At 46.3% G+C, this 128,249-nt stretch overlaps 1 protein-coding gene and 1 long non-coding RNA gene across 2 annotated transcripts in view; one reads left to right on the top strand and one right to left on the bottom strand.

Moving 5' to 3' along the window:
• Positions 1-6,568: 6,568 nt before the first annotated feature.
• Positions 6,569-104,647, bottom strand: ak4 (adenylate kinase 4). Its single transcript, XM_085982704.1, has 6 exons — positions 104,383-104,647; positions 103,822-104,033; positions 59,675-59,794; positions 56,586-56,758; positions 50,454-50,572; positions 6,569-14,482 (listed from the first exon to the last, which is right to left on the bottom strand). Exons 2-6 carry the CDS (start codon positions 103,964-103,966, stop codon positions 14,359-14,361), a joined length of 681 nt encoding a protein of 226 aa, XP_085838830.1. The 5' UTR covers positions 103,967-104,033; positions 104,383-104,647; the 3' UTR covers positions 6,569-14,358.
• Positions 104,648-120,445: 15,798 nt separating this feature from the next.
• Positions 120,446-128,249, top strand: part of LOC147122033 (uncharacterized) — a 13,550-nt gene continuing 5,746 nt past the window's right edge. The window contains exons 1-3 of the long non-coding RNA XR_015077666.1: positions 120,446-121,322; positions 121,480-121,609; positions 125,014-125,115. This is a non-coding gene — a long non-coding RNA (uncharacterized LOC147122033). The remainder of the gene's footprint in view (positions 121,323-121,479; positions 121,610-125,013; positions 125,116-128,249) is intronic.

The raw sequence follows: 128,249 nt of genomic DNA, 5'->3' as shown, positions 1-128,249 counted from the left end.
AGAGACACCAATGCACTAATCCGTGTCTCCCTCCACTTGTTACCATATTACAGGAGTGTCCAAGCTTTTGCTCTTGGTGGGCTCCATGGATGTGTATGATGAAGCCTCAGGAGCAACAGAAAAGTCTTAAATCCATGTTGCCATTAAACTGCATATGCTGCAAGTTACTGATCCGAACAGATCCTGGTGTTTTGGTTTAGGATTTATCAACCGATGAGCAACAGTGCCAAAAAACAGCTCTTCCCAAATTTTCAGACCCACAAAATCCAAAGAGAATAAACCAGTAAATGAGAATTAGAAGTGCATACAAGACTAAGTAACCTGGGTTCTATGGTCCAGATTGCCAAGGCTTGGGACTGCATGCAGTTTCAAAATCCCTGTTGTAATTAATGCTTTAAAATTAATCAGTAGAAGGCAACCAGAGAGAAGACATTTCCATAAAATGTTCCCAAATTGGTTGTGAGGAGCACAATTACTTCTATCCTTAATAATTAAGATTAAATAGAGGTTAATTAATTGAAGCAGAGACTTCTGAATTGTCAGAGAAAGACTCAACCAATAAGTTATACACACAGCTCCATCAGAGGGTCATTCTCTGGCAGGGGGAAGAGCATCATGTCTTACCCAACATCCACATGCGGCCTTTTGCAGTGGATAATGGCCAGGAATAGGGACCCTGGATAATTTTCCACCCCTTTTGCCGAGGGAAACTCAGGCCAATTATAACGCTCCAACTGCTCCCCCAGCTGAGATCTCCCTACATAGCTCAGTCCCACAGCGGGCAGTATAGTTATCTACTAAGCTATCAGGGCAGCTAGTTTTCACCTTATTTGTAACAAAACTCATGACTGCACTGATAACAGCAAATACCGGCAATCAAATCTTTTCCTCATTCTGTATCACGTTAAAAATAAATACTCATATTTTATACACTGCAAAGTGCGTATGAAATACACATTGCAAAATGATTAAAATCGCTCCACCAAAATACAATCTTCAGCAAATCAATAATTTAGTTTTACAGGATTTAGCAGGTGGAAAATTTCACAAAGTGACATGTAGGCGAGTTATAACTACAACATTGCAAAGGCTTTTTCTTTTACAAACATATATATTTTATTTGAAAAGGAGCTGTAGGCTTTAGTTATGGCCTAAATTGAGGCTTTTTTTTAAATGAAAGGCATTGCTATAATAATTGCCAGCTGCTACTACACCATGAGTTAGTGATCCTACATCAATTTTCCTGCCCAAAAGAGATCCACTATTTCGGGTCTCCCTGCTTCCAGAGCCAGTCCAGTGACATTGCCAATGAGGAAGAGCCACCTGCTTCCTGGAGTGGCTCCATTCATTTTGAAAGGGTGGCAACTTCAAACCAGGCTGGGAACCAATCTAGATCTGCTCGATTGGTAGGAAATATGCTACCAGCTGGGTACATTTGCAGCATGTTTTACTTGTGTTAGGCAGGCCTGGGTCACTCCCAATCTGATTCAAAGTTGCTACCCTTTTAAAAAAAATTAATTCACTGGATGTGGGTGTTGCTGGCAAGGCCAGCATTTATTGCCCATTCCTAATTGCCCTCGAGAAGGTGTTGCTGAGTCGCCTTCTGGAACCGCTGCAGGCTGTGTGGTGAAGGTACTCCCACAGTGCTGTTATGTAGGGAGTTCCAGGATTTTGACCCAGCGACAATGAAGGAACGGTGATTGTATTTCCAAGTCAGGATGGTGTGTGACTTGGATGGGAACTTTTAGTTGGTGGTGTTCCCATGCGTCTGCTGCCCTTGTCCTTCTAGGTGGTAGAGGTCGCAGGGTTGGGAGGTGCTGTCGAAGAAGCCTTGGCGAGTTACTGCAGTGCATCTTATAGATGGTACACACTGCAGAAACGGTGCACCGGTGGTTGAGGGAGTGAATGTTTACGGTAGTGGATGATCAGTACATTTCTGGCCAAACGAGGAAGGAGACATTGCTGGATATATTTCTGGGGAATGAGGTGGGGCAAGTGTCAGTAGGGGAATATTTAGGGAACAGTGCTCATAGCATCATAAGGTTTAGATTAGCTATGGAAAAGGACAGGGACCAATCTAGAGTAAAAATACTTAAATGGAGGAAGGTCAATTTCAGTGGGTTGAGAATGGATCTGGTTCGAGTAAATTGGAATCAAAGATTGACAGGCAAAATTGTAATCGAGCAATGGGTTGCCTTTAAAAAGGAGATGGGTCGGGTACAGTTAAGGTACATTCCCATGAGGGGGAAAGGTAGGGCAACCAAAATCAGAGCTTCATGGATGATGAAAGAAATAGAGAGTAAGATGAAGCAGAAAAAGAGGGTGTATGACAGATGTCAGGTTGAGAATACAAGTGAGAACCAGGCTGAATATAGAATGTTCAGAGGGGAAATGAAAAAGGAAATAAAAGGGGCAAAGAGAGTATGAGAATAGATTAGCAGCTAACATAAAAGGGAATCCAAAAGTCTTCTATAGGCATATAAATAGTAAACAGGTATTAAGAGGAGGGGTGGGGCCAATTAGGGACCAAAATGGAAACCTATGCATGGAGGCAGAGGGCATGGCTGAAGTACTAAATGAGTACTTTGCATCTGTCTTTACCAAGGAAGAAGATGCTGCCAAAGTCATAGTGAAAGAGGAGGTAGTTGAGATACTGGATGGGATTAAAATTGATAAAGAGGAGGTCCTAGAAAGGTTGGCTGTACTTAAAAATAGATAAGTCACCAGGACTGGATGGGATGCATCCCAGGATGCTGAGGCAAGTAAAGGTGGAAATTGCAGAGGTACTGGCCATAATCTTCCAACCTCCTTAGATACGGGGGTGGTGCCAGAGGACTGGAGATTTGCAAATGTTACACCCTTGTTCAAAAAAGGGTGTAAGGATAAACCCAGCAACTACAAGCCAATTAGTTTAACTTCGGTAGTGGGGAAGCTTTTAGAAACTATAATCCAGGACAAAAATTAACAGTCACTTGGACAAGTGTGGATTAATTAAGGAAAGCCAGCATGGATTTGTTAAAGGTAAATCGTGTTTAACTAACTTGATTGAGTTTTTTGATGAGGTAACAGAGAGGGTTGATGAGGATAGTGCAGTTGCTGTAATGTACATGGACTTCCAGAAGGCATTTGATAAAGTGCCATATAATAGGCTTGTCAGCAAAGTTGAAGCCCATGGAATAAAAGGGACAGTGGCAGCAGAGATATGAAATTGGCTAGGTGACAGGAAGCAGAGAGTAGTGGTCAACGGTTGTTTATCCGACTGGAGGAAGGTACACAATGGTATTCCCCAGGGGTCTGTACTAGGACCACTGTTTTTCTTGATATATATTAATGACTTGGCCTTGGGTGTACAGGGCACAATTTCAAAATTTGCAGGTGACACAAAACTTGGAAGTATGGTGAACAGTGAGGAGGATCATGGTAGACTTCAAGAAGACATAGACAGGCTAGTGGAATGGGTGGACATGTGGCAGGTGAAATTTAACGCAGAAAAGTACATTTTGGTAGGAAGAATGAGAAGAGGTAATATAAACTAAAGGGTAGAATTCTAAAGATGTTCCATGAACAGAGAGACCTGGGGGTGTATGTGCACAAATCGTTGAAGGTGGCAGGGCAGGTTAAAAAAGCATTCGGGATCCTGGGATTTATAAATAGAGGCAATGGGCTCGAATTTCCCAGGGCCGTGGTGGCGGGAATGGAGGCGTGTGGGGTGTTAAAATTGCAGAATCGGGGGGCACAAACCCAACTCGCCTCCATGCCTGCTTCCCAGGAGGCGGGGACCCGACCTGTGCTGGAAGCCGCCTCCCCGAGGCGGGAAGGGGATTAGTGCCAATTAACTGCCTGTTAACAGGTAGTTAACAGGCAGATTTTGGCCTAATCCCTATTTTTAGCCCTGAAGTGTGGGCTGCCCGAAGGCTCCAAACCATGCCAAATTAGCGAGGCGGACTGAAGGGCTTGGAGGGTTTGAGATGTCCGGTGTTCAGGTGAGTGATGGGTGCATGAGTGCAGAGGTAAGTGTGTTTGGTGTGTGTAAAGTGTTTAAATAAGTTTTACTTACCTTTACTTACTAATGCAGGCTTCCTTCAGGTCTCGGGAGTCCCTCATCTCACCGGCACAGAAAGCAGAATGGCCGCGAGCTGTCAAAATTTGCAGCATTCAGCTTTCTGTTCTGGAGAGATTTCTAACTGAGCCTGTGGAGAAGGACTCAAGTTAGAAGTCAGATTGTCAGTGTTTGACAGCTTCACAGAGCTGTCAAATGCTGATATTTCATCTGTCAAAATCGATGGAGGCGGGACTACAACCCAAAAAGTGGGAGTCCCGCCTCCATCACGTCCCCATTGACAAAATCCAGCCCATAGAGTACAAAAGCAAGGAAGTTATGATGAACCTTTATAAAACACTGGTTCGGCCTCAACTGGAATATTGTGTCCAATTCTGGGGCACTGCACTTTAGGAAGGATGTGAAGGCCTCAGAGAGGGTGCAGAAAAGATTTACAAGAATGATTCCAGGGATGAGGGACTTCAGTTATGTGGATATACTGGAGAATCTGGGCTTGTTCTCCTTGGAGCAGAAAAGATTGAGAAGAGATTTAATAGAGATATTCAAAATCATGAGGGGTCTGGACAGTGTAGAGAGGGAGAAACTGTTCCCATTGGTGGAAGGGTTGAGAACCAGAGGACACAGATTTAAGGTGATTGGCAGAAGAACCAAAGGCGACATGAGGAAAAACTTTTTTACACAGCAAGTGGTTATGATCTGGAATGCACTGCCTGAAAGGGTGGTGGAGGCAGACTCAATCGTAGCTTTCAAAAGGGAATTGGATAAGTACCTGAAGGTAAAAAAATTGCAGGGCTACGGGGAAAGGGCAGGGGAGTGGGACTAGCTGAAGTGCTCTTGCAGAGAGCCGGCACAGGCTCGACGGGCTGAATGGCTTCCTTCTGTGCGGTAACCATTCTATGATTCTATCATTCTATGTGGTGCCAATCAAGCAGGCTGATTTGTCCTGGATGGTAACGAACTTCTTGAGTGTTGTTGGAGCTGCACTCATCCAGGCAAGTGGAGAGTATTCCATCATACTCCTGACTTGTGCCTTGTAGATGGTGGAAAGGCTTTGCAGAGTCAGGAGGTGAGTCACTTGCCGCAGAATACCCAGCCTCTGACCTGCTCTTGTAACCAAAGTATTTATGTGGCTGGTTCAGTTAAGTTTCTGGTCAATGGTGACCTGCAGAAAGTTGGTGGTGGGAGATTCAACGATGGTAATGCCATTGAATGTCAAGGCGATAGTTACTTGCCACTTATCAGACAAACCCTGAATGTTGTCCAGGTCTTGCTGCATGTGGGCAGGGCACAGACTGCTTCCTTCTCTGAGGATTTGCGAATGGCACTGAACACTGCAATCATCAGTGAACATCCCTATTTCTGACTTTTATAATGGAGGGAATGTCATTGATGAAGCAGCTGAAGATGGTTGGCCTAGGATACTGCCCTGAGGAACTCCTGCAGCAATGTCCTGGGGCTGAGATGATTGGACTCTTACAACCACCTTTCTTTGTGCTAGGTATGACTCCAGCCAGTGGAGAGTTTTCCCCCTGATTCCCATTGACTTCAAATTACTAGAGCTCCTTAATGGCACACTTGGTCAAATGCTGCCTTGATGTCAAGGACAGTCACTCTCAACTCACCTCTGGAATTCAGCTCTTTTGTCCATGTTTGAACCAAGGCTGTAATGAGGTCTGGAGCCGAGTGGTCCTGGCAGAACCCAAAGTGGGCATCATAAGAACATAAGAAATAAGAGCAGGAGTAGGCCATATGGCCCCTCGAGCATGCTCCGCCATTCAATAAGATCATGGCTGATCATCGACTTCAATTCCACTTTCCTGCCAGAGCTCCATATCCCTTGATTCCCCTCAAGTCAAAAAACCTATCTATCTCAGCCTTGAATATACTTAAAGACTCAGCATGCACAGCCCTTTGGGGCAGAGAATTCCAAAGATTCACAACCCTCAGAGTGAAGAAATCCCTCCTCATCTCAGTCTTAAATGGCCTACCCCTTATCCTGAGACTATGCTCCCTAGTTCTAGACACTCCAGCCAGGGGAAACAACCTCTCGGCATCTACCCTGTCAATCCCCTTCAGAATCTTGTATGTTTCAATGAGATTACCTCTCATTCTTCTAAACTCCAGAGAGTTTAGGCCCATTCTACACAATCTCTCATCATCAGTGAGCAGGTTATTGATGAGTAAGTGCTGCTTGACTGTACTGTCAACGACACCGTCCATCACTTTGCTGATGATTGAGAGTAGACTGATGGGGCGGTAATTGGCTGGTTTGGATTTGTGGACAGGACATATCTGGGTATACCTCATTACAAAGAATGGAACCACGTCTTAAAGCAGGAGCAACTCTCTGTCGGTGATGTCACCTGAGTGGCTCTGGAGTGAAGGAAGCCCAAAAGGGCATTTTTTTTCATTGACGCAGTGAACTGAAATTTATTTTTAAAGGCAAACATTAAGATGAACATTTTATAGACACAGAGTACTTTAACATAAATGACTCAATCTGGAGTACCCCTTTCATTTTTTTTATTTAATTACACATGAATTGCAAAGAGACTTTGCTTTTTAAAAAATAAAATCAGTGTGCAGTGAACTTGCACAGGAGGTAAACCTGAACATGAAGTAGTTTTACACAAGTAATAGTGCATTGGGCTTTCCAGTTGGTAAGAGCACTGGCCAGTGTGGCACTGAGTTACGGAAGGAATTGGTCCCCATTGTGCCTGTTAATTGGGTGCAAAATGCATATGGGGGAACCAACTTTTGGGTGCTATCTCCCACACCCAACCCCCTTTTGGAAGTATACCAGCTGCCAACTTCCTGTGCCCAGGGTGCCAGCCTAAAACAAGCATTGGACCCCTTGAATATCAAGGGCTTAATGCCTGTTTTAGGATCCCGCTGTCAAATTTAGCAGAAACTGGATGGAGCATGTGCTGCGCATGCACCGCTTAATTTTTCCGGGTCTAACGCGGCCTAACCAAAGGTTCTTAAAGTGACTGCTGGAGACCACCAAAGGCACAGTAAGTTTCCGATTTTTATTCTTGCCTCAACGTGGAGCCAAGGGGTACAAAAGGGCTCCTCCTGGCTCCACAGTAATACTGCGGGCTGCTGCTGGCACACGTTCACCCCTCTCCTGTTCGCCTCTCCCGCCCCTGGATCTGGTGTGGACCAACGCGGCATCCCAACCGACCAATTTTGGGAAGGCCATGACCTGTGAGCTCCATCAGGATGCCCGATTGGGATCTATAGCTTGCCAGTATTTTGGAGATGAGGTCCGAGGTCCAAGGTCCAGTTTCGAGTGAGAACTGACGCAAAAGCAATTTCTTCCCCATACAGTCCAGTAAGATCCCAAGTTCAATCACCAGTCTGTACAGATGCTAGCTCATTTCAGACAGGGAAGTAATAAGGGCACCACAATTGTCCTCTAGCTTAGACAGGGAAAAGAAAAGCTACCCAGTGTTTCTGATCCTGGCCTTCCAAGAAGTACATGCCTGTAGATGTTGGATGAGGGGAAGGTCAAACTTAGCTGTGGAGCCCATTATGATAAAACAGCTTGTCAAAATTCACTGTGTTGTGTATGTACTTTTAAGGGAATAACTGGTCTCAGACTGCAGTACCGGCAGTGACCACCCCTGTATAAAAGGCCCTAGCAGGCTTCTGTAGTTTCAGTTTCCAGGTTGTCTCCATTCAGTAAAGACTTGTTATAATCAACTCCTGCAGTCGGTGTCTCAATTATACACGGACATAATACTGGCGACGAGTAAGAAATGAACTTACCTGCAACTCGGCAGCACCTCAGACGATGTTATTGAAGGTCGGAGCCAGAAGAAAGAAAAAAAAATAATCCAAAGAAACTCGAGAAACGGGCGTCGACCGTGGGCAACCGCCCTCCAAATCATCGAATTGAAAAATTGCAGGAGAGACTGTCGAGAGCCAGGCTTGGTTCTCCAGTCTGTGGTTTCCCAGCTAATCGGGCTGGTGGCAGGTAGTGCACTGATCCTTCCTGGGCTGCGGCGGGCTAGAGCTCGATCGGGTGGCTCTGCAACGGGGCCGGGCAGCGAGTCGGGAAGCAAAGAGAGAGAGAGAGGGTGGAGCACACAGGGCGCGGCCGGTGCTTCGAAGCCAGGCAGCGTTCGGACCTAAGAAGAGGGAGTGAAGTGTCCCAGAGGGTCCGCTCCACGACGGGAACGGTTCTTCAATTAACGGAGCAAATATTGAAGCGCGATAGAAAAATAAAAATACCGTGGAGAGCGGCGTTGGCAGCAGCGATTGGGGAGGCGCGAAGACCATAGGGCATCGCCATTACAGGATAGTAAAATAAATATAATCGCCAGCAACAGCGTTGGCAGCAGCGGCGGGAAAGCGCAGGAGGCGCCATCTTAACTCGGCGGGGAAGAAGGAAAAGCGTGGGAGGCGCCATCTTAGATTTTCAAGATGCCAAAGACTGGCGATATCACTGCCTTCGATAATGCAATAGAAGACTGGACCAAGTATGTGGAAAGAGTCGAGGTGTATTGCGAGGCAAACGAAATAGCCAATGAGAAAAAGGCATCGGTATTGCTAAATTTAATGGGCGCAAGAACATACGGCCTATTGCGGGACCTGATTACTCCAGCCAAACCGAAGGCGAAGAGTTTTAACGAAATTGTTGCTATCCTACAGGAACACCTAAATCCTACACCGCTGCTGATAGCAGAAAAATTTAAATTCCACAGGAGAAATCAGCATAAAAATGAGAGCAACGGAACTACGCAAGCTATCAAAGCACTGCCAGTTCGGAGCAGGACTGGCAGATACCTTACGGGACAAATTTGTCTGTGGACTCCTGAGTGAAGGAACCCAGAAGAGGTTACTCTCAGAGAAAGAGCTGACGCTAGATAAGGCTTTCAGCGTGGCAGTATCGTACGAAGCAGCAGCAAGGGGAGCTGCGGAAATACAACAAAAGCCACAGCATTACGGCACCCACGAAATGACACGGGGATTTGCAAAATGTTATCGCTGCGGCAGAACAAACCATGACCAGAAGGACTGCTGGTCCAAGGACAAAATATGCAGGCAATGCGGAAAGATGGGACACATTGCACGAGTTTGCAGGTCTGGGAAGAAGACCAACGACAACAAAAAGGCTACTAAGGAACCATACAGGAAAGTACAAAAGATGACAGACAGTAGTTCCGAAGACTGGATGAGCGATAGTGAATCCGGGAACAAGAGACTAAGCTGTCTCAAACTTCACAACATAATCACAAAAGAGGATCACCGAACCATTTGGGTCACCCTCACGATAGCAGGGTCCCAAGTCAAAATGGAATTGGATACAGGATCAGCTCTAACCGTCATGAATCGACGAGACTACGAGCGGCTATTCTCACACATACCTTTGAGAGAGACATCCATTGTCTTGAGGACGTATACGGGGCAAAAAGTATACCCCAGAGGAAAAATAAGGGTGCCTGTCGAATACAACGGCAAGAAAATACGGAAATTGTATCTCTACATTCTGCAAGATGGTGGACCACCGTTATTGGGACGTGAATGGATCAGAAAGATAAGTTTAGACTGGCACTCCATTCAGGCACTGACGGTGGCTGGTAAAAAGGATGACGACGTCACTCCTGGACGATTGTCAACAATCTTAGCTAACGCCAAAGAGTTATTTCAACAAGAACTGGGCACTCTTAAAGGTGTAACCGCCTCGATAAAAATAGAGGAGAATGTAATTCCCAAGTTTTTCAAAGCAAGACCGGTACCATATGCAATTCGCCCAGCCGCCGAGGCAGAGCTGGAGAATCTGGAGAATGCAGGCGTGTTATCTAAGGTAGACTGGAGCGAGTGGGTGACACCCATCGTTCCTGTCATGAAAAAAACGTTAAACAATAAGTCTGAGGAGCCAAGGAAGGTTCGCATCTGTGGGGACTTCAAGGTGACGGCGAACCCAGCCCTTCACACAGTACAATATCCTCTTCCAAGGATAGAAGATATCTTCGCCTCGAAGCGTTTTACAAAAATTGACCTAGCACAAGCATATTTGCAGATGGAGGTTGAAGAATCCTCTAGGAAGTATCTCACGATAAACACTCACAAAGGTCTTTACCAGTATAATCAACTGGTATTCGGAGTAGCATCAGCTCCGGCGATATGGCAAAGAGCGATGGAACAAGTCCTGCAAGGGATTCCGGGGACTCAGTGTTACTTGGACGACATCCTTGTAACAGGTGAAGATGACAGTGAACACCTTAACAACCTAGAACAGGTGCTCACTAGACTACGGGAACATGGGCTGCGAGCCAACCGCCCCAAGTGCGAATTTTTTAAGAAACAGATATTGTATTGTGGCCACGTGATTGATGAAGAGGGGTTACATAAGTCCCCTGACAAAATTGAAGCGGTTGTTAAGGCCCCAGCGCCTGAAAATGTGTCGCAACTGAGGTCATTCCTTGGGTTGGTGAATTACTATCATAAGTTTTTGCCGAATTTGTCGACAATTCTGCACCCACTGAACGCCCTGCTACGAATGGGGGTAGCATGGAAATGGAGCGATGATTGTAAGCGTGCTTTTCGGAAGAGTAAGGACTTAATCACTTCAAGAGAAGTATTGGCTCACTACAACCCATCACTACCGATAAGACTGGCGTGTGATGCGTCTCCCTACGGCATTGGGGCGGCACTGTCACATAAATTCCTTGATGGTTCAGAGAGGCCGATAGCTTTTGCGTCACGCTTGTTAACTTCAGCCGAGCGTAACTACGCCCAGATTGAAAGAGAGGCCCTCAGCATGGTGTGGGGGGTGAAGAAGTTCAATCACTACCTGCACGGTCAGATATTTATTCTACTAACTGATCATCAACCTCTTGTCTCCATTTTCAACCCTCAGGAGGGCGTACCGATAATGACGGCACAACGGCTACAGAGGTGGTCCCTTTTCCTAGGGGCTCACCAATATGACATCGAGTACAAAGGAACTAAACAGCATGGGAATGCTGATGGATTGTCGCGCCTACCGTTGCCAACGGTGGAGGAAGAACTGGCAGTGGATCCAGTGGAGTTATTCCACTCGACTATAGTCGAATGTCTCCCTGTGACGAATGCAAACATAGAAAAGGAAACACGAAATGACCCGACACTCTCCTGGGTCTATGATTTAACGGTGAAGGGATGGCCAGCACATGGCGAACCACTGCTGCCAGCATTCTCGCCGAGAAGAGAACAGCTGTCAGTGTGCAGAGGAACCTTGATGTGTGGATCCAGAGTAGTAATTCCATCCAAATTGAAGGATAGAGTGCTGAATGAGCTTCATGAGGGTCATCTGGGAGGGGTAAAAATGAAGAACTTAGCCAGAGCGTTTGTGTGGTGGCCGGGAATCGATAGAGAAATCGAAGAGATGACCAAGAGCTGTATAGGATGCCAGAAGGTCCAAAACGCCCCACCACAAGCCCCTCATCTCCATGGCAAAGGGTGCACATTGATTTTGCTGGTCCCTTTATGGACTCGATGTTTTTAATTGCGGTGGATGCACATTCAAAGTGGCCAGAGGTAATAAAAATGTCCTCAACCACCACAGAAAAAATGATCACAGTCTTACGAACCATATTCGCCAGGAATGGACTGCCTGAGCAGATTTGCTCTGACAATGGACCACAGTTTGTGTCTGAAGAGTTCCAGAGGTTCTTAAAGAACAATGGTGTTAAGCATTACACATCCGCCCCATATCATCCAGCCACTAATGGATTGGCCGAGAGGTTTGTTCAAACATTCAAGAAGGCTATCAAGGCAATGTGTAATGAAGATATACCCCTACAACACAAGGTGGATAACTTCTTGTTTGCCTACCGGAATGCGACACATGCGGTTACCAACCAAACTCCAGCCATGATGTTCTTCAATCGAAGACTACGATGCCGCTTGGATTTGGTTAAGCCAAACGTCCGAAGAGATGTGGAGAACAGGCAGTTTCAGAATATGAATGAAAGGCTGACCAGGAGTTTTAAGATAGGTCAACCAGTTTTGGCCCGGGACTACCGCACAGAGAAATGGCAGCCAGGAACGATCTGTACACGGCAAGGACCTCTAATGTATACCGTGGACGTTGGGGAGAGCATTGTAAGATGCCATGCTGACCAGATTCTAGAGTCACTGGAAAACGTCAACTCCACACCACGATCTGATACACCTGACGATGAAACCGAAGTACCAATTGCATCTACCGCAGAATCGGTGATATTGGAAGCAGACAAACCAAACAACGACATTGATCCCGACTCAACCTTGCCAGAAGAACCTGATATCCCAAAGAGGCGTTATCCAGACAGAATCAGGAAGCCTCCTCAAAGACTGAACTTATAATTGCTTAACTTCAACCAATGTATCTAGCAACCGTAATTGTAATTGTAATTAGTTATTATTTAGTTGTTAAATGAATGTTATGTACTGTTTATCTAAAAGGGGAGGAATTGTTGTGTATGTACCTTTAAGGGAATAACTGGTCTCAGACTGCAGTACCGGCAGTGACCACCCCTGTATAAAAGGCCCTAGCAGGCTTCTGTAGTTTCAGTTCCCAGGTTGTCTCCATTCAGTAAAGACTTGTTATAATCAACTCCTGCAGTCCGTGTCTCAATTATACACGGACATAATACACTGTCTTGGCACACACATGAAAAATGGTCACTTGGGCAAAGTACTGGATGGTCTTTGGTGCCTGTGAAACCATACCTCAATAAGGTGCCAAAGCTTTCAAGACAGAATGGAGGGGAAAATTGGTGGAAAATTGACTATAATGGCCTCTTCCTGCTCATCTCTATCCAGCAGTAGGTAGGTCAAACTTCTGGCAGACTGTCCTTCAGGCAATCTCTATTGTGACATGGGGAGCTGTTTGTGCCCCGCTTTATCTCTGTTGGGCCATTAAAGCACAGCAGTTATGTGATCCAAATAGGTGCCCAGTCTACCCAGGGCCTTAAAGGCAGGCAAATACAAGGGAGGGAAACAATTAATCACCCAATGTTCCTGATCTTGATCCCTATTCAATGACCCCTGCTGGCAAAGGTTTGTGTGCTGACATCAGCTGGGGACCAAAGTCAATCTAGCTGTGCCACCTCCTATGGGTGAATAGCCTGTCTGCATTCACTGTCTAGGCTTGCCAGTGGAAGCTGTATTTTGTGTTGAGCACAGGGAAATTTATCTAAGATACCAGAGGGTAATCTGTGAACCTGTACACCATGAGTCAGCACCTTCAGGCGAGAAGGACTTTTATTTTGTAAAATAACTGAAGAAATCCTAAGAAAACAAATACAAAGCTTGTCCTCAGATAATTTAATGCATTTCACTTCCAGCTGGCTGAATTGTGTCTATACTGAATGGAGTATGATGTAAACTGACAGCAACTAGACTCTGCAATTGAATTATACATTTCATTTTAAGCTGTCTTTGTAAAAATAAGAGCAAAGTATAAATCTGGGCCAGACTGAGGACTGACAATCTCTTCGCTCTGCTGACTGCAGGGATCCAAATGAAATTAGTTAGGCTTAGTCCTACCCAGCTCCTAGTTCAGCACAAACCTGCCTCTATTTCAGCTTTCAACTGATAATGTCAAAATGGTTGCTGTGGAAAATAGAAAAAGTTTAAAATGGTGGAGTAGGATTCTCTTGAGGTTGGAGTTGACCCTCATTGTTGGGGCAGAACGGTGGGAGTTTTACTCTGCATCTATCTGACCTTGGAGTGCTGAAATGGGAAAGTGGTCTATTTCTCAGCTTTAACAGCCATTGCCTTGGTAGAACACAACATCTGTTTTATTTTTTTAAAAAGCCTCACATCTGTCTCTGGGTGAGAGGGGTACAAGACAACATAATAGCCCAAGTGGACCTGCCACAGTTAGAGTAAAGACAAGCCTATCCAATACTAAGCAGCAGCCCTTCCTTCTTTGCACATATTCCAATTAATGGCCTATTTAAATAATATAAAAGAAAGTCATTCCAGGAATAGCAGGATGTTCCATGTTGTGGAATTGTTCGAAGTACATTTATACAGGGCAAGGGACATCTCGGATGAAAAACATTTGTAAAACCCTATCTGGAATGATTTTTGCAAGCAGTTTACTGTCTATATTTATGCTTACATAATGTAAGAATACAAACTCTTTTCAGAGGCTTATACAGATTAGAATGCCTCACCAAGACAAGCACAGCTATAACTCGTTTACGCTTAGGAGATAATGTTATCTAGAATCAAGTTGAACGCAGAAGGTGCAAGGAAAATCCACTGTATTTTCCTTTGAATACCACAGTGCCTGGAAATCTTCTGCTTGGAAAGGCTCACTTTTCTCTGCCTGGTGTCTCAACGTTAAGGGGTGGAATCCTGGCACTCATCAGTGAATAGACGTAGGGCCAAATCTTGTCCGTTTCTGTCCCAGAAAATGTGTGCAAGATTCCCTTGGTTCTGAAAGAAAAATAAAAAGCAGACAAAAAAAATGATTATACACTAATCGGCTTTCTATAGCCCAATTTGCATTGCACAGTTCCATACTAGGTGCTGCATTGGGTAGTACAAGGTTGATTTAAAATCTCAATTTTGTGGATCAAGTATCTATGAGTCATATACCAGTTAGAGCTTATGCCTTGCTGGAAAAGTACTGAGCAGTATTGACACCATTCCTAGAGGCCTATAGAACAAGCTTCCTCTACAAGTAGATACAAGAGAGGGGGGAACAGGCAAATAACGAGTGGAGGGGGGTGGGTGAAGGGTAAAACACCATCTGCTCTAGGCATCTCAAGAATGCCCAATCCACAGTATTCCGAAACAAATTAAGAAAGTACCTAAATGCTCCTGCCCAGCCACATAACCCTTTCTCTCCACCAATCCTGAAGAAACACTACTATGCCCATAAAAACAACTGTGCTAACAGACTCATTAGCCCCGATTTTAACCTAACCCGCCCAGCTCCATTGAAGGCAATAAAGCGTAAAAATTGGGCAGCGTGTAAAATGGGAATCCAAAACCAGGCTGACCGGGTTAGGTTAAAATCAGGATTTTAAATCAACCTCCTGCTACCCAATGCAGCACCTGGTGTGGGACTGAGCAATACAGATTGGGCTCTTGTATCAATGCTTTTGCAAAATGTACAACAAAAGCACCAACGTATAAATAGAATTTTTAATGTATATTATTACCACATCATCACATAACCTTCCATTCATAAATATGTTTTACAGTGATCTGAAGTACCTTTACCTTTCCTCCCAATCTCTGCACACCATCACCAAATGCAGCAATGAGGGGCCTGGTGAACAATCTGCTTGCAAGCTATTGCCAATAGCACTCTAAACTATCCCCTCATAAGCATGCACTGTGCCAAAGATGAATTTTTAAAAAGCTAATAATTTCAACATTGAAAAAGCATTAAAGGCACTGAACCAGCTTTTCCGGATGTATTTATGATTAGTCAAGATCCTGTGGCACTGAACGTTGGGGAGTCAAGACTAAAAGCAGTGTTCGTATCAAGCAGGGCTAAAGGATGGGGAGGGGGGGCGAAGAGAGAAAGGAATTGACAGAGGAAAAGCAACAACAACAACTTGTATTTATATAGTGCCTTTAATGTAGTAAAACGTCCCAAGGCGCTGCATAGGAGTATTAAAAGACAAAAAATTTGAGATAACAATAATGGGAGAATGGAGGGAAGGGAAAATGGAGGGATGGAGAACAGAAGAGAGATGAGAGGGGAGTGGGAAATGAAGAGGATGGGAGATGGGTGGCAGGGGAGTGATATTAGGTGGTGGGAGGTCTAGAGGGGATGGGGAGAAGGAAGATGTGGAGGAACAATGATGGGGACAAAGGAGAGAGAAGGTGAAGTACTGGTCGGTAGACTAATGTGGTAAACCACTGTATTGTATATTGCCACCTCTGGGTGGCGCTGTGTATGGAGGCATGCCTCAGCTGACTCCACCCACCACTGTGTGGGTTTCGTTCAGACTTGTTCAGTCACTCACGAAGAAGCATGGTCTCTTCTTAGCTAATAAAAGCCTTATTCATCTCTTCTTTCGACTCATCATCTCTTCTTCGACTCATCACCTTTTATGAAGTAATTGATAAGCGTATCAATTTTATTAGCTAAAAGTTAAATGGCGACACCTGAGGAGCAACAACAGCAACGGATACAGCAGACATTGCTGAGAGCCCTCAGACCACCACGCCTGGACCTCGACCCTCAAGATGTGGGTGCATCAGCCAAGTTTGAACACTGGCTGAGCTGCTTTGAATCCTTCCTCGCAATCTCACAGGTTACAGAGGAGGATCACAAACTGAAAATTTTGACCGCCCAGGTGAGCCATCAAGTATATATGCTAATCCTGGACTCTAATACGTACGTGGCGGCCCTCGAGCTACTAAAAGGGCAATATACGCGCCCAGTGAACACAATTTACGCCCGACACCTCTTGGGATCCCGCAGGCAGCAACCGGGAGAATCGGTAGGGGCATTTGCACGGGCGCTACTGGCACTCTGCAGAGACTGCGATTGTAAAGCGGTAACGGCTGTGGAGCACGCGCAGGGACTCGCCTGTGATGCCTTCGTCAGGGGCCTCCAGTCAGACCACACCCGGCAGAGACTGCTAGAAAGCAAGGAACCCGACCTGAAGACGGCCATTGCCCTTGCGCTCTCGTTAGAGGAGGCCCACCGAAACCTCGAGGCATACCCCCGTAACGGCGCCGAGACATGGCAATCGAAACCGTGGGACACGGGACCGCCGCCCCCGGCACCAACCGCTGCAGCAACCCAACCGAGACAGCAGCCTCCGGTAAGAACTGCTTCGATGCCCAGTAACCAGGCCCAAAAATGCTATTTCTGTGGCCAGTTAAAACATCCCAGAGCGCACTGCCCAGCTAAGACAGCTACCTGCTCGGGCTGCGGGAAGAAAGGCCATTACGCTAACGCCTGCAAGGGGAAGCCAGCCAGCAGCGCAGCGTGCGGGCCGTGGGAGCAGCCATCTTATCCGCCATTTTGTGTACCCCCGGCCGCATGGCATCCGCCGCCATCGTATCCAACGCACTCAACCGCCATTTCGTCACCGGAACCGACCACCGTCTCGGCGGATGACTATAGTGACTCACTAAGCCACATACTGGCCTCCGTGACGCTGGATCAAGGCCACCCTCACCATCTATCCAGCTCCATGATGGATATCGCGGTAAACGGCCGCGCCACCAGTTGCCTGATCGACAGCGGGAGCACAGAGAGTTTCGTCCACCCCGACACGGTACGTAGCCACTCCCTCACGATTCTGCCAACGCACCATCGCATTTCTATGGCGTCCAAGTCCCAGTCAATGGACATCAGCGGCTACTGTGTGGTGACCCTGTCAGTAGGGGGCACTGAATATCAAAAATTTAAACTGCTAGTCCTGCCCCGTCTTTGCGCTGCCGTCCTGCTAGGGTTGGATTTTCAGTGCCACCTTAAGAGTGTCACACTAGCATACGGTGGACCCCTCCCCCCACTCACAGTCTGCAACCAACAACTTTTAAATCGCCCGCTGCAAACCACCTGCAGCCTTTCCACATTAAAAGTCCCCCCCCCTCCCCTGTTCGCTAACCTCACCCGCGACTGTAAACCCATCGCTACCAAAAGCAGGCGGTACAGTGCCGGGGACAGAGCTTTTATCAGCTCTGAGGTGGAGCGGCTCTTGAAGGAGGGCATTATCGAAGGTAGCACTAGCCCCTGGCGAGCCCAGGTTGTAGTCGTTAAAACCACTGCAAAACGCCGCATGGTAATCGACTACAGCCAAACCATAAACCGGTACACCCAGCTGGACGCGTACCCCCTCCCTCGCATATCTGATATGGTCAATCAGATTGCGCAATACAAAGTATTCTCCACCATCGACCTTAAGTCAGCGTACCACCAGCTGCCCATCCGCCATGAGGACCGCCAGTATACTGCCTTCGAGGCAAACGGCCGCCTCTACCACTTCCTTAGGGTCCCCTTCGGCGTCACCAACGGGGTTTCGGTCTTCCAAAGGGAGATGGACCGAATGGTTGACCAGAACGCGCTGCGGGCAACCTTCCCCTATTTGGATAACGTCACCATCTGCGGCCACGACCAGCAGGACCACGACGTTAATCTAGCAAATTTCCTCCGTACGGCCCAACGGCTGAACCTAACGTACAATAAGGAAAAATGTATGTTTCACACCAAGCGCCTGGCCATCCTCGGCTGCGTGGTGGAGAACGGAGTCATCGGGCCCGACCCCGACAGAATGCGCCCCCTAATGGAGCTACCCCTTCCCCACTGCCAAAAAGCACTGAAGAGATGCCTGGGGTTTTTCTCCTACTACGCCCAGTGGGTGCCCCTCTATGCAGACAAAGCCAGGCCCCTCATCAAAGCCACCTCCTTCCCCCTGACACCAGAGGCGTGTGCAGCCTTCACTCTTATCAAGAACGATATCGCGAAGGCCGCAATGCACGCGGTGGATGAGTCCATCCCCTTCCAAGTGGAGAGCGGTGCCTCCGACTTCGCCCTAGCCGCGACCCTTAACCAGGCGGGCAGACCCGTGGCCTTTTTCTCAAGGACCCTCCAGGGCCCCGAGACGAGACACTCCTCCGTCGAAAAGGAGGCCCAGGCTATTGTAGAAGCGGTGCGTCACTGGAGGCATTACCTGGCCGGGAAACGATTTACCCTGCTCACTGACCAGCGTTCAGTAGCTTTTATGTTTAATAATAAGCAGAGGGGTAAAATCAAGAACGACAAGATCTTGAGGTGGAGAATCGAACTCTCCACCTACAATTATGATATCTTGTATCGGCCAGGGAAACTCAATGAGCCCCCAGATGCCCTATCACGTGGTACATGCGCCAACGCGCAGAGTGATAGGCTGCAGTCCCTCCACAATGACCTCTGCCACCCGGGGGTCACCAGGTTTTTCCATTTTATCAAATCCCGTAACCTGCCCTACTCCATCGAGGAGGTCAGGACCATGACCAAGAGCTGCCAAATCTGCGCCGAGTGCAAACCGCACTTCTATAGGCCGGACAGAGCAAGCCTGATCAAGGCCACCCGCCCCTTCGAACGCCTGAGCGTCGATTTTAAAGGGCCCCTCCCCTCCGCTGACCGCAATGTGTACTTCCTCAACATAGTTGATGAGTACTCCCGTTTCCCCTTTGCCATCCCTTGCCCAGACATGACCAGTACCACGGTCATCAAGTGTCTGAATGACATCTTCGCTCTGTTCGGGTTCCCCAGCTATATACATAGCGACAGGGGCTCATCGTTCATGAGCGACGAACTTCGGCAGTACCTGCTAACAAGAGGTATCGCCACGAGCAGGACCACCAGTTACAACCCCCGGGGGAACGGCCAGGTGGAAAGGGAGAACGCGACGGTTTGGAAGGCAGTCCTCTTAGCACTAAAATCTAAGGGCCTTCCGACCTCCCGCTGGCAGGAGGTCCTCCCTGCAGCGCTTCACTCCATTCGGTCACTGCTTTGTACTGCCACTAATGCGACCCCTCATGAGAAAATGTTCGTTTTCCCCCGGAAGTCTACATCGGGAACCTCGCTACCGGCATGGTTGACTTCTCCTGGGCCCGTCCTACTGCGGAGGCACATGAGGACGCATAAAACGGACCCCCTGGTCGAGCGGGTGCACCTCCTACACGCCAACCCCCAGTATGCCTGGGTGACATACCCAGACGGGCGGGAGGACACGGTCTCCATACGAGATCTCGCACCCTCGGGTACCCCTGAATTACCACCGTTATCCCCCTTACCACCGTTATCCCCCTTACCACTGTTATCCCCCACCACCCCTCCCAACCCAACCCCTGCAGACGGCATGCCAAAGCCCCAGGAATCTTCGCCAACCACCCAGACACCAGACCCGACGTCGGATGCTGCAACACCACCGCCGCCACCACGACGATCAGGACGTCAGACAAGGCCTCCTGATAGACTTAACTTGTAGTACCCTTCACCCCGCCGGACTTCACATTAAACAAGGGGTGAATGTGGTAAACCACTGTATTGTATATTGCCACCTCTGGGTGGCGCTGTGTATGGAGGCATGCCTCAGCTGACTCCACCCACCACTGTGTGGGTTTCGTTCAGACTTGTTCAGTCACTCACGAAGAAGCATGGTCTCTTCTTAGCTAATAAAAGCCTTATTCATCTCTTCTTTCGACTCATCATCTCTTCTTCGACTCATCACCTTTTATGAAGTAATTGATAAGCGTATCAACTAATCTTTGCCAGGCCTGGAAAATTCTCTCAATGGGGCTAGGGAGAATTGTATGCCTTGGGACAGACCCGCAAAATCCTGTGGTAGCAGTCTAGAATGAGTTGTGGGAACAGCTACAGCATTGGCTCAGCAGGACGATCAGCTGGGCAGTGGTGTAAAAAAAGGAGGATGACGGTTGCAGATGAGGTAAGCTCACATTTAAATGATCACAGACAGGACAGCAGTGGATCGTGTGGGTTGTTGGGAAGCAGACGGGTTATACCTTTTCCGGAGAATCAAGAAAGGGCAGTCGGGGTACTTTTGAAGGTACTGTAGCTAGGTTAAATCACTTTTCTCAACAACTACATTCAATTTTAGTCAATGTTCAAAGTTTATACATCTGAAAAACTATTACTTGTGTGACTTTACCAAGGGGCAAGACCTCATTACAGCCTTGGTCCAAACATGGACAAAAGAGCTGAATTCCAGAGGTGAGGTGAGAGTGACTGCCCTTGATATCAAGGCAGCATTTGACCGAGTGTGGCATCAAGGAGCCCTAGTAAAATTGAACTCAATGGGAATCGGGGGGAAAACTCTCCACTGGCTGAAGTCATACCTAGCACAAAGGATGATGGTTGTGGTGGTTGGAGGTCAATTAACACAGCCCCAGGACATTGTTGCTGGAGTTCCTCAGGGCAGTGTCCTAGGCCCAACCATCTTCAGCTGCTTCATCAATGACCTTTCCTACAACATGTCAGAAATGGGGATGTTTGCTGATGGCTGCAAAGTGTTCAGTACCATTTTCAACTCCTCAGATGATGAAGCAGTCCATGCCCGAATGCAAGAAGACCTTAGGTGATAAGTGGCAGGTAACATTCGCGCCACACAAGTGCCAGGCAATGACTATCTCCAACAAGGGAGAGTCTAACCATCATCCCTTGACATTCAACGGCATTACCATCGCTGAATCCCCCACCATCAATATCCTGGGGGGTCACCATTGACCAGAAACTTAACTGGACCAGCCACATAAATACTGTGGCAACAAGAGCAGGTCAGAGGCTAGGTATTCTGCGGCAAGTGTCTCACCTCCTGAGTCCCCAAAGCCTTTCCACCATCTACAAGGCACAAGTAAGGAGTGTGATGGAATACTCCACTTGCCTGGACGAGTGCAGCTCCAACAACACTCAAGAAGCTCGACACCATCCAGGACAAAGCAGCCCGCTTGACTGGCACCCCATCCACTATCTTAAACATTCACTCCCTCCACCACCGGTGTACCGTGTCTGCAGTGTGTACCATCTACAAGATGCACTGCAGCAACTCGCCAAGGCTTCTTCGACAGCACCTCCCAAACCCGCGACCTCTACCACCTAGAGGGTCAAGGGCAGCAGGCGCATGGGAACACAGCATCGGCGGCAGTTACACCGGCGGCAGTGAGTCAGGAGCAGCTCGACTAGAGCGGGCCTGTGTGGGAACACAGCATCGGCGGCAGTTACACTGGCGGCAGTGAGTCAGGAGCAGCCCGACTAGAGCGGGCCTTGTGGGAACACAGCATCGGCGGCAGTTACACCGGCGGCAGCGAGTCAGGAGCAGCGTACTAGTTCAACAGCAGGGGAGAGAGGTAAAAAGTAATCAAAGTGTGACGTCACCAGGAAGCAGGTAAGTGATTGGTTGGTGAGTATTTGGTTGGTGAGTATATCTCTTTTTTTTAAAACTTTAACTCTGGTTTATAGTTTCTAAGGTCTCTCTGGTGTAGCAGGGACTGTTGGTAAACCAGTTAACTGTAGTGTAATTAGTGGGATTGATTGATTTAATTTAAATTCAATTAATTAAAGGGTAAGTCATGGCAGGACAGCCGGGCCCCATGATCTGCTCCTCCTGCGATATGTGGGAACTCAGGGACACTTCCTGTGTCCCTGACAACTACATGTGCAGGAAGTGCGTCCAGCTGCAGCTACTGACAGACCGCATTGCGGCGCTGGAGCTGCGATTGGACACATACTGGAGTGTTCACGATGCTCAGGACAATGTGAATAGCACATTTACGGAGTTGGACGCACCACAGGTAGAGGTTGGACAGGAAGAAAGGGAACGGGTGACCAACAGGCAGAGTACTAGGCGCAGGCAGGTAGTGCAGGGGTCCCCTGTGGCCATCCCCCTCTCCAACAGATACACCACTTTGAGTACTGTTGGGGGGGATGGCTTATCAGAGGAAGGCAGCAACAGCCAACTTCCTGGCACCAGGGGTGGCTCTGCTGCACAGAATGGGAGGAAAAAGAGGGGTAGAGCTATAGCAATAGGGGATTCAATTGTAAGGGGAATAGATAGGCGGTTCTGCGGCCGCAAACGAGACTCCAGGATGGTGTGTTGCCTCCCTGGTGCAAGGGTCAAGGATGTCTCCGAGCGACTCCAGAACATCTTGGAAGGGGAGGGTGAACAGCCAGTTGTCGTGGTGCATATAGGCACCAACGATATCGGTAAAAAGCGGGATGAGGTCCTAAAAGCGGAGTATAGGGAGTTAGGAGATAAATTAAAAAACAGGACCTCAAAGGTAGTAATCTCAGGATTGCTACCAGTGCCACGTGCTAGTCAGAGTAGAAATAGAAGGATACTTCAGATGACTACGTGGCTAGAGGAATGGTGCCAGGGGGAGGGATTCAAGTTCCTGGGACATTGGAACCGGTTCTGGGGGAGGTGGGACCAGTTCAAACCGGACGGTTTGCACCTGGGCAGGGCTGGAACCAATGTCCTAGGGGGAGTGTTTGCTAGTGCTGTGGGGGAGGGTTTAAACTAAAATGGCAGGGGGTTGGGAACCTGAGCAGGGAGACAGAGGAAAGGGAAACAAGGATAAAAGCAAAAGATAGGAAGGAGAAAAACAAAAGTGGCAGTCAGAGAAATCAACGGTTTAAATCAAACATGGCCACAGTAAATAATAATTCTAAAAGGTCTAAGAGCGTTAAAAAACAAGCCTGAAGGCTTTGTGTCTTAATGCGAGGAGCATTTGTAATAAAGTGGATGAATTGGCTGCGCAAATAGAAGTAAACAAATACGATTTGGTTGGGATTACGGAAACGTGGCTCAAGGAAGGCCAGGACTGGGAACTCAACATCCAGGGGTATTCGATATTCAGGAAAGATAGGCAAAAAGGAAAGGGAGGTGGGGTAGCATTACTGGTTAAAGAAGGGATTAACACAATTGTAATGAAGGATATTAGCTCTGATGAGGTGGAATCTGTATGGGTAGAATTGAGAAATACTAAGGGGAAAAAAAAGTTAGTGGGAGTGGTTTATAGACCTCCAAACAGTAAGGCGGAGGTTGGGGATGGCATTAAAAGAGAAATTAAAGAAGCGTGCAATAAGGGCACAGTCATCATGGGTGACTTTAATCTACATATAGATTAGGCCAACCAAATGAGTAACAATACTGTGGAGGAGGAATTCCTGGAGTGTTTACGGGATGGTTTCCTGGACCAATATGTCGAGGAACCAACCAGAGATCAGGCCATCTTAGACTGGGTATTATGTAACGAGAAAGGATTAATTAGCAATCTTGTTGTAAGAGGAGGCCCCTTGGGTCGGAGCGATCATAATATGATCGAATTCTTCATTAAGATGGAGAATGAAGTAGTTGACTCGGAGACTAGGGTCCTCAATTTAAATAAAGGAAACTATGATGGTCTGAGGAGCGAGTTGGGTAGGATTGATTGGGGAATGGCACTCAAAGGGTTGATGGTGGATAGGCAATGGCAAACATTCAAAGACCGAATGGATGAACTACAGAATTTGTTCATCCCAGTTTGGCATAAAAATAAAACAAAAAAGGTGACCCAACCGTGGCTAACAAGGGAAATTAGGTATAGCATAACGTCCAAGGAGAGGGCATATAAATTGGCCAGAAAAAGCAATAATCCTGAGGATTGGGAGCAGTTTAGGATTCAACAAAGGAGGACAAAGGGATTAATTAAGAAAGGGAAAATAGAGTATGAGAGTAAGCTTGCAGAGAACATAAAAACTGACTGTAAAAGCTTTTATAGATATGTGAAGAGAAAAAGATTGGTGAGGTCAAGCGTAGGTCCCTTGCAGTCAGAATCGGGGGAATTTATAATGGGGAACAAAGAAATGGCAGACCAACTAAATACATATTTTGGTTCTGTCTTCACAAAGGAGGACACAAATAACCTCCCAGAGATGCTGGGGAACATAGGGTCTGATGAAAGGGTGGAACTGAAAGAAATCAGTATTTGTAGGGAAATGGTGTTAGGAAAATTGATGGGACTGAAGGCCGATAAATCCCCAGGGCCTGATAATCTACATCCCAGGGTACTTAAGGAAGTGGCCCTAGAAATAGCAGATGCATTGCTGGTCATCTTCCAGAACTCGATAGACTCTGGAACGGTACCCATGGATTGGCGGGTAGCTAATGTTGCCCCATTATTCAAAAAAGGTGGTAGAGAAAAGGCGGGGAATTATAGACCGGTAAGCTTGACATCGGTAGTGGGGAAAATGCTAGAGTCCATTATAAAAGATGTAATAGCAGAGCACTTGGAAAGCAGTGACTGGATCGGACAAAGTCAACATGGATTTACAAAAGGTAAATCATGCTTGACTAATCTACTGGAATTTTTTGAGGATGTAACTGGTAAAATAGATAAGGGAGAACCAGTGGATGTGGTGTATTTGGACTTTCAGAAGGCTTTCGATAAGGTCCCGCATAAGAGATTAGCATGCAAAATTAAGGCTCATGGGATTGGGGGCAAGGTATTGACTTGGATAGAGAACTGGTTGGCGGACAGAAAGCAAAGAGTTGGAATAAACGGGTCATTTTCTGAGTGGCAGGCAGTGACTAGTGGGGTACCGCAAGGATCGGTCCTAGGACCCCAGCTGTTCACAATATATATTAATGATCTGGACGAGGGAATTGGATGTAATATCTCCAAATTTGCAGACGACACAAAGCTGGGGGGGAGGATATGCTGTGAGGAGGATGTCGTGAAACTCCAGCACGATTTGGACAGGTTGGGTGATTGGGCAGAAACATGGCAAATGCACTATAATGTGGATAAATGTGAGGTTATCCACTTTGGTGGCAAAAACAGGAAGGCAGATTATTATTTGAATGGTAATAGATTGGGAGAAGGGGAAGTGCAAAGAGACCTGGATGTTCTTGTACACCAGTCGCTGAAGGTAAGCATGCAGGTGCAGCAGGCGGTTAAGAAGGCAAATGATATGTTGGCCTTCGTAGCAAGAGGGTTCGAGTACAAGAACAAGGATGTCTTGCTGCAGTTGTACAGGGCCTTGGTGAGACCACACCTTGAGTATTGTGTGCAGTTTTGGTTGCCTTACCTGAGGAAGGACGTTCTTGCCATGGAAGGAGTGCAGCGAAGATTCACCAGGCTGATACCTGGGACGGCAGGAATGATGTATGAGGAGAGATTGTGTCGATTGGGCTTATACTCACTGGAGTTTAGAAGATTGAGAGGGGATCTCATCGAAACCTATAAAATTCTGTCAGGCCTGGACAGACTAGATGCAGGAAGGATGTTTCTGATGGCCGGGGAGTCCATAACCAGGGGTCATAGTCTAAGGATAAGGGGTAAGCCATTTAGGACTGAAATGAGGAGGAATTTCTTCACCCAGAGAGTGGTGAACCTGTGGAATTCTCTGCCACAGAGGGTGGTGGAGGCCAGTTCATTAAATATATTCAAGAAAGAGTTGGATATATTTCTTAAGGCTAAAGGGATCAAGGGATATGGGGAGAAGGCAGGGACCGGGTACTGAATTTGGATGATCAGCCATGATCTCATTGAATGGCGGAGCAGGCTCGAAGGGCCGAATGGCCTACTCCTGCTCCTATCTTCTATGTATCTATGTACCACCACCTCCAAGTTCCCCACCAAGTCACACACCATCCTGACTTGGAAGTATATCGATGTTCCTTCATCGTAGCCGAGTCAAAATCCTGGAACTCCCTCCCTAACAGCATTGTGGGAGTACCTTCACCGCACGGACTGCTATGGTTCAAGAAGGTGGCTCATCACCACCTTCTCAAGGGCAATTAGGGATGGGCAATAAATGCTGGCCTTGCCGGCGATGCGCATGTCCCATGAACTAATTAAAAAAAAGGCAATGGAGTGAAGCCACAAAGTGTCTTTGGGGTAGGACTGCATGTTTACTCACAGTGCTACCACATGGGTAGAATGTTGTGACCCACTCTGTGCATTTTTAATATTGTGGCTCTCTTACTGCTTGTTTTTGCACTTTTGCCTGGCTTCCAGTGGAATTCCCTTTGACAGGCACACAGTCATGTATTCTGCCGCAACATTCCCCCACCCCGGACTCTTTGAACACAGCAAAGCCACTCCCTGATTTGCTCTCTGGAAACCCCCTACACCCTATTATTATTTGCCAGCCCTGACAGAGTGATCCACAGTGAGATGGAATTTCCCCCCACTGAGACTGTTTCCCTGGCTTTGCCCCATTACCCCACCAGCCCTTGCACTCCTCGATCCATCCCCCCACCCCCACCCCGCCCCAGGTTCTTCCTCTGTCTTCTCCCTACTCCTCTTCCTCCCTTTCCCACTTTGCCACCCTCCACCTTGGTCCATTTATCCTACCCTCTAACTCTGCTTGATCTTGTTCTCGACTCCCCACAGGAGATTGATTGGTTTATAATGTTCAACATTTCAAGATCTAATAGGTCAAAAATGCACAATTATGGAAGGACTGACTGATGGGTGATGGCGTGGTTCAGGCAGTGCTCCTCCATTTGAGACCTGGATTCCATGCATCCAAACTGATACAATGAAGGTCTCCTTTCTCTGCCGATTTGTAACGGGTCCTACATGAAATAAGTTTTCCCAGTCCCGATTCATTTCCTGGTAGATGTGGGCCAACAGAACAAAAACTGGTTCTGTCAATATCATTCAAAGATGCCACATAATGGCTGCTGTCCTGGTTTAGAATTCAGAAGTCTGAAAATCACATTTTTGGGCACTGAAAGATGATTTTTAAAATCGAAAATCATTAAATGATTTAAAAAAATAAACTTGAAATAGGAGAAAAAAAGAAAATGAAAAAATAAAAGTTGATTAAAAACTAAAATATCTCAGGGTCAAAAGACATTTGCTTCATGGTATTTTTACACACATAACTATGTATCTGACTTAAAAGTACATCCTAACTGTTTATATACACATTAATTATTAAATGGATTCTCGTTGAAGTGCACCACTTTCTTTCATATCTGGCAGTTATTTTATCTCTTGTTACTTGCAGGATGTGTCAGAAGCTGCAGGTTAAGCACTTTTGGATATGTTCTGTTCTGTTATCACCCACAGATATTGGCCTCTCAAACAATTAGTACCGATTGCCAAGGTTATAGGGGGAAGGACTAAAGGGGGAAAATTCGGATGATTTGCGCCGCCCATTAGCGCCCTAAGGCGGCGCTAACTGGGCGCAAAGCAACTACCGCCTGGGCGTGGCGCCGCTAACGCCTCCCGCGAAATTCAGCAGGAGGTTAGCGGCGGCGGTAACCCTTCGTGCCCGCTGTGCTGCGCCTCTGGCGATGACGTCATCACTGTGCACAGCACCCCGCTCACGCCCTGGCTGCGATCTTCGATAGCACCTGACTTACTGCCGGACGCTATGTCCGAAAGGGTCAAGGGGGCCTGCCTGCGGTCAGGGTGACGCAAATTAAAGGGGAGGTGCCAGGCGGCCATTTTTGTTGCTGGCTGCCTGCCAGCACCTGCCCCCGTTGCTGTCCCCGGCCTCCTGTGCAGCCCCCGCACAGGGTGCCGGCTACGCTCCGTGAGCCCGGCACTTCTCTTGAGTGCCATGCTCTTTTGTCAGCACTCCAATCCCTGGTGGCCCAGCTGGGCCCCGGGTCGCGCTGCGCTAGGCCCCTTCCCTTTAATAAGGGGAGGAAGGCCTGCAGTACCGTGGCGCGACGTGCCACAGCGCATGGCGCTGCTGCACATAGCACCGCGATATTCACTCGCAGCGCCCCAAGAGGGAGGCAGGGCGCTTCCAGTAGCACCCCGCTTCCCTCTTGGGGCGCTGCGAGTGAATTTCGGGCGTGGGGGTGCTAATTTTTTCAGGGAGCTAAAAGCAGCATCCTGGTGAAGTTAACACCCCAAAGGGAGCGCAACCCAATTTTGCCCCCTAAGAGAGGACAGATAAAAATGAAGGGAAAGGAAACCCAAGGTGCACGTACAAGTCTGCAGGAAATGACAGAGTAGCCTAGCACCCAATCCCGTTTGATGGATGCTGAAGTGGAGGCCGTTCTGCATGAAGTGGTCACGAGGAGTGTGTCCCCCTGAACCACTTCACAGCATCATCCCCATAGTTCAGCATTGCATCATGCCTGCAAAGAAGTGGAACCCAGTTCAGACTATTACTATCTGTGGATGTGCCAACCCTATGCTGCATGTTAGCAACAGTTCTCCTTCCCCTCTCTGCACCTGGTTCTCTACTGACCCAGATTCTGTGTAGGCAGTCCCCTCTGGTTATTGCCAGCTAAGAGTTCCAGGACCTGCAGATATGGTTAGTCACACCTTGGCATGTGCAACCTATCAGGGTATACTGGCTGCTTAGCATCCTAACATGCCTTCTTTCATGTAATGCCACTGAAAGCATGGCATACTGTGGTTGATGTGCTTTTGAGGAAGTGTCCAACATTAGTTAGTCAGGCATTCACATATTGCCGTAGGGTTCTGCTCTCCCAGCTTGCACACTCAGTCCAATGGTGCTTGATCTCAAGGGAAGTTGCTCTCATCTCACCTCACCTATGGAATTCAGGTCTTGTGTCTACTTTTGGTCCAAGGCTGTAATGGGATTTGGAGACAAGTTTTCTTGGCAGAACACAAACTGAGCATCGGTGAGCAGGTAATTGTGGAGTAGGTGCTGCTTGGTGATGAATCCTTCCATCACTTTGCTGATGACTGGAAGTTGGCTGATAGGACTCTAATTGGCCGGGTTAGATTTGTCCTGCTTTCTGTGAACAGGATGTACTTGAGTAACTTTCCATGTCGGGTGGATGCCAGTGTTACAGCTATACTGGATTCGCTTAGCTAGGGGTGTGGTTAGCTCTGGAGCACAGGTGTTCAGTACTACATCTGGGATGCTGTTTGTGCCTGTAGCTTTTGCTTTGTCCAGTGCACTCAGCCATTTCATGATGTCATGTGGAGTGAATCAAATTGCCTGAAGACTGGCACGTGTGATGGTGGGACCTCAGGAGGAGGCTGAGATGGATCATCCACTCGGCCCTTCAGCTTTTTCTTTTGCACTCACGAGCTGGGCTCTGCCATCATTGAGGATGGAGATGTTCATACAGCCTCCTCCTCCTGTTAGTTACTTCACTGTCCATCACATTCACAAGTAGATGTGGCAGGGTTGCAGAGCTTTGACCTGATCTGTTGATTGTGGGATCGCTTAGCTCTGTCTATAGCATGCTGCTTTCACTGTTTAGCATGCATGTTGTCCTGTGTTGTAGCTTCACCAGGTTGGCATTTCATTTTCATGTATGCCTGGTGCTGCTCTTGGCATGAGTGATATGCTGGGCCATAAGGTTACAGATTGTGATAGTGTACAATTCTGCTGCTACTGATGACCCACAATGCCTCACGGATGCCCAGTTTTCAGCAGTTAGATATGTTCTTGAACTACCCCACTTAGCACGGTGGTAGTGCCACATGACACAATAGAGGGTGTCCTCAGTGTGAAGATGGGACTTAGTCTCCACAAGGACTGTGCGGTGGTCACTCTTACCAATGCTGCCATGGACAGACGCATCTACCACAGGTAGATTGGAGAGGACAAGGTCAAGTAGCTTGTTCCCTCATGTTGGTTCTCTCACCACCTCCAAGTGATGTTCAACATGGAGAATTACTGATTCATCAGCTAAGTGAGGTCAGTAGATGGTAATCAGCTGATATCCTTTAGCATTTTATATAACAGGTGTAGGAAGCATGGCTTCACATTTATTATGCATGTTTGTGTGTACGTCTTAATTGTTTCTGTGCTTTTAACAGTTATGTACAGTGCTGCGATATGTGAAAAGGTATGTGCGTATGCACGTACACAGGCGTCCTCTTTTGGCCCTAGTGCTTCTTCTCAAACACCTGTGGGTCCTAATTGTAAACAACTCTTACGAATCAGCATTAAGTCCCAGGAACTTCTTGAGATGTTGTCTCCCCACATACAAGGGGTCAGTGGCACTTATGCTGAGGTTAGTATTCACAAGTAGTGTTGCCAACCTGAAAGCCTTCAATGGAAATAAAAATCATGAGAGGTGTAAAATGGGCTGCCAATTCGCTATCGCCCGTGTTACATTATCGCACAAGGTCAAAATTACCCCCGCTATGTTCAGTACATGACACATACGTTAGCATACATTACTTTATAGGTTTGTGGGCCCCCATCTTGGGAGTACATACTCCTACAAGGATGTTGTGGCTGGTAAACTCCACTAGTGAGCCTTCCAGAGTAGCACGGTGTTCTTCAGGAACCATCCCCCCGCTCCCCCCCTCCAGTGTCACTACTGGCACTGGTCTTGTAAGCCAACTTGGGCTAGAAAAAGCAAAATATTCTGTTAATAAATGTTCCCGATAAAGGAAAGGGAAGGGAACAAATACTGCTACATTAGCCATTTGGGTGATTTAAGCGTAACACTTTTGAGTCTGAGGCCATGTGCCATTCATACTCTGCTGAAACCTTACACATGCCTTTCTCACCTGCAGACTCGCTAACTCCAATGCTCGCCTTGACTGCCTCCTTTTCTCCACACTCCATAAAGACCAACTTCTACCAAACTCTGCTGCACATATCCCATCCCACACTAAGTCCCACTTGCCCACCATCCCTGTCCTTGCTGACTTACACTGGCTTCCTGTCCCCCTACACCTTTGATTTAAAATCCTAATCCTCATTTTAAATCCCTCCTTGGTCTTGTTGCGCCATATCTCCGCAGCCTCTCCCCTAAATACACCATTCCTCTGACTCTTGCCTCTTTTGCATCCTCCCAGCCCTCACCCTACCAGTTGTGGCAGAGCCTTCAGCTGCATGGGTTCTATTCTCTAGAATTCCCTCCCTAAACCTCACTACCTTTCTCCCTGGTTTTAAAAATGTCCTCAAAACTCATCTTTTTGACCAAGCTTTTGGTCACCCCCTCCTAATCTCTTCTTTCCTGGCCTACATTGACCCCTAACATCTCCAATTTAAAATTCTCATCCTTCTGTTTAAATCTGTCCATAACTTCACGCCTCTCCATCTTTGTGTTATCCCTTACAACTGCACTGCCTCCCCCCAATTCTCCATTCCTCTGATTCTGGTTCTCCACCTTCAAGACTACTCCTAAAACCTACCTCTGACTAAACCTTTATTGGGCCGTATTTTCCGATCGAAGGCTTCCCGTGTGCGGAGGCCTCCGATCTGGAAAAAATGTACGCACTTACCTGAGGGCTCCCGAGGTGCGTATAGTTCCGATCCTGGGCTTCTCCAACTCCCAAGTGCGCAGGGCCTACATATCCCAGGGGCGCATGCGATTCGCAACCATCCCTGGGATCACGTGGGTCAGGCCAGCCAATAGAAGAAGGGAATCTCCCTTCATACACTTGACAGATAGACCTGTCAAACATATAAATGGAGATCAATGAAAAAATAGTAAAACTTTAAATACATTTTTAAAAAACCATCACCTTTTTAAAATTAGTTGAAATTACAATAAATTAAATGTTTTAAACAAAAATTTAATTTTTTGAAAAAATTAAATGGGGCAGTAATTCCTCCCCAAACGCGTGAGGACGGAAGGGGTACTCACGCGTCTGGCCGGAGGAAATGCCGGTTTTCAGCATGCACAGCGCATGCGCTGAAAACCGGCATTTCCTCTCCTCTAACCCAAGAGGTGAAGAGGCTAGCGCGTGCGCTGTAGGGGGCAGCGCGTGCATCTTGGATTTCCTCTGTTTTGGGGAATTTGCGCATGTGTAAAGGCCTCCGGTCTTTACGCTTGTAAAAAGCACACGTAAGTATTTATTTTTACAGGTAAGTGGTGTTTTAGTGCAATTTAGAAAAAAAATTTCCACAGGTTTATTATTTTAAAGAATCTACAATAAGGTAAGTTTAGTTTTAGACCCTTTTTATTAAAAATTTATTTTTTTCAAAAAAAAAATTATTGTTTAAATTATTTTTTTAAACTTATTTATACTTAATTTAATGATTGGGATGTTTTTTAAATTTTTATTTAAAGTTTAAATAGTGTTTTGGGCCCCCGTAGTTTTCATGAGTTTGACAGCTATTACTCTCAAACTCATGAATGAACCTTCCCCTCCCCTGATTGGTTGTACAGTGCTCACCTGATCCCAGCCGGCACATCGCACTAACTACGCCGCTGGATCAGGTAAGCACTGCGCGCTGACATCTGAACCGGGCCTGTGACAGGAAATGCAAGCAGGCCCGGGCTTCAGATGTCAGCGCGCAGGGTGAGTGCAGATCGGGGGCTTGCACGCGCGGCAAGCACCCGATCCTAATTTCAGGGCCAGTAAGTTTTTTACAGGGCTAAAAATAAACTTACCTTATTTAAAGTATTTTAAAATGATAAATGACTGAAATTTTTTTAAAAACTTTTTTCAACTCTTATCCTGGTAAAAGCAGGCCTTACGCCTGCTTTTACCAGGCATAAGAATTCTAAGGGTTTTCTGTGGGCGGAGGGTCTCCAGAAAGCGGAGCTATCCGCCCGCAGAGGCCCTTCTCCAGGGCAGGCGTCCGATCTGTCGAGAGCTTTCTGAAACCGGCATTTCCGATGTCCCTACAGGTGGGTACACAGCGCGTACACACCCTTAGGGATCGGAATATCTGGGCCAATATATCCTTTTTTCGTTTGGCGTCCATATTTTCCTTACATCTTTGAAGTGCCCTGGAATATTTTTCTGTGTAAAAGGCACTATATAAATGCAAGTTGTTATTGTTGGGTTTAACATATAGCAGTTAAGCACCTGCTAAGTCACTTCTGAAGTGTGGAACTGCCGTGATCAGAGGTAAATTGAGATTGGTCTGATTTCTGAGGAAATGGACAGAAAATCGTGGGCAGCATGCCTGCAGTTTCTCAAAATGCCAGGATATGGGCATGGTAGTGTGCATTCATAAAAATCAGCCCTCTGGTGTTTTACAGCGGAATAGTGGAAGATTGCTACCAACAGAAAATGTGGGATTTCACATGGAATACCACTGAAAATAGAGATTTTAACACTCCAAGGAACAAAAAAGAGGAAAACATACCCAAGAAAATTAAAACAACTGCTTGTTCGAATACAACAACAACAACTTGTATTTATATAGCGCCTTTAATGTAGTAAAACGTCCCAAGGTGCTTCACAGGAGTATTTTAAGACAAAAAATGACAGAATACTGAAATACAGAATAAAAATCCCATACACGAAATATATTATTAGCTTTAGTTGACATAGAATTGGACATATAACTCGGGAGTCAGGGTGACATGACCGCATATTATGGCAATAACTGAAACTACATCCAAAAAAACTGTCTCGCGTCATTTGGGTTTCGCATTGGGTGGTGTCTAACTGTGAGCCAGAGTAAAGCCAAATTTAAAAAGTTGTTCAGAAGGGGGTCCTTTGGTTGACCAAACTTGACCTTTGGCCCTCCATTCACCATTCATTTCTGTAGCTACTGATCTGCTCAACACACCCTCACCTTCACCTTTGGTACCTACTCCACATTAAATCCATTACTCTCTCTCTCACCCTGGCCATTCCCCCTTGTTCGGCCCTCATCTTCGCTCCCTTACGTCCAAGGGACGCAGACTTGAATGGATATGGCAGACAATTGGTTTAGCTATTCACCGCCAGATCTGGCTGGACCACATAAAGCATTATCAGGTCCTGTTCTCGTCTGCCAAAACTGCTCACTACTCCAGTATCAACCTGGAATGCAAAGATAACTCCCGGTTTCTTTTCTCTACTGCAAATTATCTTCTTAAACCCCGCTCCCCTGTCTCCTTCACCCTCACCTCCAACAACAAGTAGAAGGATTAGAGGGGAGTTGAGGAGAACTTTTTTCACCCAGAGGGTTGTGGGGGTCTGGAACTCACTGCCAGAAAGGGTGATAGAGAGAGAAACCCTCATCGTATTTAAAAAGTACTTGGATATGCACTTGAAGTGCTGTAACCTACAGGGCTACGGACCAAGCGCTGGAAAGTGGGATTAGGCTGGATAGCTCTTTTTAGGCCGGCACAGACAAGATGGGCTGAATGACCTCCTTCTGTGCCGTAAATTTCTATGATTCTAAGTGCGAAGAGGTCATGGACTTCTTTGTCACTAAGACTGAGACCATCCGATCAGCTGCCTCTGCTGCTTCCCTCCCTTCCCCAAGCCCACCGGGCCAAACTTCTTCCAGGGTTCCCCCCTGCCCTAGCCATGAACTCGCACCTTTCTCTAGTTTCTCTCCTATCTCCCCTCATGCCCTCTCCGAGCTCATCTTGTCCACGAGACCTACTTCCTGCTCCCTTGACCCTATTTCCACTAAACTGCTGACCATCCAACTTCCCTTCCTGGCTCCCATGTTAGCTGACGTTGTTAACGGTTCTCTCTACTCAGGTACTGTCCCCCTTTCCCTCAAATCTGCTGTCATCATCACCTCTCCTCTTCGTCCTTGCAATCTACTGCCCCATCTCCAACCTCCCTTTCCTTCCCAAAGTCCTTGAATGTGTTGTCGCCTCCAAAATCTGTGCCTCTCTTTCCCAGAACTCCATGTTAGAATCCCTCCAATCAGGTTTCCGCCCCTGCCACAGTACCGAAACGGGTCTTATCAAAGTCAAAAATGACATTCTATGTGAATGTGACAAAGGTAAACTATCCCTCCTTGTCTAACTCGACTTGTCTGCAGCCTTTGACACGGTTGACCACACCATCCTCCTCCAACGCCTCTCCATTGTCGTCCAGCTGGGTGGCACTGCACTCGCCTGTTTCCATTCTTATCTATCTAATCGTAGCCAGAGAATCATCTGCAATGGCTTCTCTTCCCACTCCCGCACCATTAACTCTGGTGGCCCCCTCCTATTTCTCATCTACATGCTGCCCCTCAGCGACATCATCCGAGAACACAGCATCAGTTTCCATATGTACGCTCAGCTCTACCTCACCAACACCTCTCTCGATCCTGACTCTAAATTGTTAGACTGCTTGTCTGACATCCAGTACTGGATGAGCAGAAATTTCCTCCAACTAAATATTGGGAAGACTGAAGCCATTGTCTTCGGACCCCGCCACGAACTCCGTTCACCTCGGGAACATTATTCGTCTCCGCCTCTGCCTCAGTTCATCTGCTGCTGAAACCCTCATCCATGCCTTTGTTACTTCCAGACTTGACTATTCCAACACACCCCTGGCTGGCCTCCCACCTTCTACTCTCCGTAAACTTGGTCATCCAAAACTCGGCTTCCCGTGTCTTAATTCGCACTAAGTCCCATTCACCCGTCACCCCTGTGCTCACTGACCTACATTGGCTCCCGGTTATGCAACACCTCGATTTTAAAATTCCCATCCTTGTTTTCAAATCGCTCCATGGCCTTGCCCCTCCCTATCTCTAATCTCTTGCAGCCCTACAACCCCCTGAGATATCTGTGCTCCTCTAATTCTGGCCTCTTGAGCATCATCGATTTTAATCGCTCCACCATTGGTGGCCGTGCCTTCTGTTGCCTAGGCCCTAAGCTCTGGAATTCCCTGCCTAAAACTCTCCGCCTCTCTTTCCTCCTTTAAGACGCTACTTAAAACCTACCTCTTTGACCAAGCTTTTGGTCATCTGTCCCACTATCTCCTTATGTGGCTCAGTGTCAAATTTGGTTTTATAATGCTCCTGTGAAGCACCTTGGGACATTTTACTACTTTAAAAGGTGCTATATAAATACAAGTTGTTGTTGTTCAATATTTTTTATGTCAGCATACAGCTGACATTCAAATTACACCAGCATTTGAATGCCAATGAGCAGAGCATCGTGCATGTATGTTAGGTTTTTATGCACTAAATACCATTGTCCCTGGGCAGAAAGCAATGAGCGAGACAATGGTGTAACTGATCTGAGACCTATACATGTTGTATAACAATGTTCTTATTAAATACCTGTTATGTGGAAATATTAGAACTGCACCTCAAAAACCCTTTTAACAACAGTTACTAAAAATTACAATGATGAACATCTTATCCATTTTATTCAATTTTAGCAGTATAAATACCAGGAACTAATTCACTGATGCTGGTCTCAGAATCTAGCTGAAAAATGGATTTTGCAAACCTTGCATTGTTTCACAAAACACGTGATGTTCTTTTCTGTTGCTTGCTATTAAAGTAGATAATTTGTCTCCTTTTAGTTTTGCCTTTGTTGGTGAATTTTGTATTCCTCAAGGTGAGTGAAGAATGTTGAGTGCTAGAGATTGGAGCATTTTCCTATTTCAAACGTTAAGCGTCAATATCAACCATTCTAAGCTCAAGTAAAGCATAGACACCAAGTAAAACTCCCTCCCTTCTGAGCCAACAAAACACCTCGGCCCTGACTTCAGAACATCACCTAGTGCTGGTGTGGCATAGTGACATTTTTCCAATTCTCATACCAGCCATCAAGTGACTGCTCTGGAAAAATTGCTCTAATCAGTGAGTGATCTCTTTGTATTTTTGAGTGCATTCATAACGTCGTTACACAATAAGATTGGGAATTAGTCTCAGCAACAATGTTCTATTGGAGTATTTAATCATGTGTGTCAATACATCCATTTCTTCCTCCCTGCATCCCTCTTTGTTCAAACCAAATCTCCTCACATTATCTGAGAATCTAATTTATTCTTTCCCAGGACTTTAAAACATGGAACTGCTCACCTCTCTCAGTCCTGTTTTCCTCCTGCAATCAACAAGTTGTTGAAACCTAAACTAATCAACTAATGATGACTTTTTGCCTAAGTTTCCTACTCCTTTTAATCTTGGTGGTATCTTGCTTTATGGGCCTGGGTTTCACAATAAAATAAAAAGCCTTCAATTCCATTCTTAACCAGATATGTGTACAGTTCATAAGAACATAAGAAATAGGAGCAGGAATAGACCATTTGGCCCCTCGAGCCTGCTCCGCCATTCAATAATATCATGGCTGATCTGATCTTGGCCTCAACTCCACTCCCCTGCCCACTCCCCATAACCCTTGACTCCCTTATCATTCAAAAATCTGTCTATCTCCACCTTAAATATATTCAATGGCCCAGCCTCCACAGCTCTCTGGGGTAGAGAATTCCAAAGATTCACGACCCTCAGAGAAGAAATTCCTCCTCATCTCCGTTTTAAATGGGTGACCCCTTATTCTGAAACTATGCCTCCTAGTTCTAGATTCCCCCACGAGGGGAAACATCCTCCCTGCATTTACCTTGTCAAGCCCCCTCAGAATCTTATATGTTTCAATAAGATCACCTCTCATTCTTCTGAACTCCAATGGGTATAGGCTCAACCTGCTCAACATTTCTTCATAGGACAACCCCTTCATCCCAGGAATCAACCCAATGAACCTTCTCTGAACTGCCTCCAATGCAAGTATATCCCTCCTTAAATAAGGAGACCAAAACTGTACGCAGTACTCCAGGTGTGGTCTCAGCAATACCCTGTACAGTTGTAGCAGGACTTCCCTATTTTATACTCCATCCCCCTTGCAATAAAGGCCAATATTCCATTTGCCTTCCTAATTACTTGCTGTACCTGCATGCTAACATTTTGTGTTTCATGTACAAGGACCCCCAGATCCCTCTGTACTGCAGTATTTTGTAATCTCTCTCCATTTAAATAATAGTTTGCTTTTTTATTTTTCCTACCAAAGTGGATAACCTCACATTTTCCCACATTATACTCCATCTGCCAAATGTTTGCCCACTCACTTAGCCTATCTATATCTCTTTGGAGATTCTTTGTGTCCTCTTCACAACTTGCTTTCCCACCTATCTTTGTATCATCAGCAAATTTGGCTACATTACACTCGGTCCCTTCATCCAAGTCATTAATATAAATTGTAAATAGTTGAGGCCCCAGCACTGATCCCTGTGGCACCCCACTAGTTACAGTTTGCCAACCGGAAAATGGCCCATTTATCCCGACTCTCTGTTTTCTGTTAGTTAGCCAATCCCCTATCCATGCTAATATATTACACCCACCCCGTGAGCTCTTATCTTGTGCAGTAACCTTTTATGTGGCACCTTATCAAATGTCTTCTGGAAATTCAAATACACTACATCTACTGGTTCCTCTTTATCCACCCTGCTTGTTACATCCTCAAAGAACTCCAGCAAATTTGTCAAACATGATTTCCCTTTCATAAAAGCATGTTGACTCTGCTTGACGGTATTATGATTTTCTAAATGTCCTGCTACTACTTCCTTAATAATGGACTCCAGCATTTTCCCAATGTCAGATGTTAGACTAACTGATCTATAGTTTCCTGCTTTCTGTCTCCCTCCTTTTTTAAATAGGGGCGTTACATTTGCAGTTTTCCAATCCGCTGGGACCTCTCCAGAATCCAGGGAATTTTGGTACATTGCAACCAATGCATCCACTATCTCTGCAGCCACTTCTTTTAAGACCCTAAGATGTAAGTCATCAGGTCCAGGGGACTTGTCAGCCTTTAGCCCCATTAGTTTGCCTAGTACTTTTTCTCTAGTGATAGTTTTAATTCCTCCCTCCCTATAGCCCCTTGATTATCTATTATTGGGATGCTTTTAGAGTCTTCTACCGTGAAGACCGATACAAAATATTTGTTCAACGTCTCTGCCATTTCCCTGTTTCCCATTATTAATTCCCAAGTCTCATCCTCTAAGGGACCAACTTTTACTTTAGCTACTCCCTTCCTTTTATATACCTGTAGAAGCTAGTTTACTCCCATAATCTATCTTCTCTCTCTTTATAATTCTTTTAGTCATCCTTCGCTGGTTTCTAAAAATTTCCCAATCGTCTGGCCTACCACTAATCTTAAGAAAGATTTTGATGGGAATATATACCACATATCTACTACTTTGTGGGGGAAAAAAAGTTTCTGTGGCTCAGTGTTAGCACTCTTGCCTCCGAGTCAGAAGATTGTTGGTTCAAGCCCCACTCCAGAGACTTGAGCAGATAATCTAGGCTAACACTCCAGTACTGTACTGAGGGAGCGTTGCAATGTCAGAGGTGCCGTTCTTCAGATTAGATGTTAAACCGTCTGCCCCCTCAGGTAGACACAAGAGAGGGCAGACGGGGCCTCTTTTCAAAAAAGAGCAGGGGAATTCTTTACAGTGGCCTGGCTACTAATTATCCCTCAACCAACATCACTAAAACAGATTACAGTATTTGGTTCTTATCGCATTGTTGTTTGTGTGCGAATTGGCTGCTTTCTTTAATCTCTAGTGTCCTTTAGCGCCTGCCAATTTTATACTCATACCGTTTTCAGGTGCATAACCAATGGCGCACAGACAGCGAGCGCTCCAACTGGCAGACCCGAGGGCCTCGGACCCTATCTCAACAATGTGAAAAATCTGCCAACACTTGTTGAACCTCCAAAGACAACTCACTCCTTACCTAATGATCAATTTCGAGTTGCTTGTCTCACCAGCAGCGGCCCTCAGCTAAGTCCAGAGCAGGGGAGGAAAAAGAGAAGAGAAGTAAAACAGGAGAGGGGCCGATTGCAGCCAGGTTGTGGTCTTTGAGAGTGGTGTGGAGCCAAGAGGAACGCTCCTGGAGGAGCAGGATTGTTCCTCTTGACTCCACATCAAAGTTCTGGTGGCAGCTGCTTGCTAGGCCACATCCACACCAGGAAAACCTAAGCACAGCTCTGCTCAGGACAGCCCAATTTCTCAGGGGTCCTAAAACAAGTGTTCGACTCCTCATTAGCATATAGAAGGGGCCTAATGCTTGCTTTAAGCATTTGCCATGGACATCTGACAACTGTAAAGTTAAGGCACATGGGATTGGGGGCAAGGTATTGACTTGGATAGAGAACTGGTTGGCGGACAGAGAGCAGAGAGTAGGAATTAACGGGTCTTTTTCCGAGTGGCAGGCAGTGACTAGTGGGGTACCGCAGGGATCGGTCCTTGGACCCCAGCTATTCACAATATACATTAATGATCTAGATAAGGGAACTAGATGTAATATCTCCAAGTTTGCAGATGACACAAAGTTGGGTGGGCATGTGTGCTGCGAGGAGGATACCGAGAAACTCCAGGATGATTTGGACAGGTTGGGTGATTGGGCAGAAGCGTGGCAGATGCAATATAACGTGGATAAATGCGAGGTTATCCACTTTGGTGTCAAAAACAGAAAGGCAGACTATTACTTGAATGGCAATAGATTGGGAGAAGGGGAAGTGCAACGAAACCTGGGTGTCCTTGTGCACCAGTCGCTGAAGGTAAGCATGCAGGTGCAGCAGGCGGTGAAGAAGGCAAATGGTATGTTGGCCTTCATCGCGAAAGGGTTTGAGTACAGGAGCAAGGATGTCCTGCTGCACTTGTACAGGGCCTTGGTGAGACCACACCTTGAGTACTGTGTGCAGTTTTGGTCGCCTTATCTGAGGAATGATGTTCTTGCCATGGAAGGAGTTCAGCGAAGATTCACAAGGCTGATCCCTGGGATGGCAGGAATGACGTATGAGGAGAGATTGGGTCGATTGGGCTTATACTCGCTGGAGTTTAGAAGAATGAGAGGGGATCTCATCGAAACTTATAAAATTCTGACAGGTCTGGACAAACTAGATGCAGGTAGAATGTTCCCGATGGTCGGAGAGTCCAGAACCAGAGGTCATAGTCTAAGGATAAGGGGTAAGCCATTTAGGACAGAGATGAGGAAGAATTTCTTCACCCAGAGAGTGGTGAACCTGTGGAATTCTCTACCACAGAAGGCGGTTGAGGCCAAGTCTTTAAATATATTCAAGAAGGAGTTAGATATATTTCTTAGAGCTAAAGGTATCAAGGGATATGGGGAGGAGGCAGGTACGGGGTACTGAGTTTGGATGATCAGCCATGATCTCATCGAATGGCGGAGCAGGCTCGAGGGGCCGAATGGCCTACTCCTGCTCCTATCTTCTATATGTTTCTATGTTTCTATCTGAGACCAGTCAGACTTTATCAGGCATCCTGAGGGCACAGAGAAATTGGTCACTTTTGCCCCCGAAAATGGGTGCAACAAGGACCAATTCCGACCCATATTATGTGATTCTGGGTTCACAATTTAAGTTGCACCCAAGACTATGCCTGACTACGAATCCTAAAATACAGAGATCTCTTGAGGAATGTCACTGCAGCTGGAGAACATTACTTTACAATGGTCCTGCATTTATTCAGCACATTTTCTCTATCTGGATTGTGACGCAACTGTGAATCGGGGTCATACTTTGGATCAGTGAAGCGGTGCCAACAGTCGGCTGATATTGGAAGCCACAAAGACACTACAGTTTTTGTTTTGGACAGAGACCAGTCCAATCTGTATCTTTGTTTAAGTTTTACTAATGTATTCTTTCTCAAAGATAACAATTTTTTCAGAGATACTTTGTTTCCCCCATTAAAGGACCATTGTCTTAGCAAATGTTTGAAAAACCTTTTTTATCTGTTAGCTGAATACTGTGGTTCAGCGATGCAAATTGCACCAAAACATGTATTGCATTGTACAAATGACTTTTCATTTAAATGATAGAAAGCTGTTCTCTTTCTCTGCAATGAAACAGTTCAAACCAAGAAGTGGTCTGTTTACAAACTGTAGAGGTGACTGTCAAGACTCTTGGGTCTCTGTTCTCCATTGGGAATTTCAATAAACTATTCTTGATTCGGACTCCTGGGCTTCCCAAAGGCTCAACAAGTTAATGCAACATGTGGTGTGGTTCCCAACAATACAGATTGGTAAAGTTCCAAGTTTAATCCCAGATCTGGGCTAAATTGGCAGACTTCAGAGTAGCAGTGGGGGAATGCGACAATTGGCCTCAGTATCCCCAAGCTAGGCAGAGAAAAAAATGTCAACGATCCCGTTTCTGATTATTAGCTGAACAGTGAATATATGTGGACTTTGAGTAAGAATGGGATTGGGATCATCCGTGACGCCCTCTGGGTGGAATAGTCTGCTGCTACTCACTGCCTGGGTTCACATATAAAGAACAGCTAACTGGACAATGAAGCAGACAGAATTGGTGCCTGTGGACTGTATCCTAGCAAAAGTCACTGCTTTCAAGACAATAGTGTATGAGGTTGGAAGTAGAAACTTATCAGTAGCAAACGGAAAAAATAACCACATAGCTATATGCATGCAGAGGTCAACTGGAAACAAATTTTGCACACCCATTATCCCTCTCCTGCTTCCACCTGCGGGATTGTGGATTGACTACTTCTAGAAGAATCGTGTTGACCAATATTACATATTAACCAAATTAGAGAGATCTCCCCCACCATAATAGCTTGAAATAGATTTCCAAACTAATCTTCTGATTGAATAAGAACCATAGTAGTTTACATCACAAAAGGAGGCCATTCTGTCCATCGTGTTTGTGCCGCCTCTTTACAAGAACAATCCAAAACTACGCACACTGCCCTGCTCATCCCTATAGCCTTGTAAATGCTTTAAACATTAATCTACTTTTCTCTTAAAAGTGTATAGTAGCCTAGCGGTTATGGTACTGGACTAGCAACCCAGAAGCAAATTATGAAATTAATTGTGGTCATTTGTGAGCTAGCACCAGGAAAACAACTCACATAAGTTCCAGATTGGTTCACTAATGTCCTTCAGAGCAAGGAGTCTTAGTAAAATTGAAATCAATCGGGATCAAAGGAAAAATTCTCCAGTGGCTGGAGTCATACCTAGCACAAAGGAATATGGTTGTGGTTGTTGGAAGCCAATCATCTCAGCCCCAGGACATTGCTGCAGGAGTTCCTCAGGGCAGTGTCCTAGGCCCAACCATCTTCAGTTGCTTCATCAATGACCTTCCCTCCATCATAAAGTCAGAAGTGGGGATGTTCGCTGATGACTGCACAGTGTTCAGTTCCATTCGCAACTCCTCAGATAAGGAAGCAGTCCGTGCCAGCATGCAGCAAGACCTGGACAACATTCAGGCTTGGGCTGATAAGTAGCAAGTAATATTCGCACCACACAAGAGCCAAGCAATGGCCATCTCCAACAAGAGAACGTCTAACCAACACCCCTTGACCTTCACCAGCATTACCATCACTGAATTCCCCACCATCAATATCCTGGGGGTCACCATTGACCGGAAACTTAACTGGACCGGCCACATAAATACTGTGGCTACAATAGCAGGTCAGAGACCGGGTATTCCGTGGCAAGTGACTCACCTCAGGACTACCTTTCCACCATCTACAAGGCGCAAGTCAGGTGTGTGATGGCATACTCTCCACTTGCACTCAAGAAGCTTGACATCATCCAGGAAAAAGCAGCCCGCTTGATTGTCACCCCATCCACCACCTTAAACATTCACTCCTTCCACCACCGTTGCTGCAGTGGTTCTACAAGATGCACTGCAGCAACTCGCCAAGGCTTCTTCAACAGCACTTCCCAAACCTGTGACCTTACCGCCTAGAAGGACAAGGGTAGCAGGCACTTGGGAACACTATCATCTCCAAGTTCTCCTCCAAGTCACACACCATTCTGACTTGGAAATATATCACCGTTCCTTCATGGTTGCTGGGTCAAAATCCTGGAACTCCGCCCCTAACAGCACTGTGGGAGTACCATCACCATACGGACTGCAGTGGTTCAAGAAGGCGGCTCACCTCCACCTTCTTGAGGGCAATTAGCGATGGGTAATAAATGCTGGCCTTGCCAGAGGTGCCCACATCCCATAAACAAATAAAATAAAATCTAACACAAAGAAAGATGGCTGTGGTTGTCGAAGGCCAGTCATCACAGTCCCAGGACATCACTGCAGGAGTTCATCAGGGACGCATTCCCAACCCAACCATCTTCTGCTGCCTCATTGATGATTTCCCTCTGTCTCAAGGTCAGGATTGGGGCTGTTCTGACAATTCTAGTATTGAGCTTCATTCATAACTTCTCCCACAATGAAGCAATTCATGCCAGCCTGCAGCAGGACCTGGATAACATCCAGACTTGGTAATATTTGTGCCACAGGTGCCAGGTGTTAGATCCGTGATTCTGAGAGTATGATGTTTTTCAATAACCACACGGATGCTGTAACTTAACAATAAACAGGTATTTACTGGAGGAGGGTAGTCTCAAGACTGGGGGTACAGAGGCATGCGCAAGGCTTATATACAGGTGTGGTCACTGCCAGTACTACAGTATACAGGAGCTGTAAAAGTAGTTCTGTCTTAAAGGTACATACACTACAATTCCTCCCCTTTTAGATTAGTAGTACCCCTAATATTCAAATAACAATTAACACTTTAACATGTACATTAAACAACAATAGTCCATTTATAGATTCAGTCTTTGGGGCGGCTTCCTGACCCTTTCGGGATAGCGCCTTTCCTGAGGTTCTTATTCTTGGTGCAGAGGCGATTCTGGCCCCTTTTCCTCGGGTAGTTCATCGGTTTCCACTGCTACTGGTTCTGAGGTAGATGCTACCGGTATGTCGGGTTCATCCCCAGGTACTCGAGACATGGGGTTGACTCGTTCCTGTGATGCTAAGATCTGATCGACGTGGCATCTCACAATGTTCGCCCCGACATCCACTGTGTACATTGATGGCCCCTGCCTTGTGCATATCGTTCCGGGTTGCCATTTCTCTGTTCGGTAGTCACGGGCCAAGACTGGTTGTCCTACATTGAAGCTCCTTGTCGGCTTCTCATTGATGTGCTGGAATTGTTTGTCCTCAACATTTCTTCGCACATTTGGTCTGAGCAAGTCCAGAAGAGATCTCAACCTTCGGTTAAAGAACATCATGGCCGGGGTCTGGTTGGTAACTGCATGTGTCGCGTTTCGGTCGGCTAATAAGAAATTGTCCACCTTATGCTGTAGTGGAATTTCATTGTCGCACATGGCCTTTATCGCCTTCTTAAAGGTTTGTACGAACCTCTCAGCCAATCCATTTGTGGCTGGATGATACGGGGCGGTTGTGTAATGCTTTACCCCATTCCTTCTCATAAATTTTCGAAACTCTTCGGACACAAACTGTGGTCCATTATCAGAGCAAATCTGCTCTGGCAAGCCGTTTCTGGCAAATATGGTCCGTAGGACTGCAATCGTTTTCTCTGTAGTGGTTGAGGACATTTTTATCACCTCAGGCCACTTCGAATGAGCATCCGCTGCTATTAAGAACATTGAGTCCATGAATGGACCAGCGAAATCAATATGTACCCGTTGCCATGAAGAGGAGGGCAACTCCCATGGGTGTAGAGGGGCATGTGGTGGTGCATTTTGGACCTTCTGGCATCCTGAGCAGCTCTTGGTTAGGTCTTCGATTTGTTGATCGATTCCCGGCCCTAGCAAGGCTTTTCATTTTCACTCCCCCCAGATGACCTTCATGTAGCTCATTTAGCACTCTCTCCCTTAACTTGGGTGGAATCACCACTCTGGATCCACACATCACTGTCCCCTGGCATACTGACAGCTGTTCTCTTCTGGATGAGAATGCTGGCAACAGTGAGTCGCCATGTGTTGGCCATCCCCTCACCGTCAAATCATATACCCGAGACAGCGTCGGATCATTGCGGGTCTCCTTCTCTATATCCGCATTCGTTACTGGCAATCGTTCAATTATTGACGAATAAAATATCTCGATAGGGTCCACTGCTGGTGCTTCCTCCACAGTAGGCAGTGGCAGGCGCAATAGCCCATCAGCATTTCCATGCTGTTTCGTGCCTTTATATTCTATTTCATATTGATTCGCCCCTAGAAACAGGGACCATCTTTGTAACCGTTGTGCAGTCATCACTGGAACGCCCTTCTTAGGATTAAAGATGGAGACAAGTGGTTGGTGGTCAGTCAGCAAGGTGAACTTCTGCCCATGCAGATAGTGGTTGAATTTTTTTACTCCCCATACTAGGCTGAGCGCCTCCCTGTCGATCTGGGCGTAGTTGCGCTCGGCTGAGGTTAGTGACCGAGACGCAAAGGCTACTGGCCTCTCCAACCCATCTGGGAATTTGTGCGACAGCACCGCTCCAATACCATAGGGTGATGCATCACATGCCAAACGAATTGGTAGTGCTGGGTTGAAATGGGCCAACACCTCTTTTGATGTGATCAATTCTTTACACTTCTGGAAAGCTCGTCTACGCTCGTCATTCCACTTCCATGGTACCCCTGTTTGCAGTAGGGTGTTCAGTGGGTGTAATACCGTGGACAAATTTGGTAAGAACTTGTGGTAGTAGTTTACCAGCCCGAGGAACGACCTCAGTTGTGACACATTTTCCGGTGCTGGAGCCTTGACTACTGCCTCAATCTTTTCAGGGGACTTACGTAACCCCTCTTCATCGATGACGTGGCCACAATACGAGATCTGTTTCTGGAAAAACTCGCACTTGTGGCGATTAGCTCGTAGCCCATACTCCTTTAATCTGGTGAGCACCTTCTCTAAGTTGGCGAGGTGATCACTGTCATTTTCGCCCGTGACCAGGATGTCGTCCAAATAACACTGGGTCCCTGGAATCCCTTGCAGGACTTGATCCATTGCCCTTTGCCAGATAGCCGGAGCCGATGCTACCCCAAACACCAGCCGGTTGTATTGATAGAGACCTTTATGAGTGTTAATCGTAAGGTATTGTTTCGAAGCTTCTTCTACCTCCATTTGCAAGTACGCCTGGGCTAGATCAATTTTGGTGAAGCGTTTACCTCCAGATAGCAAGGCGAAAATATCCTCAATTCGTGGAAGTGGATATTGTACCATGTGAAGGACTGGGTTCACTGTCACCTTAAAATCCCCACAGATGCGGACCTTCTTTGGTTCCCCAGGTGTATTACTCAACGACCTCTTCATTACAGGAACGATGGGTGTAGCCCACTTGCTCCAGTCCACTTTGGACAGTACTCCTGAACGTTCCAACCCTTCCAGCTCTGCTTTGACAGCTGGTCTGATCGCATAAGGCACTGGTCTGGCCTTAAGAAACTTTGGGCTTGCATTTTCCTCTATTTTAATCGTTGCCGTTATGCCTTTTAGTGTTCCGAGTCCCTCCTGGAACACTTCTTTTGCATCAGTTAGCATTTTTGACGTCGTCCAGGTGTGACGTCGTCATCCTTTTTGGCCTCAACCTTCAATGCCTGTATGGAATGCCAATCTAATTGTATCTTCCGGATCCATTCACGTCCTAGCAGTGGTGGTCCTCCATCTGGCAATACATATATATCCATTTTAGGTATTTCCTGGCCTTTATATATCACTTTCACCCTTATTTTTCCTTTGGGGTAGACTTTTTGCCCCGTGTACGTCTTCAAGACAATCTCTGTAGCTTTCAAGGGTATATGTGAAAATAGCCGCTTGTAGTCCCTTTGGTTTATGACTGTTAGGGCTGATCCTGTGTCCAATTCCATTTTCACTTGGACTCCGTCTATCTTGAGTGTAACCCAGATAGTCTGGTGATCCTCCATTTTGGTTACCTTATGTAGTTTCAGACAACCCAGCTCCTTGCTTCCGGAGTCTGTGTCACTTTTCTGTTTGTCTGAACTACTGTCCATCACCTGGTGTACCTTTTTGTACTTCTCCTGTGGAGATTTCTTGCTGTTGGTTTTCTTCCCAGACCTGCAGACTCTTGCTATGTGTCCTGCTTTTCCACACTGTCTGCACACTTGGTCCTTGAACCAACAATCCTTCTGATCATGTGTTGTTCTGCTGCAGCGATAGCAATTCCCTGTTCCATAGGACATTTCATTGGTGCCATATTCTTGCGGTCTCCGTTGTATCTCTGCAGCGCCCCTTGCGGCCATACTGAAAGCCTTGTCCAGCGTAAGATCCTTTTCTGATAGAAGCCGTTTCTGGGTTCCTTCACTTTGTAGCCCACACACAAACTTGTCCCTTAACGTATCTGCTAGTCCCGCTCCAAACTGGCAGTGTTTCGATAGCTTGCGCAGTTCCGTTAGGTACTCAGCATTGCTTTCGTCTTTGTGTTGGTTCCTTTTATGGAACTTAAATCGTTCTGCTATCAGCAGCGGTGTGGGGTTTAAGTAGTCCTGTAGGATTTCTACTATGCTTTCGAAATTCTTGTTCACTGGCTTCTCTGGGGTTATTAGATTTCGCAGTAACCCATAAGTTTTTGCACCCATGGAATTTAACAAAACCAGTGCTTTCCTAGCATCTGGCACTTCATTCGCCCTGCAGTACACCTCAATACGTTCCACATATGTCGCCCAATCTTCGACTTCATTGTCGAACGTAGAGATACTGCCACTCTTCGGCATCCCTGGGTGTGATTTAACTGTCAAAAATGGCGTCTCCCGCGCTTCCCCTTCTTCTCCGCTGGCACAAAATGGCGTCTCCCGCGCTTTCCTTCCTTCCCGCGCTCGCCCTTCTTCTCTGCTGCGGCTTCTAAAAATGGTGTCTCCCGTGCTCTTCCTTCTTCTCCGTGGCTCAATGGCATCTCCCGCGCTCTCCCTTCTTCTCCCTGCGGACACTGTTCAGCCCTTGAGCCCTGGCTGTGCTCTGCGCGTTTTTTTTTTTCGTTTCCGCCGCTCTGTCCTGAACCCGGCTGTTGCTTTACCCTCTCTCTCTCCGTTATGTTTTTTTTTTTCTCGACGCCACTCGGTTTTCAACCCCCGGCTGCGCCCTGTGCGCTTCACCCTCTGTCTTACATCGTCGACGCTGCTCGGCTGTCTCTCCGCCATCGGTCGGCTCCAGCCGCCGCTGTCCGGGAAGGGTCTGCGCTGTACCTGTCGTCAGTCTCTTGCTGATCGTCGTGGCTGGGGAACCAAGCCCGGCTCTCCACAGCCTCCCCTGCGATGTTCGCTCTCTGCCGGACGACTGGGCGGTTGCTCATGGTCGACGCCCGTGTTCCTGGCCTCGACTTTCTTACACCGCCCTCCCAGAGCGAATCCTCGAAGGGAAATGCAGAGTTGCAGGTAAATTCAAATCGACACTCGTCGCCACTGTTAGATCCGTGATTCTGAGAGTATGATGTTTTTCAATAACCACACAGATGCTGTAACTTAACAATAAACAGATATTTACTGGAGGAGGGTAGTCTCAAGACTGGGGGTACAGAGGCATGCGCAAGGCTTATATACAGGTGTGGTCACTGCCGGTACTACAGTATACAGGGGCTGTAAAAGTAGTTCTGTCTTAAAGGTACATACACTACACCAGGTAATGACCATCTCGAATAAGAGAAAGTCCAGTCACCTCCGCCGACCTTCAATAGCACCACCATCACTAACTCCCCCACCATCAACATCCTGGGGATCATCACTGACCAGGAACTGATGGGCACCAGGATGTACCATTAGAAAGGAGAAATAAAGTGCACAAAGGATTGGGAGAGACTGATAGCACTAGGGTAACTAGGGTTGGGCAATAAATGCAGCCTTGTCAGCCTGACAGCCTGAGAACAAATTTAAAACCATGCAATGGTCCCTGTCTCAACTATTCCCTTTGACAAAGCATTCCATGCTCCCACAACTCTCTGCAGAAAGACATTTTCCGAACTTTTTCTTTCTCACTTTCAGTGATAATTTTATATCGACAACCCCTTGTCACAGACTTTCTAACTGGAGGAAATAATCTTTCCCTTTTCACTCTTAATACAATCTCTCTTAAATCTACTCTACCTTATCTGCTCCAATGGAAATAGTCCCTGTACTGTGCTTGCATAGATTGTAAAATTGCAGCTCTTTAATTACTTATTAATAGACATGAATGAGGGTGGCAGTAGGTGGGGGCGGTGGCAGGGGCGGGGGGGGGGGGCGGTGGTGACAAAGGATCAATTAGCCATCTGTATCTGAATCTGTAAATTCAATTGTTGTCCATTCACAGATACAAACAGCTTTGCATTTAAAAAGGGGAGTGAGCCAAAGGTAGTAAATGAGAGTGTATGAGTTGTTAAATTATCACTTAAATCACTCTAAGCAAATCAAAATAAATATACAACTTTCCGAAACCACCTTGCCTTGCTTCTTCCTTCCCCACTTTCAAAAACTTACCTCATCAGCCACCGTCCTTAAATTCCCCTCAACTTCTGCTCATTTCTTACCATGAACGGTGAAGCACCTCAGGACATGTTGCTACATCAAAGGCTTTAAATAAATGGAAATTTCTTGTTTACTAACTTGTATAGATCTATAACTGGCTTTGTAACATCTTTGTACTGGCGCAGTCTAGATGCGACCACTTCTGGCTTGGCATCGTCACGCTGGATTAAAATCTCCCCAGTAATGTCATCAATTCCCTGCATGAAAAAACAACAGTTAAATCACAATACAGAAAAGTGATTTTCAGGAAAAATCCCATACAGTAACTATGTTAATGGCAGTACTGTATCTTTGAAATAGCCAACACTATGGGTGTTAAGTCCGTGAATGATTGAGACACGGACTAGCAGGAGTGAAAACAAACAGATCTTTACTGGTGGAAGTCAATAACGAAACTAAACAACAGAGGCTCTCTAGCGCCTTTTATACAGGGGTGGTCACTGCCAGTACTGCAGTCTGAGACCAGTTATTCTCTTAAAGGTACATACACAACAATTCCTCCCCTTTTAGATAAACAGTACATAACATTCATTTAACAACTAAATGATAATGAATTACAATCACAATTACTGTTGCTAGATACATTGGTTAAGTTTAAGCAATTATAAGTTCAGTCTTTGAGGAGGCTTCCTGATTCTGTCTGGATAACGCCTCTTTGGGGTAACAGGTTCTTCTGGCAATGTTGAGTCGGAATCAATGTCGTTGTTTGGTTCATCTGCTTCCAATATTACCGGTTCTGCGGTAGCTGCAATTGGAACGTCGATTTCATTACCAGGTGTATCAGATCGTGGTGTGGAGTTGACGTTTTCCAGTGACTCTAGAATCTGGTCAGCATGGCGTCTTACAATGCTCTCCCCAACGTCCACGGTATACATGAGAGGTCCTTGTCGTGTACAAATCGTTCCTGGCTGCCATTTCTCAGTGCGGTGGTCCCGGGCCAAAACTGGTTGCCCTATCTTAAAACTCCTGGTCGGCCTTTCATTCATATTCTGAAACTGCCTGTTCTCCACATCTCTTCGGACGTTTGGCTTAACCAAATCCAAGCGGCATCGTAGTCTTCGATTGAAGAACATCATGGCTGGAGTTTGGTTGGTAACCGCATGTGTCGCATTCCGGTAGGCAAACAAGAAGTTGTCCACCTTGTGTTGTAGGGGTATCTCTTCATTACACATTGCCTTGATAGCCTTCTTGAATGTTTGGACAAACCTCTCGGCCAATCCATTAGTGGCTGGATGATATGGGGCAGATGTGTAATGCTTAACACCATTGTTCTTTAAGAACCTCCGGAACTCTTCAGACACAAACTGTGGTCCATTGTCAGAGCAAATCTGTTCAGGCAGCCCATTCCTGGCGAATATGGTTCGTAAAACTGTGATAGTTTTTTCCGTGGTGGTTGAGGACATTTTTATTACCTCTGGCCACTTTGAATGTGCATCCACCGCAATTAAAAACATCGAGTCCATAAAGGGACCAGCAAAATCAATGTGCACCCTTTGCCATGGAGATGAGGGCCACTCCCATGGATGCAGAGGAGCTTGTGGTGGGGCGTTTTGGACCTTCTGGCATCCTGCACAGCTCTTGGTCATCTCTTCGATTTCTCTATCGATTCCCGGCCACCACACAAACGCTCTGGCTAAGTTCTTCATTTTTACCCCACCCAGATGACCCTCATGAAGCTCATTGAGCACTCTATCTGTCAACTTAGGTGGAATTACTACTCTGAATCCACACATCAAGGTTCCTCTGCACACTGACAGCTGTTCTCTTCTCGGCGAGAATGCTGGCAGCAGTGGTTCGCCATGTGCTGGCCATCCCTTCACCGTTAAATCATAGACCCGTGATAGTGTCGGGTCATTCCATGTTTCCTTTTCTATGTTTGCATTCATCACAGGAAGACATTCGACTATGGTCGAGTGGAATAACTCCATTGGATCCACTGCAAGGTCTTCTTCTTCCACCGTCGGCAACGGTAGACGTGACAATCCATTAGCATTTCCATGCTGTTTAGTTCCTTTGTACTCGATGTCATATTGGTGTGCCCCTAGGAAAAGGGACCATCTCTGCAGCCGTTGTGCTGTCATTATCGGTACGCCCTTCTGAGGGTTGAAAATGGAGACAAGAGGTTGATGATCGGTTAGTAGAGTAAATTTTTGACTGTGCAGATAGTGATTGAACTTCTTCACCCTCCACACTAGGCTGAGGGCCTCTCTGTCAATCTGGGCGTAGTTACGCTCGGCAGAAGTTAACGAGCGTGACGCAAAAGCTATCGGCCTCTCCAAACCATCAAGGAATTTATGCGACAGTACCGCCCCAATGCCGAAGGGAGACGCATCACACGCCAGCCTGATTGGCAGTGCTGGGTTGTAGTGAGCTAATACTTCCTTTGAAGTGATTAAGTCCTTACTCTTCCGAAAAGCACGCTTACAATCATCGCTCCATTTCCATGCTACCCCCATTCGTAGCAGGGCGTTCAGTGGGTGCAGAATTGTCGACAAATTCGGCAAAAACTTATGATAGTAATTCACCAACCCGAGGAATGACCTCAGTTGCGACACATTTTCAGGCGCTGGGGCCTTAACAACCGCTTCAATTTTGTCAGGGGACTTATGTAACCCCTCTTCATCAATCACGTGGCCACAATACAATATCTGTTTCTTAAAAAATTCGCACTTGGGGCGGTTGGCTCGCAGCCCATGTTCCCGTAGTCTAGTGAGCACCTGTTCTAGGTTGTTAAGGTGTTCACTGTCATCTTCACCTGTTACAAGGATGTCGTCCAAGTAACACTGAGTCCCCGGAATCCCTTGCAGGACTTGTTCCATCGCTCTTTGCCATATCGCCGGAGCCGATGCTACTCCGAATACCAATCGATGATACTGGTAAAGACCTTTGTGAGTGTTTATCGTGAGATACTTCCTAGAGGACTCTTCAACCTCCATCTGCAAATATGCTTGTGCTAGGTCAATTTTTGTAAAACGCTTTCCTCCAGACAGCGAGGCGAAGATGTCTTCTATCCTTGGAAGAGGATATTGTACAGTGCGAAGGACAGGGTTCACCGTCACCTTGAAATCCCCACAGATGCGAATCTTCCTTGGCTCTCCGGACTTATTGCTTAACGTTTTCTTCATGACAGGAACGATGGGTGTCGCCCACTCGCTCCAGTCGACCTTAGACAACACGCCTGCCTTTTCCAGATTCTCCAGCTCTGCCTCGACAGCTGGGCGAATTGCATATGGTACCGGTCTCGCTTTGAAAAACTTGGGAACTGCATTCTCTTCTATTTTTATCGAGGCGGTTACGCCTTTAAGCGTGCCCAGTTCTTGTTGAAATACCTCTTTGGCGTTAGATAAGATTGTTGACAATCGTCCAGCAGTGAAGTCTTCATCTTTTTTACCGTCCACCGTCATTGCATGAATGGAATGCCAATCTAAGTTTATCTTCCTGATCCATTCCCGTCCCAATAACGGTGGTCCACCATTTGGCAGTATGTAGAGATACAATTTCCATATTTTCTTGCCATTGTATTCGACAGGCACCCTTATTTTTCCTCTGGGGTATACTTTTTGCCCTGTATACGTCGTCAAGACGATGGATGTCTCTCTCAAGGGTATGTGTGAAAATAGCTGCTCGTAGTCTCGTCGATTCATGACGGTTAGCGCTGATCCTGTATCCAATTCCATTTTAACTTGGGACCCTGCTATCGTGAGGGTGACCCAAATGGTTCGGTGATCCTCTTTTGCGATTATATTGTGAAGTTTGAGACAGCTTAATCTCCTGTTCTCGGATTCACTATCGCTCATCTGGTCTTCGGAACTACTGTCCGTCATCTTTTGTACTTTCTTGTACAGTTCCTTAGTAGCCTTTTTGTTGTCGCTGGTTTTCTTCCCAGACCTACAAACTCGTGCAATGTGTCCAATCTTCCCGCATTGTCTGCATATTTTGTCTTTGGACCAGCAGTCCTTCTGGTCATGGTTAGTTCTGCCGCAGCGATAACATTTTGCAAATCCCCGTGTCATTTCGTGGGTGCCGTATTCCTGTGGTTTTTGTTGAATTTCTGCAGCTCCCCTGGCTGCTGCTTCATACGATACTGCCACGCTGAAAGCCTTATCTAGCGTCAGCTCTTTTTCTGCGAGTAACTTCTTCTGTGTTCCTTCACTCAGGAGTCCACAGACAAATTTGTCCCGTAGGGTATCTGCCAGTCCTGCTCCGAACTGGCAGTGCTTTGATAGCTTGCGTAGTTCCGTAAGGTACTCAGCATTGCTCTCATCTTTGTGCTGAGTTCTCCTGTGGAATTTGAATCTTTCTGCTATCAACAGCGGTGCAGGGTTTAAGTGTTCCTGTAGAACAGCAACAATTTCGTTAAAACTCTTCGCCTTCGGTTTGGCTGGAGTAATCAGATCCCGCAATAGGCCGTACGTTCTAGCGCCCATTAAGTTTAGCAATATCGATGCCTTTTTCCCCTCCGCTATTTCGTTTGCCTCGAAATATACCTCGACTCTTTCCACATACGTGGTCCAGTCCTCTAATGTATTATCAAAAGCAGTGATACAGCCAGTCTTCGGCATCTTGCAAATCTAAAATGGCGCCTCCCGCGCTTTGCCTTCTTCCCCGATTTAACAAAATGGCGCCTCCCGCGCTTTTCTTCCCCGCTGTTGTTAGCGCTGCTTTCCACGGTTTCCTGCGCGTTAAATATTGATTCATTTTCTTTTATTACTTTCCCGTTGTGGAGCGGACCCTCTGGGACACTTCCCTCCCTCTTAGGTCCGAACGCTGCCTGGCTTCGAAACACCGGCCGCGCCCTGTGTGCTCCACCCTCTCTCTCTCTCTTTGCTTCCTGACTCGCTGCCCGGCCCCGTTGAAAAGCCACCCGATCGAGCTTCAGCCCGCCGCAGCCCAGGAAGGATCAGAGCACTACCTGCCACCAGCCCGATTAGCTGGGAAACCACGGACCGAGGAACCCAGCCTGGCTCTGGAAAGTCACTCCTGCAAGTTTTGAACCCGATGATTGACGGTCGACGCCCGTTTCTCGAGTTTCAATGGACTTTATTTTATTATTTTTTTCTTTCTTCTGGCTCCGACCTTCAACAACGTCGTCAGAGCTGCTGCCGAGTTGCAGGTAAGTACGTTTCTTACTCGTCGCCAGTGTTAAGTCCGTGAATGATTGAGACACGGACTAGCAGGAGTGAAAACAAACAGATCTTTACTGGTGGAAGTCAATAACGAAACTAAACAACAGAGGCTCTCTAGCGCCTTTTATACAGGGGTGGTCACTGCCGGTACTGCAGTCTGAGACCAGTTATTCTCTTAAAGGTACATACACAACAATGGGTTAAAGGAGAACAGAACAAAGAGACAGTCATATTTAAATTTGAAGTATTTCTAGCTCTAACGTGGGAGGACAGCAGAACCTCATACCAAGGTGTTGCAGTAAATAAGATCAGTTGATTGTATATGTTATGGTCTTGAATGCTGCTTGTGTTTTTTCTTAATTACCATTCAAGTAAACATATATTTAACCTAGTTCTTTAAAAGGTTATGCTTGGATTAAGATTTTAATGATTAATTCTTTAAAAAATGATCAGTTATAACCTGAACTCGTACCTCGTGCCATTTAATCACGATCATTACAACAGAACTTCAATTGAGACTTTAGAATACAAAGGAAGAATTTTTTTCTGCCAGGGTAATGCTCCATCTTTTGAAACTTATTTCTTATCTGTTCCTTGAGTTTTCCCACACCAGGCAACCTCCACAAGTGAGAGGGCAGGCAGAGTGTTGTGTTCCCAGGCCACTACCAAAGCTCTTCTGAACCTGGATGCTCAGATACCCCCTTTCCTTGGAGAAGGAGATGTCTTTGCCTCCGATTTTCTCTCTCTTCCCAGGCATCTGTTGAGTAGCTCACCCACAGCGACACAGCAGAGATCAGAAACGCAGCAATTTGGGGACCACTGGCATAAACTCAGGTTCCACCATTCAATGCAACCCTTATGAGAGAGAGCCTTATATTCTGAGTATTTTGATATTTGTTGATATCCCAATCATTTTTGGATTAAGGTAGGTCTTAATTAATAGGTCAGGGCAGCCTCATTGTGTGCATCCCAATATTATGTGTGGTGTGATAGTCTTAATGAATGTAGTATCTTTTCCTTTAGACGTTAGGTGTTAAAAGCAGGTTTCTGAGTTTACAAGCAAAAAGCTTGGTCAATCACTTACATGCGCATGGGGAGGGTTGAATACCATGTTGTATACTCTTCCACTCGACGGGTGAACCCATCGTGCGCTGAGTCTCTGCTTTAATGTTTCAAACGGGATGTTCAAGTGAATGACGAGATCGAGCTGGTAGATGCTGTTAAGTGCTTCTGTCTGGGCTAGTGTACGGGGAAAACCTGGGCTCAGAAGAATAAAGGGATCATATTACCAGCCTATAGTTTGCCAGTAAAACCAGCAAAACCAAACTTCAGAGTAAAACTTATGCTTTTTGAAATTCATTACTCAACTATAATATGTTATATCTTCATAAACTGGTGTTTCAAAAACCTTTTGTGTAGGGAGGGCAAAAGATTGAAGAGCTGTGCATCAATTTTATTACAATATAATGTCATGTCAAATAGCTTCTTACATTTAAATGTAATTTGCAAGTACTGCTTTGCATCATGTTAGGAACTGATGATGCTTTTGGCAGCAAGTGTTGGCAGGCTATTTGGCAATGATGGGCATCACAGTCAAGCCTGATCCTGTTTTTACCTAACATCCACACACAGCATTTTTCAGCAGGAGTCACTAGTTGATTTTTCATCCTCCTTAGCCCAGGAGCACTAAGGCCAATTGTAGTGTCTGCACTGCCACCCTGGCTGAGGTCAGCCAACTCGCCATAAAGCAAAAATCAAACCTCGGACCTTCTTTGTCTGTATAGCTCAGTTTTATACTGGGCTGTGCATTTACCAGGTGATCTAATTGATCCACCACTTACTAGAAGAATTCAAATGATGTAACTTTGAAGTATGCAAAACATCAGCACTGAGGAAACTGTGGAGATGGCGGGGGGGCAGAAAACAACTTACTGTGCAGCACTGATGCAATTAATTTTGTCTCAGCAACAGCCTCGGCTTAACCATCTACCTGAGCGTGAAAGTCCGTCACACTGGAGATGATAAAAGCAAGTACACCAAAACTAAAATACATGTAATTAAATCATTACCAACTAGCCAGGAGGGTAAGTAACTTAAGTACCTTTCCATTCTTCAGTTTATTTTCTCCCTCCTCTTGTTAGGGCCTGTCAGGGCTATGAACTAATCATGACCAGGAGAATTGGAAGGTCATTTGCAATAAGCCCTTTGTCTATAGGGCATTCGACTTTAGGTGGTTGCGTAGAGTAGGCTTGTATTCTTTTGAATATAGAAGTAAGGGATGATCTAATTGAGGTGTTTAAGATGGTTAAAGGATTTGCTAGGGTAGATAGAGAGAAACTCTTTCCTTTGTGGTGATCCAGAACAGGAGCAAATAACCTTAAAATTAGAGCTAGGCCGTTCAGAGGTGATTTCAGGAAGCACTTCTTCACACACAGGGTAGTGGAAATCTGGAACACTCTTTCCCCAAAAAGCTGTTGAGGCTAGGTCAATTGTAAATTTCAAAACTGGGATTGATAGATTTTGTTAGGCAAGGGTATTAAGATTACGGAACCAAGGCAGGTAGATGGAGTTAAGCTACAGATCAGTCATGATCTAATTGAATGGCAGAACAGATTCGAGGGACTGAATGGCCTACTCCTGTTCCTATGTTCCTCTGTGCACTGTCTCTCCACAGCAGCATGGATGAGTTAGCAACTTAGTGGAGCTATGGATTGTAAGTACCTGTCTTGCCACTCCCAGCCCTGTATATTGAAACTCTATGTCATTCTATCTGCCAAACAAATCTGTAATGAGTGTGAAAATATGATTCTAGACATGTTACTGGCCTTCTATATGGCTTGAATGGTTAAGGAGTTCATATGGGAAGTGGCAATACTAGATGCAAAGGAATGGCAGAGGAGGTTACAGTTAGAGAGCATTTTGGACACACTGTGGTTGATATGGCTAGGCTCATAATGGAGAAAGGAAGGACTATAAAAAGGGCATTCGACTTTAGGTGGTTGCATTTTGAGGGATTGTGGAGAGAAATAAGAGAGCTAGACTAGGAACACATTGCCAGAAGGGAGAAGTACAGAGAATAAATGGAATGCTTTCAAGAACACATAACTTACAACACAAAGTGACCATATTCCATTGGGGAAAGAAGTGTTGCAGAAGAAACTGATGTGGCAACAAGTAATGCAAAGGATAAAGGAAGAAGAAAAGTAGGTCAAAGGCCAGAGAATATAAGGGTAAGAACTGGTTGGGACAACTAAAATAGAAAATAAAATTGCAGGAAATGTAGAACACAGTGTCGGACTCTGTGTTAATAAACTGGTGTAGAACTGAGGAAGACTGACAAGGGAGGTCCCAGCTTTCATCATTGGTCTGTGCTGGATTAGCGGATCTCAGCCAGGGTAGCAATAAATGTTCTACAATTGGCTTCAGCTCACCTGAGCTAGGGATGGGAAAAAGACGTTATTGTTCATGCTCATTGTGGCTGTCCAACAATTGCTGCTGGAATTGTAGGTGTGGATGTTTGGTGAGGACAAGGCCAAGCTTGCCATTGACGCTCTCCACGGTCAAATAATCTGCCTTCACGCAAAGAATAACCAGTTGGGAGAGGTAGTGGCCTAAATTTGCACCTGCAGATGAAAATTTGACAGAAAAAAATACTTCAGGTATGTTCAGATCATGTCAGGAATTAAAGCCTGGATTTGACTCTGGCTCAGGTGTTTACCTGAGAATAGGAAGCATGGAATAAACATCAGCCTAGGTCAGATACCATTCCTAAAAGGGTTATTTTCTTGCTGAATGGCCAGAGAGTGGTACAACTGCAGTGCTAATAGTTTCCAATTATTTAATTCTATTATGGTCATCCTTTTCTCCTCTCTGCAATACCACAGTATTGAAATCAAGACTCATCTCACTAGCTCCTACTCTAACTCGTTTTCCCAGGAGTTTAAAACTCCTCAACTCCTTCTGTCCTTCCTTCAACCTACAATCTAAAAGCTTTTAAAACTCAAACTTGGCATCGCCTAATCACCATTTCCTGATTCAACTCCTCTTTTCTTTTATTCCTTTCAACCTTGGTGGTATCCTGTACTATGGGTCTTGCCCTTTCACTTAAGTTGCTCAATTAAAAGTAATTCCTGAGAGTAATGCTGTAACTATAGAAGCAGCATAGGCACATACCATCTAGTAGCCAGCTCTGTTCTCCCATCTTCTTAAGCTCTCCCAGCATCAGCTGGGTTGTTACATGATCCGGCACCAAATACTCTTTATCCAGATACTGTTTTGCTAGGAGCCCAATTTCTGCAGGAAGCAAAGAAAAATATTTTGTTTTAGTGCCAAAGGGGAACAAATGGACCAAAACAGGAGTTTTGAAATATTAAAATGTGAGCTCCTTGGATGTACTTTCCAGCATATTATATTATGAAGATGTACTTAAGAGAAAGTCACAGATTCAATTTATGGTCTGTGATCTCAGCTAAGGTAGGAACGGTGGCTTTACTATTGACTTCAGGTCCCCACATTTGGTGGGGGGGAGGGGGGGGTGCTAGAATCAGCTATGGTTCTTGTTCCTGATCATTATCCAGTAACCCTGGTGGAAAGTAGACATCAGATGAGCATTAGGCTTAGTTGTACTGCTCTCATATTCACTGCCAAGGCAAGAAGTAACCATTACACTAATATAAATACAATTCAGCAACAACACAAAATATATAAAAGTAATCCATTATTGTTTCAACCCAACTACCCTTAGAAAAAGGTGAAACAAAAGCCCCCACCACCATGAACAGAGTCGATATTTACATTACAGCATTAGGGTGTTCGAATTATTTTGTTAATCACAGAAAACAATTTACAGAAGGAAAGATGTACTGTACACAGTTGAGAAGAATGTATAACTATTTAATACACAGTACAAAAAAGATCCTCAGAAGTCAATTTACAAAGATAGGCTAGAAGCTTTAAATCATTAAAAATCAGCAGCTAATTTTAAATGCTCTGAGAACATGGCTGCACATTTCAATTTCCTATAACATTAAAAGACTCAGTTACAAAACTCAGTACTGAGTTTATAAAGTGCCTGGGAGTTCCAACAGACCAGTGGACCTATTTTGAACCCAGCTTCACACTGGACTGGTATTAAATTCCACTTAATGCAGATATAAGGTAGGTCATGCCTGACGAACCTGATTGAATTTTTTGAAGAGGTGACTAAAGTAGTGGACAGGGGAATGTCTATGGATGTTATCAGAAGGCATTTGATAAAGTCCCTCATAAGAGCCTGTTAACTAAGGTTGAAGCCCATGGAATTGAAGGCAAATTACTGACCTGGTTAGGAAATTGGCTGAGTGGCAGGAGACAGAGTGTAAGGATAATGGGCAGGTACTCTAACTGGCAGGATGTGACTAGCGGTGTCCCACAGGGATCCATGTTGGGGCCTCAACTATTCATTGTATTTATTAATGACTTAGATGATGGGATAGAAAGCCACATATCCAAATTTGCCGATGGCACAAGGATAGGTGGCATTGTAGGCAGTGTAGATGAAAGCATAAAATTACAAAGAGATATTGATAGATTAATTGCCTGAGCAAAACTGTGGCAAATGGATTTCAATGTAGGCAAATGTGACATCATCCACTTTGGACCTAAAAAGGCTAGAACAGGGTACTTTCTAAATGGTGAAAGGCTAAAAACAGTGAAGGTCCAAAGAGACTTGGGGGTCCAGGTACATAGATCATTAAAATGTCATGGACAGGTACAAAAATTAATCAATAAAGCTAATGGAATGCTGGCCTTTATATCTAGAGGACTAGAATACAAGGGGGTAAAAGTCATGCTACAGGTCTAACTAGGGTTTTGTGCAACTGTAGCATAACATAACCTCCCCCCCACCCCCACCACCACCCATAGCCGGCAATCAGTGAAATCAGTGGAACTGAAAAAAACCTGAGCTTTTCCACATTAATATCACTGTTAAACACCCCAGTAAATGTTAAGACTTATTGGAATAGGTGTAACTGGGGTTTTAACAGCGTATTGACTGCTAACCTATCATTCTGGCCCTGAAAAACTAATTTTTATATTTGTGGAATGTCAAATTTCTCCATTATGATAAAAATTACAATTTAATTTTTTTTTTTAAGTCTTTATTTTGCGCTCTAACATATTCAAAACAAGCAAATAATCTGTGCTTTTCATTTCTTGGTTTGCTGTCTGTGAGAATTCTTCAATGTGATTGGCTGCTTAGACAGCTTGATGACGTCACTGCTGTATCGCGCTGGGGATACCCTGTTGACAGCGCTACAATCAATTTAACATCAAGAGACCTAGGCCTAGAAATTGGGTATAGCCCCGCTTGAGGCGTTAGAACTGGCGCTGCGCAAAGTTTATAGCCAGACGCAACTTATCGCCGCCTGGCGCGATATTGGGTTGCATCGCCCCCAAAGGTGATTGAGGCGCGACTTCAGACGTTGCACGGGACTCCTAAGGCGCAAACCTTCTGGCGCAACCCAATATCGGCGCGGACGGGCGCAGCGCAGGTGCTCTCACTTACCGATAACCACGAGACTTCCAGGCGCCGGCCGGCTCTTAAAGGGGTGGATCAGTCAGCCTCAGCTTCCACACTCATCGCCCTGTAGGCCTCAGAATCGGCGCAGGCCCTTCTCTGGCGCAAAAAACTTGGACCAGATGGAGAAGGTGAGACAGAGAGCAGAGCGCTTCAGCAATGAGGCTCTGGAGCAATTGGTGGCCGCAGTGGAGCACCGTCGAGATGTTCTGTACCCAGACAATGGCAGGAGGCCGAATCAAAAGGAATACCGCCAAGCTTGGAGGGATGTTTCTCTGAGGGTCAACTCCAGCAGCATGGTGACCAGGAGCCCTGTACAGTGCAGGAAGAAATTCAACGACCTCACTCGGGTCGTGAGGGTGAGTGATGTTTTTTCAAACTTCTGAATCCCTCCATCTGCACCTGACTTTATGGCTACAGGATGCGCGATGCCCCAATGGCCATGTGTCAGCAAGCACCCATGGCCCTTTCTAGGCACACACATGCACATTTGACTCAGGGCATCATGTAAGGGCTCTTCCACTATGGGGGGCATGAGATGATCACTCAGGGCATCATGTAAGGGCTCTTCCACCATGGGGGGCATGAGATGATCACTCAGGGCATCATGTAAGGGCTCTTCCACCATGGGGGGCATGAGATGATCACTCAGGGCATCATGTAACATAACTTCCCCTTCTTTCCCCTGCAGTCCAAGCTGGCGAAGATTCGCAAAGACCAGCTTCGAACTGGTGGAGAACCTCCACAAGTGGTCACTCTCACGGATCTCGAGGAGAGAGTGCACCAGATTCTTGGAGGACATCTGAGTGGTCCTGTTACCACTGCAGCTGCCGACCCCATTGTCGACAGCGATGGTAAGGTTCTCACCTTTGACAGCTGTCCCCTTCCACTTGGTCCCCCCGCCAGCATGCTTTCTCACTGTGGAGCCATGTCATAGCCTTGCCGCAATCTGGCATGCCTTGCTGCCAACCTGTCCTTTTGCTAAAGCCACTCTTCCACCTCCCTGCTTTCAGATGCTGCATCACCAGCTCGGGATCGGGGCCCTGAAGCTGCCAGTGCCAGTGCCTCCGGAGGAGAGGATCAGGAGGAAGCCGGACCATCCGTTCCAGCCTCAGGGGAGCCTTCACATCTGCAGACTGGGGATAGTAGTTCCCTGGAGGGGAGGGGGGGTGCTCTGATGAGGAGCCAGTTGCCGGAACAAGCGGCCTGCAGCAACGCGAGGGGGGTAGGCAAGTTTGGCCACCGGCTCCCCGGAGGGCAAGGCAGGGAACGATGACTGCTGCACAGAGTGCAGAGGAGATGCGGAGCCTGGCTGAAATGAGCACCCAGGCCCGGCTCAGGCACACTGAGCTTATGGCTGCAGTGGGGAGGATGCCTCAGTCGATAGAAACACTGGCAAAGAGTGTGCTGGACTTTGGGGCAGCAATGGAGAGGACTGTCCAGGGCTTCGGGGCAGCAATGGAGAGGACTGTCCAGGGCTTCGAGGCCGCTATGGAAAGGACTGTTCAGAGCTTCGGACAATCCCTGGAAAGGTCTGTCCAGGGCTTGTCCGAGGCAGTGGAACGGACTGCTCCGGCCTTGTCCGAAGCAATGGAAAGAACTGTCCAGGGCTTCTCCGAAGCACTGGCACCTGCCCCACAGGTCCTCACTGCTGCCACGCAGTCACTTGCTGGCCTCGTCCACACCCAGATTGAGGCAACGCGAACTCTCACTGCTGCCACCCTATCTGCATCAGTTAGGATCACCCCGGGCCCTTCCAGTACCACACGAGGCCAGAAATCAGTGGAGCAGTCGATTGTGGCGGATGAGCCGAACCGGTCCCCTCAGAGAGCCAGTGTGTCGTCCGACCATGGTGCAGGTGTCCTCTCTCGGCAGGTGACCATTGCTCATGCCACCGCTGGAACGTCTGCAGTGCAGCTGCCACCACCTGCAGTGCACACTGCTTCCAGCCATGCCCAGATCAAGCAGACAGCCTCCGCACCCTCCAAGCCCAGAGGTCATCCAGGCCGTCACTCAGGGGCTTCTGCACTTCCAGACAGTCAGCAGGCGTCCCCCAGCCTTGACGCCGCCACTAGGGTTCAATTACGTAGGAGCAGCAGGGAGGGAAGGGGCCGACCGCGAAAGAGAAGTCAGTCTCCATCAAGGGGCCAGCAGTAGAGGGAGTTGCTGAGACGTTTCTTTCTCCAAATTCAAGGACGCCCTCACCTGTTGTGATTGTTTGTGATGGTTTGTTTAGTTTTGCGGCTTTGCCAGAGAGTTGACTGTTATTTTGTTAGTTATGGCCTCTGTTGACATTACGTTGTTATGCTGGAAGGAAGCACTTTTTTGACAATAAAGAATTTTTTTTATTTACAATGGTACTCGTAATTATTTACACTCATGGTGGCCTTCATAGGCTTTGTACGATCCAAAGTGCGCAGGATGAATGACACCCATCATTCCGTCAGAGGGGCCTAGAACCGAGTCCTTATGAGCCTCTGATGGACGGCCCTTCCAGTTTCAGGAGCCCGCCCATCTTCCTCCTCGTCCGCATGCTCCTCCTCCTCCTCCTCGTCCGCCTGCTCTTCCTCCTCCTCCTCCTCCTCCTCGTCCGCCTGCTCTGCTGGACCTTGAGGGTCGGCTGGCATTGGCTGGGTTCGTCGAATGGCCAAGTTGTGGAGCATACAGCAGACGACGACGATGCGACCCACTTGCCCCGGCGAGTACTGCAGGGCTCCCCCCGAATCGTCTAGACAGCGGAAACGCTGTTTGAGCACACCAATAGTGTGCTCCACAATGTTCCTGGTTGCCTGGTGGCTGCTGTTGTAAAGCTCTTCTGCCGGGGTGGCGGGCAAATGGAGTGGGGTCATGAGCCATGGGCAGAGAGGATAGCCCTTGTCGCCCAGAAGCCAGCCTTGTGGGTGAGCCGGGCCCTCAAAAAGGTCAGAAGCTGAGGTCTGCCGCAGGATGAACGCATCGTGGCTGCTCCCAGGGAATTGTGCATTGACTGCCATGATCATCTGGCAGTGGTCACAGACCAGCTGGACATTGAGGGAGTGGAACCCCTTGCAGTTGCGGAACTCCTCCGGATTCTGTAATGGCGCCCGCAAAGCCACGTGTGTGCAATCAATGGCCCCCTGCACCATGGGGAAGTCCGCAATAGCAGCGAAGCCCAGCGCGTGCTCCGCCTGCTTCTCCAGGGTCACAGGGAAGGTGATTAATTGACGCCTCCTTCTATAGAGAGCAGCTGTCACTTGCCGGATGCAACAATGCACTGCAAATTGTGTTATATTCGCGATGTCCCCAGTGGCTGACTGAAAGGATCCGCTTGCGTAAAAGTTCAGGGCAACAGTCACTTTGACGGCAACTGACAGAGAGGTCCTGCACCGTAGACGCGGCTGCAGATCCTCAGCAAGCAGGTGGCACAGCTCAGTCACAACCTCCTTACCGAATCTGAGCCTTCGCAGACACTGCTCCTCCGACATGGTAAGGTATGACACCTGCTGCCTGAAAACCCTCGCAGCGTATCGTCGGATTGTGCGACCTCCATTGCCCCTCCTCCTTCTGGCCAATCCTGGCCCTCTCTCCCACCGTCTCTGTGCCCCTTCCAAGTGTCCGGCCATGAGGACGTTCCCCTCCAAAGCAGCTCCCATTGCTATGCCAGACGGGCAACACGCAGTAATGTCTAGCGCTCCAACTGCTCTGGACAGGGCTGCAGGTCCCAAGTCTTCGAAAGCTAAAGCCGAAAAATAGTGTGCAACAGTAGTTCACCAACTCTCTCCAACAACGATCAGAATGAACAGGCCAAGTGGCTGCAGCTTTTATACTAGAGCTGTCCCCTTTAAATAGCGCCCCCTGACTCCGAGAAGGGCCTGGGAACGTTCCATCCAACTGTCACTAATAGCGCCAGGCGGAAAGGTTCCGGGCGCCACCGAATATCCGGTCAGGGGCGCCAAAAAGGCGTTGCACACTGAAATGACGTCATGAACTGCCTGCGCACGCGGACGCGCACTAAGAGTTAGTGCAGGCGCCAAATGGATACTCAATATGGGAGGTGTCGCTATCTTCATTGCGCCCGCCCGAACATTGGGTAACGCCCCAATTCTTGGCCTCTTTAGGCGCTAATCGCTGGCGCAAACAACCGAATTTCTAGGCCCTAAAGTTTTCGCCACAGAGATTGCAAGATCTTTGTGGGCAGCTTTCTTCGTGGTCAGCGGTGATCGCCGTCGCATTGCCGCTGACCGCAAATTGCGGGCCAATATTTTTAGACCAGAGGACAGAAAAAAATTGGCAGTAAACATAAATCTGTTTTAAGGACATCATCAATATAAAATAACTCCTGATCCCCACACAAGCTGCATATTTTTGAAAATGTTCTTTATGTCAATAAATGGACAAACCCGGGGAGAATTTCCATTCAGGTTGCGTGTTGGGATGTACAGAACAGTTGTTCCCTACTTTGGGCTAGACTCCCTTATAGCCATGGGTTGTTTATCCAGGTGGTCAAAAGTACAATCCAGTCAACGGGAAGCAAGTTGGAGATGTGACTCAGCAAATTGCATCCCAGTCTTGGCTCACTGAGTCAGAGATGGTTCTCAAAAATGTCAGTAAAGGCAGTAATAAAAAGAGAACAGATAATCCTGCAGTAGAGAGTGTTGGCTCAACAGAATTACTAAGGTACACTGAGAATAGAGATGTTGGATGAGGTATCAATATGTCTCAGTGAAGCTGTTGTGCAGTGAAGATGCTCAGTTGCTCCAACATCCCATTTGGCTCAGGCTGTATCTTGCTTTCCTTCAACTCTCCATTTTTCTGTCTTACACTTTTTTTTAAAAAGTAACTTTGTACCTAATGTTGGCTCACCATCAGCGCGGACAAGTGGAACTCCTAAAAACTAGTCTAGAGTGCTAACACACCCACACAGAGACAAACACCTAAACATTGAGCAAGGCACCCACACACATAACTGAACCAATAGTTGACAGACTCTAAGCATTAAGGGGGAGAAATTGGGTACGTTTGCGCCTCCTATTATCGACTCCAGGGGGCGTTAACGAGCCACTAGCGGCTTAGTGACTAGGAGCGGTGATAGTACTGACGCCCGCGAAATTGAAGTGGTGGTTTGCGGCGGCAGTGCCCACGAACGCCACACTCTCCTGCGGCCAGAGATCATGACGTCATCCGGTTGCGCAGCACCCCAGTAGCGTCTTGGCTCAGAAATTCACTGAGGAACAGTGTCTTAGGTTCCCCAAGGACGTGGTCACAGAGCATTGCCACCTCCTGCAGCCAGACCTCGAGCCTCACATCAGGAGCATCACGTCTCTCTCAGTGGCAGTCAAGGTCACCGTCGCCCTCAATTTCTATACCAGCAGATCCTTCCAGTGTGCAACAGGAGTTATAGCGAACATCTCGCAGTCCGCCGTCCATTGTTGCATCCATGAGGTCACAGGTGTTCTCTACAGAAAGAGAAGGGACTACATTTCCTTCCCCATGACCAGAGAGAAGCAGCGCGAGCGTACATGTGGCTTTGCCAGGATAGCAGGCTTCCCCATGGTGCAGGGCGCCAATGACTGCACCCAAGTCGCTCTGCGGGCACCTCATAACAATCCTGAGGTATTCTGTAACTGCAAAGGCTACCACTCACTTAATGTGCAGTTGGTGTGCGACCACACACAGCAAATCCTCACCATCAATGCCCGCTATCCTGGCAGCAGCCACGATGCCTTCATCCTGCACCAGACCGGTGTGCCATATCTGTTCCAGCCACCACATCAAGCTCGTGGCTGGCTGCTGGGAGACAAGGGGTATCCGCTCTCCACCTGGCTCATGACTCGCCTCCGCAACCCCAACACTCCTGCCCGGCACTCATACAATGAGAGCCACGCTGCCACCAGGAACATCACTGAGCAGCCCATCGGAGTTCTGAAGCAACAGTTCCGCTGCCTTGACCACTCAGAAGGAGCCCTCCAGTACTCGGCTGAGTGGGTGTCCCTTTTCGTCGTCATCTGCTGCATTCTCCACAACCTGGCCATCGTGAGGGCCCAGCCATTGCCACCAGGCATAGCTGCACCACCTCAGGAGGAGGAACAGGAGCACAAACATCAGTGATGGAGGAGGCCACCACTCAATCAGCCTTGTGACCACCTCATCAGACTTCGGTTCCAATGAATTGGAGGCCACTTCCCGGTTGCTCAGCACGTCCCAATCATTCCATCAATTTCTCATTCCATACCACACCCCAAAGCTAAAATTAGACACAGCCCCTAATCTGCAACATTCCAAAATAAATTTATCCAAATTCAGTAATCACATATATACAGCAACAATATTAATTAATCACCCTTGTGCAAACCCTTACTTCCCCTCTTTACAGCCCCCATTACTAATCTATTGCTCCTACGTAGTGTCTCCCCAGTGGCTGCAGCGGGGCTGGTGGAAGGCTGTCGAGTGTCGGTGCCAGAGACTACAGATGGCCTTGCAGGACGCCCTCGACCAGCTCTGGGCCTGGAAAGCCCAGCTGTACACTGCACCACCTCAGGCTGGGCGGCGGTAGTCTGGGCTGGCTGGATGACAGGCAGTGACAAGTACAATGGCAGAGTGGCAGTGGTGGGATCAGGAATGTTGTCCTCTTGAGAGAGGACAGCAGCTTCCTGCTCCACTGACCCACTGCCTCTTCCCTGGGGCAGCACTTCAGCATCCGGAGCAATCTGCTGGAGCAGATTGGTGGCCTGCTGTGACACCGTGAGATCCCCGGTGGACTGTGGTGGACCCAGCAATGATGGCAGCAATCAGAGCTTGCGTGGCATCAAGCTGAGACTGCATGAGAGCAGTCTGAGACTCGATGCCACCAACCATGCCTGCATTACAGCACTAAGCTGTTGTGTCGCTTCCGCCTGTGCTGCAATGGAAGCTGCCAATTCGCCCATGACACGCGCCATGGAGGTCTGGATCTGCACGGTCTCTCTGGCAGTCCACCATCCTCTGCAGAGTGGAAATGATGGGCTCCATGGTGTGTGCACAGCTCTGTCCAATGTTGGAGGCGGACTGCTCCACACTCCTTACCATTGCTGAGAAGCTCTCGGGCACCATTGCCATTGCACCTATCATCTCGGAGTGCACGGCCATCACCCTTCTTGTGAACGCCTTCCCATCGAGGTCCTCATCTGACTCCTGTGCAGCAGAACTCGCGCGCACATTCGCCCTCTGGGGAGCTGGCTCCTGAGCTACCCTTTCCCCCTGGCCTTGCTGCAGCCCGCTCATCCCCAATACATCACTCAGTGCAGACCCCTCGACTAAACTTGCCTCTAAAGATCACGTAGTGCCAGTATCTGAGGTGGTGCCTGCGGGTGAGAGATGCAGTGACGCGGTGCTTTGCTTCTCCTCCTCTTCTCCTTCCTCACTCTCAGTGGCAGGCTCAGGGACAGGCTGGTCACCTGGTTGCTGAGTGTCTGAAAGCATAAAGGCACAAGACTCACGTTAAGGTGAGGGCAGGGTAACAGGAAGGGAGATAGGAATGCAGACAGTGTCAGGAGCTGGAAAAAAGGATGAGAGAAGGACGGGATGAACATACCATTGTTGCCCCCAAGGGGGTCGACGTTGCCGCCGATGACGGCACCCACCACCTGCTGCCGAATGGGTCGCAGCACTCGCTCCTCCAGGTCTGAAAGCTACTGGAGCTGCGCATCAGCCCCACCTGTTCTCTGCTGCTCCCTCCTATTGTGGGCCATCTTGGCCTGCAAGAGAAATGAATAAAAGAAACTACGATGGTATGAGGCGCGAGTTAACTAGGATGGATTGGGGAACGTTACTTAAAGGGTTGACGGTGGATAGGCAATGGCAAACATTTAAAGATCACATGGATGAACTACAGAATTTGTTCATCCCTGTCTGGCATGAAAAAAAGGTGGCGCAACCGTGGCTAACAAGGGAAATTAGAGATAGCATAAGATCCAAGGAGAGGACATATAAATTGACCAGTAAAAGCAGCAAACCTGAGGATTGTGAGCAGTTTAAGATTCAGCAAAGGAGGACAAAAGGATTAATTAAGAGGGGGAAAATAGAGTATGAAAGTAAGCTTGCAGGAAACATAAAAACTGATTGTAAAAGCTTCTATAGATATGTGAAGAGAAAAAGATTGGTGATGTCAAGCGTAGGTCCCTTGCAGTCAGAATCAGGGGAATTTATAATGGGGAACAAATAAATGGCTGACCAATTAAATACATACTTTGGTTCTGTCTTCACAAAAGAGGACACAAATAACCTCCCAGAGGTGCCGGGGAACATAGGGTCTAATGAGAAGTAGGAACGGAATGAAATCAGTATTTGTAGGGAAATGGTGTTAGGGAAATTGATGGGATTGAAGGCCGATAAATCCCCAGGGCCCGATAACCTACATCCTTGGGTACTTAAGGAAGTGGCCCTAGAAATAGTAGATGCATTGCTGGTCATCTTCCAAAATTCTATAGACTCTGGCACAGTTCCCATGGATTGGAGGGTAGCTAATGTAACCCCACTATTTAAAAAAGGTGGTAGAGAGAAAATGGGGAATTATAGACCGGTAAGCCTGACATCGGTAGTGGGGAAAATGCTAGAGTCCACTTTAAAAGATGTAATAGCAGAGCACTTGGAAAACAGTGACAGGATCGGACAAAGTCAACATGGATTTACAAAAGGTAAATCGTGCTTGACTAATCTACTGGAATTTTTTGAGGATGTAACTGGTAGAATAGATGAGGGAGAACCAGTGGACGTGGTGTATTTGGACTTTCAGAAGGCTTTCGATAAGGTCCCACATAAGAGATTAGCGTGCAAAGTTAAAGCACATGGGATTGGGGGTAAGGTACTGACTTGGATAGAGAACTGGTTGGCAGACAGGAAGCAAAGAGTTGGAATAAACGGGCATTTTTCCAAGTGGCAGGCAGTGACTAGTGGGGAACCGCAGGGATCGGTGCTAGGACCCCAGCTATTCACAATATATATTAATGATCGAGATGAGGGAACTAGATGTAATATCTCCAAGTTTGCAGACGATACAAAGCTGGGTGGGCGTGTGTGCTGTGAGGAGGATGCAGAGAAACTCCAGTATGATTTGGGCAGGTTCGGTGATTGGGCAGATGCAGTATAATGTGGATAAATGCGAGGTTATCCACTTTGGTGGCAAAATCAGGAAGGCAGATTATCTGAACGGCAATAGATTGGGAGAAGGGGAAGTGCAACGAGACCTGGGTGTCCTTGCGCACCAGTCGCTAAAGGTAAGCATGCAGGTGCAGCAGGCGGTTAAGAAGGCAAATGGTATGTTGGCCTTCATAGCGAGAGGATTCGAGTACAGGAGCAAGGATGTCTTGCTGCAGTTGTACAGGGCCTTGGTGAGACCACACCTTGAGTATTGTGTGCAGTTTTGGTCGCCTTATCTGAGGAAGGATGTTCTTGCCATGGAGGGAGTGCAGCGAAGATTCACCAGAGTGATACCTGGGATGGCAGGAATGACGTATGAGGAGAGATTGGGTCGATTGGGCTTATATTCGCTGGAGTTTAGAAGAATGAGAGGGGATCTCATTGAAACTTATAAAATTCTAACAGGACTAAACAGACTAAATGCAGGAAGGATGTCCCCGATGGCGGGGGAGTCCAGAACGAGGGGTCACAGTCTAAGGATAAGGTGTAAGACATTTAGGACAGAGATGAGGAGGAATTTCTTCACCCAGAGAGTGGTCAACCTGTGGAATTCTCTACCACAGAAGGCTAATTCATTAAATATATTCAAGAAGGAGTTAGATATATTTCTTAAGGCTAAAGGGATCAAGGGATATGGGGAGAAAGCAGGGACAGGGTACTGAATTTGGATGATCAGCCATGATCTCATTAAATGGCGGAGCAGGCTCAAGGGGCCGAATGGCTTACACCTGCTATCTTCTTTGTTTCTATGTGTGTGAGTCAGAGTCCAGCTATATGTTTCGGAGATATGCCTGCCGTCGTTGAATAGCTGTGATTATAGGTAAGGCGTGAGATGTGGACGTGAGTTTGAGTAGGTGCAGATGCTTGATGGGTGAGTGGTGGGGGGTGGTGGTTTGTGCAGTGTGTACAGACTGAGGTTCAGATGCTGGTATGTAGGACCTGTTGAAGCATGTACTCACCTTCACCACCCGAGTGAGGTCGTTGAATTTCTTCTGGCACTGTGTCAGGCTCCGTTCCACCACACTACTGGCCGAGACCTCCTGGGCCACTTCCCTCCACATTGCCCTGAAGATCTGTGGCAATGGCCTCCTTCCAGTGTCCGGGAACAGCACTGCCCTCCTTCGCTCCACTCCCGCAGTCAATGCCTCGTCCATGAAACAACGAGCTCTCTCCCTGGGAGTGGGATCAGCCATCACCATCAGGGGATTGAGTTCCTTGCAGCAATGTTGATAATGAAGATCTGCACAATGATGCAACCTCCCCTTTAAGAGCTGGAAGGAGCCGATGTGAATTCCCGACTGCATAGCACCTGAAAAAAAAAAATTGCTCTGCTGGTAGCGCCCCTGCAGCGCCCTGCTTAGGTCATTAGCGCTTGATTTGGCGCTCCAGCTCTTTCCAGGAGTGCTAAGAGCCAATTTAGGGAAACCTCAGGCTCATTAGTGCCTGCCGCTAATTTTTCACGCTTTCAAAATTTAGCACCCCAAACAGGGCAATTCCGAATTTCTCCCCCTAAGACTTTATTCTTTAAAAGTGAAAGGAAAGTCTAGCAACGTACATTTTATTCAAAATACTTCATTTTGCGTTGAAAATAATTTGTTAATATATTTTCAAAATCGTCCATTTTCTATCTGCAATGGAAACCCATCATGTTAGGTCTCCATGCAGCAATATTACAAATAGTGAGGCATCCTGAAGCAACTCTAGTGAAAGTTCACTACAATTAGCACACACAGAAAATCTTAACCCATTCTTGATGCAGAGCACAAGGGCTTAACTGAGCATTTAACCAATGGTAACTTGATAAAGTGTACCAATAGCTATACTCTCTCCTTTTACTGACCTGTGGTATTTCTGCATGAGGCAGGCTAGTTTATCCAATGATCTACTCCTCTTCCTAAAAATGTTAAGGTAACACATACTAGCCTATATGTTGTTCTGGACACAACATGCTGTAGGCCACTATGTATTCACTAATTTTCTTCTCCTCTCCTTCAATCTCTGACTCAGCTGTGATACAATACTATGGTGCCACCAGTACCCCATCTAATGGTCAATCTTCGTGTGTGAGCTTAGACAAGTGTCAGCAGGATTTTTGATCATAAACAGCATAACAGCTAAGACTGATTTTATCCTCACGCAATATCTACACACATTTACATTTTCCAGCAGGAGTCACTGGATTGCAATCAAGAATTGGAACCATGGCTGATTGTTCTCCTCTTAGCCAAAGGCTGTTGAGGCTAATTGTAGCACCTCAATCACAGAGATCATATAACTCAACACAGAATGGCCATCAAATCCGAGGCTTTTGAAATATAGTAAGATTTGATAGATTATGAATACAAACAAAATTAGGTGAAAAAATAACAAGCCAAGATGAGCAAAGAATGCAAGATTGCTGAGAGTATCTATAAAATGTTAAAAATCTTGTGTCTACGCACACACCCATTATAAATTCCTATGTCAACATTTATAATGGAAATTACGCAGAACAGAACGTAGGAGCAGGAGTAGGCCATTTAGCCTATTCTGCCATTCAATTAGATCATGGCTGATCTGTACCTCAACTCCATTTACCCACCTTAGCACCACATTAGCTTATTAGATCATTACTCTATGTTGGCCTTTAACCAGGAAGAGAAGGGAAAAATCATCAAGATCAGCCATCAGATTGTCAGGCATGGTAGAAGAGGAGCTAAACCCTACACAAAAAAAGGAATTGAAAAAGGCCCGGGAATCTGGATGGCCTGGACTCTCAACATGTCCAGGCACTGCAGAGCAGCAATCAACAAAGAATGCTGAACTATAGCCAAAAACAACCCAATACAAGTCAGCGGAAGTCTGTTCAAACTATGTTGCACTCCAGTCCTGGCCACCAATGCACACGGGAGATACTCAAGTACTGGAGGTAGGTCAGAGAATAGCCATGAGGCTGAGCTCTAGTATTGGAGGTCTGAATTATCAGGACGAGTGGAGAAATCTAGGGCTAGATTTTCAGTTGCTTGCGCCAGCAGTTAGCGCCTTAAGAGAAGTGATTTTCGGGCACTATGCGTGTAGCGCCCGGGTGCAACGCAGTTTGCGCCCCGCCCCAAATTAAGTTGCCCGTTAGCGCCGGCGCAAAGTTTAGTGGCCGCCCGGATGCGCGCGCAGAAAATGACGTCACATCCTCGTGCAACGCCCTTTGGCCGCCCCGAATCCAAACTTCAGTCGGACCGCCCCATTGTGCGGCTGGCGTCCAGAGCGTTTGTAAAATGGAACGCAACACACCCTGGGGAGCGCAAATTAAAGGGCACTCCTCCTGCACTATAAACGGCAGTCTGCATGTGTTGTCTGGAAGGATCCAGTATGTTGTTGTGAACGGTGTATTTATGCCCTCCTCCTCCTCCTCCTCCTCCTCCTCCTCCTCGTTCTTGACTCTGCCTTTGAAAAAAAACACATGCACCCTTCCCCCTTAAGTGCTCACTGGCACCAGAGTGTCTGCCGTGCGCTGCGCCCGAGCTCGGGTGTTGCGCTCTGCACCGCCGGCTTAGCGCCTAAAGATAGTAGTGGAACGCCTCTTTTAGCGCTCCACCAACCTCTTAGGGCGAAGCCACTGAATTTCCGGCAACGGGGCGCTACTTTGGGGCGGGCGCTAACTTCGGGCGGGCGCTAAGGTTAGCGCCCCAAAACTGTCTATACTGAAAATCTAGCCCCTAGGCTTTTCAGCCCTGAAAAAGAAACATCTGAGAGTTGATCTTAGAAGTTTACAAGATAGTAAATGGTATGGAAAGGGTTAATCCAGAAAGCTACTTTAAACTAAATTGTAAGAAATGGACAAGGGGACAATGGTTCAAATTGGGAAAAAGGACATTTATGACCATATCAAGAAGTTCCTCTTCACACAATTAATGATCAAAACATTGAATAGACTTCTGGGTAAAGTAGTGGAGATGAAAACTCTGAAATTATTTAAGAAACAATTGGATGCCACAATTGTGGATGAAGAATTATAGGCCTAGAAATTCAGTATAGCCACGTTTGGGGCGCTACAGCCGGGCTGCCGCTAAAGTTTGCGCCCGGCGCAAGTTCGCGCCACCTTCGCCGATATTCAGTGGCATCGCCCCAAGAGGTTGCTGCTGCGCTAAAACAGGCAATGCACGACTATCATTAGGCGCTAAGCCGGCGGCCCGGGGCGATACCCCCGAGGGCAGGCGCAGCGCAGGTGCAGCGAGTTGCTGATTGACGGCAGACACTCTGGCGCCGGTCAGCTCTTAAAGGGGGAGGGTGGATTTGTTTGCCTGCCATGCCCTGCACACTGCAGCCCTGAAGCAAGGCCTGACCACTTCTGCTTCATCTGTGCAACGCCCAGGACTATGGAGAAGGCCAGGGAGAGAGCGCAGCGCTTCAGCGACGGCGACCTGAGGGTGCTGGTTGGCGCAGTGGAGCGCAGGCGCCATGTTCTGTTCCCTGAAGGTGGCAGGAGGCCGCTGCCCAGCGCCTATCGGAAAGCCTGGAGGGAGGTGTCAAACAGGGTGACCTCCAACAGCGTGGTTGCCAGGACTCCTGTGCAATGCCGGAAAAAGTTCAACGACCTCACTCGGGTTGTCAGGGTGAGTACCCTTTCCAGTGTCCTCCTCATCCCTGCATGTGCACCTCAGTTTATGGGCAAAGGGACCTGAAAGCCCTAATGGCCAGCCCTCATCCAGCAGCTATGGGACTGTCATGAAAATCACTTGCACATTCAGCACTTTACACACTGTACAAGCTATTCGACCATGGGAGGCAGTACAGCCAAGATCAGGGCTTCACACTGTCAGGGCTAGTCCACCATGGGAGGCAGTACAGCCAAGATCAGGGCTTCACACTGTCAGGGCTAGTCCACCATGGGAGGCAGTGCAGCCAAGATCAAGGCTTCACACTGTCAGGGCTAGTCCACCATGGGAGGCAGTGCAGACAAGATCAGGGCTTCACACTGTACTTAGAGGCCGTCCTTTCTCTTGCAGGCCAAGGTGGCGCAAAACCGGAGGAAGCAGCGTGAGACCGGGGGAGGCCGTCCTGACCTCAAAGAGCTCTCCGACCTCGACCAGCGTGTGGAGCGCATTATGGCAGGCCGGCTGATTGGCCCCGTCGCCAGTGGAGATGCCGACCCTGTTCTGGGCCCCAATGGTAAGGGCATCACCTTTTTGACCTCTCTCTTTCCACTTGCGCCTCAGAACAGCATCCTTTGCCACTGTCCGACCAATGCAGTACATGGCAGCACTCATGCCTCCCTCGCTGCCGCCCTGTCCTCACTCTAAAGCAACTCTTGTGCCTCCCTGCTTTCAGATGGTGAATCGCCAGGTGAGGAGGCGGGCCCTCAAGCTGCCACTGTCAGTGATTCAGAATTCGAGGAGGAGGAAGAGGAAGCCGGCCCATCAGTGCCACCCTCAGCCGAGGCAGCCCATAGCGATGATGGGGACACGTCTTCCCTGGAGGGGAGCCAGGGGGAAGGGTCAGAGGAGAGTGAAGCTCCGGGGCCCAGCGGCCTGCAGCAACGCGGGAGGGGTGGGGAAGCTCGGCGGACTTCTGCCCGGAGGGTGAGTGCGGCCTCCAGTCCTGCGACGGTGAGCGCAGAGGAGGTGTGGCTCCTAGAGGAAATGGCCGCCCAGGCTGAGCGCAGGCACACTGAGCTCATGGCTGCAGTGGCAAGGATGCCTGACTCCATAGAGTCACTGTCAAGGAGTGTGCAGGAATTCGGGGCAGCACAGGCGGCTTCTAGCCAAGTGCTCAGTCGTGCCGTCCATTCACTGGCTGGTGTCATGCGGACACAGACCAGGGCCACACGGGCACTAACTGCTGCCACCCTCGCTGGATCGGCCAGGCATCGCCAGGGCACTCGCCGCGCCGCAGCAGCCCAGCAGTCTGTGCTTCAGCAGATTGCTGCGCATGCTGCAGTGCTGGTCCGTGCGAGTGCCACTGTCTCAGGCGACCAGGGAGTACCTGTGATCTGTCAGGTTGGCAGCATTCCTGCAGCCGACACTGCCACTCCTCCGTTGCAGCTGCCACCAGCCGCTGGACAGAGTGCTGCCGCACAAGCAGAGTTGCAACAGTCAGCAGCCGGCCCCTCCAGGGCCAGACCTAGTCCAGGCCGACCCCCAAGGGTATCTGCCGTCTCGCCATGTGACCCTCAGAAGCCTTCCCCCAGCCTTGCTGCAGCCACTGGGGTCCCATTGAGGAGGAGCTGCAGGGCGGGCAGGGGCCAGTCACGGATGCGAAAGGCATCACCCTCGCAGGCCAAAAAGTAGAAGGTGTGGCCAAATGTTTTGTTTCACATGCAAAGGCCGAGACTGTTCGTTTTGTGTTTTTTGAAAGGCCGAGACTGTTCGTTTTGTGTTTTTTGAAAGGCCGAGACTGGTCGATTTGTGTTTTTTGAAAGGCCGAGATGGGTCGATTTGTGTTTTTTGAGGGGGCTTCTCTCCATTAGTTTGTAATGTGGGAAGGGCAGAGGTTTCCAAGTAATAAATGTTCTTAAATCGCACTGTCCATGCTTTATTTTGCAAGTCCTGGTTGCCCTGCTCGGCTGAGGGCTTGTGGAGCGGCTACATTCATCTGGTGACATTGGCACAAGCCATTCCCTGAGAGACGGCCTAGAACCGACGTTCAATAAGCCGCCGACGGGCGGCCCTTGCACTTTCTGCCTCCCTTCTGTGCTGGTCCTCCTCCTCCTCCTCCTCCTCCTCCTCCTCAGGTGGTCCTCCAATCTCTGGTGGCAGTGGCTGAGTCCTGCGGATAGCCAGGTTGTGCAGCATGCAGCACACGACCACAAAATGGGAGACTCGCTCAGGCGAATATTGTAGGGCTCCTCCGGAACGATCCAGACAGCGGAACCGTTGCTTCAGGACGCCGATTGTTTGCTCAATGATGTTCCTGGTTGCTTGATGGCTGTCATTGTATCCCTCTTCAGCAGGGGTGCTGGGCGCACGGAGCGGGGTCATCAGCCAGGTGCACAAAGGATAGCCTTTGTCCCCGAGAAGCCATCCTCGTGGGTGAGGCTGGGCCTGGAACATGTCTGCCACAGAAGTCTGGCGCAGGATGAAGGCATCGTGGCTGCTGCCTGGAAAGCGGGCATTGACAGCTAGGATGAGCTGCCTGTGGTCACACACCAACTGCACGTTGAGCGAATGGTAGCCCTTCCGGTTGCGGTAATCCTCGGCATTCTCCAGAGGTGCCCGCAAAGCCACATACATGCAGTCAATGGCGCCCTGCACCATGGGGAAGCCCGCTAATGCTGCAAAGTCCATTGCACGCTGTTGCTGCTTGACAAGGGTCATGGAGAAGGAGATGAACTGACGTCTCCTTCTGAAAAGGGCATTGGTCACCTGGCAGATGCAGCAATGCACGGCAAACTGGGAGATGTTGGAAATGTCCCCAGTAGCAGATTGGAAGGAGCCGGTGGCATAGAAGTTGAGAGACACCGTCACCTTCACTGCCACCGACAGAGACGTCCTGCTCCTCAGATGTGGCTGCAGATCTCCGCGAAGCAGGTGGCAGATCTCAGTGACCACCGCCCTTCGGAATCGCAGCCTCCGAACACACTGCTCGTCAGACATGTTCAGATATGAGAACTGCTGGCGGTATACCCTGGGTGGGTAAGGCCTCCTTTGCCGACGCCTGTTGCCCCCTCTCAGTCTGGCCATGACTGCCACTCTCTCACGGCGTCTGTGAGCCCTTTGAATGCAATGGAGAAGGCCAACATTTGCACCCATTGCAGCCCCCATTATATGTTTGCAATCAATGATATGACACTGAAGTTAAAGACAAGTGGAAAGCTGTGGCCTGAAGCCACAAGTACCTGTGCGAGTGTTGAGCCAAAGCAGAAAGCTCTCTACCTTTGTCTCTCTGCAAAGATCCGTCTCTCACAAAGAAGAAGTGTTGCAAAATGGCTGCCTTTTCTACTGCAGGAGGAGTGCCCTTTAATTTGCGCCCCCCGCGCCCCGCAGCGACTGAGAACCGTTCCCCTCTACCAGTCGCTAGGGGCGCCAGGCGCACAATAGGCCGGCGCCACTGAATTTCCGGTTTGGGGCGAACAAAGGGTGTTGCACGATGAAATGACGTCAGGATCTGCGCGCGCAGCTGAGCGCGCGCAAAGGCTTTGCGCCGCCGCTAAATCTTTACTGAAGTTGGGGAGAGGCGCAGATCGCGCTGCGCCCGGCCGCTAGCCGCCTAGCGCCCAACATCTCCTCCTCCTAAGGCGCTAGCGGCTGGTGCAAACAACTGAATTTCTAGGCCATAGGGTCTTTCTGAATGGATGAATCAAACTGGGCCAAATGGCCTTCCTCGTCTATCTACATCTGTGCGTGATACACTTTTTAAGATGTATAGAAGTACAGAAATCACGAGAAGCTTGTGGACAAGTACAAAAAATAATTTAAATGGTTAATGGAATGTTGGCCTTTATCTCAAGGGGCTGGAGTACAAGGGTTAGACAAGAGTATTTAGGCTTATGGAACCAAGGCGGGTAGATGGAGTTAAGATGCAGATCAGCCATGATCTAATTGAATGCCAGAACAGACTCGGGGGGCTGAATGGAATGTTCAACAACAACTTGCATTTATATAGCGCCTTTAACGTAGTAAAGCACCCCAAGATGCTTCACAGGAGCGTTATCAAACAAAATTGGACACCAAGCCACATAAGGTGATATTAGGACAGGTGACAGGTAGGTTTTAAGGAGCAGAGAGAGCTAGAGATGTGGGGAGGTTTAGGGAGAAAATCTCCGAGCTTAGGACCTAGACAAACGATGGCATGGCTGCCAATGGTGGAGTGATTAAAATCGGGGATGGGCAAGAGGCCAGTAATTGAGGAGCACAAAGATCTCAGAGGGTTGTAGGGCTGGTTGGGGGAGGTTACAGAAAATGGAGGAGCGAGCCCATGGAGGGATGTGAAAACAAAGATAAGAAATTTAAAATTGAGGTGTTCCGGACTGGGTGCCAATGTAGGTCAGCGAGCACAGGGGTGATGGGTAAACGGGACTTGGTGCGAGTTCTATACGGGCAGCAGAGTTTTGGAGATTGGAACATGGGAGTCCAGCCAAGAGAGCATTGGAAAAGTCAAGTCTAGAAGTAACAAAGGCAAGGATGAGGGTTTCAGCAGCAGATGAGCTTAGGCAGAGTCGGAGACGGGCGATGTTACGGAGGTGGAAGTAGGCGGTCTTGGAGATGGAGCGGATATGTGGTCAGAAGCTCATCTCAGGATCATATAGGGCCCTAAGGTTGCGATCGGTCTGGTTCAGCCTCAGACAACGGACAGGGAGAGGGATGGAATCAGTGACAAGGGAACGGAGTTCATGGTGGGCACCGAAAACAATGGCTTCAGTCTTCCCAATATTTAGTTGGAGGAAATTTCTGCTCATCGTACAGTGTTGGATGTCAGACAAGCAGCATGACAAATCACAGACAGTGGAAGGCTTGACAGAGGTGGTGGTGAGGTAGAGCTGGGTGTCATCAGCGTACATGTGGAATCTGATGTTGCGTTTTCGGATGATGTTATTGAGGGGCAGCATGTAGATAAGAAATAGGAGGGGGCCAAAGATAGATTCTTGGCAGGCTCCAGAGGTAACAGTGCAGGAGCGGGAAGAGAAGCCATTGCAGGTGATTCTCTGGCTACGACTGGAGAGATAAGAATGAAGTCAGGCGGGTGCAGTCACACCCAGCTGGACGACGTAGGAGACACATTGGTGAAAAACAGTGTGGTCAACTCTATCAAAGGCCGCAGACAGGTCAAGAAGAACGAGGAGGGGAAGTTTAGCATGGTCATGGTCACATAGGATGTCATTTGTGACTTTGATAAGGGTCATTTCAGTACTGTTGCAGGGGCAGAAACCTGATTGGATTAATTCAAACTTGGAGTTCCAGGAAAGATGGGCACAGATTTTGGAGGCGAAAACATGTTCAAGGACTTTGGAGAGGAAAGGGAGGTTGGAGATGGGGCAGTAGTTGGCAAGGACGGAGGGGGTCAAGGGTTGATTTTTTTAGGAGAGGGATGATGACGGCAGATTTGAAGGGGAGGGGGACTGTACCTGAGGAGAGAGAACCGTTAACAGTATCAGCTAACATGGGGGCCAGGAAGGGAAGTTGGATGGTCAGCGGTTTAGGGAGAATAGGGTCGAGGGAGTAAGAAGTGGGTCTCATGGACAAGATGAGTTTGGAGAGAACATCAGAACATAAGAAATAGGAGCAGGAGTAGGCCATTTGGCCCTTCGAGCTTGCGCCGCCATTCGATAAGATCATGGCTGATCTTCTACCTCATTTCCACTTTCCTGAACTATCCCCATATCCCTTGATTCCTTAATATTCAAAAATCTATCGATTTCTTTCTTGAATATACTCAACGACTGAGCCTCTACAGCCCTTTGGGGTAGAGAATTCCAAAGATTCACTACCCTCTGAGTGAAGCAATTTCTCCTCATCTCAGTCCTAAATTGCCGACCCCTTATTCTGAGACTGTGACCCCTGGTTCTAGACTCCCCAGCCAAGGGAAACATCCTCCCTGCATCTACCCTGTCAAGCCCTGTAAGAATTTTGTATGTTTCAATGAGACCACCTCTCATTCTTCTAAACCCCAGTGAATATAGGCCTAGTCTACTCAATCTGTCCTCATAGGACAATCCCCCCATCCCAGAAACCAGTCTGGTGAACCTCCATTGCACTCCCTCTATGGTATGTATATCCTTCCTTAGGTAAGGAGACCAAAACTGTACACAATACTCCTCTTGTAATAAAGGCCAACAGACCATTTGCTTTCCGAATTGCTTGCTGTACCTGCCTGTTAACTTTCAGTGATTCGTGTACAAGGACACCCAGGTCCCTCTGAACACCAACATTTTCCAATCTCTCACTATTTAAAAAATACTCTGCTTTTTTATTTTTCCTACCAAAGTGGATAACTTCACATTTCTCCACATTATATTCCATTTGCCATGTTCTTGTCCACGACACTGTCCTGTCGATATCCCCTTGAAGCCTCCTTGCATCCTCCTCACAACTTACATTCCCACCCAGCTTTGTATCATCAGCAAACTTGGATATAATACATTTGGTCCCCTCATCCAAATCATTGACGTAGATTGTGAATAGCTGAGGCCCAAGCACTAATCCTTGCGGTACCCCACTAGCTACAGCCTGCCAACCCAAAAATGACCCGTTTATTCCTACTCTCTGTTTTCTGTCTGTTAACCAATCCTCAATCCATGCTAGTATATTACCCCCAATCCCATGAGCCCTAATTTTGTTTAATAACCTCTTGTGTGGCACCTTATCGAATGCTTTCTGAAAATCCAAATAAGCCACATCCACTGGTTCCCCTTATCTATTCTGTTAGTTACAACCTCAAAAAACTCTAACAGATTCGTCACACATGATTTCCCTTTCATAAATCTGTGTTGACTCGGCCCAATCCTATTATTATTTTCTAAGTGCCCTGTTACCACATCCTTAATAATAGATTCTAGCATTTTCCCTACTACTGATGTCAGGCTAACTGGTCTGTAATTCCCCGTTTTCCCTCTCCCTCCTTTCTTAATTAATGGGATTACATTTGCTACCATCCAATCTGCAGGAACCGTTCTAGAATCTATGGAATTTTGGAAAATGACAACCAATGCATCCATTATCTCTATAGCCAACTCTTTCAAAACCCTAGGATGTAGGCCATCAGATCCAGGGGATTTATTGGCTTTCAGTCTCATTTATTTCTCCAGTACTACTTTTTACTAATACTAATATTTTTCAGTTCCTCATTCTCACTAGAAGCTTGGTTGTCCACTATTTCCGGGAAGTTTTTTGCGTCTTCTTCCGTGAAGACAGACACAAAGTATTTGTTTAATTTCCCTGCCATTTCCTTATTCCCCATTATAATTTCTCTTGTCTCAGCCTGTAAGAGACCCACATTTACTTTAGCTAATCTTTTCCTTTTTACAGAGGGCATGAGGGGAGATAGGAGAGAAACTAGAGAAAGATGTGAGTTCAGGGCTAGGGCTGTGGGGGGAACATTAGAAGTAGTTTGGCTTGGTGGGCTAGGGGAAGGGAGGGAAGCAGTAGAGGCAGCTGAACGGATGGTCTCAATCTTAGTGACAAAGAAGTCGATGAGCTCCTCGCACTTGTTGTTGGAGGTGAGGTTGGAGGAAGCAGGAGAGAGGGGTTTAAAAAAATGTTTTGTAGTGGAGGAGAAGCCGGGGGTTATCTTTGCATTCCAGGATGTTCCTAAGACGGAACAAACTCCACGAGTGGCTCTCAATGCTATTTACTGACTTGTGGATTTATTTTGTTTTTAAGCAAAGAAAAGTATCCCTTCTGGTTTTCCCTCACAAATTTAACAACTCCAAATTAAAGTGGTGACTGGCAACCGTTTTGCTGTTTTACCTGGTGTTACTTGTGAATTTGAAAGTACTAACAAACACTTCTTAAGCTGCTTAACCAGGAAAAATAGTGAAGCTTTATGGAATCTCCTAGTGAGCACTGGGAGTAAGAGGGAAACTGAAACAGAAAGCACCAGGAAAAATATTTGGAAAGTTTAATGTGTTCTCTGAAGCCCAAATTGAGGTTTGTTGATAGTTGACTGTAAAACTGAGATGCTCTTAAAATAGTATGTGGTCCAGATAACTCGCACCCACTAATTAAAGGAGGTGAGGACAAAATTAGTGAAATGATATTTGTGCAAGTTTGCTAAATTCAGAAGATATCTTCAGTACTGTATTTTAGAAAGGGTGAAGAGACATACCCTAGTTACTGAGAGAACTAGAGAACACTTGGAAAATCTGAACTTATTAAGTGACAGTTGACAAGGACCGAGAAACAAGAAAGTTTGCCTTTTTAATTTACCCACATTTTAAAAACTGATCAAAACCAATTCTGCTACAAAAGCAAAATACTGCAGATGCTGGAAATCTGAAGTAAAAACAGAAAATGCTGGAAATACTCAGCACGTTAGGTAGCATCTGTGGAGAGAGAAACAGAGTTAACGTTTCAGGCCGCTGACCTTTCGTCAGGATGAAAGGTCACAGACCTGAAATATTAACTCTGTTTCTCTCTCAACAGATGCTGCCTAACCTGCTGAGTATTTGCAGCTGTTTCTGTTTTTATAAACAGTTCTGCATTTGATTAAATTTGTATTCAGTAATGTTAATTTAAGCACTTTAATTTCACCAGCTGGTAATTTGCTCTTAACAAGGAGAAATTTGCTAACTTGCCTTCCTGATATTTTATTTTCCTTTTAATCACAGTTTAAAAATACATAATATTTAAATCTACACTTGATAAGATTTGTACTCAATAAAGAGAAGGAAACAATGTGCATTAATTACAATGCACCTTATCATGGCCTCAGAGCACCCCAAAGCACTTTCCCACCAATTGATTACTTTTGAAATACACTCACCATTCGGTAAGCAAATATGGCAGCCAATCTGAACACAGTGAGGTTCCAAAACAGCAAATGATTGATTAGATAATCTAGTTTTGGGTGTGTTGGTTGAGGGAGAACATATGGTCAGGAAACTAGAACTCCCTACTATTCTTTTCAATAGTGCCAGGGAATATTTTACAACCACCTGATCAGGTAGACAGGGCCTCAGTTTAACTGTTAACATCTCATCCAAAAGGCAACACTGCCAACAATGCAACACTCCATCAGTATTACTTAAACCCATGATCATCTGACTCAAATGGTGAATACTACCAATTGAGTCAAGCTGGTATTTGTTGCACATGCCAACAGAACATGCGACCAGGAGCTGGCCTGATTGACGGACGTGGCTCCCTTGAACACAGCGGAGAATGCTGCAGCAGAAGCCAGGAGTTTGTGGTGCTAGGGCAGTGATCGCCCGGAGGCGGGGGGGGTGCGTTACAGAATGGCTTACAGAAACATAGAAACATAGAAGATAGGAGCAGGAGTAGGCCATTCGGCCCCTCGAGCCTGCTTCACCATTCAATGAGATCATGGCTGATCATCCAAATTCAGTACCCTGTCCCTGCCTTCTCCCCAAATCTCTTGATCCCTTTAGCCTTAAGAAATATATCTGTGATAAATCCATGTAGTGAGACAAGGACTCGAAGAGGCGATATCGTAGAATTAGCACGAGTACTTTATTAACAAACAGAGTAACAAACATCATGCCTGCATCCTGGCATTTCACCTTTGCTGACCTTCACAGGAAGCAAACCTCTGACCTTAGCAGCAGCACTGGCTACAGCACCACCTGGTGGATAACCTTAATCATAACATCCCAGATTACTATATCCCTGCCCCCTTAAGATTTCAGTATGAATTTCTTAAACAACCATTCCTGAGGGTCACATAAGGAGGCTCCATTCATCATGTTCCATACTTGACGAATCTAACAGTTCAGTATCAATCTCTCTGGTGGCTTGCGAGGCCTTTGTGAACGTCTAACAGTAAAGTCCCTGATTGTTTGTGGTGAAGCCACCAGCTGCTCCTGAGCAGTGCTCAGAGTATCTGACTCTGCAACGATGGTTTCCTCTTGATGAATAGGTTCCTGTGGAATTGTCTCTGTCGCTGGTGGTGGCACCACAGATGCACTTGGATAACTGGGGGCAACCCTGTCTCCAGTCATTGCATCTGGAACCTTAATTTCAATTTCCCCTTGTCTGGGAAGTATCTGATCTACATGTCTGCGTACTACCCTACCATCTCCCAACATGACCTTGTATGATACTGGACCTGTCATTGAGTCTATGAAGCCAGGAATCCACTTTGGTCCATAACTGAAATTCCTGGTAAGGACCGCATCTCCTTCTCCAAAACTTCGGCTCTTTGTTCTTTTGTCATGGTTCTCTTTTTGTTTGTTTTGTCTGTTTTCCATTTTCCTTTTTAGGTCTGGGTGGACAAGGTCAAGAGTGGAGCGTAGTCTACGACCTAATAACATCTCAGCAGGAGAGAGTCCTGTGGTGGATTGAGGTGTTATTCTGTAGCTGAACAGAACCCGTGACACTTTGGCTGCTAAACTCCCTTCTGCACTTTTTTTCATCATCTCCTTAAATGTTTATACGGCTCTCTCCACAAGTCCATTCGAGGACGGATGATATGGAGCCAAGGCCACCTGCACTATGCCATTTTTTCTCAAGAACTCTTTTGTCTCTGTACTCACAAAACAAGTGGCATTGTCACTCACCACGATCTCCGGTAGCCCTTGATTACTGAAGCTCCGACGCAGGTAGTCTATAGTAGTAGTGGCGGAAGCAAAATTTACAGGATAAACATCCATCCATTTGGAATGTGCATCAATGATTATGAGGAACATCTTCCCCATGAATGGACCCACATAATCTAAGTGCAATCTTCTCCATGGTTTATCCGGCCACTCCCAGGGGTGGAGAGGAGCCGCTGCTGGTGCCTTCCGGTTTTCCTGACAAGTGCTGCATGGCTTGACTAGATTTTCTATCTCCTCATCTAGCTTTGGCCACCACAAGTAACTCCTAGCCAAGGCTTTCATATGAGAGACCCCAGGATGACACTGATGTAGTTGCTCTAGGATAGACTGTCGTGCTGGCTGTGGAATAATCACTCGTGCTCCCCACAACACGCAACCATCCTGCACACTCAGCTCTGTTTTCCTGACACTGTAGGGTGTGAAGTCAGCCCCTTCCAGATGCTGTGGCCATCCCCTCACCACATATTCTCGAACTCTAGACAGTACTGGATCTTTACCTGTCCATGTTCTTACTAGCTCTGCAGTCACAAGTGCTGTATCAGTGTCCTCCAACATCAAAACTCTGTCTTCTGGAGCTGCACGGATAGGTGTGCCTGGCAGTGGAAGACAGCTCAAGGCATCTGCGTTCCCATGGTACTTGCCTGCCTTGTAGACGATGACATACTCATATGCCCTCAACGTCACTGCCCACCTCTGGATCTGGGGTGACACCATCTGTGGAACTGCTTTCATTTCATTGAAAAGAGAGAGAAGAGGTTTATGATCGGTGCATATGGTGAACTTCCTGCCATATATGTACTTGTGGAACCTCTGTAACCCAAACATTACTGCTAACCCCTCTTTGTCTAACTGGGAATAGTTTTTTTCCGCTGGTGTCCGGGACATAAACCCTATTGGTCTTTCAGTTCCATCTTCCATGCAGTGTGAAAGAACTGCCCCCACCCCGTAAGGTGAAGTGTCACAAGAGAGAATGATGTCTTTCTCTGCATTGTAGTGAACCAGCACATCCGATGACAGCATCAGTTTCTTGGACTGTTCAAATGAAACCCCTGCTCCTCTCCCCACTGCCACTGTGTCTCCTTGCGCAGTAGTTTGTGAAGAGGTGCTAACACAGTTGACAAGTTTGGTAAAAACCTGTTATAATAGTTCAGCAGTCCCAGGTAAGCTTTTAACTCAGCCACATTTGTAGGAGCAGGGGCATCCTGCAGTGCTTGTACCTTCTCCTTGAGTGGATGGAGCCCGGTGGTGTCCACTCTGTGTCCCAGGAACACTGCCTCATTCCCCAGGAAGGTGCACTTACTCCTCCTGAGCCGGAACCCTGCCCTCTCCAATCTCTGTAGTACCTCTCTCAGAGTGCTCAGATGCTCCTGGTCAGTTCTTCCCGTCACCAGAATGTCATCCAGATAGATGGAAATATGTGGAATCCCTTGCAGTACACCTTTGATTGTCCTCTGGAAGATAGCTGGACTAGATGAGACACCAAACGGTAAGCGGTTATATGTAAACAAGCCCTTGTGTGTATTTATGGTGACATACTTCTTTGATTCGTCATCCAGTGTAATCTGCAAGTAGGCATGACTCATATCCAACTTTGTGAATTTCTTTCCTCCAGCCAGGTTTGCAAAGAGATCCTTTGTTTTGGAAATCGGATACTGCTCTAGTTTGGACACCCGATTGACTGTCAATTTATAGTCTCCACAGAGTCTTACCGAATTGTCCGGTTTTAAAACAGGTACTATGGGAGCTACCCATTCCGAACATTTCACTGGCTCCAGTATGTTCTCTCTCAATAGACGGGCAAGCTCAGCCTCTACCTTTGGCTTCATGGCATAAGGTCGTTGTTTAAAAAACCTTGGCGGTGCCTCCTTGTCTACATAAATCTTAGCTGGGGGCCATTAAATGTGTCAAGTTCCTCCTTGAACACATTCTCATGTTCACTCAACACTTCTTGCAAAGTCAACTGTTTGCCCGCATCTATTTGATGTACTGCTCCCCAGTCTAATTTAAGTTCTTTTATCCAGCCCCGACCTAACAGGTTTGGTCCGGTACCCGATACTATAACTACAGGTAGCTGTTCCACTGTGTCCCTGTGTTGCACAGTTACATTAGCTGTACCTAATGTCGCTACTCGTTCACCTGTATATGTTTAAGATGCAGGGAGCAAGGTTTTAACTCTGGAACTTTTGCACGGTTCCACAATTTTGAGTACTCTGCCTTGTTCATTATGGTCACGCCGCACCCTGTATCCACTTCAAATTTCACCTTTGAGTCATTTACTGTCAGTTGCAATGTGATAGGAGCCATAAGAACATAAGAAATAGGAGCAGGAGTAGGCCAATCGGCCCCTCGAGCCTGCTCCGCCATTCAATAAGATCATGGCTGATCTGATCCTAACCTCAAATCTTCTATCACTCTGCACCCACCCGAACCCATGTGATCTCCCGGGAGAGGCGAAAAACCAGATAAAAGACCCAATGGCCAATTTGAGAGAAAAAAATCTGGGAAATTCCTCTCCGACCCATCTAGGCGATCGAAATTCTTCCAGGAGATCACTCTGCCCCTATATTTTCTACAGTACTTACCTTCTGTAAAGGCGATCTCCACCCCAGCCAGGAACAGGAATAAAACCATCTCCTGAAATCTAACACAGAATTAGAACACAGTAGGAGCAGAACCAGGCTACATGGCCCCTGGGCGCACTCCACTACCCACAGGGCCATGACCATTCCGAACCTAGACTCATGTCCAATTTCCTGCCCGCTCCCCGTAACCCTTAATTCCCTTTACCTCTAGGAAACTATCTATTTCTGTTTTAAATTTATTTAATGATGTAGCTTCCACAGCTTTCTGGGGCAGCAAATTCCACAAACCTACCACCCTCTGAGTGAAGAAGTTTCTCCTCATCTCAGTTTTGAAAGAGCAGCCCCTTATTTTAAGATTATGCCCCCTAGTTCTAGTTTCACCCTTCATTGGGAACATCCTCACCGCATCCACCCGATCAAGCCCCTTCACAATCTTATATGTTTCAATAAGATCGCCTCTCATTCTTCTGAACTCCAATGAGTAGAGTCCCAATCTACTCAACCTCTCCTCATATGACCACCCCCTCATCCCCGGAATTAACCGAGTGAACCTTCTTTGTACTGACTCGAGAGCAAGTATGTCTTTTCTTAAGTATGGACACCAAAACTGTATGCAGTATTCCAGGTGCGGTCTCACCAATACCTTGTACAACTGCAGCAATACCTCCCTGTTTTTATATTCCATCCCCCTAGCAATAAAAGCCAACATTCCATTGGCCTTCTTGATCACTTGCTGCACCTGCATACTAACTTTTTGAGTTTCGTGCACCAGGACCCCCAGATCCCTTTGTACTACAGTACTTTCCAGTTTCTTGCCATTAAGATAATAACTTGCTCTATGATTTTTCCTGCCAAAGTGCATAACCTCACACTTTCCAGCATTGTATTCCATCTGCCAAATCTCTGCCCACTTACTTAGCCTGTCTATGTCCCTTTGCAGGTTTTTTATGTCCTCCTCACTCATTACTTTCCGTCCCATCTTTGTATCATCTGCAAACTTTGATATGTTACACTCGGTCCCCTCCTCCAAATCGTTAATATAGATTGTAAAGAGTTGGGGACCCAGCACTGACCCCTGCGGAACACCACTAGTTACTGGTTGCCAATCTGAGAACGAACCATTTATCCCAACTCTCTGCTTTCTGTTAGAGAGCCAATCCTCCACCCACGCCAGAATATTACCCCCAATCCCGTGATTTTTTATCTTGAGCAATAATCTTTTGTGTGGCACCTTGTCAAATGCCTTTTGGAAGTCTAAATACACTCCGTCCACTGGTTCCCCTTTATCCACCCTGTATGTTACTTCCTCAAAAAACTCAAGCAAATTTGTCAAACATGACATCCCCTTCATGAAACCATGCTGAGTTTGTCCTATTAAATTATGTTTATCCAAATGTCCCGTTACTGTCTCCTTAATAATGGACTCTAACATTTTATCAACCACAGATGTTAGGCTAACAGGTCTATAGTTTCCAGCCTTCTGCCTACTACCCTTTTTAAATAAGGGTGTTACATTAGCAGTCTTCCAATCTGCCGGGACCTTTGCTGAGTCCAGGGAGTTTTGGAAAATTATTACCAATGCATCCACAATCCCTACCGCCACTTTCCTCAAGACCCTAGGATGCAAGCCATCAGGTCCAGGGGATTTATCCGCCTTGAGTCCCATTATTTTACCAAGTACCACTTCCTTAGTGATTTTAATCATATTTAGTTCCTCCCCCCCCTAGAGCCCCCTGTTTGTCCAGTGTTGGGATATTCTTAGTGTACTCTGCTGTAAAGACTGATACAAAATAACTGTTCAGTGTTTTTGCCATCTCCATGTTTCCCACCATTAATTTCCCGGTCTCATCCTCTAAGGGACCAACATTTACTTTAGCCACCGTTTTTCTTTTTATATAACTATAGAAAATTTTGCTGTCTGTTTTTATATTTTTTGCTAATTTACTTTCATAATCTAACTTCCCTTTCTTAATCAATCTTTTAGTTATTTTTTGCTGTCTTTTAAAGACTTCCCAATCTTCCATCCTCCCACTAGATTTGGCTACCTTATATGCCCTTGTTATTAGTCGGATACTATCTTTAATTACTTTACTTAGCCACGGATGGCTATCTTTTCTTTTACACCCTTTTTTCCTCAGTGGAATATATTTTTTTTGGAAGTTGCAAAATAACTCCTTAAATGTACACCACTGATCATGTACCGTCTTACCCTTTAATCTATTTTCCCAGTCCACTCTAATCAATTCCGCTCTCATACCTTCATAGTCTCCTTTATTCAAGCTCAGCACGCTTGTTTGAGATCCAACCTTCTCACCCTCTAATTGAATATGGAATTCAACCATGTTATGGTCACTCATTCCAAGGGGATCCTTTACTAGGACATTTTTAATTAATCCTGTCTCATTACACAGGACCAAATCTAAGGTTGCTTGCCCCCTGGTCGGTTCAGTTACATACTGCTCAAGAAACCCATCCCTAATACACTCAATGACCTCATCCTCAAGGCTGCTCTGCCCAATTTGATTTGTCCAGTTAATATGATAATTGAAATCCCCCATAATTATAGCTGTTCCCTTATTACAAGCCTCAACTATTTCCTGATTAATACTCCGTCCAACAGAGTTGCAACTGTTCGGAGGCCTATAGACTATGCCCACTAGTGTTTTTTTCCCCTTATTATTCCTTATCTCCACCCAAACTGTTTCACTATCCTGCTCCTTTGACCCAATATCATTTCTCTGTATTATAGTGATTCCTTCCTTTATTAACATAGCCACCCCACCTCCTCTCCCTTCCTGTCTGTCCTTCCTAATTGTTAAATAACCTGGTATGTTTAATTCACAGTCATGGTCACCCTGCAGCCATGTTTCTGTAATGGCCACAAGATCATACCCATATGTTGTTATTTGTGCTGTTAACTCATTCATTTTGTTACGAATGCTACGTGCATTCAGATAAAGAACTTTCAAATATGTTTTGTAACACTTAGTTCCTGTTTTTTCCCTTTTTAGTGCTTTACTTTTTACTCCATACCTTCTGTCCCTTCCTGACACGTTCTGTTTTTTAATTCCCCCACTGCTACCTAAGTCTATGACCTTCTCTGTTGTCATTTCTATTATTTGCTCTCTTGAAACCTCCCCCCGACTAATTAGTTTAAAGCCCTCTCTACAGCCCTAGTTATATGATTCGCCAGGACTCTAGCCCCAGCACTGGCCAAGTGGAGCCCGTCCCAATGGAACAGCTCCCTCCTGTCCCAGTACCGGTGCCAGTGTCCCAAGAAGCAAAACCCATTTCTCCCACACCAGTCTTTGAGCCACGCATTTAACTCTTTAATTTTATTTATCCTAGCCAAATTCGCTCGTGGCTCAGGTAATAACCCAGAGATTATTACCCTTGAGGTTCTATTTTTTAATTTGACCCCTAGCTGCTCATACTCCTTTAACAGAACCATCTTCCTTGTCCTATCTACGTCGTTTGTACCAACATGGACCATGACAACTGGATCCTCCCCCTCCCACTCCAAGTTTCTTTCCAGCCCAGAAGAGATGTCCTTAACCCTGGCACCGGGCAGGCAACACAGCCTTCGGGACTCCCGCTCTTGACTGCAGAGAACCCTATCTATCCCCCTAATGATACTATCCCCTACCACTACAACATTTCTTTTTACTCCCTCCACTTGAATGGCCCCCTGTACCACGGTGCTGTGGCCAGGTTGCTCACCCTCCCTGCAGTCCCCGCTCCCGCCCTCACAGGGAGTAAGAACCTCGATCCTGCTGGACAAGAGCAAGGGCTGCGTCTCCTTCAACACTACATCCTGGATCCCTGTACCTTCCTCACTCATAGTCACACCGTCCTGTCCCTGACCACGGACTACATCTGCAGTAATTAACTTCATAGGTGTGACCATCTCCTGAAACATAGAGTCCAGGAACTTCTCCCCCTCCCTGATGTGTCGCAGTGTCTGAAGCTCGGTCTCAAGCTCCATAACATGGAACTTGAGTTCCTCTAGCAGCAAACACTTGTCGCAGATGTAATCACCGTGAGCCTCAATGGGGTTCACCGGCTCCCACATCTCGCAACAGTAGCACATCACCTGCTCCATTCTATATAATTAATTAAATTTCTTATTATTAGTTATGAAGACCCTGCCCAGGTATAGATGATAATATCACACCACTATTCAATAGGACTTACCAACTTAAAGGTATAAAAGAGAAGAGCAGGAAGAAAACCAACCAACCAGCTGATCACCAACCTCCTCCTTGAATACTGTCTGTGGGGCCTGTTTGGTTGACTCGTCTCGCTGCTCCGCTTCCGCAGTGCTGTCTAAGCCTGGGAGTGGGGGGAAAAACAGAGCAAAAAATACACCCTCACCTCCCACTTGCCCGAACTCTCCCACTTACCAAAACTCCAGCAGCACTCAATGCACAAAGCACTCTGTGCACCGCACTAGCCCCGCCCCGTTTATACCCAGATTCTACTTCCAGTTTAAACTGCCCAACAGTTTAATATACCCTTAAAAAATTAAACTTACTTCAAATAATTGACTTTTTAACACATTAAAATTCACAAAATACTCTTAAATGATTTTTCTCCCACTTACCAAAACTCCAGCAGCACTCAATGCACAATGCACCACTTTTGGAATGTTCTCTAACATGCTATACATTATGAACATGTCCTCTTCTTCCTCAGCTTCCCTGCTGATGTGGTGTGCTCCATGTTTTTTCACTTCTCTCCCTTGGTTTTGCTGTCCTCCCCCTTTTGGTTTGGATTCCTCCACAGGTGATTTTGCCCTGCAAGCTCGTTTTATGTGTCCTTGTTTCTCACACTTGTAGCACTTTTCCTCCAGAAACCGGCATTCACTCGCCAGGTGATCGCCCTTGCATCTATAACATGCCTTCACACGTTGTGGTTTCTGACGCATGTTTAACTTGTGCACAACAACCTGACCTGCAACTTGCTTAGCCTTAGCCCTGTCTGAACCCTGTATTTCTTTTACATCTCGGTTCGCTGTCTCTATGGCTTGAGCAAGTTCCAATGCTTTTTCATAAGTAAGCCCAGTCTCGGATAATAATCTGCGCTGCATTCGGTCGTCCATTATTCCGCAAACTAGCCTATCTCTCAGCATTTCCTTCAGGTTGTTCCCATAATTGCAATCTTGTGATCATTTACGCAACACCGCGACATAGTCCATTACATTCTCTTCCTTTTTCCTGTTCCTTGAATTAAACTTGAACCGCTGTACAATCTCACTCGGCTTAGGGTTGAAATGTTCTTTTAGCAAGGCCACTAATTCAACAAATGATTTGTCTCCAGGCTTTTCAGGACTGAGCAGATTCCTCATCAAACTGTAGGTTTGGCTTCCCACTGAACTAAGCAGAATGGCTTTCCTTTTTCCGGCATCATTTATTTCATTTGCTTCGAAAAAATAACCCAACACTTCACAGTATTCCTCCCAGGTTTGTGCTTGAATATCAAAAGCGGAGACCGTTCCTACCATGGCAGCCATGCTCTCTTCCAACTGGTAGCTAACTTTAGCTTGTGATTTTGTTGTTTAAAACGTCCTGGCAGACTTCTCTTCTTAATCCAAGGTCCTTTTTACCTCATCGCCAAATGTGATAAATCCATGTAGTGAGACAAGGACTCGAAGAGGCGATATCGTAGAATTAGCACGAGTACTTTATTAACAAACAGAGTAACAAACATCATGCCTGCATCCTGGCATTTCACTTTTGCTGACCTTCACAGGAAGCAAACCTCTGACCTTAACAAGAAGCAAACCTCTGACCTTAGCAGCAGCATTGGCTACAGCACCACCTGGTGGATAACCTTAATCATAACATCCCAGATTACAAAAATATCCAACTCCTTCTTGAATATATTTAATGAACTGGCCTCCACCGCCCTCTGTGGCAGAGAATTCCATAGGTTCACCACTCTCTGGGTGAAGAAATTCCTCCTCATCTCAGTCCTAAGTGGCCTACCCCTTATCCTTAGACTATGACCCCTGGTTCTAGAATCCCCGGCCATCGGGAACATCCTTCCTGCATCTAGTCTGTCCAGGCCTGACAGAATTTCATAGGTTTCGATGAGATCCCCTCTCAATCTTCTAAACTCCAGTGAGTATAAGCCCAATCAACACAATCTCTCCTCATACGTCATTCCTGCCATCCCAGGTATCAGCCTGGTGAATCTTCGCTGCACTCCTTCCATGGCAAGAACATCCTTCCTCAGGTAAGGCGACCAAAACTGCACACAATACTCAAGGTGTGGTCTCACCAAGGCCCTGTACAACTGCAGCAAGACATCCTTGTTCCTGTACTCAAACCCTCTTGCTACAAAGGCCAACATACCATTTGCCTTCTTAACCGCCTGCTGCACCTGCATGCTTACCTTCAGCGACTGGTGCACAAGAACAGCCAGGTCTTTTTGCACTTCCCCTTCTCTCAATCTATTGCCATTCAAATAATAATCTGCCTTCTTGTTTTTGCCACCAAAGTGGATAGCCTCACATTTATCCACATTATAGTGCATTTGCCATGTTTCTGCCCAATCACCCAACCTGTCCAAATCGTACTGGAGTTTCACGACATCCTCCTCACAGCATACCCTCCCACCCAGCTTTGTGTCGTCTGCAAATTTGGAGATATTACATCCAATTCCCTCGTCCAGATCATTAATATATATTGTGAACAGCTGGGGTCCTAGGACTGATCCTTGCGGTACCCCACTAGTCACTGCCTGCCACTCGGAAAACAACCCATTTATTCCCACTCTTTGCTTTCTATCTGCCAACCAGTTCTCTATCCAAGTCAATACATTGCCCCCAATCCCATGTGCCTTAATTTTGCATGCTAATCTCTTATGCGGGACCTTATCGAAAGCCTTCTGAAAGTCCAAATACACCACATCCACTGTTTCTCCCTTATTTATTTTACCAGTTACATCCTCAAAAAATTCCAGTAGATTAGTCAAGCACAATTTACCTTTTGTAAATCCATGTTGACTTTCCAAGTGCTCTGTTATTATATCTTTTATAATGAACTCTAGCATTTTCCCCACGACCGATGTCAGGCTTACATTATAGATATGTGAAGAGAAAAAGATTCCCTGCTTTTTCTCTACCACCTTTTTTGAATAGTGGGGTAACATTAGCTACCCTCCAATCTATGGGTACTGTTCCAGAGTCTATCGAGTTCTGGAAGATGACCAGCAATGCATCTACTATCTCCAGGACCACTTCCTTAAGTACCCTAGGATGTAGATTATGAGGCCCTGGGGATTTATCGGCCTTCAATCCCGTCAATTTCCCCAACACCATTTCCCTACAAATATTGATTTCTTTCAGTTCCTCCCTCTCATTAGACCCTATGTTCCCCGACATCTCTGGGAGGTTATTTGTGTCCTCCTTTGTGAAGACAGAGCCAAAATATGTATTTAATTGGTCTGCCATTTCTTTGTTCCCCATTATAAATTCCCCTGATTCTGACTGTAAGGGACCTACGCTTGACTTCACCAATCTTTTTCTCTTCACATATCTATAAAAGCTTTTACAGTCAGTTTTTATGTTCCCTGCAAGCTTACTTTCATACTCTATTTTCCCCCTCTTAATTAACCCCTTTGTCCTCCTTTGCTGAATCCTAAACTGCTCCCAATCCTCAGGTTTGCTGCTTTTTTTGGCCAATTTATATGTCCTCTCTTTGGATCTTAAGTTATCCCTAATTTCCCTTGTTAGCCACGGTTGAGTCACCTTTTTTGATTTATTTTTATGCCAAACTGGGATAAACAAATTCTGTAGTTCATCCGTGCGATCTTTGAATGTTTGCCATTGCCTATCCACCGTCAACCCTTTGAGTGACATTACCCAATCAATCCTACCCAACTTGCGTCTCATTCCATCATAATTCCATTTATTTAAATTCAGGACCTTAGTCTCTGAGTCAACTACTTCACTCTCCATCTTAATGAAGAATTCTATCATATTATGATCGCTCTGACCCAAGGGGCCTCGCACAACAAGATTGCTAATTAATCCTTTCTCATTGCATAATACCCAGTCTAAGATGGCCTGATCCCTAGTTGGTTCCTCGACATAGGGTCGCTTGTAGGGTCGGGGGTGATTGCAGGGGGTCGGAGACAGATCAGGGGCAGAGATGGGGGAATCGGTGATCACGGAGGGAGGGGGGCTCCGATTGTGGGCGGGGGCTCCCATCGCGGGGAAGGAAGCTGGTTAGCTTGGTGGGCCAGGAAGAACCACTCTAGCTCCTGCTGGCACACTAGCAGTACTGGAAAGGCACTTACCTCTTCCACGCAGCAGTCTTCGCCTCCCTTTAACTGCCAGGTTTCGTGAGGCCCGGGAAACCCGGCCGGCCAGGGTTACATTTAAAATGGAGATAAAATTTGACGCCGCAGCCTCATTAAAATATTTAAATGACCAACCCGCCTCCTGAGCAATGTTGCGTTTAATTTTTTTTTGGGTGCGCAGCCCCTTTAAGATAGGAAAAAATGCGCATGCTCAGTATACTGCGCAAACACATTTTTTCCTATTTAAAAGCTGGTGAGCTGGCTGCGCAGGAGCTGAAGAGTGCTGCGCAGCCACACAGCTTAAAGGGAACATTGTTCCTGGGAGTGCTTTGGTTGCCCGCCCCCCCATCCCGCCTCCATTAAAACTGGAAGATGGCTGGTTCGAAGTGTATTGGGTTTGGATTTGAGATTTTTGAAACATTTACATCCCATCCGACCCAAACCCACTCGTTTTTGAGGTGAAGCAGATGGTGGTCGGGAAGCGCAGTGCTTCTGAAGGCTGAGATTGTCGCATCAGATGGTCACAGACATCTGCAGCCTCTTAGAAGAAGACCTGCTACCTGGTGGCCACATATTACCACTGGCTATGAACGTCACCACTGCCCACAATTTTTTTGCCTCTGGTTCCTTCCAGGGCACTACCAGAGACATAGTGATTGTCTCACAAGTCAACTGCACATAAATGCATAAGGCAGGTGACGGATGGACTGTTTGCCAAGGCTGGGAGTTATGTAAACTTCCCCTGTGATGGCAATAGCCGGAATGAGCGGGAACTCGGATCTGTGTCTCTGACTGGCCTCCCACAGGGTGCCATCAACTGCACACGTGGTAATCCAAGCTCCCCCAGATCAACCACGAGCATTCGTCAACCGCAAGGGATTTCATTCCATCAATGTTCAGCTGGTGCGCCACCACAAGAAAAGGTTGTTGCAGGTCTGCGCTAGATTCTCTGGGAGCTGCCATGATGCTTTCAGGCTGTGGCAGTCCAACATCGCTGACCTGTTCATTCCTGGAACCAGCATTAAGGGATGGCTGCTAGGCAACAAAGGATATCCCTTTCAAACCTGGCTGATGACACCTCTGAGGAACCCCACCGATGAACAGCATGAGCCATATGTCAACCAGATATGTCATCGAGCAAGCCATTGGCATGCTCAAGATGCACTTCAGGTGCCTGGACAGGTCTGGAGGTGCCCTTCAGTACTCACCATCGAGGGTCTCTAGGGATAAACACAGTGTGCTGCATTCTGCAAAAACAAGCCACTCACCACTCCTCATCTAAATGAGGATTCCAATGGAGAGGAGGAAAAGGAAGATGGACCCCGATGCCAGACCAGCCTATTACATTGTTGCCAGGGATGCCCTAACAGCTCGAGGGTTCAGTTAGTCACTCACACTGGACCAAAGTAACCATTAAATCCCCTGCCCCCTTCTCTTTACCCGCCCCCTCGCCACTACCACCACACACTCACACTTACACAAGTAGTCCTGTAACCAACCATCCACCCATTGCACATGCATCAATTGGTCTCAGTCAATTCATGTCTTCGCATTCATCACCAAGCAACTGAAAACCCAAGTTGGCACTTGCCATGCAAGAGTGGTGAACATGGGAAATTGGTGCAAATTAATAAATTTTATGAGACTTAATAAATTAAAGATACTTACAACGGGTAAGATGTGGAAACGCTTTGAGAGGAGTTCCCACTTTCATAGAAATAGACATAGAAACATAGAAGATAGGAGCAGGAGTAGGCCATTCGGCCCTTCGAGCCTGCTCCGCCATTCAACGAGATCATGGCTGATCATCCAAACCCGAGCACCCGGTCCCTACACCGACAGCCATCCCACCCAAGCCCTATCCCCGTAACCCCACGTATTTAATCCCCCCTAACATTAAGGGTCCATTTTTTTTATTATTATTTTAAAAAAATTTTTTTTATCATGGCCAATCAACCTAACCCGCACATCTTTGGACTGTGGGAGGAAACCGGAGCACCCGGAGGAAACCCACGCAAACACGGGGAGAATGTGCAAACTCCACACAGACAGTCACCCGAGGCCGCATTGTCCCCTATTGCCATCGTCCCTTTCCTGGGCCAGCGGCACATCACTCCTGAATCTTTGCAGGAGAGCAGCTTGGAGCATACATCAGTTATGCTTTGTAAGGCCAAGGCTAATATATCTTTCATCCTGTTTAAGGCGGCAGAAATGTTGGCATCCATAGTTTGCACGGCTGCCATCAGGGCCTGCAGGGACTGATTAGTGTGCTGCGATTCAAGTTCCACAGAGGAGGACACTCTCTCAATGGAAGACATCCTTGTAATGGTCTGCGATATCAATCCACAAATATTTGAGCTGAACTCCTCCATCTTCTCTCAGATTGTGGAAAGCATGCCTGGCAGGACTGCCAGTACCTCGCACATTTGTTGCTGACCCTCTAGAATTCTCCTTTTGATTGATGGTCCCCCAGGTTCAGCATCTCTATCCAGCTGTGTAGAGCTTGGAGAGGGCTGTGCCCTCCAACACAGACTCTCCACAACTGTCCCTGCCACCACTCTCTGCTCGTGCTGATTGTGACATGTGATTCACCAGGTGACTTCCCACCTAACAGTCTAACAGGACCCACTGAAGTGCGTGCATCTACGCTGATGCCTGCTTCGCATGTGTCCTGTAACAGTACACCCTCAGAAGGCATCAGCTCCTTTGAGGAATCATCATCTGCAAAGGCTGCTGTTTTTCACGTGGTGGCCCTGGAGGAGAGAAGACATGGATATCATTTTGTCATGGGAATGTACAAATGTTGAAATCCACATGATAAAGGTGATCATATTTCATTCGTTGCTGAATTTAAGTCAACATGACTTAGGTTCGTATGAGATGTGGGTCGGAGACATTTAATACTGTCGCTGTGCAGCAGTGAAGTCTGAGTCTCGCCATCTCCAATGCTTAGGGTGCTGACATGCTGTTTATCTCCAGGGCCTCCTGCTCTGTATTTGTCAGCTCCAAAATCTGGTAGTCTGCCTCTGGTCCACACCCTCTCCCTTGTTCCATTCTTATCTATCCAGTCATAGCCAGAGAATCACCTGCAATGGCTTCTCTTCCCACTCCCATGCTGTTACCTCTGGAGTCCCCCAGGAAACTATCCTTGGCCCCCTCTTATTTCTCAACTACATGTTGCCCCCTCAGTGACATCATCCAAAATCACAGTGTCAGTTTCCACATGTATGCTGACAATACCCAGCTCTATCTCACCACCACCTCTCTCGACCCCTCCACTGTCTCTAAATTGTCAGACCGCTTGTCCTACATCCAGTACTGGATGATCAGAAATTTCCTCCAACTAAATATTGGGAAGACCGAAGCCATTGTCTTCGGTCCCCACCACAAACTCCGTTCCCTAACCATTGACTGCATCCCTCTCCCTGGCAACTGTCTGTGGCTGAACCAGACTGTTCGCAACCTTGGTGACGTGTTTAACCCTGAGATGAGCTTCCGACCACATATCCGCCTATTTCCACCTTCTTAACATCGCCCAACTCTGCCCTGCCTCAGCTCAACTGCTGCTGAACTCCTCATCCATGCCGTTGTTACCTCTAGACTTGACTATTCCAACACACTCCTGGCTGGCCTCCCATCTTCCACCCTCCATAAACTTTAAGCTCATCCAATACTCTGCTGCCCGTGTCCTAATTCGCACCAAGTCCCATTCACTCATCACCCCTGTGCTTGCTGACTTACATTCAGCAAAGCCTCGATTTTAAAATTCTCATCTTTGTCTTCAAATCCCTCCATTGCCTCGCCCCTCCCTATCTCTGTAACCTCCTCCAGCCCTACAACCCTCCGAGATATCTGCGCTCCTCCAATTCTAGCCTCTTGCACATCTACGAATGTAATTGTTCCACCATTGGTGGCCGTGCCTTCAGCTGCCGAGGCCCTAAGCTCTGGAATTCCCTCCCTAAACCTCTGCCTCTCTACCTCTCTTTCCTCCTTTAAGGTGCTCCTTAAAACCTACCTCATCTGCCCTAATATCTCATGTGGCTAATGTCAAATTTTGTTTGATAACGCTCCTGTGAAGCACCTTGGGATGTTTTACGACGTTAAAGGCGCTATATAAATGCAAGTTGTTGTTTTATTTTGGGCTCTTTTCTCCTGTAAATGGGCATGACAGGCCTCTGAGTGTCTGTAAGGCACGTGTGCACCGCTGGATGCAATGCATTCGGTGAGGGTGACTATGAGGCAGATGCATCACGAGTGTCACTGGCATGCATTTGAGAGCATGTGTTGAGAATTGGGTGAGCTGGATAAGGTAGGATCACATTACATAAGGATTGGGGTGAGTGGCAGAGGTGGATGGAGGAAGGGGGAGGTGAGGAAGTGCATTTAAATGGAACAATAAGTGCTGCTGAAACTAAGTGGCTGTGAGGAGTGATGTGATGCAGCACGCTTGACAAGGGCTAATTTTAAATTACTGCTTTTTTGGAGGAGTGACAATATCACCTCTTGTGAAAGTATTGTTTAGTTGTTTCTAGTTTGACAGAAAAGGCATAATTTGCTTCATAAAATGTAATTGTGTTGCAAAATAACTATTGCATTCAGGGGCAGACTGGCTCCTTGAAAGGGTGCAGGATTCTCATGGAAAAGGGGGGGTGGAGTGCCGATAATACAGCACTATGGAACCATTCCAGGGGGCACTCAGGAAATCTCCCGATTTCTCATATGACCAGACAGCAGATGGAAAGGAAAACTAAGTGACATATGAATGGTGCTGAAATAGTTAAGGGTGAGGCTGAAAGAGGAAACAAAATTAAAGCTTCCTTTGAATTAACAAACCACTCCTGCTATTTGACCCACAAACTGAAAGCAAAGATTATTTAAAACACTAGAATAATTTATCACAAAATAATGAGTTACACAGGCTACAATTTAAGCCACTATTTTGGTTGATGTATCAAACTGGTTGAGCTGGGCCTCATATTTCTTAGCATGTTGCTATGGTTATCCTTGAATCAATAACTTCTGCGCAACAGGCTCCTATCAAAATGATTTCACTTGGTTCCAATTCACTTGTTAGAATCAAGATGTAATGTTAAAAATTCTGGTGCTGTTGCAGCTTTTAAGCAAAAAGTTACAGTATTTTTGAAATGAAGTCTGTTCCTGTACAGATGGCTATAAGTTTAAAGCTGGTCATCATGTTACTAGTAATAGTTAAGTAAGTTACCAAGCTATTATGCAAACAAAAGATCTGAGGAAACACCAACTTTCACTAAATAAGAATAGTTTAGGGTTCCCATTTTCTGCAATGGAAAGGGGTTCCCTAAAAGAGGGGACTGGACCCGAGGCATGGTGTAACAAAGACATTTTGCACTTTTCATCTTTCAAAAGGTAAAAAGAATCATGTTTCTGCTGACAAAAAACAAATGCCATTGCTAACCTTTCATGATTGGGTTTGTATTGTGAGGTTCAGGCACTGAAGATCCTCGTGTGGTTCAGTGTATCTGGGGTTGAGAAATGAGCTTTGCTTGGTGGAGGGGTTAGTGTCCGAGCATCTCCGCTTACACTGTGGTTTAGGGGTTCTTCCTTTGGTTTCTGCTTTTCCTCCAGGCAGTTGGGGAGTAGTTGCAGATGAATGGCTAGAGATGAACACATCTAAGGAATAGGGAGGAGCTTTGTTAGCCAAGTTGAGGAATCCGGTGGATGAGTATCGCTGTCCCCTGTGCTGTATTCCTCAGTGGCCATATCATCTGCTGAGAAGGAGACGATGTGGCCACTGAGGCTGAGCCCTGAGTAGCTTTGTTTGGGAGAGTACTGCAGCTTCATGGCTTGGCATAGGTTGGTTCCATCTCGTGGGCTGGAGGGAAAAGGTTGCTGGTCTGATGTTGCCCTCTGTGTTTGGAGATGGCGTTGATCCTGCTGGTCCAGACTGCTGCTTCTCCAATTTATTTTCAGAACTGCAGCTGCCCCAGCTCTTGGGAAAGTGCCTGATATGCTGGGGTGTCAGTGATGGTGAATGAACCTGCTTACCCTTTTTAAAACTCCCACTCCAATGGCAACAGCCCCCCTCTGCACCCAACTCAGACTCTGGCCAACATCCCCTGGCAGCTGAGAGAAGTCTGAGCACATGTTGCAAAGCCGCGACACTATTCGAAGTAGAGCAGGGAGTTCTCCATGATGTCCTACCCAACATTTATCCCTCAACCAATACCACCAAAACAAGTTAATTGATCGTGACTGGTGTCCAAACTGGCTGCTGCATTTGCCTAAACAGCGATTGCACTTCACGCTGGCTGCGAAGTGCTTTGGGATCTCCCGAGGAGATGTCCTTTCTTATTCAAAATGCATCAAGTAGGTTGTCAAAAATAAAACTTTTCTGGGAGAGAGATGGGTGTCTCCCGACCAGTCTGAAAAGGTCCTTTATATATATGGTTCTCACTTCTAAAATTGCCATGAATGCACTGAGCTGTGATGGTGCATTGATGGTATGGTCCCTGCAGACTGACACGCACACACACTGGGCTGGGTGTTAAGTACCTACCAGGGTCTGATCTTGCATTCGAGCGCAGGGAATCGCCAGTCGATAAGTGTTTGAGCCCAAAGATTTTCGCTATTCTCTGAGAAATGGTCCCCTTCCCGGAGCCAGGCGGACCCAGAATGACAGCTCGGAATATTTTGGAAGCCATCTTTCAGACGGGCCAAATTAAATTAAATTCGGCAAAATGATTCAGGTTGAGAAAAAACCCGGGGGTCCTAAAGGGGGCGAAAAAAAACACCACTTTTCACAATCCAGACACAGTGCCAACGAATATACTCTTATTTATAAAATGTACCACAGTTAGTTTCTGAACCATATAACAATTTGCTAGTCTTACAATTAATATACTTCCAGACTCAATGAAGACTGACATTGCATATGAAAGTTTTTTAAACAAAAATGTGCAGTAAAAGTATTTAAATTCAATTCTACTGCACACTAAAACTAAAATTCCTTTATTTAAACATACAGACTTTTTAATACAATTTACAAACGACTTTCATATGCTGGGATACAACCGGTAAAATATTTGAAACATTTTGATTTTTTAAAATTCAAACTTACCTTCTCTCTATAAAGTCATCGTTGGTTTGCTGCAATATGGCGTAAAAAGGGATTGAACAAATTGTATCCGAGTCAGTGCATGAATTATACAGACTCGCCCACCGAAAGCCTGTATTTACTGTTCCCTAAATAGAAGATTTGTATTATTGGTGAAAACGGCGTTAAAGACAGGACTGATTTCGGCACGTTGTAAAAATGACGATCTCTGTCACCTCGCAGTGAAAGTATGCGGGCTCACGCCTCCCCAAAAGCACTCTGGACGTTGTAGTTTGCACGATGTCAATTGCACAGAAATGAAATTGACATACAAACTACAAATACCGAAGTAACAGCTGCTTGAGCAGAGCACCAAAACAGCGCATGCCCTTGTACGGCATGCAACACACCCCGCAGACTGGCTATGGGTCAGATTTAATTTTTTAAAGCTTGTTCCATTCTAACGGGATATGGACTTGAGGCAACCAGTAAGTCCGAATTTATTGCGTTGAAAATTAATCCCTTGTCTGGGTTATAGCTGTGTGTTTAATTTCATTTTTACAGTTGAGAGGTACCACAGAGGCAATGTCTTTCACATTTTGAATAAGCTATGATATGAAAGAACGAATTGGGCAACTCCTTGAAAATTCAGATCAGAAAAATGTAAAGATCAGGGTTGAAAAATGTAAAGCTCATGGTTGTAAAATGTTCTTTTTCTCCGCTCCTCTCCTCTCCCAAAGCTGCTAAATCTCGCTAACTCGCCCAAGTGATCATTCTTCATGTGTAAGCCTTGACAGTGAATGATGGCAGGCTGCTTGGTGGGAGGTACATTACAGTTCAGCCTCAGCCTGTCTTCACCACATTTGCACTGATTAGGAATGGGAAACCTAGCAGCCAACTTCGATACCTCTTACCACCACCACCTGGAACAGCACAGATCAAGGATCAAACCTGGGCCCTTCCTGATCTGCATAGCTTACTGCTACACTAGCTGGCTCATTTACCAACGGAGCCAGCAGAAGAGTTCCTATGGGTTTCCTTTATTCAGATGTAATGTGCTTTCTGAAGTAACCCTAACTTGGAGGGTGGTGGAAGAAGAGCTGCTCAGGTATCTTTAAAGGCATTATCATCTAAGGTAGCATGATTTAAATGGTACTATTTTGAGGGGGTGCAAGAGCAAAAGGACCTGGGGGTGCATATTTACAAATCTTTGAAGGTGGCAGGGCAAGTTGATAAGGCAGTTAAGAAAGTGCATGGAATATTTGGCTATGTAAATAGGCACATTGAATACAAAAGCAAGGAAGTCATGCTAAACCTTTACAAAACACTGGTTAGGCCGCAGCTGGAGTATTGTGTGCAATTATGGGCGTCACAGTTTAGGAAAGATGTCAAGGCATTGGAGTGGATACAGAGGCAGTTTACCAGGATGATACCAGGGATGAGGGACTTCAGTTATGTGGAGAGATTGGAGAAGCTGGGATTGTTCTCCTTAGAGCAGAAAAGGTTAAGGGGAGACCTAATAGAGGGTATTCAAAATTATGAGGGGTTTTGATAGAGCGAGTAGGGAGAAAACATTTCTTCTGGCAAGTGGGTCAGTAACCAAGGTCATAGATTTAAAATAATTAGCAAAAGAACTAGAGAGTAGATGAGGAGAAATTATTTCACACGGAGGGTTGTTATGATCTGGAACACACTACCTGAAAGGGCGGGGGAAGCAGATTCCACAGGAACTTTCAAAAGGCAATTGGACATGTGCTCGAAGAGGACTAATTTGCAGGATTATGGGGAATAGCTGGTGTGAGATTAAATTGGACAGCTCTTTCACAGAGCCACACAAGCCTAATGGGCCAAATAGCTGCCTCTGGGCTGTAAGGTTCTATTCTATCATGTTTCAGCACATTGACATCACATGCAAGTGGCAGGATGATGTTTTGCCAGTGAAATTATGTATTCCAATGTTGTTGATTCATAGTGTTTGCCAAAAAACAAAGGGGTGAATTTTAACCCCCAAAAATGGGTGCTTTGGGATCCGGGCAGATGTTAAAATTTTAAAAATCTCAAATCCGACCCCAACTCGCCCACTTCTGGGTTTAACAGGCGGGACAAGGGGCGGCAGCCAACCCACTCCCAGGAGGCGGGTTGGCAATTTAAATATTTTAATGAGGTTGGCAGCCTCTGATTTAACCTGTTTCGCAGGTTTAACAGTGGCCGGGCTGGGTTTCCCAGGCCTCAGGAAACCCGGCAGCTGAAGGGAGGCAAGGACAGTTTTGGAGAGAAGGTAAGTGCCCTTGCAGCGCTGCTTGTGAGCCAGGAGGAGCAGGTGCTCCCCCCCCCCAACACCACCACCAGCCCCCCCGGTTCCCCAAGCTCGCCCCCCCCCGGTTCCCCAAGCTTGCCCTCCCCCCATCAGAACCCCCACAAACAAAGACCCCCCGGGGTCTGTGATCGGAACCCCATCCCCGGGAACAGACCCCCCCCTGGGTTCGGGGATAAGACCCCTCCCCCACGCTCCCAGTAGCAGCAGCAGGCTCACTGTCTGCCTCCCCGCCCGTCTGGAAGCCAAAGGTCCAAAACTCTCCCCCCTGCACCCCCCCAGCCTACACAAAGCACACCTGTTAATATTGGGGCCAAAGAGTTTTCAGTACAGTGGCCCTTTTAATGAGTAAGAAAATAGTCACTTGAATGTTTTCTGTTTTCTGTTTATGTTTAAAGCTGACAGTCAATCATGGCTAAAACCAAAGCCTCTAGCGCTAGTCACACTCACATGGTTGATTGACATCTCTTAAGATGGACTCAACACTATAGTTGAATAGAATTTTAGACTGACTAACAAAAATGAAGCATGTTATTATCTTCTGCCTTGCTGGACATGGTACACACAGGATCAAAATTAAATTACCAGACCCAGAGTCAGATCATTAACCCCTCCCTATTTCTGTAACCTCCTCCAGCCTTACAACCCTCCGAGATCTCTGCACTCCTCCAATTCTGGCCTCTTGCACATCCCCGATTTTCATCACTCCACCATTGGCAGACATGCCTTCAGCTGCCTAGGCCTTAAGCTCTGGAATTCCCTCCTTAAACCTCTCCACCTCTCTCTCCTCCTTTAAGACGCTCCTTAAAACCTACCTCTTTGACCAAGCTTTTGGTCACCTGTCCTAATATCTCCTTATGTGGCTTGGTGTCAAATTTTGTCTGATAACACTCCTGTGAAGTTCTTGGGGATGTTTTACGGCTTTAAAAGCACTATATAAATGCAAGTTGTTGTTGTTGTATAACCATAAGGGGCACATGCATATGTAACTTTGAACTCGGTATCTGCATGTCAGGTCCGCTATGTCCAAAATGTGGCTAACAATAAGCGCCAATTGGATTGCAACAGCAGCAATCAGCTGGGATAGAATATTTTGTTCCCAGGTAGGGGGTCAAGCCATTCAATTCAAACACAAATATCATGTGGATCTTTTTACAGTATACATTTGATTGGTGTCTTTATTTCAGTTTGAGAGATACATTTTTAATCTTCTTTGTTCCTTCAAGTCAGTAGTCATTCTGAAACCATCAGAGATAATAGCAGGATAGCAAAATACTGCAGATGTTGGAAATCCGAAATAACAACAGAAAATGCTGGAAAAACTCAGCAAGCCAGGCAACATCCGTGGAGAGAAATTTGAGTTGACGTTTCGGGTTTGACCCTTCTTCAAAACTGGAGAGAAAAGGAACTAGATCGAAAGAGATAATAGCAGGCCTGAGATTCTGTAGTATGTCAGCAGCAAACCACTATGTAAGGCTAATCAAGACCAGGTTACAAGGCTCAGTTTTGTATTGAGTGTTACTGCAGGAGCAGCCACTTTGTTGCTTTCTATATCCTGAGGAGGTATATTTAAGGACATATTTACAGTAAATCTATTTTTTGTTTTTACTATCATTCATTTATCTGTTTACAATAACAATTTGAGTAAGGACTCTAAGAGTGTGTACTCCCCATGAGGTGCATATTCACTGTGAGGCAAGTATTCAACCGAGGGCAAATAATTACCCTGGGACATATACTTATCTTGGAGCATATGTTCACCATCAAGTACAGATTCACTCTGAGATGAATGTTCCCCCTGGGTGGGTGTTCACCATGAAGCAAGAATGTACCTGAGGCGAATGCTTCCTGTAAGGCTGCATTCTTACTCTGAGACAAGTACTCAACCAGGAATGAGTATTCATCCGGAGGTTGTAATTTACCATCGGGCATACTCAACTTCAGGCTGTAAATCCACCACCATTAGACTACCTGGGTATCACTGCTGCATATACACCTGCAGGCTGCATAACCCCCTTATTACTGTGAGGTCACATTCCTCTCTTCACTGGACTACCAGAGATGGAGCAGCACCATAGCTAGAAATGATAAAATAGAAAATGCAATGCCTTATCTGCTGCAAAACCCTCCAGGGATTGGATGACTATTTTAAGGGTATCCTTGCAATGCAACTTATTGAAGGAACAGCACTCAGTGCTATGCAACAGTAAGACATCAGGTCACTGTGGAAATCCTGCACTGAGTAACCAATCAGAGTCATGTCTTGTACATCCCCTAGGAACTGGTCTCAGTGTGGCATTGATGGAAGCCTCCAGTCAGATCACCGCTCCATCCTGTTGGCTGCAGACAGTGCAGAGCATGAGGAAGCCTTAATTAAGGGAGAATGAGTGATGGGTATCTGCTTTGGAACAGGGTTAATAGTTGTAAGAATAAATACAAATAGCAATGATTAAATGTTGTGTGGAACATGATGGTTCCTGAGCTGAGAAATATCATTCCAAAGAAGTTAACTGTTTATGAATAATATGGGATGTAAGATTAGATCGGGTGTTTTGCTTGATAATCTTTTGGCAAAGCAGAAGAACTTTGCAGAACGTCTCATTAGGAGATGAAATGAATTGGGTAGAGTCCATGATGGAGAGGATTATACCTTGTCCATGTGATGGACTGAATGGCCTTTTCTTATTCCATTACCATCTTCTGTTACATGCTTAGGTACTCCTTTTTTAACGTTCTTTTTTCATGGGGTTACTTTCTGGGTAAGGTTTGCACGGTGTTTTCTATCATTTCTCTCACTTTCTTTGTTCACCTGGCCTGACAGCTGAGAGGACAGGGTTCGACCTGCACGCAGGCTGCTGCAAACATCTCTTTCAGCCAGCTGTGAGGAACCACCAGTGACTAACAGAGTGTGCTGGTCCTATTGCATTATCACTTCCCCACTGTGAGGCGCTGCAGCCTCTGCTTGGCACCTTCCAACTCAGTGCAGCTCAGATTGGGAACTCAATGAAACAGGGTTTGATTCTGTGCCAGTCCTTGCTCTACACCACAAAGTATTCACATGTTAATATGTACTTGGCATCACAGCGCCACCTATTGTTTTGAATTTCTAAACATTGACTGAAATCTGGTGATGTTTCTTTCACACAAGATACAGTTACAATTTTTAGTATTTTTGGCTGCGGTCACTATGATCTGACTGGAATGATAGGATCTGACTGTTATAAATTTCCTCATCTTCAGTCATACCTGGATACTGGAAATGATGGAATAGCGTCATTGTGTGAATTTTTAAAGATTTTTTTTCATTTTTCTCCCTTCCTCTCCTTAAGTCACCAGTTATTTTCCAAAACTGCCAGCAACCCTCCCATTTCTTGCCTAAGTGGCCATTTTTCATGCACGAGCCTAGTCACTCTGTGTTAGAAGGCTACCATGATGGAAAGGATTACAACTGGGCCTAATTCTGACTTCACTCAATGCCCACATTTGCACATTGCTCACCAGGGATCACTGGATGGTGACCAGCTGTGGGAACTCTGGTTAAATTTTACCCTTCATAGCAAGGAAGAGCAAAGGCTAATTTTAGCATTCCAGGTGCTGCCCTGGCTGGGATTAGCTAATTAATCAATATATCAGGAATCAAATCTGGGACCTTTTTTATCTCTATGGCTTCATATCACACCATTCAGTGAACAACGAAATTCACATACAAGTGATGCAATGACATTTCTTGATGCCATTTGTGCCAACTGTCTATATTTTACACAGACAGTCAGTGTTTTCAGGGCAGTGATCATTTGTCTGTTGTCACAGAGGAAAATCAGCTCTCAGCTCCTGCCCTCGGCACTGCTCCTGGCCCCTACCTCCTGTTGCTGTACCAGGGAAGTAAACACAAGTGAGTACTGTGGTTGGGAAATTTCACACAATCAGTCAGGGAAGGCACAAGAGACAGTGCACATCTTGACTTGGTAATGATAAACAACCCAAATAACATACAGGAATCAAAGTTGTTGCACACTTGCAGGATAGCGACCACAGAAACATCGAGTTCAGTATGATCTATGATTCAGAAATAATAAGGACCAGAAGTCAACTATATAATTTTAAGATGATAGAATATATACAGTTGAGCATTCACGATGATTCCTGGCAATCAAAGTTATGGGGAAAAGTTATGGAAGTCAGGCATGTTCTCCTTAGAAAAGAGAATATTTTGAGGGGACCTAATTTAAGTTTTCAAGTTATGATGAGAATTGACAAAGATGCTCCAGTTAAATTATTCACTAGTATAAAGGTTTCAAATCTCAAAGGCCACAACTTAAAAGATAGGAAATTGTCACATTTTTGGATTTCAGATTAGACTGCCACATGGGGACCTTGGTGTAGAACATGTTAAAAATACTACAGCTGAGCTCAACGTAGGCCAGAATTTTCTGGGATGGTAGCGGGCGCGATCAGTGGTGGGTCGGGTGGGAAAGTTGTTATTTTTGACAGCAGGTCGGGAACCCGCTATCATCTTGCTCCCACGCACCTTTCCCCCAGGCGCGTCTGTCATCGCGGAGCCGACCCGACTGGCAGCAGCAGGCGACCCAATTGAGATGATTATCAGGTAGTTTACAGGCACTCAAGAGCCTTTTTCCACTTACTTTTTAAATTTCCCTGCATGGCCACGGGATCCACGCAGCTCAGGAACCACATCTGTCAACCTGAGGCGGGAGTTCAGTGGCCATTGCTCCAGCTGATTACTCAACAGCATGAAATGTACAGTAAAAGCTCCCACCTGACAGATGTTCACTTTCCTCAGGCAGAAGCTGTTGCTCAGTCCATTTCGAGCACAGATTCTGCAGGCTGCAAGTCTTTCCATCAAAGTCTCCATCCAATGTCACATCATTGGAAGAACTCTCTCACCATCTGTACATCACCTGCCATCTATTCCATCAACATGGGTGCCATTTATACTGTCTCACTTTGGTCATCAGAATCTGACCACGATGAGCCCCAACACCAGCAGCACCAGGCACACCAGCAGCACCAACAACAACAACAACCTTCTCCGCAATCACCTGATGCTGCACAGGACAGAGGGCATCAGCACCCAACCACATTACTGCCTGGGAGGCCAGGGATGGCCTCATCATGGCCAGATTTAGTTAACTTTACGCTGTACAACCATATGGCTGCCACATGATGCGCCAGGTTGGCACCACCCCATACCAACACCATAAACCATCCCTAAAATAACCAAGCCATTCCTTTCACACTCATCACCATTGCAGGGGTTACCGTTATGTCTCACCTTTCACTGCAACTCACTAAACCACTTCCAAAGGTGCACCCAAATCTGTCCAAGACCAGAAAGTGTTGAAAATAAAGATTTTTATGCTTGACTCCATGTTAACAGAAACTTTACATAAACATTGCATAAAACACCCAAGTGGCTATCCTTGTGTATTGTTAGTTGGATTGCACTAGGATGAGGGTGAGTGTGAGGGGTGGCTAGTGAGATGGGGATATGATAATGTAGATAGAGAGGGATGGGTAGAGGTGCAAGGTAAGTTGGTGTGAGTAAAGATGTGCAGGAGTAGGGTAGGGAAGGCAGAGTGATGGGGATGTGATGAGAGGCACAGCAGGATGCAGTTGAGTGTGGCTTTCTACTAACATTTCCTGATCTAATGAGATCATTGAAATGTTTGCGGCACTGCACCCAGGTCGTCTGACCACATCCCTGCTTGTGACCTCCTCTGCAATCTGCAACCAGGCTGTCTTGGTCTCCTGGGGAGGTCTCTTCCACCCATTGGAAGGGAAGAGGACCTCCCTGCGTCATCGGAGAACCTGGGTGCAGCCCTCTGCCTCTGTGCAGTCATTGTCAGTGTTTGCAGCACTCCAATGCTGTAGAACACTGACAGCACTATGTTAGATGAAACTTCAAATGTAATGTGGCCATGGTCCCTTTAAAGATCCCGGCTGAAAACGTGTCATGAATGACGTCACCAGACCCGCTCCATCTAATTAGGCTGGGTAATGTGCTGGACGGGTTTAATAGGCCCCATTAAGGTAAGTTCATTTTCCACAGCGGGATGGAGGTAGCAGCGGGGTCGCGACCCGACATGGCCATCGCCTGCACTGGACTCGCCAAGGCAAAGAAAATTCTGGCCGTAGAGTTCAAGGAGTTACATTCACAATAGAGCAGGACTTTCAGGTGTGAATTAAGTGTCAGACGGGGCATCTGAACCAGATGCTCAACCGGGTTATTGCTAAGTTAGGCTAGTGGATTCCACTGTATTAGTCAGTTTGACTAAAAACTGACATTGGAGTCAAGCATTTAAAAAAAAGAGGGAGATGACAAAGTGGAGCTTTAAGTCAAGTGAGATGACCCAACCTGTCATGGACTCTAGAGTATTAATTTAATCTGCAGTAGGGAAGTTCTGCATAAGTGCTCTCTGATAGCTAAGCAATAGAAAATATGACTCCAGATTATGCATCCATCTGCACATCCCCACTATTCAACCCTACCTGCTGCCCTTCATAGACAACAATCCCCTCTGTTCCCCTTTCCCCAACAGCACATGATCATGATATTTGATGATCTTTATCCAGAGCTATCCCTATTACGTCTGACCTTATTCTCAACCAGATATTTATCCAGTTCCATTCTGAAGTAATTAATTAATTCAGGGGATGCTGCTGATGGACCGAATGACCTTATCACATCCCACTAATTGCAAGCCCATTTAGTATCATTCTGTGTACCTTTGGATAGTACATGAGTACAGGTGTGCAATTCATCCTCAGCTCTTCACACACAATCATTTTAACAAAGAGACCGTAACTATTCAGCAATAATATATTTACAAAGGTTTGAGGATTGTTTGATGATTTCAGCCAAGTTCAGTACTTACAAGATCAAACAGGAGCAGTTTATGAATATAATTAAGCTCCTGTGATGCATTACTATTTTGAACTACTTTGCTATGTGTAGTATTATAGCACTCTATCTGTAAAGTTACAAACATAGCTGAATTCCAGGAAATGAGGAGTACTTTTGTTAAACCTTAGACTGTCAGCAGGACCAAGGAAACTCTTGTCTCCCTGGGTCAAATGGCTTTGTTTTTAGTTCAAACACTGTGATGCCAACATAACATTAATATTAAGAAAGTAAAGAAAGAACAGAAGTTTTATTTCCATAATATTAACATTATACAACTAATTATATACTGAAAACATCATTTTAAATAAAAATTGAAAGAATTAAAGACGTCAGATCTGCTGCCAAATCTTTTACTCCCGGGAGTCCTGCAGTGGAGGAGGTGTGGCATGTGAGCTGCACCTTTCCTGCAATAGGGATGGACATTAATTTGAGTGTGGGGGCGTGGGGGGCGGGGGAGTGGGGAGAAAGACGTTCTGCCTGCTGCTCCCCTGAACAGAATTGACAGCTGATGCTGTTTGATATCTTACAACTTCCTGATGGCAAGGTCCCCACACGGGTAGACTGCTGAAAATATTGGGTTTATAACAGTGGAAGAAACTTTTAAAGAAGATAATTTAGAAAAGGATATAAGATTTTAGATTTTGCCAGGGTTTGGTGCTCCATGCAACAGGGTTGGAGCTCCTTTGTCTTTGCAGGAATGTTCCACTGGGGAGTTGGAAATAAGGGGGCGTTGCAGATCCACCAGGAGACCACTTTCTTGAAGTGCAGGAAGTTTCACAAAAGTTTGTTTACAATATCAAATCAGGGATTTCTAGCGAATGTTATTGTGGCAGTGCCACCTACAGGTATAATTGGTACTGCAGTTCGATGTTGACACTTTTACAATGTTTTTTCCCCCGTACTCAGTCTGACATAGGAACTTTCAATGCATTTTGAAATGGAGTGTCGCCACCCAATGGTATCAATCAGATCTCTGACGCCCTCAGAGAGAGTTGTCTGGATTTTAGCCCAGTAGTGGTGTCCAAAGCTTTAACAGCAGCAGTAGTGGCTGCCATGCCTGCACCAATGATTGCCCATAGATCCTCTGGTTATGGACCCTCTGCAGTAGCTCATACTGAAGCTACCAAATACTGCCGGCTCAACTGCAGACCCATACGGTCATACAACATGGTACCACAGATGCAGGTAGTGGATTCCTCCTTTTGAGCCACCATCTGATGCAAATTCTTGGATACATATTTGACATGAATCAGATGTGAGCATCCTTTTAAATGCAGGACCTCTGAGATCCCTGTCTTGTGGCTCCTCAGCCGAGGGAAAGAATCTTCTGTCCCTCCTCATCAACAACCTTGTCATCCTCCTCCTCAATACTAATGCTCTGTACCCCACCAAATGATCTGCCCTCACTAACACTAACTAATCCCTCGTGGGTGAGTGTCACTGAGCTGATGCTGGGTAGAGGGGAAAGTAATGACACAGTATGTGAAATAATTATTAGGGGGGCGGGGGGAAGAGGGAGAGAGGATGAGGGCCTTGGTTCCAGTAACAGCTGCTCCTAGTATTGCTGAGGTTGAAGCCAACCTGGAGGGAGTTTATATAAAAGGAGAGGTTGGCTTCAAACAGAAATTGACAAAAGCACGTTCCAAACAAGTTGATGGTTTTAAACCTGAAAGTTATTTATGCCAAGAGATTGCAATTGAGTGCCAGGAACTAATGAGACCTGCTGCAAAGATTGTCCTAAGAAAACTGCAGCTGCTGTGCCTCCTCCTCCTTCTCTGTCTCCCATAGGTGCTGCCCAGCAGCTTCACAGCTTTCTCTTCAAAGGAGGTGAGGAATCCACAGGCTTGGTGGAAGCCTCTCTCAATTCTCTTGAATTGTGCAGGATTCTCCTTCAAGAGGAAGGTGTAGAGTGTGAAAGCACCTTTCCTGTCATTCACTAGGAGTGCAGCCCAGGTGTCAGTGAGGATCATTAGGACTTATGCTATAGGGATATAGAAACATAGAAGATAGGAGCACAAGTAGGCCATTCGGCCCCTCGAGCCTGCTCCGCCATTCAATGCAATCATGGCTGATCATCCAAATTCAGTACCCGGTCCCTGCTTTCTCCCCATACCCCTTGATCCCTTTAGCCTTAAGAAATATATCCAACTCCTTCTTGAATATATTTAATGAATTGGCCTCTACTGCCTTCTGTGGTAGAGAATTCCACAGGTTCACCACTCGCTGGGTGAAGAAATTCCTCCTCATTTCTGTCCTAAATGGCTTACCCCTTATCCTTAGACTGTGACCCCTGGTTCTGGACTCCCCGACCATCGGGAACATCCTTCCTGCATCTAGTCTGTCCAGTCCTGTCAGAATTTTATAAGTTTCAATAAGATCCCCTCTCATTCTTCTAAACTCCAGCGAGTACAAGCCCAATCGACCCAATCTCTCCTGATACGTCATTCCTGCCATCCCAGGTATCAGCCTGGTGAATCTTCGCTGAACTCCTTCCATGGCAAGAACATCCTTCCTCAGATAAGGCGACCAAAACTGCACACAATATTCAAGATGTGGTCTCACCAAGGCCCTGTACAACTGCAGCAAGACATCCTTGTTCCTGTACTATTTAATGCACAATGAATTATTAGCAAAGCCACTGACTTATCTCAAATTGTGTGTTCATTACAGAGTACTTTGGGACCTATGTAAGCTTGAGGCATCCAAAACTCGGCTGCCCATGTCCTAACTCGCACCAAGTCCCGTTCGTCCATCACCCTTGTGCTCGCTGACCTACATTGGCTCCCGGTTAAGCAACGCCTCAATTTCAAAATTCTCATCCTTGTTTTCAAATCCCTCCATGGCCTCGCCTCTCCCTATCTCTGTAATCTCCTCCACAACCCCTCAAGATATCTGCGCTCCTCTAATTCTGCCCTCTTGAGTGTCCCTGATTATAATCGTTCAACCATTGGTGGTCATGCCTTCTGTTGCCTAGACCCTAAGCTCTGGAATTCCCCGTCTAAACCTGTCCACCTCACTACCTCTCTTTCCTCCTTTAAAATGCTCCTTAAAACCTACCTCTTTGACCAAGCTTTTGGTCACCTGCCCTAATTTCTCTTTATGTGGCTCGGTGTCAAATTTTTTGTTTTATAATACTCCTGGGACGTGCATTGGGACATTTTACTATGTTAAAGGCACTATATAAATGTAAGTTGTTGTTGTTTTCTCGTGATTTGGGGATCATATTGTATGATTCTGTCCATTTTTCTGTGGAAAATTGTAAATCAGTGACCTTGACTATTATCTATTCCTTTACCAATGCACTCAATTTTTTTCTCTTATCGTTTTTAAAGACAAGGATACATTGCAATATGGTAGGCAAGAAGTACCTGGCATTTAGCAGCATTGGGGAAGCGGGGTTGTAGGGTTTAGCAGGCTAGGAGGAGGGACTTTGGGCTTTGGTGGCACTGGAATGTGATCCTGGGATTTGGTAAAGGAGAAGTGCGGATCCTTGAATTCAGCTCCACTGTATTCGGGTCCTAAAATGTTGTAGCAATGCAGGAAGGTGTCCTATGATATAGTAGCATGGAGGGTGGGGGGAAGAATCCTCAAGCTGTCAATACTGTAGGGTGGTCCTGGGGTTTGTACTTGTCCACTAGCTACAAACTAGCTTTTAGCTTTTTTTAAATATCATTTTAAACACCATCAATCATCTAAACTCAAGGGAATACAGACCAAGTTTATGCAACCTGCGTCATAATTTAACCCTTTAATCCCTGTATCATTCTGGTGAATCTGCGCTGTACTCCCTCCAAGGCCAATATATCTTTCCTGAAGTTCAGTGTCTGCAAACTGAACGCAACACTCCAGATGGTGTCTGACCAAGGCTGTGTACAACTGAAGCATCACTTCCTCACACACAAATATTCCAACCCGCTTGGGATAAAAGCTAACATTCCATTAGGCTTGTGACTCTCTCTTGTTTTTTTCATTTTCTCTAGTTTTATCATTTCATTTTCCATTTGTCTCTATGGTCTTTTACTTCTGTATGTCTGTGTTTTTTTGTGATTCAATCTGTGTCATGTTATTTTCTCTGTGTCTTCCTTCACTTCTTTTCTCTCTCTTTGTCCCATCCTCTCTGTTGACCCTTTTTGCCCCTCTTCCTCTTATATTTCCCTCTTGCTTTCCCCTTCTGCTTCTCCCTTACTCTGTTGTTCTCCCATCAAGTGCTCTGACCTTTTGCCCTCTCCTCCCCTTCCCTATCTCCATTTGTACTAAGAATGCTTTCAAAATTGAAGAGGCTGTTTCCCGGTTGCACCATAACCAGTGAAGGGTACCTCATAGTTCCGGGACAGGGAACTGGCGAAATGCAGAAAGGTTGTTTGTCCATTCAGGGGATGCTGCTGATGGACCGAATGACCTCATTGCATCCCACTAATTGCAAGCCCATTTAGTATCATTCTGTGTACCTTTGGATAGTACACGAGTACAGGTGTGCAATTCATCCTCAGCTCTTCACACACAATCATTTTAACAAAGAGACCTGTAACTATTCAGTAATAATATCTTTACAAAGGTTTGAGGATTGTTTGACAATTTCAACCAAGTTCAGTACTTACAAGATCAAACAGGAGCAGTTTATGAATATAATTAAGCTCCTGTGATGCATTACTATTTTGAACTACCTTGCTATGTGTAGTATTATAGCACTCTATCTGTAAAGTTACAAACATAGCTGAATTCCAGGAAATGAGGAGTACTTTTGTTAAACCTTAGACTGTCAACAGGACCAAGGAAACTCCTGTCTCCCTGGGTCAAATGGCTTTGTTTTTAGTTCAAACACTGTGATGCCAACATAACATTAATATTAAAGAAAGTAAAGAAAGAACAGAAGTTTTATTTCCATAATATTAACATTATACTGTACAACTAAATTATATACCGAAAACATCATTTTAAATAAAAATTGAAAGAATTAAAGACTTCAGTTCTGCTGCCAAATTTTTTACTCCTGGGAGTCCTGCAGTGGGGGAGGTGTGGCATGTGAGCTGCACCTTTTCTGCAATAGGGATGGACATTAATTGGAGTGTGGGGGAGTGGGGAGAAAGGCTTTCTGCCTGCTGCTCCCCTGAACAGAATTGACAGCTGATGCTGTTTGATATCCTAATGGCAAGGTCCCCACAAGGGTAGTAAAAAGGAAATATTGACTGCTGAAAATATTGGGTTTATAACAGTGGAAGAAACTTTTAAAGAAGATAATTTAGAAAAGGATATAAGATTTTAGATTTTGCCAGGGTTTGGTGCTCCATGCAACAGGGTTGGAGCTCCTTTGTCTTTGCAGGAATGTTCCACTGGGGAGTTGGAAATAAGGGGGCGTTGCAGATCCACCAGGAGACCACTTTCTTGAAGTGCAGGAAGTTTCACAAAAGTTTGTTTACAGTATCAAATTGTGCATGTTGAACATTGTCTTCTTAGCTCAATACCATACTAAGCAGTGTGCTGGGCTATCTGAGAGCTATAAAGTGTTTACCTCAATCCCTAATTGTCAGCTTGGTTCAGTGTTAGCACTCTCATTTCTGAGCTGGAAGGTTATGGGTTTAGGATATAAGCACATAATCAAGGCTGACACATCAGTGTAGTACTGAGGAAATGCTGTATTGTCAGAAGTGCCGTCTTTTGGAGGAGACATTAATCTGAGGCCAAGGATCCTGTTGCTGATTGCTATCCACTAACCGATACTACATGTGTTGAGTATCGGGCTTGACTGTTATGTCCCCGACAACTAAATATTCTGCTGATACTGTCTGGGAACATAGATGAAGAACAGCCATTTAGGGAACGTTCTGGAGGCTGACTAGTGCTTGTGGAACCATACTGCAAGAAGCAGTTAATGCCTTCAGAGTAAGGGAGAAAAGTGGCAGAAAAAAGGGAGGAAAATTAAATTCCCTAAAGTACTTTGAAAATCCTATTTTCTCACATCACGCTATAATTATTTTACTTGCTCTCGGTTTTAATTTGTTTGTCTCTCTGCCAATATATATTTTTTGAAAATCCAAAATAATTAAGACTATTGTGTGAATCTTTCCTCTCCATTAGTATTGCCCTCTTCTTGTCTGAAACGTTAACTCTGTTTCTCTCTCCACGGATGCTGCCTGGCCTGCTGAGTATTTCCAGCGTTTTCTGTTATTACAGTTTTAAGGCACTGGCTATCCTCCAGTACCTTGCCCAAGTGGCAGGCTATGTGATTGGGTAGAGCATCAGTCAAGCTTGGTCCGATCGGATCCTCACTTTAATGTTTCACATTTCCTATCAGAAGTCACTGAACATTAGTATGAAACAAGCATATTCTCCCAGTATGACTGTTGCCATGTGATATAGTAAAAAAAAGGCATCAATGACTCAGAATGCAAAAAATACCAATCATAATGCAATATATTTAAAGTCAGTGAGTGTGTTGTACTTTTCTGTCTAGGAGTGACGTCGCTCCTTCGGTTTCTAGTCTGGGTTTGTATGACTCAGCACCAGACCAGGAGACGCCCATTCATTGCCATCCATCCAGTGGAGAAGCCATAAATCATCTTTAAGAGGAAAGCATAACTGCTTACAATGGGATGTCACAGATGGGCTTGGCCCCCCAAGGTAGTACAGAAGGGTCCAACCCTGGCCCTTTGGAAAAAAAATTGCAATGAAGCAACGCATCACTGGCACACACCATCGCTGCTCTTCCGCCGCCCCCTCCCGTGGGGAAATTTTTTTTGTTTAAAAACATAACCTTTTAGGAACTTGGCAGCAATGTTTGCCAATTGGGGACAAAAGAAGTCACACAAAACAAGTTATTTAATTCAAGCAATAGCAACAAAAAAAAATTAAAAGCAGGCTGACTTTAAACGTGTTGCATTGTGATTTTTTTTTGCACTCTGGGGAGTTGGAGTTGGACCCGGAAGTTTTTTATATATCACATGGCCGAGAGATTTAATAAAAACACAAAAATGGCGGCAGTCACATTGGGAGAGTGTGTTTGCTGCGTCATAAAATAATATGCATGTAAACAAAGAGAGAAGAAAGAAGAGAAAGGGGGGAAAAGGAGAGAAAGAGCGAACGGGAGCCGAGCGAGCGGTGCGGACGATCCGGGAGCAGCCGAGACTGTCTGGGGACTGGGGGCGAGCACGGCTCCGGGGTGGGGGGCTCATTGTATAGAGTCTTGTTACTGGGCAAGTCTCAATTGTGTGTGATGGTTTCGGGGAGAAATGCACCAGTTTTTATTTAATAGATATACATGTATGTACAAATTAAAATGCAGCAAATTATACTTGATGCAAATTCCTAGTGTCATAATAGTCAATGCTAAAATTACCAATTAAATTAGGGTCAAATTCGCTGTATTTAAAAAAAAAATACGATGTCAGTTTCTGGAAGCTGGTGGAATTATCTTTACATTTCTTGATGCGAGTTCATTTGAGTTTCACGTGGTTTTTATTCTAATCGGGATTTGAATATATTTTTTCTTAAAATGTTGTATTGCTGTCCTAGGATTTCAGTGGGTTGGAGAGTTCTTTAATTTATTTTTTTCCAGATTTGCATTTTTTGGGGGAGATTGCTGCTGGCTCGAAAGATTGGAAACAGCGCCCAGATCCAACTTGTTTACAGAGAGGGTCGTGCATGGAGAGGAAGGGCGGAGCAGCCAATCCCTAATTCCTGGATGATTCCTCGATCCCTGGGAAAACCAGCTCCTCTCCCCGCTCAAAGGTAATGTACTTAGAACTAAAAAATAATCCTTACAATGCTAACCCTGCTGCTTAATCGAAGGAATTTTGCGATACCAGTATATCTGCACTGAAATGAATCTGTTCATAAAATAATTGAATTCCTTTCAAATTCTTTGGATTTCATTTGCGGCTTTTAGCTTGTAATTATTATTGATCTGACAAAGAGAGACCATGACAGATCTAGAAAACACGTGTCCCCAGACAGGGATTTGTTTACACTGTCTCTACGTTTTACGTTTTGAAAGTTGCTGGTAATCTTAGTGTAAGGTAAGGTGCCTTTCATATTATTTGTACAAAAATACATTTTATATATATTGTAATGCTGGCAATTTTTAAACAACTTGCATTTATATAGCACCTTTTAACATAAAACGTCCCAAGGCGCTTGACAGGAGTGTTATGAAACAAAATTTGACACCAAGTCACATAAGGAGATATCGGGACAGGTGACCAAAAACTTGGTCAAAGAGGTAGGTTTTAAGGAGCGTCTTAAAGGAGGAGAGAGAGGTGGAGAGGTTTAAGGAGGGAATTCCACAGTTTAAAGCCTAGGCAGCTGAAGCCACTAATGTTGGAACGATTAAAATCGGGGATGCGCAAGAGGCCAGAATTGATGGAGCGTATAGATCTTGGGGGGTGGGGGGGAGGTTACAGAGATAGCGAGGCCATGGAGGGATTTGAAAACAAGGATGAGAATTTTTAAATTGTGCGTTACCAGACCCGGGAGTCAATATAGGTTAGTGAACACAGGGGTGACGGGTGAACAGGACTTGGTGCGAGTTAGGATATGGGCTGCGCAGAGTTTTGGATGAGCTCAAGTTTATGGAGCGTGGAAGATGGGAGACTGGCCAGGAGAGCATTGCATGAGGGTTTCAGCAGCAGATGAACTGAGGCGGGGGCAGAGTTGGGCAATGTGGAGGTGGAAGTAGTCAGTCATAGTGATGGCGCAGATATGTGGTCGGAAGCTGATCTCAGGGTCAAATACGACACTAAGGGGGCGATTTTGTGAATGGAGGCGCGTTGGAGGCGGGACTGCTGCTTGTCTGGTCGATGTCCCGCCTCCATCGATTTGTGGCCAACCCATGCTATTTTCCCTTGATTGACTTTGTTAAGCCCGCCCAGTGGGCTTAGCAGGCCAATTAAGGGAAAGCCGGTTGCAGAGAACATCAACGTATGACGTTTCATCTGTCAAAAAATTTTGACAGATGAATTGTCATCGTTTGACAGCTCTGTGAAGCTGCCAAACAGTGACAATCTCTGCAGTTTGATGAGGTCTTGCATACAAGACCTCATCAACCTTCTTTCTTTTACAGAAATGAGATGGTTGTTGCATATGAGAATGCAACATCCATCTCTCATCTGCAGCACGGAGGTGCGAGAATCTCCGCATACAAACCGACTGAAGCCTGCAAGAAGAAACAAAGGTAAGTACACTTTTAAAAACACTTTGCACTTATCTCAGATGCTCACCTCTACACTCTTGCACCCATCACTTACCTTCACACCACAGTTTTGCACCCGACCCCCGCAAACCCAGTACTCGCCTCGCTGAGCTGGTGTGTTTTGGAGCCTTCGGGAAGCCCGCACTTGAGGGCAAAAAGGGGGTAATCCTATTTTCTGCCTGTTAACTAGGTTTTAATCCCTTCCCGCCTCCAAGGCGCGGGACGGCTACCCGCCTCCTGGGAAGATGGCTTGGGGGCGGGTGCTGAACCCGCCCCCAAATTCTGCCATTTTCCCGGCAGTCCTGCCTCCATACCCGCCCCCCCAAGGTTGCAAACAGTCTGGTTCTGCCTCAGGCAGTAATATTTAAAAGAAATGTAACTATCCTTGTAGCAATTCTTCATTCAAAATATATATTCTCTCAATAAACTATTGAATTCTAATCAACAACAACTTGCATTTATGTACCAAATGTAAAAAATCCCAAGGCGCTTCAGAGAGGCATAATCAGACAAAAAATCGCCCAGACAACGGCGATATTGAGAGGGGTGACGAAAAGCTTGGTCAGAGCTGGACTTTCAGGAGGGCTCTAAAGGAAGAGAGGGAGGTGGAGAGGCGGACGTGTTTTGGGAGGGCATTCCGTAGCTTGAAGCCTAGATGGCTGAAGGCACTGCCGCCAATGATTGGGTGAAGGAAGTGGTGATCCACAAAAGGCCAGAGTCAGAGGAACGGTGAGTTCGGGAAAGGGTTGTAGGGCTGGAGGAAGTTACAACGATAGTGAGAGGCAAGGCTATGAATTGATTTGAACATGGATGAGAATTTAAAATTTGAGGTGTGCAGAGCCGGGAATCAATGTCGGTCAGCATGGCCAGGGTTGCTGGGTGAGTGGGATTCGGTGGCATAGGATACGGGAAGCAGAGTTTTGAATGAGCTGATGTTCACGAAAGGTGGAGAATGGGAGGCCAGGCATTGTGGTTTTTTAAATAAAATTGAGACACCTTGGTGAGGGGTCAAGGGCCATAAGTTGAACAGAGTACGAGAGAAGATTAGATGAATCAAGAAGCCTGTAGACAGACCACTGGTGTCCAGACTCGAGCCCATGGGCCGGATTTGGCCCACAAATACTGCTGTCAGCTCCTCTCCACCCCCTCAACAAAGCTCCTGGCTCCAACCTCCTTAGGGCTGATGCCGGATCCATTCTCTTGCTGCTCCAAGTGATTGAATGTTTCATACACGTTGGTGGCAATTCCTACCCATAATGTGCTGCAACATTCAATTGCTTGGAGCAGAACAGCAGATGGGAAGAGGAGCTGAGAGCCACACTTGGGGCCGGAGAGTTCCAGTGTGAATTTGGAGGGCAGAACAGTCGTGCCATCATGACAATGGGGGGCGGGGGGAGAATACCAGCATGAAATGTGGGGTGGGGTGGGGGGGGGGAAGAAAGAGAATGGTCTCAATGTGGAATTTAAGGGGAGAGGGAGAAGGAAGCTGCCTTGACTGAAGGTTGGGGGAGAAGAGTGGCAACTCACCAGAAGCATGAAAAGAGTAAGAAACCTAGGGCCACCCTAGAAAAGGATCCCCCGTGTTGGTAGTAGAAGATAACTTTATATAAAAAGAAAATACTGCAGATGCTGGCAATCTGAAATAAAAACAGAAAATGCTGGGAATACTCAGCAGGTCAGGCAGTATCTGTGAAGAGAGAAACAGAGTTAACGTTTCAAGTCAGTGATCCTTCGGCAGAACTTCGTCAGACGTTCTGATGAAAAGTCACCGACCTGAAACGTTAACTCTGTTTCTCTCTTCACAGATGCTGCCTGACCTGCTGAGTATTTCCAGCATTTTCTGTTTTTATAACTTTTTTTAAATATGTGGCCCATGGTCTCATGATAAGCAGTTGAGTGGCCTATGAAGTGAAAAGGTTTGGATACATCTGTAGATTGTAGGAGGAATAGAAGACTTGGAGCTTAAGGAGCTTCACACTATTGAGGTTCTTGGAAAAAGTGGGTTTGTATCAGAGGCTTTGCAATGAGTTTTGCATTGGAATTTCATGACACTGGAGGGGAAGAAGGACACATGGGTTTGTGTGTTTGGAGCTTAGGAGGGAAAAGAAAAGTTCAGAGGAGCAATGACCATAGTGTATTGATTAAATGGCTAAGTAGGGGAGAGAGATTGGTGGGTGGATGTGTGAAGGTTGGCATATCCGACAATAAGTAATCTTCTTGTGTTCTGTCCAGGGGTGCGAGAGAGGTGCTGGAGAAACCTCCCAGATCTAGGAATAGCATTGAAGTCTTTGCATATAAAAATACTCCTAGCCCTCAGAGGGTTAAATAAATACTGTAAGTATGATCTCTGGTTTGTATTGATCATTGTGTCTTTTTGAACAACTCAATAAGCATATAATTTAGATGCTGTATTTAGTTATAATGGTGAAGATTTGTTTAATTACTGTTTAAACTATATTTGTCTAGGCTCAATCACTAGTGTATGTTGAGTTAGCTGACCTCAGCTGAGGTGGCACTAGAGCCATGAAAATTGGCGTCAGAGCCCCTGGGCTCGAGAAATTAGCCAGGATCCCTGCTCTTGATCATTGTTCAGTGTCACTACTGGAAAAGTGCAAGCCTAGACATTGGGCTCAGTCGTGATGCTTTCTGTGGTTAAATAGCCTGCCAGCACTCACTGTCTAGGCTCACACATGAAGTGTGGTCACTTGGCCACGGTGCTGGAGAGCAGCCAACACCCATCGAACTGTAACCCAGCAGGAGTCTGCACCTTCAGGAGAGGAAGGGAGGGGGAGAAGTAGGAGGCTGCTAATCTTCAGAAATGTTCTAATTTGCTCAGTAACTACGCTGACTTGTAAATTCTTAATCAATGTTTCCATTGTGCTTTTGTCACAGCCATCTGTTTGCTAATGATTGCCCTACGTCCAACAGTGTAGGTACTTTTTTTTTATTGTTACACATTGCCTGCATCAATCTACCACATTTGCTTTTTCTCTGAAGCCAAAGAATGAAAACTCATTTTTCTGGCTCATTGTACTTCACTCTGACATCCAAGGCCTAATGCTGAATGCAGTTCCAGTTTGCAGTAATGTGTTTTCAGTGTTTTTTTCCTCTGTTTGCCTGATGTGCAATCTTACATAGTTGAGGCACATGACTAGTTCTTTATTTACAGAACTGCTCTCTCCTGTTGTAAGATTTTGCATGTTTACTCAGATAGTGGTACTTTATAGTGTTGTCAAAATACAAACGTTGAAACATCAAATTACAATTTCATAGGGCATTTGAATTTAAGCTTCGCATAATCTAAATCACTACTTTCAGGTTTGCCTTTCCTTCCATTCCATTCTTTTCAGCTTTGATGGTTTACTGCATTATGGGCCTTTACCCTTCACCTTGGTTTATAATAAAATGAAGATAAAAAAGCATTAATACTTATATTCATGAATGTTTTAGGTATAAAATTAGTTTATTTTCAATGGTAAGTAGTTGAACCCTCAACACCCCAAGCTTTAAAATTATGAATGGGTTGGACAGGGTAGATGTGGAGAGAATGTTTCCACTAGTGGGGGAATCCAAAACTAGGAGACATAAATACAAGATAGCTACTAATAAATCCAATAGGGAAATGTCTTTACTCAAGAGTGGTTAGAATGTGGAACTCGCTATCACAGGAAGTGGTTGAGGCAAATAGCTTAGATACTTTCAAAAGGAAACTAGTTGAGTATTGAGAGAAAAGGGAATAGGAAGATATGCTGAACAGCTGAGATGAGACAGATGGAATGGGAGAAGTGTGTGGAGTATAAACACCAGCATAGACTAGTTGGGCTGAATGACCTGTTTCTGTGCATTACACTTTATGTAAATCTGTGAAGTGGTTGGACATCTATCCGCATTTCTGACCCTTCAGAGAGTGAGATTTTTTGTCGTGCTACTGTGGCAAAGTGCTGAGTGGCGGCAAGGAATGGAGAGACCCCAGACTATTGTGCCTCACTTGCTTAATGGGTGCCTTTAGAATGGCATTGGCAGAGTCCAAGGAGCAGGTTTCTTGTCTGGGCATCCATTAGCTGTGGACGTTAAGGGGACAACCAAGAAAGGGACACTGTCCATGTTAGCAACCAAACTGAGAAAATCTGCTCTAGTTCTTTTCCTTTTAGCTGGTTTCCCTTCCTTATATCAGTTGTGGCCGAAAAGGTGCACAGACAATCTGCTTTCGGGCCTTTGCCTCTGCTGCTCCAGTATTCGCCTGGAGGAGCATGTGAGAGGTCCTGAGGGTGAACTTCCCTTTCGATTTCCTTCAATGTGGAAATTGTATCTACTTCTCTCTCTTGCTTTCCCCAAAATGAGCTGAGATCAGGAATTCGGTGGTGTGGAAGATACAGTGGGTGTGAATGTTGGTGCTCCAGCATGCTGGTCTGCTAATTTTTTTTTCTTTTTCTAATTTTTTCCCCACTTCTCCCCTCCTCTGCTCTCCTACCCTAAAGATTTTGTCTCCTTATCTTGGAGTATAGTTCTACAGGCACTTGGTGCCCACCAGTAACACGCCCAAGTGGTCATTACTCATTTGTGACCCTTATCGATGAGTTTTGACAGGCTACAAGGTATCGCCACTAAACTCGATTCTTCTCTCCTTCGATGTTCTCACACACACACTTCCAGAGGGATTACTAAACAATGATAGGAGCTAGAGTCCTTGCCTCAGGCACCATCGGCTCTCTGGTACCTCACCCAAGTGACCACCCTTCACATGTGATTGTGCATTTTCCCAGGCTATTTAACTGCTGGAGGAAGAACCATAGCCAAGTCCAATTCTATCCATAAGAGGACTAACCGATACTAGACAAGGACAGGAACCCTGGCTGATTTTATTTTTCCTCTCCCTAGTCCTGGACTTGAGGCCATCAATCATAGGTTTTTAGACTTTAAAGATTGAATTACATAAGGGAGGCAGAATGTCACTCGACAGAAGGAAAACAAGTCTCACATGGATATTTCCAGCTGTCTGGCTAGCATGATGTTTGCCAGACTTTGCTCAACAAGTCTTTTGGCAACAGAGCCAAATATACAGTTGGTTTTTACATCAATTGTATCAAGTCATGAGACTTGGAAGGCGAATCCAGTTAACCACCACTAGTGAACGAGAGAGTATATTTGCACACATTCATGTGCCAGTGAATGGTATGCAGTATTTTTCATTTTATTTCAAATAATTCGACGCAGAAGCCTTGAGAGTTTAAAAATTTGAATTGAAGGCTGTTGGTTTTCCAGTCCTGGATCCCACTGAGGACATTTTGTGGTTCTTGATATTTAGGACTGTTGAAGTAGCTAAATTGTAGATTAAATATTTTAAACAGAAAGTTGTTGGAAATGTGATCTACATCAGGGGTTCTCAACCTTTTTACTTCTGAGGCCCCCCCTCCTGTGTTATAAAAATTCCACGGACCTCCAGTAACACAACACAAGTATTTTTTCTG

This window comes from Somniosus microcephalus, chromosome 3 (assembly GCF_052327205.1).
Source record: "Somniosus microcephalus isolate GS21.2 chromosome 3, FLI_Smic_1.0, whole genome shotgun sequence".
Lineage (NCBI taxonomy): Eukaryota > Metazoa > Chordata > Chondrichthyes > Squaliformes > Somniosidae > Somniosus > Somniosus microcephalus.
This window is presented reverse-complemented; position numbering and strand designations above follow the sequence as displayed.

What these genes read in the sequence shown, in the direction of transcription:
- ak4 (XM_085982704.1), bottom strand. Translation starts at nt 103,966, where the DNA reads ATGGCTTCCAAAATATTCCGAGCTGTCATTCTGGGTCCGCCTGGCTCC. An exon ending in TCAACCCTCCCCATGCGCAT is followed by an intron (nt 50,573 to 56,585) that starts GTAAGTGATTGA and finishes TTTTTCATGCAG; the next exon opens with GGAATTGATGACATTACTGG. An exon ending in CCAGTTATAGATCTATACAA is followed by an intron (nt 14,483 to 50,453) that starts GTTAGTAAACAA and finishes TTTTTCTTTCAG; the next exon opens with AACCAAGGGAATCTTGCACA.